A 144,179-nucleotide genomic window follows, 5' to 3' on the forward strand; every position below is an offset into this window, starting at 1 on the left:
TAAGAGAAGTATCCTTTTTTCTTATTAAAGTTATATCAAGTCTTATTAAGAATTTATTCGTATTTAAAAGTGCTACGGAGAGAAGAACATGACGAAAATATATATTTTGCTAAAGTCGCAAATTTTCATCCAGTTTTACTATAGATATATGAACTAATTATATCTAGTTATATAGGTTTTGTTGTTGTTGTTGTTGTTGTTGTTGTTGTTGTTGTTGGTTAATCCGATATTCTTATGTTAAAACTAAAAAGTTCTTTTTATTTCGTTTTTAAAATTTTGTAACAGTACTCGGATGTGTCGAATGAATTTTTTCAATTATAGAAGTTATGCTTGATAAATAAACAAAATCTATTTTCAAAATAATTAATTTGTATGTATGATATATAATTTTTTACGGCTTTTTAGCTTTTGTTTAGATAAAATTTTTTAAATTTTAATATCGTATACATTCTGCACTATCATATTTTATGAAAATAGTATATTTTTTATTCATAAAACAAATTATTTTCAATATGTTTAATAATTATTTTAAATTCACGTTACGAATTTAGATTTCAGTCGTGGCTTTTATGTCAATGAAAATATTTAAGCCTTCAATTTTTAATCTTTATAAATATTAATTTTTAAATTCAGCGCCTTTTAAAATCGATGCAGTAAGTAAATGGTTGATTGGTGCATTAAGAAATAAGATAGAAGACAAACGAAAATTGTATTGGATCATCAATTTTAGAGAAGTTTCGACATTGAAGCGTAGGTGTTGAAGACAGGAAGTAGGAAGATACATGGAAATATTTTTTTTTTTTACAATACAGTGTTCAAATTTGCATTTTCTAATGCCGTGTATTTTGACAAATGGAATTTCAAAATAACATAGTTCACATATTCGAAAATTAAGATTTTGAAACATCATTATATGCTACAGCTTGTAGATTAATGAATGTAAGTATTTATACATTTGTGAATTTAGATTTAATCAATTTATCTTGATTTTTATATATAAAGTAGAAGGCAACATATGTTTCTATTTTTTAATTCCAATAGGTTTGAGTTTTTAACTTTTCAATAATCCCATATACGAACTTTATTAAGCAATATTGTTAAAAACTCATTATTATTTATTGATTATTTTAATAAAAAAAATAATTCATTTATATATTTTTTAAATGTAGATGTCAGGAGTATATCCAAAATTACCTCGTGTTGCTGTTAGAGATAATTTTGAAGATGATGACTTAAGTGATATCGACGATGAAGTATTTATTCGAGATGGGGCAAATGGTATTTTAAATATTGATGATGATTGTGGAGCCAAAAGACCTCTCATGGCTCCACGTAGAAAATGTAAAACACACTTTTCTGAAACGCCATCTTTACCATATAAAACTCTTTTTGCACCATTTTGCTATACTTTATTAGGATTTTTTATTATTTTGGGTATAATTATATTGTGCATAATTACTATAATTCGATTTCCCATGCCTATTAATCTACTAAAAACTTGGTTATCTCATAATAAGGAAAAGACATTTGATAAACAACACACTATTCCTTGTACATCATTGAATTCCAAAATCCAGTGGACAAGAACATTACCTAAGCTGATATCAGAAGCCCCATTAAGAAGTAACGATGTTAACGGAGATAATATAGAAGATGTTATCGTAGGATTCAGTACCGGTAAATATTATTTCATTAAAATTATATAACAAAATATTGTCTGCTTTATATGTATTAAACTTTTTTTTACTTTTTGCAGAGTTTTTTTGGTTTATATTTTATTTCATTACTTATTTTGAAAGGTGAACTTATTTACAGTTTTATTTTCAATAATTATATTCTTCCTTTTAATCAAATATATAACTGAAACTTAATATTCATTTCACAATAATTTTAAGTTCAATACATTTGTTATAATTATTACTTGTGTATTTATAATTATTTTATTCATTGTTGATCGTACGAATTATAAAAAAAATATATATTTTACCTTTGGTTATTTTTGACGTAAGCTATCAATTAAAATTATTTTGTGTTATATAAATTATAAATTGAAATATAACTAATTTAAATGTTTTTTAAATATGAATTATTTCATTGCTTATTTATTTGTTTTTCATATTTAATTAATAAATACAAAGTCTTCAGTTATATAATTTTTTAATACTGTTTGAGATTTTGTAAGATTATTAAGAGATTTTTTTATATATAGGTCTGGACAAAGCTAATGCTCCTGAATATGTTTGTACATTCAACTTTGATCAAAGTACGCCTTGTTTAGGAGGAGTTTTAGCCTTAGATGGAAAGTCTGGTGAAACAATTTGGACTCACTGGACTGCTCATGCAGTATTTTCTGTAGATTGTGGCTTAGATTTGAATGATGATAAAGTGAAGGATTGCATTATATCTGGACTTGGTGGGATTTTGCATGCTATTAATGGTCAAGATGGAACTAGTATATGGGAATTGCCATATAAAGATTTATCTATGATTTCTCAACATAGATATTATGACATTTATGATGCAAGGTATATAGCTGATGTTGATGATGATGGAATTGGTGATGTTGTTGCTTCCCATACTTGGCTGTCTGATGGATCACAATCAGAAGTAATATTAGTATCAGGCAAAAATGGAAACAGAATCAACAGTATGGATTTTCCTGGAAAAGAACAATTGTTTGTAGCACCCCAGATTATTGTGCATCCAGATGGAGAAACTTATTTTGTATTAGTTGCTAGTAATCAAGATAAAGCTGGAGGTCTTTATATTATTCCACATTCAAAATTACTGAAGGGAGAATTTGTAAGTTACAATTTAATTTAGGGAAAAATTATAATTTATAATTTAAAATAAAATTACTAATTTTATAAAAAATATATAATATCTAAATTATATATAGAATATAAATTGCTTTTTAATTAGTTGCATTTTTTATCGTTTATACGTATATTATAAATTAATAAATAGAATTAATATTAAGCAAAGTTATCAAATTTAATTAAATTATAAATTAAATACCAAAGTATTAGTGTTTTTAAATATTATTAAATATGTCGATCTTTATTTTCTTTTAATTTTTAGGAATTGCAAGAAATTTACAACGGTCCAGGTAGAGGTATTGCACTGCCTCCTCTTTTGATTGATATAAATTCAGATGGAACAGAAGACATTATTGTTGCTATGTTTAATTGTACAATAATGGCTTTCAATGGCATAACTTTTAAAGAAATTTGGAATTTTACAATACCGAATTCTGAAGTTATTAGTATTCCTATCCCTGGATACTATAATGATGATAGAATACCAGATTTTATGGTGAAACATCAGATTGGTCCCGGTTTTCCTGTTTATTACTATTCAACTGCAACTGTATTAGATGGACAAACCGGAAAACCTTTATTAAAAACACCAATGGAAGATACTCTAAGTACACAGATGTTTGGATTGTCTGTAACAGTTGATGGCTTTGGTAATGATTGGTTTTTACATTGGTCCGCAAATTGTTTTAATAAAGAGGGAGCAAAAAATAATTATGAATTTATAAACGATCCAAGTTCTGGTGCAGACTTATGCAAACTACGATTCAACAGTACTCTTGTTACATCCTTATTTGCTTTTAGCCAACATGTTGAACCACCAGGAATACCTTTGTATCATTCTGAAGATTGGAAAAACATGAAATTTAATAATTCCATTAGTTCCCAAAAGGAACTTGAAAATAATGCTGATTCAGATTTTGATTTTAATGATGTCGAAGATGAAATAATTTCAAATAGATTTCCAAATCAATCACCAAATAATAGAAATAATCTGATTCAATATAAAAATATTAAGAATGAAGATTCCCAAAAATTAGAAAATTTGTATTCCAATATTAAATTTAATAATCCACAGGATAATCAACAAAGTGAAAGCCTTTTAGATAAACCATTAGATCAGCTGAATGAAAATGAATGGAAAGAAAATAAATGGGAGAACGATAAGTCGAAAGAAAATAACGCACAAACTGACGATAATTATGATGATATGTATGATGACGAGGAAGAAAAATTTATAACATCGCGTCAATTAAATGAAATTCGTCTTCAAAGAAGTGAAAAAAGTAATGTCAGATATATAAATAATGATACAAATGACATAGAAAATCAGTTAGATCCCAGTATGGATTACACTAATGGACAGAGTAAACAAAATAACTACTACTCTTCTTTAAATTTTAATAGATCGAGTAATCTCGATGATAGTTCTGATTACATGAATATTCCTGACATTGATTTCGTTGATAATATTAAAGATGCTGAGGTCCTTGATGACAAAAGAAAACGTGAAATAAAAAAGAAAAAGCGTAATCTTAAGCAAAATGAAAGTGAAATAAACTCATTTATAATAAATGATAGATCATCTCGGGTAAATACAATTAATGCAAATAACAAAGTGAAAAATGGATTTATAAAAACAATTCGTAAGAAAGGTATTATAGATTTTTTTAATAGACGATTAAAAAGGGAAACTAAAACGAAAGAGGCTTTAAGGCAAATAGAAAAAGTAGTTGGAATAAAACGTCAGTCACCTACTGGAGCTTTACTTTTTCCTCTAAAATCTAATAAAAATTCTGTAGATTTAATTTTTTCAACTTTCTGGCTTCCACCATTAATCACGCCTTTTTTTCTTCTACCTAAAGATTTGGAATGTATTCGAAAAGCTGAAGAAAAATTAGGTAAAAAAGTTTTATTTAAAGAAAGAGATTTAATTGCTAATAATTGCTTAACAAATAGAGGAATTGATTATAAGTTTTACAATAAAGCAACAGACAAAAAAAAGTCGAGAATTGGGCTCGGACAAATGACCTTGTATAGAATGGAATTGCAATGCGTTTGTCCTGAAGATATGCTACCAGGTCAAACATGTAGAGACATTTCTAAACAACAAAGTTGGCCTGAACATTTAGGAGCTTCTGGAAGTGGATATTTTGAAATGCTTAAAACTTAAAACTCATAAGGATTATTATATTTACTTAATACATATGATATGTATGTGATAATGAATGAGATGTATTTAATGAGTAGATCGTACATGTGTATGGAGCTCGGATATCAATGTCAGTTATATAAAAAAATTCATATATAATTGTATAAAGTTGTGTATACTTTATATTAAATTATGGATTAATATATAATTTTAAATTAAATAAATTTTTAATCAATTATGTTAGAATTTAAATAAATTTTATAAATTATTTTATAGATTTGTTTTAAGTTTTTTATAGTATTTACAAAACTTGTGAGCATATAAATTTAATGTATCTTAAATTGATAAAAAAAAATATGTATAATTATAAGTGATCTATATAAAATCATTATGTAATTAATATATAATTTATATTTCCATGTATGCAAATAAACATGGATTATGCTATTTTATTATTTTGAAAAATGACACATTTTTATAATTCCTAAAGTAACAAACTTTTATTATTCTAATAATTTTTAATAATTATTATATGTTACATAAAAATATATTATAATATATATATATATATATAAATCATAAAAGACTTCAAATTTTGTTTGTATTTAAGATATCTTTATTGTGATTATCATAGCCATTACAATTTTATTCATGTTATTTAATTTTAAAGTTTTTAAAAATCAAAAGAATAGAATATAATGTATGATGTACAAATAATAAATACAAAAATTATTATAAAGTATTGTTTTTTTTTTTTTGCGATTATGCATTGTAACAACAATATATGCAAATATGATAAAAAAAGTATACTAGATCAATACTTACTTTGGCTGTTAATGTGCTATAGTTACTAAGAAACATACATATACATGGTTGCTTGAATTTTATTTTTAAGGTATTTGCTTTCGTACTAAAAATAATTATTAATTATCAACTGTTTTTATCAACTGTTTTGATTATATACTTTTTACTGTATCGTTCATATTTATATTTTTAGCAGATTTTCTAACCAATGTGATTAGCTATATTATATTAATTTTTGATAAATCAGAGGAGATATTCTTGTTAATGTAATTTTATTTATAAAATAAAATTTGTGAAAAAATAAAAATAAGTAAATCAATATTTTATTTAACATCTTGTCAAATTTCCAATAAATAGTTCCTTTATATATGCACAAACTAAATTATTCAGAGGACTTATTTATTGTTAAATTAAATTCTTTAATTTACTTTATATATTTAAATAAGTAATAATATATTCATGTTTATTAATAGAACTTCAGTAGAAGAAGCTTTAACACAAATCAAATAAAAATATAAATAAGTTTTTATTAATTAAAGTGAAGAAAATTATTAGCTATAATAGTAGTTAAAATGTGTAACAATCGAATGTCAAGTCATTTAGAAGGAAGTATTTTTGGAAGTGGAGTCCAAAATATCCATAGACAGTATTATGGTCTTCAAAATTTAAGTAATCACTTTAAAAATAAGGGAGTACAAACAGATTATAGAGAAAGCGATTGTCAAACTTTACCATGGGAGCCACCGTATCAAATTGCACCAGGTAATCATAAGAAAAGTATTTATTGTTATTACGTATGTATTAATTACTTTTTTATTTTTAGGGCACAATCCAGAAGTATTAATGTTAAAACATTTTAGATGGGGTATGGAATTACCAGCTGGAATGCATGAATTGGAAATCATTAATAGAATGAGAAAGAGAAGAGCATGGGAAAGAATACTTCCACCAATGGATACCCTTGCTAATATTAAAATACGTTCTGCATTAATAGCTGATCTCGAAAATGACGAATGGGCTTTCCGAGAAGCTGTATAATTTTTATTTTTATTATTTTTAATGTAGCACAGCACAAATTGAATGAAATTTACACATTTAAATTCAAGCAATAAGTTTTTAATTGTTTACAATGTTTTTTATTTATATTTTATTTATAAGTAATTTTAATATTTAAAAATCAATTAAGAATGAAAATTTCTAAGCTAATTATTTAAAACTTTTTATATTTTAGAACGAAATTGTGCTATAAAAAAAAACAACATATTCTGTACATTTTTCTATCACTAATAATTGTTAAATATATTGTTTTAATAGAGTAATACATAGTAATTTTTTGTTTTTATTTTAAAAGGAAATACAATTTTTAATGAATTTACGAATGGCACTTGAAGATACATCGATGCAACATAAAGCCAATAAAAAAAATAAACAAACTGAAAATAGGCTTAAAAAACTTAATGAAAGCCTTAATAAACGTAAACAACAAGAAATGGATAGTATTAGAAATACTTTTACACGAGAGTTACGTAAACTCGCAACGAAACATAGAAGCATTAGGACTGGCCAAGAAAAATCAAGCATTATCAAGCTTCATGCTGAAAGGAATTTAAATTTCTACAATCCAAAACTACGTCGTGGTTATGCGGCCGAATATTATTACGATGAAAGTTTTTCCGATAGTAAGTTTATTGTAAAAATGCTAAAGTACAATATTTTAAACAAATATGTTATTGATATGTATTCTTATATGAAATGTTGTTCTTGGCAAGTATATGTTGTATAAAATTATTGCAGTAATCTAATATGTACTCAATAAATGTGCAAATATAAAGTGCACATGCCATAATAATTGCTTTAAATTTATTATTTATTTTCGTAGAAAGTTAGAATAAAATTATTTATAAAAAATTATTTATAAAAAATTATTTTATCTTTAAAAATTTCTTTATCAATTATTCGAATTAATTTAGGAAAATTAATTAATTTTCATTTTAATTGCATTAGTTAACGAAGTTGAAAAGGAAGAAACATCACTGGATTGGTTTTTCGTCACAAGAGAACCGAATTATACTACTTCAAAAACCTTTATACGAATTTGTCCACGAGTATCCAAAAGAAACAACAAGAAATTGTTAGAATTATCTCAGAATTTAGAATCTATCAAAACCAAATTCGAATTTTCAGATACTTATGCTTCATTGAAACGCAAACAGCAAATAATGTTGCTGCCAGCAACACCTTATCAATTACCGCCTAAAAGATTCGAAAATGAGATGGATTTACCATCAAGTTTCCTTCGAAAACTTTTAAACGGGCGAGCTGAGCAATGCATGGTAACTTACGAATGATGATCAAATTTGCTATTTTTAAGATTTTAGAAATAAAATTTGTAATTTTTTAATATATATTATTGAAAAGATTATTAACATAGTAAGTTGAAAAATATTTTAAAAAGATATTATTTATTAATGTCGTAATTATTCGATGATAATTTTTGTAAATTTAATGTCTAAAAGTGATTATTTAAATTATGTTAAAATTTTTAGATTTTTGAAGAAAAATATCACTTTAAAGACTTAATTAAAGATTTACAATCAGTTCAAATATTGGAAAATTCGAATAATTTATCGAATGAAACAATTCGTTTGAAACTAAAGCAGTTGGAAAAAAATTGTAATGAAATACTACAGGCAATTGACGGAAAAACAATTGTAAATGTACTCATTTTTTTGAACAACGTAAGCATTTTTATATGTCATTAATAATAGAATTATATAATTAATTATCTTATCGATCCCAATATTTTAATTTATAAATGTGCCAGTTTTTAATACTGTATTATTGAATCAAATTATTTAACACTGAATTGAATCACTCAAAGCTGTATAATTTTAATAATTTTTTATTTTATATGATATTTTATCATAATATATGCTCATATACCCTGGTATCCATATGTGAATTGAAATAAAATAAAAAAAATTTATAATAGGAATTAACAACACTTTATAAGGAGACGGCTTATGTATCGTTTTTGTATAAGGAGAAAGCTCAGACTCAAGAGCAATTTGAATTACAGAGATTTAGAGCAGCTCAAGCATCAGTAAAGAAATGTATGTCTATACCTGCAAATTATGTAGATAGAAAGTAAGTCTTATAATAAATACTTCATCGATGTTTTTTACAAAGGTTTATTATGTACTTTTAGTTTTGAAAATATAGATGAAGAAGTCTTTGATATAATATATAATTTCATCTTACCCGAAATTGAGAGTGAATTGTTTAATAAACAAACAAATTATTTATATACTCGTTCTATAAACAATGATAGAAAGTTGAAGGTACCTGTCGATCAATCCCTTCCCGATGAAGATTTCATGTCAGATCTTACCGATTACTTTATGGAAAATTCGACTTCTTGTGAATTTGTAAATGGAATAAGTAAATATATTTTTTTTTTTATGAATAATTTTAAATTAAATATTATTACTTATATAATAGGAAAATTACAAAATTTATAAGCCAAGTACTTATAATATTTCTAATGACGAAGATTCTTTTAAACAAATAATCGAGCTAATTTTAAAACGCGTAACAGTGCCAGAAGGTAATTATTTTTATTGTTAACATTTAATTTAAAAATAAAATTTAACTTAATTGTTGTTAAGGGAGTTACAAGTTGGAGGTTTGCAATATTTTAACTCGAATGTTATGGCTTGCCAAACAAAGAACCAATGATTTTCAGTAAGTTTATTATAATTCAGATAATATAAACATTTTATACTTCAAAAAATATTATTGTGATTAAATATCGACTCATTTTAATTTATTGTATGTATTCATTAATTAAGTTTTAATCAATTGCACTAATGAGAATTTAAGAAAAAATAATGTTATAAGTTTTGTATTTTTATTTTATTGATGATAAATTTGATAAGTTTTTAATTAATTTCATTTGGAAAAAATACATTTTTTATTTTACATATCGTTTGTAGCAATATCATATCAATTACTGAATGCATATATTTAAAAATTACTAATATAACTATTAAATTGAGTCGTATATTAAAAAAAAAAAAAAAAAAAAACAAATCGTTAAGATTTCTTTATATTCAATACATAAAAATAATCTCTTGATTACAGATTTATGTTTCCAGATTGACTGAGATTAAAAATAAATTAATCATATAACAATATAAATTTTTAAAACATTTAATATAATTTATTTTAAATAATCACAGCAATCGAATATATATTGTAAAATCTTGTTATTTAAATGTACTTTTCAATATTGATGAAATAAATATTCTAGTAATTATTAAAAAATAAACAAACAAAAAATTGTAACTAATTAGAATTAGTTAAATGATACAAATTTTTTTACTTTTTAGATCTATCGAAGTGAACGAGAAAATTATTTTATATAAATAAAAGCTTATTATAATTTTAAATATTGAAGAAATAAATATGGCAGCAATTATTAAATAACAAATACATAATATTAACTAATTAGTATTAGTTAAAAGATAAACAAATCTTTTTCACTTTTTAGGTCTCTTGGATTGAACAAAAAAATTATTTTATAAAAATAAAATAAGTTTATTGCACAAGACCATTTTTATACATAATTTTTAAAGATTGACTACTATTTATTTATCTAATTCACAGAGCATACATGTATTTTACAAAATTGTTCAAATTATTTACAGAAATATAAATTCACTTATATAAATTTTAAATTTTTATTAGAAAATTAAACACTGCCTAATGAGATTTATCTTAAACTATTACATTTTTCATTTGTTTTTAAAACTCTTCTATAAGCTTTGTTTTAATGAATAGTATTTTATAATTAATTTGTAACTTATTTAACATATTTATAATATTCAAAGAATATGTTTTTGTTTACTGATGTTGGCGATTCTTTTCATTTTGAAATATTTACACATAAATAAAGTCTACTTAACCAAGACAATTATTAAATTTTAAAACGAATATTCAAATTTATAATTGTAAAAGTTTGGCTTTACTAAGTAATAAAGTAGAAAGTTGACAAAAATTAAATAGTTTAATGAGAAGCTGAAGGGTATGATCCAATAGAACTATCTGCAAGAAGTTCTGACATGAATTTTTTAAATTTAATGTCTTGATTATCACTAGATGATTTTCTTTCTACAATTAATTTACGTTTTTTAACTTGAAGATCTTTTGTTTTGAGTAAACTAGATTCACAAGGAACTGAGATATCTGCAATTTTTCGTTTGCAATTTTCTAACGAATCTGATTTTTGTATTTCTTCTCTGACACGACTTAATTCAGCAGTTAAATCGCCTAATTTTTGTTCCCATTCTTCTAAATGTTTTCTCATTTCTGCTAACTGAGCATCTTGATCTTGAATTTTTTTTGTATGTTCTTGTAATTTTAAATTTTGTAGTCTCATTTGAAACGATTGCCTATTCATTCTTAATTTCATTTTACTTATTTGTCCTTTAACGCATAGTACTGTTTTTTTATTTTTTTTAGTACGGCTATAAATTTTTTTAAATGCTTGATTAAGTTTATCTACACCAAAATTATGCGGAAGTGGTGAACCCTTTGAATTAGAACTATGGTGGGAGATCATTAAGCTTTCATATGAACTTACATTAGCAACAACAGAGGTATAAATACTATGTTTCAAATTTGGTAAAATTTTTTCATCAAAATGTTCCATTGCCATGCAGCTAATATCTCGCAATTCTTGAAGTATTTCAGGGATTCTTGGGGGTGTTTTACTTATTCTAATAAGACGCAAGACTCTAAATATTTCATCGATGACCTATAACAATCAGAAAAAATAAAAAAATAATATACTTAACAATTTCCTATAAATGCCAATGAGATTATATCAAACAAATATATTATAATAATAATTTTTATTAATATTTTATTATTCAAGAATAATAATTTATATTCTCTAATAATTAAAAAATTATATTTATTTACATTATTTGTATGTGTATGTATAAATTTTAATTATATACCTTTCCAGGTATGAAGCAACAAAGATTTAAATCTACATATTTAGTAAATGTCATGGACAGCATAGATATTCTGGTTTCTATAGCTGTTAAGATATCACAATGACGTGCAAGAGGATGAGTTCTCCTTTCCGATTCTCTGCGTGGTAGTTGACTTTTTACAGCTCTTAAGCACCTCGCATGATATTTTTCCATTAGGTTGAATCCTCGATTGAGCAACTTTTTACATATATCATCAAATGTTTTACAAACCTGTTAAAATATTAGAAATTTCTATGTATTTATTTGATTAATTGTAATTACAATTATAATTCGTTCTTGCAGATATTTTTTGTATTTTAAGATTATATATTTACATATATAAATTTTTCTATTTAATTGAAAAATAATTATGTGTAAGATAATTAAGTTTTTGTTAAATCAATCGATAATTTAATTTATGTTTATTATTTATGAGAATTATATGTGTGTGCATGTATATGTGTATAAAATAAGTGATTTTGTTTTTAATTCCTATAATGAAACTATAAAAGATACTTGAATAAACATAAACATAAATAAATATATATATATATATGTATATCTATATAAGGAGGTATATGTCATCAGAATTCACATACACCGTGCTGAATTGTAATAAAAGTCTATTGTTAATAAAGGGGAAAGTGTAGAAGCGGAAAAAATGTCTTACTATTCTGTTTTTGGCAATTTCATCGTAGGTAAGATTAGAAAGTATTGTCTCCAGAACTATATCAGGCAGATTGATCAATTGCAACGTTGTTCCTTCTTCCTTCATTTTAATTGTTTTCTTTGACGAAAATAGGTTGAGAAATCAGATAGCTTAATAGATGAATATTAGTTATACCCTGGGTACTAAAATGATCTGGTAAAGAATCACAAATTTAAATATCAGCTGGGGCAATAGCCAATTGTCGTAATATTTGTTTTCATTGCTTGCGTGACTAGACGAATGAAAAAATTTGACGAGAATTATCGAGCTATTTATCGAGATTTACAAATTTAACGAAACGTCATGAAAGAAAGGTATATACGATGCGAGTCAATGTGCGCATATAGATAAAAATTGCACAAGTCAACAATTCGCGAAGGTAAAGCGTTGCGAGTAGCGCGATAGTTTATTAAGAAGAGTGAAAGCGTTGAGTATAAAACTGCAGTACGAATTATTTTGGCTGTAAGGCGCAGACGAATATGCGGAGTTGTACTGCAGAACCGAGACCCACAATTGATAATTGAGATGGTCTGCAGCGCTTTTGTAGATGATGTGCATCTACATTCTACAATTCACACACGAGAATGTACAACTTCGATTGTTTATTTAATCGATGGCAATATATTTGTGCTTCAGATTGTTCGAAGCAGCAAAAAGCAAAAATGAGCAAAGCCCAAGCGTTTTTTTTTAAGAAAAATACATTTATTGGTCGTTGAACTTTAGACTGGTCCAGAGTTCAGATGTAGTTAAACAAAACTACGGTGCGCATGCGCGTCTATACTTCCTTTAGAAGTACGCTTTATGATAATCGCAAATCAGTGTAATAGCAAAAATTTTTTAATTTTCCATTTGTTAGTTTGAAGTTAATTAAATTTTTCATTACGTTGGCTGCTATTAGAAATTTAATGTCATTAATAGTAACGAAGGAGGTTAGTGATATATGAAAAATATTTATTTTCAAATTCATGGTAGATTGACAATGTGGTTATGAAAAATATTTTGTTTTCATTGCGTTTCACTTTCAGAAACTAATAATTTGGAAATTGAAAGCTATTTAAACTCAATCATTGTTTTTAGATTGAAAGAAAGAAAATAATCAGAAAGTTATTTGTAGTTTGCATTAATTATGTTTTGTATTATATTTGTAATAGAAATTTTTTAAATTTTGGTGAAACTGATTGGTGTTATGGAGTAATTTTTAATAAATTTATAATGAAACGAGCAGAATTTACGTTTGTTTATTAATCGTTAGGACGCCCAGGCGTTTATAATTAGGAATATCGAAAAAATATAATTTATAAAGCAAGTTTTAAGGAAGTAGAGTCGCGTGACCATATTTATCTAAAATGTATAAAAGAGGGGATGATGCGTACGTGGCTATTGATTAGCGATCGGCCTAGAAGAGTTGGAAAGGGGATCATGGAACAAACAGCGGTAAGGAGAGGCCTAAAGGTGGAAGAGAAAGAAAACTTCTACAAGAAAGTGGGATAAAGCAAGTGTGGGGCAGCCGGCATATAAACTTGTACGTTATAAATCGTATGATAGGCGATATCGGCATAGGATTCGGAATAGAAATTCGAAATGGACTTGGAATGGGAAGGGTGGATAAAAGGTTGGCAGTGAGATGGATGAAGCGGGATTTTCGCCATATTGTTGATGCCGACGGGCGACTGCGCAAGTGGCGCTCGACGAATCGGCTCAAAAGTACGCGAGCTGTAGCGACACTGAACCAAGTGAGCGCGAGCGCTACTGCGCAGCTCGTCCTGGTCGTTTGCACATGGTTCGTCGTTCGCCGTTCGTGGTGTTTCGTTAATTCGCCAGTCCTCCAGTCGGTCCGGTCGGTGTTCATTTCGTCCCTTCTCTCTGTCCCGTAGTCTCATTCTAATCGTCACGGTTTCGCCAAGACGTCGAGTTGTCGGGCAGTTTAGCAGTTCGGCAGTTAGCTTCAGGCCGGCTGTGAGTTCGTTTACTCTCATCTCGTTGTGATTCGCCGACAGCCGAGGAGAGCACGAGCCATTGTCGCGTGCGTGTGCGACGCGAGGAGCAGCAGTCGCTCGACGCCAGCTTTACTTTTGGAACGGAGTTGTCTACCACAGAGGAGATGGCTTTCAACGGGGACGGGCCCCACTCCAAGAGGCAGAGGCTAGAGGAGTCCGGCCACAGGGTGAGCAAGAATAAGCTAGCAGTCGATTGGCTCGCGATCGCTGGCATTGCCTGGCAACGCGCATGAATAAATGAATGATGCTAGAAAACCGCGCGTTCCGTTCCTTTCGATAACCAACAGACGCCAGCCCTCGAAATCTTCCCTTTCTCCTCTTTTACCCTTCTCATCCGCCCTTCTACTGTACTTCTTGTATTGTATCGCTCGCGGTTTCCCTTATTGTCGTGTCGTCACCGATATTACCATTGTCGTCGTCGTCGTCGTCGTCGTCGTCGTCGTCGTCGTCGTCGTCGTCCCTGTCCCTATTTATTGACGCCGAGGGCAAAACTAAGAAGAAATTAATGCTTGCTAGTTTAGCATTTCCTTTTTTACCGAGTGCGTCACCGAGCAGCTTCCTCGTTTTCTTTTCCTCTTCATGACCCTTGTGGCACGTTGATAAGAGACGCTTACGTTTCTTTCCTTCGTTATTACCTCCCTCCTCCTCCCACATTTCTCTATCGTATGGCTACATACACACGAAATCCCCCACCCACCATCTCTCCCTCTCTCGTACGTTACGTTCTGCATAGCTGTTTGCTATCAGCAGCACATTGGACGCGTACGGGGGCCAACGTCGTCGAAATGGCTTCTGCTCGCGTTTTTCCTTGCCTACATGCGAACGCGCATGTACGTAACATACAACCGGTGCACAACGTAGGTCAGGCCAATACCGAAAGTTGAACTGGGAAGAATCTTAGCTCTCTGACTCACTGCCTGCGACAACCTGTTATCTATTCGGCGCGTGGATTATGATCGAGGAGAAAAGAGGAAAAGAGTGGGACAGATAGTGTTCGTAGAGTCGAATCGTTGAGGGGCTCGTCGCGAATTATATTGATTATTTCGTGAATGCCGAAGGACTGGGAAGCCGTTCTTGTCGCTAATCACGAGCACCTTGCTTTCGATGACTCTTGCCATGAACGAATCATCTCAATGTCGCCTTATTTTATTCGCCTGCAGTCATGCACGCAAACAACACTTTTTATTTTCTTTCGTTTTCTGACTGAACTTGCTGTTTTTTCCACCTTTCTCGCCATAGTCGGCCATTCCAATTTGGACTGTCCTCTCTTATCACCAAGCTAACAATGATTTTTGTTTTTAATTTACTCATTCGGATCAATTAAACGTTTGAAATTCAGCTGTATAGTACCCACGAAACAGGAAACAGTATCTAAGAAATTAGCATTTAGATATAGAATTTGATAAATCGTATCGATAGTACAAAAACGTTCTTCACCTTTATGCCACTAACGAATTTATTATTAAAATATCGGCTAGTTGGATAATTTGTTGGAAAAAGATTTAATAAAGACAAAAATAATATCTGAAGAGAAGAAGGAAAATCGACATGGAGGAAGAGGCGATAAAATTAAAAAAAATAATAAAGTATTTCTGAAGATGGAAAATGTTTAAAAATTTGTATTATTCGTTATAGTATATCAAAGGCCAAAGACCTCGGTATTCTAGCAGTCGACAGAAGATTATGCAGCATTCCGTTGTCACACACGCGACTCGTCACGGTATATCGATTACACAGCTTTTCACTTAATCATTCATCTGGTCGAAGATTTTTTCTTTATTTTCATTGAGAAAATATAAAGACCAAATACATCCAAGAGATTTATTTATCAATAATATCAATTAGTTTCAATTTTCATAATAGAGATGCATAATAAGCTTAGTCAAATAATCCATTTAACATGCTATAACCTGTTATATTTACCATATTTTCACATACATATGTGATTAGGTTTACAACTATACAATATATTGTACCATGTAAAATTATAACTATACAATGGAGAAGACCATAAATTCTTATAATATTGAGGTTTATGAATATTTGCGTTGTTTATTTAATTATTTAATTCATTAATTGATTCACTATGATTTTTTATTAGAGATAATGCTTCTCCTTTGGCTATATTTATCTCATAGTGTGTGTGTGGAGGGGGGGGGGTGCCTGTATGTAGTTATGAGATATAGTAATTACTTTGAAAAGGAACATATTTTTCTCAACGATTAATGTTGAACTCAAATACAAAATTTTTAGCTCCATGTATGAATTAATGTATACAAGTACACATAAATTAAAATATAAATTTCATATAAATAGAACAAGTTGAGAAAAAATTAAAAATCAATGTGAACTTTTATGAAATTGTTTATCAAATGAAAAGTGAAAAGATCTGGTTCAGTGTAGTGTCTTAGAGAATAAAAACAAAAGTAATATTAAGGAAAAAATTAAAATACTTTTTTTTGAAAAAGCGCGGTATACAAATACGTTACCAGAAATGAATATGCAAAATTAATTGTTTTTAAAAGTTCAAAAAATGAAATAAACATAATAAAAATAATTATATAACATTATTCCATTAATTCTATATTTCAACCAATTTTATTCAGTATTAATTAATAATAGGCGAAGCAGTATTAATGCTCGATTAATAATCATTTCAAATTCATAAATCATTCGTCAAAAATTATTTTAATAACACGTCACTAATTTATTCCTGTGTTTATATTGTCGCGTAGGATTTGAAATATATATATGAATTAACAACTTCGCTTATAATACATATTATATATTTATTTTGCAGTTGTTTATGATAAAAATTAATTATATATTCTCTAATTTTCAAAAAGAAACATAATATTTATATAATACAGAAAATATTTATTTTAGCGTGGTTAACAATAAAGAAATATTGGTCAAAGCATTAAAGAAAATGAACAATTTGAATACAACTCATAAATATAAATTCCTAATGTCAAATTGAAATTGTAAAACAAAAGAATTTAAATGATACATTTGTATTATATCAAAGTCTTATAGCTAAAAGTAATTAATATTTTAAGTATAGTACTCTTAAATTAATTTTAGAATAATAATTTTGTATAAAAGATTATGTAGTTAAATAAATATAAAATTCTGAATTGAAACATATTCAACATTAACTATTACATATTTAATCTCTTGCAATACTTGAAATTAAATTAATTTTTTTTTATCATCTGTTATACATAAATATTGTTATAATTTTATCCACTCTTCACTATCCAACTTTTAAAGTTATATAAATTCCGTATAATCGTAATTATAGTCGAAGTATTTATATTAATACAATGTATGTAGTATCATAAAATATATCATTAGATATAAAATTATTTCTTATGAATTTCAAATGTACTATCTGGATTTAATGCTATCGTGTAATTCAATTTAATAAACATAATATAAACTACAAATTAAAACAAATATCATTATTCAATAATTTATTAAATATTAAATAATAATTTATTTACGGCATTATATTAAAAAAATGCCTATTAGAAATGAAATACTTGTAACAAAATTGTACTTATACCATCATTTGTACTGTATTAAAATTGAATCATAAATAAGATGAATGATTATCCTCCTGCTTATATAAAATTTAGTAATATTATCTTTTGATACTCCGTACACGTGTACGAGTAAATAAGTATAACTATATCCAGTTAGAAAAAGTAAAGAACAATATAATAAATGTTTACCAATTAAAGGAATATTATAATTTAACTAGCATATGCTCGTGCACACGTGGAAGAGTAACCGTCAATTTACATCCGTATATTTTATTTATTTGTTAACGATTTTTTTTTTTTTTTTTTTTTTTATTTAATCTTAATATTATTAATGGTAAATATTATTTTGAATACTTCCAATAATTTTGATACTTTATTAAATATGTTACGCGTAATGAATCTCAAAGTAATTTATCAAACAATCATCGTGATGATTAATTTTATAATAATCCGAGTTAAAGACAGATAAATTAAAAATAAAGCTGAAAAACTTCTGGTCGGTTATTGGTTTGATTTCAAGCGTCATAATAAGTACAGATGTAAGATTTATAGGGCAGAAAAGTCACGAGTGGCAGTTTGCCCATGACATATTGGTGGTTTCAGGAAAAGAGAAAATAGTGGAGGAAGAGAAGTCAAGCAAGAGCAGAGAGCAAACTACAAAAAAAGAGTTACTTTGACTCGAGACCGATGCGCCATATTATTAGCTTTTGTATTTCTTTGAAACTTCCTTCAACTAATGACTGCATATTACGTGATGCGTGTTCATTCACACGTTGGACTTGGTCAGGGATTTCTGTAACTATACAGAAGGAAGAGAAGACATTTCTTTTTCTTTCCCTTTTTTCATACGTTCCTTTTTCTTTTGCATGTACGCAATTGTATTGATTTTTATTGGCTTATCTCTGTCTTATCTAATATGTATAGGCTATTTATATAGGACTCGTTATCTTTTTTGATTACTGTTATTTGTTTGAATTTATATCTTTCGATTAATATTAATGAAAGCATGTCTGCTATTAACAATTTTTCTTGTAAATCTCAACATATTTTACAAATATTTGTTTAAAAGAACAATTACATATATTGATCGAAATATTTTTTTATTTTTCTTAACAGATCATGAAAATATTATTAATCACTAAAGTGATATATTAATTATGAATAAGAACAGCTGTTACATAAAGTATCACATTATTTGAAATATTAACATTGTAATAAAAATAAATATAAATTGTTCTTTCATAAATCTAAAATTTTATACAAAAAAATAAATGTTTGTTATATGTTTTTTGTATAGTAAAGAATCCGTGAATTTAAAAACTTTATATTAGCAACTCAAATTAAATATTTTCATTGATGACATTTTGATTAAAAAGTCTATTTCTATAAGTTTACAAAAGACTAATTTTGTTATTTATTTAAAATTTTTAAAATAGCTTTACGATTTTTAAATTCAACTTTTTTATTTCAAGCATATGTTTAGTATTTAATTATGAATATGATCCTCTTGATAATTTAGAAAATATGTAATTTAATTTTAATTTTATTTTACTTTAAATGATGTATAATTTTTAAATAAGGCAGAAAAGAACAATAATTAGAAAGTACAAACAGAATGAAGTATGTAAATAAGATAAAATTGAATAATTTGTCAGTAAAGCAATCGATTCACATTTGAATACAGACATTCAATGTTGCTATCAGTTATAATACCAGTTAGATCATAGTGTTATGTTTATAATTTTTAATGTATCTATTTAAATCGACAGTAAAAATTAGACAAATTTAAATTAATGCGGGCCTCGGAGATTTTTACGGAAACGAAATAGTATTAACGAGTTTAATATGTTAAAATTTGAGTTTGATTTTTATTTCATCATTATAATTGTATATAATTATTTTAAATAATTTATAATTTATAAGATATTTGTTGTTAATTTTTTGTTGAGTTGTGTATGCGTAAAAATATATAAATTTAAAGTTGTTACTTATAATTGAGTTAATTTTAATCGAACACAAAATTTTAATTAAATTGAGGTATATGGTGTATAGTTTTTATTTTAGTAAAGTTTCATTATTACTACAAGTGAAGCAAAAATATTAAAGATTGAAAAAACAGATATTAAATTGAAGTGAGAAATCATAGCGATTATTATGGCGAATGATCACAAAATACAGAAGTATAAGAATTTATTTGTTTTAGAATTATCTATATTAATTTTTACGTATAAGTGCACGTGTATGTGCAATGAATACGTTGAGTTAAATGAAACTAATTCCTGATTTTAAATGAACACATGTATGTAATTAGTTTAGTTAGTTAACATAGAATTGTATTAATCACTGGTTAACAGTTAATTTTATTTTTATTTTTATTTTATTTTATTTTATTTTATTTTTATTTTATTATTTTATTAGTTCTTTCTTAATGAACTATTTATTTTTATTTTTAGCAGAATTTAATTGCAAAACTATATAATCTTTACTTTACAGACCTTTTAAATATTTTACATTACCATCTCTGTGTATTATATATTAAAAAGATAATTTGGTAATATAAATTTTTTAGGCTGCTTAGCATGTTTATTAATTTTATTTCATTATGATTTTATAATATCTATAATCATTACTGGGCTATTTTTAAATTAAAAATAAAGAAAGTTTGTCTCGTAAGGAGAGTAAACTGAAATTCGTTTTTAAATACCCGTATAAGTTTATTGGAACTTCGAGTTTAATTGCAAACTCAAAATGAAAGAATAAATAAAAATTAAACGAAAAAGATGATTTTGTATTAGGATTTTTTTCTGAAATGGGCAAATGAGTTTGAATTTTGAAAATTTGATGCGTTGTAAGTAGCTATAGGATATATATTTTATTTCAAAACTGATATATAAGTTATGCTATTATTTATGAGGAGATTAAAGCTTTGGTAAGTTTATTTCCGAAATAATGAATATATCGATTTTTTCGTATTTTTCTAATCGCGGAATACAATATTATGAAAATATAAATGGAAATAAAAATCTTTAAAAAAAAAAAAAAAAAAAAGAGGTGAAAACTGCTTTAATACTTCCTGGTGTAAAATATGGCAAAAGGAATTTAAAATTAACTGTCTGCTTGAATAGAATAAGTGCTATTCTTTGTCATGTTTCAATTGATATAGATAGAATGTAAGCATGAGATAGGGGCAATAGAAAGAGCAGCGGTGATGGTAATAGAAGTAGCTGCGACAGTAGCAGTCACCTGAAAATAGAGTCGACGTGCCATTACAAATTGGCTATGCACCTTGCGTGCGTCCCTCAAGCTGGATGATAATCGGAAAGCAAAAACAGAGGCTACGACAGAAGGTTTGAATGCAGCAACGCGACGTGCATCAATCTGACGAGAGGGATGGTTTGTTGAGTAGGTGCAATATGGCCTGTGCCAAGGCGAAAAGTCACAGGCCGTCACGGCAAGAAGATGGCTGTGTCCAATCGAATTGCACGCCGTGTCAGACCGACCGAAATATCTCGCTTGCCCTGGTCTTGCCGAGGCTGTACCTTCCGCAACCCGAGCATTTTCGCTTGTAGCGGTCGCGGACCATCACCATTAGCGGCACTGATGCGCCAGCCACCCGGGCTCGGACTCTGCATCGCTGGACGCCTCTTGTATACGATCATACGGCTGTGCAACTATATATATTGACTCAGGCTGCGGCTTTTTGATCTGCTCGCCTCCGTCCGTTCCACCGCTTGCTAACACCTGCCGACACAATTTGATCAACAGCTTTTTAACGCTCTTTTCTCAAACTTTCTTGCTCGAGGAACCGAGCCAAGCCATTCAGGGGTTTGGCGAGAGCGTTGATATACACCCGACTATTAATGATGTTATGCAAAGACGAATCAAACTGTGTACGAGTAATTTATTATATCTGAAAATTCTGTATATTGAGATTTGCCCATTGGAGATACATTTCTTAAGTATATTAGTCGATTAGTAGTGATATATGGTACATAGTTCGTTTTATCTTCGAGCCTTGTAGAAATGATCATCAGTGGCGTTTGTGGCAATGTTTTTTAACAGTACATCATTACTGAGAACCACAAAATGCGCTTTTCAACTCGTTATTAAGTCTTTTAATGTTAGACAGTGCACTGTCATAAAATTTTGTAAGAGTAACATCAAAATTTCACTTTCATTTTAATCGATTTCAGTTCATTTTAAATTAAATGCCCGCCAACTTCAGCTTTTGAGATTTAATTTTAATACCGTTTTACATTAAATATTATTTTTATATATTTTATACTAGTACTGGTTATATTTTTACTTAATAATTTACTGGCTTTACGATAGTTATTCTTAAATATTATTTGTATTATAATTTTTAAGTGCAAATTAAACTTTCGAAATTGTTATGAAAAACTATATTAAAAAATTCTTTTAGAAAATTTAGTATACATAAAATGTTTTCCTCTTGGAAAGATTACAGAAATTTTTGTAAGCCATTCTCCAACCGAATAATGCATTCCTTTAATAAAGATATTCACTCATTTTCTCGTAGTTCAAATTCGTAAACACTCTGGGCAGAGCTAAATTGGATATTATAAAAAATTTTCACTTACATGTATTTTTTGTGTTTCCGCTAAATTTATTACACAGAGCAATCGTTATTAATAGTACTCATGGCATTGATTGAAGTCTGTATTAGTATGTAGGCGAATGGAAGGAAAATGCGATGTCGGAGATTCTGAAGCTTAAGAGAAAGAGAGATAGGTAGTAAGTAGGTCAGGAGGAAAGCGTGATTGAGGAGGGAGGTAAAAGTTGAGCAATGCAATAGACCAACGGAAAACTTGAAGGTGGTGCTGCACGTTATATCCCGTTATATTGCTCTGATTATTTGAGGACAAGACAACAATGCATTCATATATATAATGCGATGTATATGTATGTGAATGATTCTAACAGACAATGCTAAGATTAATTTTTATTAATTAGCGAATGACAATCAGATGAGCGTACTATAACACTATAGTGACAAAGTTCTAATTAATTATATGTAACTTTTCGTTCTTTTACTTTAAGGTTTATTTTTAAGTGCTTGCTATTTGTGAAGCAACTTTTTATATTCGCACTGGGTTTTTTAAAAATATTTTGCCGAATTTTACATACTGCATAAACGGTTACAACAGTTTATTTCAATAATTATTAATTGGTATATTTGTTAATTAATGTTCAATATTTATAACTAACGTTTATGGAAATTATAAAATTTATTTTAGTAGTTCACTTATATTACAATTTATAACGACAAAAACACTTTTTTATCAGATAAAAACGATAAATTTCCTTTGATATTTTAAAATAGTTATAGATACTAACACGTATAATAAAAGTTTTCTTTATTTTACATTTCAATTTTGTTTTTTTTTTTAACATTTACTAGTTATCTACTTGTAGTATTGTTAATCAAATATAAATATTGTAAAAAAAAATCAGTATATCATGTTTTTGAGTTAAAAATTGTAATAATTAATGTGAAATAGTAATCGTATCAATTTAGTCTAATTTAATCATTTTGTACCATCAATCAAATATTTTAACACAGTCTTATCAAAGTCTGACTTCCCATATTATTTTTTCTTTCGTATGTTGAAAAAAGTTTCTTTTTACCATTTGTTCGAAGATAATGCATAAAAGTGCATATATTGTTAAAAAGATTTGCTATATATGATAAATTGTCTACTTCATTATCAATTTTTGAGTAAATAACTGTGATAATTAAAAATTAAAAATTACAATTACAAATTAAAAATTAAAATGCACAATTTTTTTTTGTAAAGTCGATTTTAAAAATATATCAGAATAACTCATTACATAACAAAACCATTAGCAGTGTTTTTTTTATTTGTATAAAAATGAAATTAACTTTATAGTTTAAAATGTATATTTTATATATGCATTTACATAGGGTAATTATTACGTAGGGTATTATATATCTATATATATATATATATATATATATATATATTCTTTACAGGTATATTTTTGAAGTAGTATTTATAAATATTAAAGTAAACTATTTCTTATACTACTTATATAATTTAACATTACATTATCTATTACAAGTAATAATAATTAAAAAATGACGAGTTTCCATCATTTTTATTTAATAAATTATTTAATATTTATCTACAAAGATTATGAATCTAGGAAACATTGATGTCATTCTTATTAGTTTTGCGTATAAGCTTGTGTATTTCGTGGTCTGCCAAGTTTTAAAACTAAATGTCACAAGTAGAATATAGTTAAATAAATAATAGCATATGATATTTCAAATTATAATTCACAAAAGTCCAACAGCTATTGTAGATTTAAGCCCAGACGCGTGTACAGCCTCCTGTTGTCTTTTATCTTTTATTCCGTGTATTAGCCTCCGATAGGATATATTGAACAAAAAATTACACTAATTTTTTTTTTTTATTTACATTAGCTTCTTTAAATTTAAATAATGTGAATAAAGTTGTAAACATATTTTATCCATTTATGTGTTATAATTCTTTTCGTTTAATTAAACAATTACTTATTTTTCGCTATAAATATAATTCAACGTTTACTTATGAAAATTAATTGTAGTTTTTATTAATGTTCGTATGTACAGAAATTGCAAGTTATATTTAATTATCGATATGTATTCCTTAAACACTATGTCTTTGCTTTATTCTGTTTTTATAAATAATAAACATAACGATATTAAGTACAATGCGACTTTTGCAGATTAATAAGGTTAGAAAATAAATTGTATTAGAAAATCATTTTGTATAAGTATATAATCATTGTTGAACATTACCATTGATTCAGTAAAGTATCATTAAGTGATTATAAATATACGTTAAGAAATATTATATTTCTCAATTAGGTTTTTATTTTGAATGGTGCACTTATATTGCGACGCCAGAGATAATGATGTGCTATTTTAGTGGCAAATAATTCTCAAAAAGTTTCTAGACATTATTAGTTCAATTTTATAAGTTATTGTTCAGGAAGTAAATTTCAAAACAGTACATGATTAGACAGTTTAGATACATCGTCTATACATTATATTAAATTATATTTTATATTGATTAACAGTTGTCTGTAACTATAAAACAGATCAATTAGAATTACTATCAAAATCGATATCGTTAAGCTATTCAATATATACTTAATTATTTGTGTTATCGATCATTTTTATTTTGAATTATTTGAATTTTAGTGGATAGATTAAGAATCAACTCATTACTTCGTTATTATTTATGGTTCATACATTTAATATTATATTAGAAATAATTCATTTATTAAGATGAAATGAAAAGACATGTAAAAGTATAGTAACCTTATAATCTCATTTCATAAACATTTTATGTTAATGCACCATTTTAAACTTTTTTTCTCGTTCTGTTTGAAATATAATTTACTGAATTTACTTTGTGTTATTTTTCATTTTATATTCTTCATTTTATCAAACAAATCAAAATAATTCTAATGAATATAATTTTTTAAATAGTTTAAAATATTTTATTCGTATGAAATCTATGAATTTTCTTTAATGTATTTAAATATTATTTTACCTTATCTATTAGTCTAGTGACACTAAACTAAACACGCCTTTACCTAAAGTAATAATATATACCTTTATATTCTTAAAAAAATGTGATAATGTAGACACTCAATATAGTATTATAATAGCTAGAATTATGATTCAATTAGTTATGTCTGTGACTGTAGAAGAAAAATAAGATAGATAGATAGATAGATAGATAGATAGATAGATAGAGAGAGAGAGAGAGAGAGAGAGAGAGAGAGAGAGAGAGAGAGAGAGAGAGAGAGAGAGAGAGAGAGAGAGAGAGAGAGAGAGAGAGAGAGAGAGAGAGAGAGAGAGAGAGAGAGAGAGAGAGAGAGAGCACTTTAAACGATGCCTCCCTCATATTTTAACTCTAAAATCGCAAGTCGATTTATTTGGTTCCAACGTATTGATTGTATAGTATTTGTTTCTGCATCTTTTTTAGGATTTCATAGTATAATATAATGTCACTCATTTCAACGAATGCATAGAATTTCGAAATAGCTGTTTATTATTAATTTGAATGATTTTGATATTGTAAATAGATTTTTTTAATATCAATAAGATTACAATAAATAGAATAATCATTGCAGTAATGCGTGTTAAATAACTGTAAGATTATTAAAACACACAGTCAATTATATAATAAAATTTTAGTATTGTATAAATTTCATACACAACATGTAAATAATAAAAAACGTTTCCTTGTTAGCTTAATAGTAAGTGAATATATCTATTTATTTTTAGATAATATATATCACTTCTTAGCAGAATTAATAAAAATTTTAATAATGAATAATTAATTTTTTTTTAATAAATTAAATAATGAAAATAATGGTCAATAATAGACTATTTTACAAATAAATTTATTTGTTTATTAAAATATTAAATAATCTACAATTACAAGGAATTTTATTATTATATGAACGTTTTTATGTTCTCTAATTATAAATCACTTCATTTTATAGGGCTATTCGGACATTCACATTTTTTTATTACAACTGTTTAAAATAGTAAATTCAATTTTAATCTATATTGCATTTGAAATTGTTTAATACCCGATATTCCAGGATTTTTTTTTATAAAAAATATAATGAGTACTTTCTTATATTGTCTTTTTTTTAATTTTGACTTTTATTTACGAATTTTATTTGTACTTAGGATTTCGACGTTTTCAAAAATTTGTCTTTTGACACATATTCACTTCGTTATTACAATGAAGATAATGTATTCTATAAATAAGATTAGAATTGCGTTGAAAAATGATTTGCTTACAATAATGTAAAATACAAATAATCACGAGCCATTTTAACATGTTGTTAATAAACAAAAACAAAATTTTAAAGTTCCTTTCTATTTTTTCATTTTTTTATATACAAATTTGGATATTTAAATTTAATAAAATCAAGACATTATAAAAATATATTATGAAATTATAAGTATTTAAGTTTTGAATAAATTAAATTTATAATCAATATTTTTTTCAGTAATTGTGGTATATACTTAAAAATTATTTAACTAATACTTGTTCAAATTGGAAAAATAATAGTTTTATTCAGTTTCTAAATTTATGATCTGCTGATTTTACATTTCTTCTTTGTTATTGTAGTTTTCTTTATTTACTTCTTACTAAAAATAAATATATTTTAATAAATTCTATTTAATAATGAGCTAAACTTTGTATTTAAATAAAATTTTTAATTTGCTTTATTTATGACCATAGAGGAATGTTTATTAAATAATAATTCTATAATAATACATTTAATAATACATTTAATAATAAGTAGTTGATAATTTTGAATATTGTTTGTTCACCACTGTAATTATTTTAATTCATTAAACTTTAAACTGTATTAATGGAAAAGGAGTTACAATATATTTTTTGGCTAACATGTTTAAATATTATTTAGGTGAACCTTAGAAAAATGAAAATAAATACAAGACACGGGAAAGATTAAAACGGTTCAGTTTTTCAAGCAGCGTAATTTGGTCGATGATTGTAATGTAAAACTAAATAAAATGAAACTGGAGAGAAATCAAGTTTATTATAGGTTGTGCGAAATATATAGTGTCTTAACTTTGTTCCGATATGGCTTCTTTACTTTTTATTTCTGCTAGCGAGGGTTGCAGTTTCTTGTCAACATAGTTACAGTTAAATACACGGTAAGAAGGAGAAAAAAAAAGCTAGCTGTTTTTGCATAATCCGTCGCGAAGTGGCTTCAGTATTGTCGTTGCTTACGTCGATTTATGCTTCGTCAGACTTCAACTAGGCATTGAGTATGTCGCCATCTCAATTCCATGATCCAATTGGAATCCGTACAACTAAGTGGATCGTATAAACAATAGAAGCTCTAATTTTGGCTTAGGGTACTTGATAAGTCTCATTACCTAGGAACTTTATGATTCCCGAATGTCAAAAAGGTAGTTCTGTCTTTCTCATTTTTTCTTTCTTAATTTCTTCTAGGTGTTCCATCACTGAGCTTAATAGTTGACTTACTTAAATTATTTTATTTACTTTGAATTATGAGCATAACTATAACACAAATTATTTTCTATTTGACAAACACAGTTACTTTTAGATAAGTAATTATGTAAAGGCAATATTAGGATAGATCATTTAAAATGTTCTGTTGAATTGAAAAAAGCATCTAAATATTATTAGCAAAATATTGACAAATTTAAATGTTCTTTTTATAGTATGAATCTTCTCATTCTGTATTACATTAATAGTATTATAAATTGAATAAAAAGTAATCAAAGTTTTCTTATAATTTATACGAGTGCCAATACAAAAATATTAAAAAATTATATTATATATTATAAACTACAAATGGCTAAGAAAAAATAAAAAAATTTTCCAAATAAAAATATAAATTTGTAAAAATATGTTACTTTAGACAATGTATTAAATTAATAAAGTTACTAAATATTGAAATTATACATTATATAAAGAAAATCATTAATTTATAATAATCTAAAACATAATTATAATCTAAAACATAACCAGTTAGATGAAGTTATTGTTTGTTATATGAAGAACAAATATTTTATATATAAAAAGTGTGAAATACAATTAAAAGTGTTAAAAGAACTTGATTAACATATTCATATAAACTTAATTATATTTGATAATGTAATCATAATTTCTATAAATAGTATGTATACTAACAATATTAATTTTTTAAAGATTTTCCATATACACCAACAATGATACAATTGAAGCATCATGAAAAAATTTATCGTATACATAATTTTTTTTTTTTAATTTATTAATAATTTATTATTATATAATTATTATATATATTATTATAACATAATAGTTATTATGTTAAATTATTATCATATTATTGTTTAAATTTGAGCACATATTACGAGTTTATTTAGTCAAATATAATTTTTAATGATTAAAGAAGCGAAATTTATCGTAAATTAGCCATAATAAAAGATTATACAATTCATTGACATACACATTTGAATATGTGTTATTTAAAAGAACGTTATTACCTATTGAGTGAAAAGAATTCACAAAAATATTTATATTTCTTAGATCAATTGTCTGAGACTAATTTAAACTATTACGGATATATTAAAGAAAATTGAGAAATCAAATATAAACATTATTTCCTTGTTCATTTCTTTATCAACACGTAGTTGGCTGGATGCCATTAGATCTTCTTTCTTTCTCTTTGGATATTTGTGTATGAAACTATTACCCATTTCTTTAAACAAGAAAATAAATCTTTAATTTATCTGCATCAGTAGTTCGGAGGGACTGCCTGATGAAGATGATAACAATGTTTTTTTTATTGTTTACTTTACACAATAATTAGAATATTTAACAATATTTGCTCACAGATTGGGAATTTAATTCGAAGTATTTTATTAAATAAAAAAGTGTAAAAAAATAATTTAAGCAAAATCTTCAAAGCTATTTCTGAATGATAATAAAAATTTTTGCTAAATAAATAGAATTTACGACTTAACTAAATGATTTAAGAATTTTGATAAATAAATATAAAATAATTCTAAATGCACAAAAATATAAATTATTTTATATAGTTTCATTAGTAACTTGATCCTGGAGGTACTTTAACTTTTAGTTAAAAATATCATTATTTACTATTAAAGCAATAACAATATATATTCTTATTTTTTAAATGTGGCAAATACATAAGTACCTTTCTTTTTTTTTATTAAAAAATCGTGTAAAAATATAATTTGTTATTTTATAATTGAAGTTATTAACTATGTATGTGCAATAGTAATAAGAGTCCCTGGATCACCAAATTTAGATATAATTATTATAAAGGAGGATAAAAATAGAACTGATGAATTTATATTAAATAAAAGTATCTTGATTACACAATATTTTATACCAATTTTGTATGAATAGGATAAGAGATACTTTGAATCAATTATGATTAACAATTTAGCCATTATTCTTGGTTATATAGTATTTATCAAATTTCAGAACTTACTATAATCCTTATTACTAGTTAAAAGATAGGATCATTTTAAAATATAAATTAATTTTTAAAATGGTTTTCAATAAAATAGCCAAAAAAATTATCACAAATATATCATTTATAACAAAAATTCCAAGTGTTAGAAAATTTTTTTTTACAATAAAATGTTAATTTTATTGTATTGTGAATTGATACTTTTATTTTAGTTATATTTCATTAGTTGTATAATGCAAAAACATTGTGAATACAATTATTATTATAAATATATTTGTTTATTTTGATTACTAAAAACAATACTGTTATGAGCTTTTATAATCAAATGTTTTTAACTGTCGTATATTATTACTTTTGTAGCTTATGAATAATAATGTAAAATTAAATTATTTTAAATCGATTAACAGCTTTTTTCTATACTTATGCTAAATTATATTTATTATATGAGAAGTATTTGTTATTCGTGTTCTTAATAGCAAACCGCTTTTTTTATTTTCAATTATCAAAATTTTAATATTTTTGGAATATTAGACGATTACAGAATAATATTGTAGTTTTTTTAGTTTAAAATATTTACTATATATTAAAACAATTATTTATTTTGTATAATATAATTAAACTTGAAAAATTTAAATTGGGTTCGGTTTAAAGTTATTTTATATAAATTGATTATGGAGGTAAGAAACGTTGAAAATTTATTTCATCAAATATACAGAGCAACATTTTATTATATCGATTATATGATAAATAATCATGAATTAAAAATATGAATATAAATATAAATCAATGTAATGTGCGTTTAAAAATATAATGCATAAAAAAATTAATTTTATGTTAACAAACTGGCTACTAAATATGTAGCTACTAAATATACACGTGATGTAATAAAAGTATGGTAGAAATAGTAAGGAATTTATAGATTTTTGAATTTTATACTTGATAACTCTCTAAGGCCTTTTATGACTGCACTATTCATAGTAGCTTGAAGTACGAACGTGCAGATGTTTTATTAATAGTTTTTGATGGGTCAACATTCTTCTCTTTCTCTTTCTCTCCCTCTAGTTTTTATTTATCGATCGTTTTAATACTTATTGCTTAATACGTAATACTTCATCCTTCTTTATCGTTCATTTTACCGGCTTAAGTAATCTTAAGTCGAACAACTACCTTCATTGCATAATCTAACTTCAGACTTAATAGGAGAATAGTATTAGATTCTGAATTTATTTTGATATTTTTCGATCATCATTTTATAGTTTATCTTGATTCTATCAATTCTATCAAAAATTCTAGATCACCGATTAAAGAATATATAAAATGCATATATATTTTTAAAAAGAAAATTACTATATACATTGAATTTGGTGCTTTAATAATATTCGTAAATATACATACTTTTAAATCTGTTTTCAGATAATTATATTTATCATATTTTATTTTATTTTATTTTTTTAAAGTAATCATTATTATTTTAGTATAATTAATATAAATTTTATACAGATGAAAAATACCGAAGTGCATTGTATTTTAAGTGATTATTGATTTTGAAAAATGATTACGTTTTAAATTTGTTTACATTCTGTTTTTAATTGTAAGAGTTCTTTGGTCGCATGTGTTTTAAATTTTGACTACATTATATATTTATATATTAATTTTTTATGATAAAATATAATTTTTATGTAAACGAAACTAAAAGATTTAAGAATTTATTCAAATAATTTTGTATGATTTATTTTAGAAACAATATTCGTTTGTATTTATGAACTAATTTACAAATGCAATTAAGTGATTGTTTCACTTGTCATCTGTTTTGCTTATTCCATAACTAACATCAATTAATTTATTTATCATGTATTATGAAAAGCTACAGGAATAATATACGTTAAATTGTCTTGATAATTATTAAAATTGATAGTTACTCAAGAATATATTATGATTGATGAGAGCAGTAGAGATAATAATTGGTTTTGATAAATTTAAGATAAAATATGTCTGTTCTGTGAACTAACATAAGCAATGAACTTATAAAATAACTATATATTTTAGAAAATCTGTCTTAGTTCCATTCTAGGTTACTCATATTTATCGTTCTCTTATAGTGTTTATTTTGTCAAGATTATTAATTTAGCGTATGAATATAACTCAAAATAAATACTCTTAAAAGACTCTGTATTAATACAAAGCCTTTGTTGTTTCAGAATCACGAGTATAGCGGATATGGAGATGAACCTCGACGTAAAAGGTAAGACCTTATAAAATAAAATCTCCAATCACATGAAGCAGATAATATGAAAGTTTTGGACGTGTAAGGTTCACATTTAAAGAGGGAATGATCTCTGGGGATGGGGAAGGCGAGTAGAACAATGACAAGGCAGAAAGATGAAGACAGATATATCTCATCGTCGTTCTCGTAGTTCTCTTCCTTGTCTTGCTCATCGCCGTCCTAAATTTCGTATGCACTCAACGCTTAGCTTAACTTTTATTATTAGACTTGGCCAAAGTACCTGCGTACTTTTGAACTTCAGCGTAACTGTGGTCTACAGACTGCGATTTAATTAATTTCTTTCTATTATTCTTTCGAGTTCTTCTTTATCCTCTTATCTTATTGAGTGCATTTGCCGGCTTTGCTTAAACTTACTACGTCTTTTAGTAATTTCACATTCTATTTTCCGACTAGTTGCATATCACAATCTTTTGCATTCCTTCATCTGGAATTTTTACTATTTATTGACGTTATTACTAATTTTGGTTGTTTTTTCTGTATGCTATGCTATTTATTGATGAGGAATATGTAAATTTATACTAAATTTGTTTTTTTTTATAAAAGTTTTTTAAAAATACTAGTTAAATACAGTTAATTTTATTATAAATTACTTTATTTAGTTTCAATTACGTTATCATAATTTAACAGAAATATTTTTGATAAAATACATTGCTCAGGCTTTGCATAATTAAACTTCAATAAGGAAATATATAATGATACATATAAAATGTTAGTGATAATTTCAATAAAACCATAATGAATCAAATTTATTGTCTTTACTTTTTACAATTTCTTATTGTGAAATTATTACAATAAATTGAACTTATATGACTGCAGTCAATAAAAACTCTAATTATTACAAAATTAAATATTTTCAAAATAAGCAGTTCATAATTTTAAATTGTATATTAAATAATTTAATTGATATATAATTCTGTAAATTGATTTTGGTTCATAAAGTATTCAAAATTTTTCATAAAAATGAAAATCATTTATTTTCGTTATATTTAAAAAATTCTCATATTATTTGTATTTTTAAATAAGATTTTTGTATTTATAACATAGAATATATATTGTAAATAACTTATAATTATTTGTGTAACATTTACTATAATAAAAAAAGAAAAATACATATTTATGAAACATGTTTGCAAAAAATAAAGTATATAGAATAAATAAATGTATATAGAATATATTTCATGCAATAATTAATGCTAAATTCATACTGTATCGGGAAATAATTTCGGTTCATACAATTATTAATTATTTTATATTTTATTATTGATATTCCTAAATATAATCGAATGTTACATTGATGAAGTATTAAATCTACGATGATAATCTATAAAATGACACAAAATTTCACGATACTTCGAGATTGATGGTTCTATAGGACAATTTTCTGTTTTTAATACGAATATTATTGTTTTTTTCAACAAAAATATAATATTTTTTAAACGTAATTTTAAATAAAATCTTAGTCTAAGATGATGTACGAGTAATATATACAGTATATATCTTTTTTTATACACTAGAGAATGTAATATGCGTTGCACACAAACCTATTTTTTCATAGTGAAACCATTTTTCGAGTAAAAAAAATTAATATTAAAATTCTATGTTATTTTTGTAAATTTTATGTTTATTTAAATTTAAAAAGTTAGTAATAAATAATACATAGGTAGTAATTGTTAATTAATAAGAATTTATTGGTACGAATAATATTTAATTTATAAAAAATATATTATTAGGTACACGATTTTTATATTAATATTCTATTTGCTTTGATAAAAAGAAAGTATTGCTATGTACTTGAACGAAGCCTAGAACTTTATTTTTACATTAATCTCAGGTGTATGAAACACATACAATATCCTTGATATTTTAATAATTTAGTTATTTGTAATATTTTATTGAAATTATTATAAGTAAAAAATTTACTTAAAGATAGGTTTTGATATAACAAGGAAAGGATTTGTATAAATTGGTCTAATCGGTTTTCATTTAATTATATTGATATTTTATAACATTTTATAAATTCTTTCGTTGCAAAAAACCCAGTTAACACATGAATTTATTTTTCTTCGAAAAATTTTGTAAGCATTATTTTTAATTCAATAATTTCAGATGTAGATATTTTGAAACGTAAATCTATATTTTTACGTTATTTTGATTGAATTCCAATTGAAAAATTATCAATTTTATTCATCGTATAATTTAAGCTATGGTTAAATTAAGGGATTAGATTGAAGAAAGAAGTTCTAATTATTTATTCATAGCAATTAAAACTTCAAAAGTTTATTTGATAAGTATTTTACTTTTAAAAACATGCATTCATATATTTAAAATGACATGATTCACAGATCATAGAATAATGAAAGGGAAGTTTCGAAAAATTCGCCAAGCTTTGCAATAGTATTAAAATATAATAATATTTAGTACTTTCAAAAAAACGTAGAATAAAAATAAATATCTCGAACTAAAGTTATCTTGAAATATTTATCAATAGAAGAAGCATGAGCTTTTATATATATTATATAAATCCAGATATTTTTTTTGTAATTAATTTGTATGTATTTTTATGAAAAGTAGAGTACATTATAAATTTTCGATTGTATTTAATATACATTGTGATTATTTTTCAGGGAAGACAATAATAAGCCCAATCACGTGCTACTTTTAACAGTCATTAATCCAGTGTATCCAATTACTGTGGTAAGTAGAACCTGCATATGACATTAAACTGCGAAAATAAGACGAAATAGAGATGTCAAAATAATATTTACATGCTCATATGAGCAGTGAAGTGTTCTAAAATATATGTTATTTTTAAGAAAAATATTGTTTTTTATAATGTTAAAATTGGATACAATAAGTAATTACTAGTTAATGAAATTGAAAAAACATTAATAAAAATAAAACGTTTATTGTTAATATTAAGATCAATAATATTTCAAGCATATTTAACAATCCATAAAATTAAAAAAAAAATGAATATCAATGATTTTATACGACCAATAAATAAATATATATTGACAGATATTGAATATTTTCATACTTGTAAGAATAATCATCTATAATGAAGTACATTATTATTTATCACTTATTAATTTAACCTTTCTCTTATTGGATATTTAGAAATTATATGAAATAGATTATGTTAATTGATTTACTGAAATTATGATAAAATTATATATTTGTTATGTTTCAATAATTAAAATATTTGTATTATTTCTTGTATAATACCACATTATACAATATATAGTATCATTAAATATGTAATATGTAAAATCGAACGTTTTAGTAAAAAAATAAAATGAAAATAAATTTTCATAATAAAAAATTCTATTATTAATAATTATTCAATTATGCAATTCAATATTTTTGTAAAATAAGAAAATGATAAGAATTTTAAATGTCTATGGATTCTGTGGATAAGATATTAATAAAACATACTTCGATGTACGGGTTTTAATTTAATATTTTTCTTTAGAATCAAATTATATATAAATATAAATTTATATAAATATACATATGAACATACGTTTATATGTAACAATAAGTAATTTATAGAATATACACTTTTTTTAATTATAAATCTTGACGGTATTGTTAGTATTTGAAAGTGTAATTTTAAATTGGTCCATACACATACAAGATTGTCGAATTATTAATGATTGTCTGATCTTATTTGTATTCACTGAATTGCTTAATCCACTATACCAGTCGAATTTTTAATCTTAAACCCTATGATGTGAACTTTAATTCCTACAAGCTGTTCCTATTAATTTATAAAATAAGTATCACTCTGGAATGTCACAATATTCATTGACTGCAAACAAGAAAAAAATTGTTTTTAGCGGAGTAATATAGTCTTCTAAAATAAATGCAAAAATATTGCTCACAAAAGATTCCATTGATACAAAAATTCAATTTTTAATTAAATTTCTTTTTAAATGATATAACTTCAGATTTTATGTTTTTTACATATTTGTCTTCTATACTTTTGCTTTGAATTAAAATTCTTTCGATTTAATTTCTCAAGTTACTTACTTTTTGATGCGCAATTCTCTCAAAGTATTACAAGATTGTTGTGTTTAAACAATAATATGATTAAATTCTTAACATTTATAACTTTTTCAGAATTGAATCGATGAAATGTACTGAATAATTTATTATTTTATTAAGTAATAACCAATTCAATTCATATTCAATTCAGCTCATATTCAAGCGAAGGGAAATAGACAATAAATTCAGTATATTTAGAAACCAATTTTCAAAAACAAAATTTTACGTCAAATAATCTAAAATATATCAGATTTTTTACATTTTTCTAAAGTAAATAATTGCAATAAAAATCAGTAAAAAAATATTTATATTTATATCGGTTTATTTTGTCATTTTTGTGTTTAAAATAAACTCGAACAAAATAATAATATATTCTTTTTAATGATTAATAGAATAGTAAAGACTTTCAATTTCATCTTAAATAATTTTAATATCATTATAATAGTATTTTAATAATTGGAACCGTATTTTCTGTAAATGTATACCTGCATTTAAAATGAAAACCAAATATTACAATAGCTGAAAATTTCAAACTTTAGAGAAATTAATTTTTAATTTATATTTGTCATACTGATCTTTCTGATTGATATACAATTTAAAAATACATTATTAAACATTCAATAAATACCTAAACCATTAATCGCATATACAAAATAAAGCTGAGAGCTTTTAGAATAATATACATATTAACATGATGTTAAATTTTCAATAATTTGTGAAACAAAATACTATGTTTATATCATTAATAATCCATAGGTACACTAATTTATAATAAAATTATATTATATTTTCGAAATTTCATCGTGTATTAATGAGCGATCATTTGCTTTATATACATATATCAAGCTTTATATATATATATATATATATCAAGCTTCTTGTCGGAATTTTTAAACAGAATTTCTTGACTATATTAATCCCGTACTATTATTCATAATAATAATAAATAATAATTATTAAAATGCCTTATTTGTTTATTAATTGTTTAATTTTAAGGTGTCACATTCATTTGAGCATAATATTAAAGTTTTCATTTTAAATCTGCGCAGTTTGCAATACCATCCTTCAAGAGTAAAATAAATATTTTATTTACAAAAAACTGATAAAAAAAAAACAAGAAAATATTAAATGAAAATTATATAGATGTATATAGTATTATGTAGATATATTAGCAAATGAATCTGAAAGTCTCTTATTCAAGCAATTTTTATTGGTTTCTTCCTGTCTAGTTATTGTCCTTCGTTATATGTGCTTTAAAAGTGTTGCAGAACAATCACTTCATTGAATAATTTGTGCTTATTTCACTCATGCGTTTACAAATCCACACAATATTGTCCAGACAATGTATATGTTTTTTCATCCTTTTCATAAATAATTCCATGTTTTTATTGTATATACTTTACAATTTAAAGTAGATGACAAATTCTGTTTAATTCAAATGCATAATTTATAATTTTGTTAAAAATTTGTGGTATTTCATTTTTAAATTTGTCCAATAATAATTATTTTAAGAACTATGAAATAAAATAATAATTAATAATGAACAATGAATTAATGATAAATAAAATTCATACACGTTTTAATGATTTTAAAAACTGCTTATAATATAATATCAGCTATATAATAAAAAGTTACACAAATGTAACATTAAAAGTTTCAAAGCTTTATTACTTAAATCAATGTGGGATGTACGTATAATTTGATACTTGAAATTCTAAAATCTTATCACTTTTAAAGTATATTTTTTAATTTTATAACCATTTATTTGTAGAATATTATAATTCATAAAAAAATAAAAAATAAATATATTTTAATTTTGAAGTAAATGATATCAATTTTTGGTAGAAAAGTACATAGACATTGTTTGAAATAATATATAAGAAAGACTTATTATATTAGCGAGCTTATTTTGTGTATGCATACCGCAGAAACAATAAACAAAATACCTTTGAAGGATCAATATGATAGAGGGAATGAACAAAATATCATTTTTTTATTCGGATTATAAAGTACACGGATAAAATAATTAAAATGATCAACATATGAAACGAGCACATAAATATGAGAGTATTCTGCGGTATGTTGATTGCTTTATTTAATTTCTATTTTATATTACATCCTTAACTTAGCTTGTAATATTGTACTTAGTCCACAAATTCATATATTACATTTATTAAGCTTTTATTCGTAATAATAGTGTGAAACAATTTATTTATTTATTTCAATTTTAAATAATTCTTATTATTTTATCATTAAATTTTACCATTGAATTTAATTCTTTATCATTAAAATTTTAATATTTTATATTCAAATAGACAATACCATCCTTGGTGATGTATATTGCGTGCATTATTGAGGTCGTAGAACTGTTAAATGAAAAAGTTAATTACGTTGTACCTAAATATCTCTAAGCCAGAGAATAGAAAGGAATAGATATAAAAAAATCCGTGCTATAGCAAGACGTATAAGAGATACAGATTTATATATAAGAATAATTTATTTCGATGTTGTATATGGAATGCTTGTTAAAGCAAAGAATAATGGAACTAATGAGTAATTATATCAATATTTCATCATTTTTGTAACTTTTTTTACAAAATTAGTTATTCTTGGTGGTACAAGCATTAAAACTGAACTCGATGATATATGAGATAACCTAGAAAAAAAGTTTACGATATTATCAACTGATGCGACCAGATTAACTAGGGTAATCAGGCCGATAAAGTTTGTTGGATATATCCTATTTTAGTGATCTTAAGTTGTTTCAGATATACACTCACCGATTAACTTCATTAAATCGATGCAATTTAGACCAGATTATTTTGTACAATTAAGTACATTATAAAGATGCATCAACCTATAAATCAGAAATTTACTTATTGATACGGACTGAATATTGACACTTATTCATTATAGAACATTGAATGTTAGAGCAATAGATTAATTAGATAGGTGTAATGGTTGTTTTAGACAAATCAAATTATTGATTTATCCGCGGGTAAGATTAATTGGATAATTTAACACCATAATATTATACTTCTATTAATAATGTCTTTTAAGGAATTCATATAATTGATTCATGCATTATGCATCAACAATTAAAAGTTTGTTGGTAATAATTAAAATCATACCCTGTAAAGGACATTTTTGGAAAATTATAAAGAAAAATCTTTTCATTCAAAATGAAAAATAGATTGGTAAAATGGATAAAATATTTCTTTTGCAAAATTTTTTAAAATTGATATTTCAAAACAAATAATTGATAAAGGCTCAAAACCTATTAACCAACTCCCAAGAATTAGTAGCCTCACCACCTTACAATTTGTGTTTTTGTTACACAGATTATTAAACTAAAAAAAAACCATTAATTTAGAAAAAAATGTAAAATATAAACGCGATATTATATAATAATATTCTAGGAGATTAATAATAATACAATAATATAATAATTTAGATTTATATACAATTGAATTATGAGGATATAAGTGTGATTGTATGTATAATATAACAATATCAACGTGATTCATTAAATTCTTAGATTTTTATATCACCATTGTTAAAAAAAATTTGTCAATATTAATGTCAACATATATTAAATTCACAATAACCTGTTATTGTCTTAATTAGTTTTTTAATATTAAATCTTATCTTCTACTATAAATAACCTATATAAATTCTAATTGACTGTTTAAGGTTGTTGTACAACAATTCAATAATATATTTTCTATCATTACTGAAGGTATAGCATATTAACGTAAGAAATTATGTAAGAAAAAAATACATACTTTGATTGATGAATTCAAATGTATCGAAAAAAATTAATTATAATAAAGTTATTTTATGATGCTTTTCATTAATGGAATTAAAATTTTTATCCTTTTTTTATTTTTTCATGTTTTTTTTACTTCAATAGTTTTTAACAAAATTTTTATAATTTTCTGATTTAATTTTTCGAAAAGCTAACTTTGATTAAAAAATTTTGAATGATTAAAATGGTTTATATTTTATTTTTATGAAATATAAACCAATAACTTTTATTTATTGTCAAAAAAATACAATTTAATCCAGTAATAATTATATTATGCAAATGCGATTCCAGAATATTAAGTTTAGTCAACTTTTTAATTATTATTATGCACAATGAAGAATTTGAAATCGTAATTCAATTCAATTCTTTCTATATTTCTAATATGTAAATATTTATGATAATGTAATAATATTTAAGTTTAATAATATTACATAATGAAAAGAACTTTTAAAACTATCACTGATTTAAAATTATTTCATATTATTTATAATTACTATTGTGTCTTTTCTTTACAATTAATATTATTTAATTTGAGATAAAATTTTTCAAATATAATTTAAGAATGTCTTCCATTTCTTATAATACTCAATTATATATTTTATTTAAATATATTATCAATTATATTTTATCTATGTAAAATAAAAATAAAAATTTCTAATATAGATATGTTTTTTTGTGTTGTTAATATTACTACAATGACAATAGACTAGTATGTAAATATTTATTATTACATTTTTAATTCTTTATGGGCATTATAGTATTAAAAATTGAAGCTTTTTGTTTTTTAACTTGAAGAAATCGTAGGTTTCTAATCAATATATTTCTTCTGGATATATTTCATTATTTTAATATATTTAAAAAATATATATAGTATTTATTATGATTTTTTATTGTTTTATTTTCGACCATCGATTATAAAAAAAGTATTATAATTTAGATTATATGGCTCATATATTATAATTTTAATAATAAAATAAGTTTTTATTCATTGAAGAGCTGACCATTGAGTAGGATACCTACACTAATATACTTCATTAAACAGTATTGTGTAGCTCAATTCGCACCTAATTAATTGATTGAATTCTCGAGATGAAGGTCGTTTACCTTCAAAGAATACATTTACATGTTATGTTAAAAATTATATTGAAATAAAATTTCTAGAGCCAATTATAATCACTTGAGACTATCTTAAGCTACGTTACAATTTTGATTTTTAAAATTACACAATGAAACTAATTGTTATCCTTAGAGTTATTCATATAATAATTAAATTACAATATATCTTTTTCATCAAAAACAAGCAATGAAGTACAAAAGAGTTGAATTATTAATAAGTAAAAAAAAGAGTAAAAAAAAAACTAAATTGTTTTCATGTAGATGCGTGTAAGAAGATAAGAGAAAGAATAATCATATATATATACATATATATATATATATCATATAAATCAACTATTAATACAATATATTATATTGTATTAATATTTACTTAATTAGTTTATATATTTTGTGATAAGTATAATTTATCTAGTATTGTATGTAAAAAATTATCAACTGTAAATTTTAACTGTTTTAACGATAACTCTGAATATAAATATTTGTTTTTTACTGTCAACCATATAACAAGACTAAAATATTTAATAATTATTATTCTAAATGAAGCGTACGATTAATTTTTGTATATAACATATATGGTATAAGAAAATTTTTTAAAATAAAAAAAAAACATTGTTTTAATAAAAGAAAAGATCATAATAGTTTGGATATAATACTCTATAATTTACAAGTAGTAAAAGTATAATTGTGTAGTTAATAATATTTAATTATTCCAAATAATAATTAAACCAAAATATGAAAATTATGAAACTAGTCAGTATTATTGGTTTCAATTTTTAAAAATTTTTATTCATATGAATGAAGTGAAACGTAGGCTTATAAATATTGGAATCGCGACCGTACCTTCGATATTTTCAAACGTTGTATTGAAGTGTTCGATAATTAATTAGTGAATACAAAATTTATTTCGATATAATAATAAAAATAAAAACATTATTATCGAATTTTCAAGTACGTGCGTTTTGCTCAAAGTTTAACCTCTAATTTGACCAAATCTCGATTTTCTTATATAGATTTTTTAAAATTTTGTTCATTTTATTAAAACAATATTTTAAAAATAAACTTTTAAAACTATAAAATATTATTTACCATATTTTATAGTGTTTTTTAATTGATAACTTTAGCTAAGCTATTCTGTAAAGTTATGTTTAGATAAATTTTTGTCTAAAAAATCACTTTTATCTTTATACGTTTATTATTTACAGGAATGAATATTTTAAATACATTTTTTAAAACGCGTCAGTGAATTTTATTTTGAGTTTTTTTTGTTTTAGTTAGTAATTAATAAATTGAAATGAAATTTTTAAAAATATTTCTAAAAACGTTTTACATTAACTCGTGTATCATTATTTTTTCCCAAATTTATCAAAAATTTATTTAAAAGAAAACTATATTATTTTTATTATACGTATTTAATGCCGTATATATTAATCGTAACAATAAAAGTTATTCGATATAATAAAACTGCATTATTAAATATATCTTTTATTTTTGCAAATTTTCACTAATGTAACCTTCACAGTTTGAATCGAATACATTGGATATAAGATGAACCATATAAATATTTATTGTTCTTGTAGTAATTATATTACAATAATAAATAATTAAATTTAACCATATTAATAGCATTATTATCTATTTAAAATTAATGATAGTTTGTTTAGAAATATTAAGTAATCTTCCAATGTTAATTTTTTCTGGACTAAATATTAATTTTATAAATAAATTTATGATTGTTATAATTATTGTGATTGTCGAATTTGCAATATGTGTAAATTAATGATGTTGCAAAATCAAAAAGCCAGCCAAAGCAGTTGATGAATTTGTTTGAACTGGACAAACAGTCAATCAGTCAATGAGCTAGAGAATAAAACATAGTCTAAAAGTGCTTTTGGCCTAATGCCACGAGTCGTGTCAATGCTTGTACTGGTAACTGAATTTCTAGAAATTCACCTTGGCATCGCACTAAGCAGCTACAGGGCAATATATATAATGTAGTCGATTGATAAAATATTATTCTTTTAGGAAGCTTCTATGTGAAAACTAACTTCAATATTATTTAAGAGGCTTGTTCCAAATATAATGTCTTTGTTAATAAAATTGAGAAAATGTATATATTACATGTATATTTTTTTCATTAATTAGTCTTATTAGTAAATTAAAATTTAAAAGTGATCGATAATGACACTTGGAAAACAAATGTCTAATAGTTATGTTCTAATTAATTAATCAAATAATCAAAATATGGATAGCAATTAATGCTGTATGGATGAAGAATGAATAACATATAATATATAGTATAATAAGAAAAATATCTGCTCGAAAAATTTAATATACTAAGTTTAATTTTAGCGGAAAGAATAATTTGAAAAAATTTGAAAAATACTGGATTTGTAATTTTTTAAGTAATCTTAATCCATTTATTTACAAAAACAAATTATGAAAATCTTAAGCGATAATACCCTTAAATATGATCATTTTTTGTTGCAGGAAGTTTTACATGCTATTAGCCATCAAAGTGGCGAGGTACAACGTATCGTTATCTTTAAGAAGAACGGAGTACAAGCTATGATAGAATATCCTTTTTCAAACAATTATATAATATATATTTATTCATTTGTATAAATTTATTATTATTCCTAGTATATTAGATTTTTAGATTTCATTAATTTTTATTACAAAAGAATACTTTAAAATCCATAAATAATTAAAATAATTTTTTTATGTATGTAACTTGTACGTATGTACGCATACAGAATGTTTTCAATATAACTACATTTATATAATATTTTTGATGATAATTATAGAACACAAATAGTAATAATAGAATATGTCATAAGGCGTAGTGAATTTTTTGACAATTTAATAATTTATTTCAGAATTTTCAATATTTACGTTAGTTTGTAATAATTTAAAACAAATAATCCTTAACTGTATTTTATGAAATTACATTTGACTCGGTGGAGTCTGCTACAAGAGCAAAAGAAGCACTTCACGGTGCAGATATATATTCAGGCTGCTGCACATTGAAAGTTGACTATGCCAAGGTAAGATTCTAAATGATTTTTAATTTAATATTTTATTATGTGTTATTGTATTATTAGTTTATTAAAAGCGCTTATGAAGTTTCTAATTTGATATTCAATTATTAACTATCTAATGTATTTTGTTATAAAAAATTTTTAGTTTTATGATTTTTATATTACATATTACTATTATATGTTTTCCTATCCAATTCTGTAGCTGCATAAACTATATAATAGGATATTTGTATTTTATATAATTTATATAATTTACATTTTATTTAATTTAATAACTAAACTTTAATTAAGAAAATATTTTAACTTAGTAATATAATAAAAATAGTGAAATGAATGATTCCACGTATATTATATATTATATCGTTTAACAAAAAATTGAATGATTTCTATTTCTTTCTTACAGGCTTAATCAATATAAACACAATTGGAAAATTTTAACTTATCCTATTTTATATAAATTATACCAACCGATTTTTACTAATTAGTTTCTAAGAAGGAAAATACTCTCAAGCACTTCTATGTAGTAATTCAGAATATAAGAAGTAATTTTAAGTCCTTATTATTAAATATTTGTTATCAAAGCATCTTTACCAAACCAATTAAATAAATTTTATAACAGATATTCATTTCATCTGAAAACTGATTCTTTTAAATAGTATGATTCATTATATCAAGTGCATTATCCTGATATTTTTTCATTTTCGACAGTTTAATTCATTTATCAGTTCTATTATCAAAATTTTTATATTACATAAATCTATATTTCACATTAATATAATTAACTTATATCTATAAATTAATGAAAATGAGAGGTTATTTTATCGTCAATTGATTAGTTTTATGAATCATATCATTTTTCAATTTTTATTAAGAGTCATAAAAATAAAATTATGCTGAAAATGATATTCCATATAGAATTAAATTTCATTTAAATTATATAAATATAAATTTATAATTTATAAATTTATATATAAATATAAATACATACATATAAACTGAAGTAATGTGTGCAGAATAGTTCTATAATACAATAAGAATATTATAAAGACAAAGTGAAAAATTATATTTAATAGTTGAACATAAATTATATTATAAAATTCTATATCATATTTGTTAGTATTTATACACTAATGTATCTTATGTTTATAATCTTTTTAATCTTATCCTTATAATGTAAAATATTCTAATTATTCTATTGTATACAATATTTAATTAAATTAAACTAATTTTTCAAGAAACTAAATTTACTATTTAAGATAAGATTGGAAGCGAACAAAATTATTTGTAAATATATCAATTTATTTTAATTTGATAGATTTTCTTATAAATTTATATTTAATAATAAGAAAAAATTATTTAAATACATGCTTTGAAGAATAAAAAATTTTACATAAATTTTTATTTTACAAATTTGAGTGATTTAATTAATTTATAAAATGATAGCTTATACTATATTAATATCACAATGTAAACAGATATTTAAGAATTCGATTTATACGTTTTAAAAGACGAAATCTTACTTATTATCTTTTAATTGAATTATGAAACATATTGATATTGTCTTTTTCTAATAATATAAAATGCATAAGAATATAATTATTTGATTACATTTTAATTGTATTAAAATTAAATTTGATTAAAAAGAAATTGTTTTATATACATTATTTAATCTATTATTAATTTAACTAAAAAAAAATGTTATAATATCAAATAAAAAATAATTACTTGATTAATAACATAAACATTTGCTTTTTCAATATTATTTGTGATTTGAAATGTTATGTGTTAAATGTAATAAATACTTACTTAAAAAGGAAAAATGTAAAAGACTTTAGATACTGTTAGTACAGGAAGAATAGCTGCGAGTAAAAGCTATATTAAGAAATAATATTTATCAATTGGAAAACAATGCGATTCATTACGAATATCAATTATTTTAAATGAAACAATCGTGATCATAAATTTTACAAGAGTAATATAGTTAATTTTATAATTTAAAACATACAAAATTATACATATAAGATACAAAATAGAAAAATAGAAAAAATTATCTAATATTTGTGATTTTACATACGAGGGGGGGGGGTATATATAAATATTCGGAAAAGGTCATATGATTAATATAGCTGCGAAATATCGCCATTGAATTTTATAAGATTAAACAATAACCGTCTAAATGTTGAAAGTTTAATAATAACCGAAGCGCTCTCAATATTAAGCTTCATTTTTTTAGCTCTATATATTTATAATACTTATTCTTACGTTTTATGACTTTTTAAATTTTATTTAATATAACAATTGATATGCAACAGTAATTTCGACAGTTCCGGATGTCCGCTATTCATAATAGAATTTAAAATGAGCTTGATGAATGTATGTATGTATGTATGTATGTATATATCATAAATGAATGAATGCATGTACTTGCTACAATAATATTATAGCATTCATACATTGACATGCATTCATACGCATGATTCATATGCATACGCACACACGCACGCCCTCGAATCATAAATATGCCCATAGTAAATCTGTATGACGACATATATGTCAGAACTAATGTAAAACAAAATCTAATTATTATATCAAAGAGATCTAAAACAATCTAATAATTTTAAAATGATCTTGAGTTGATTAGAGTTTGAAGTAAAAAATAAGTTATTAAAAGTACCTTATTAAGGAAAATATGCTCTTTTTATTTTTATTTTTAACTATAATTGTACTTTAAGTAATATCATTTAGGTCTGAGTGAACCTTAATTTCATTAGTAACTTAATGTTAAGCGGGAATCAGTTTTTTTCTTTAATGTTGTATTTGAAATATTATGCGATTTAATTATATGTGATTTAATAACCAGCATTAAATTCATGTTTATATAAATTTTAGTAAAACGGATTTGTGACACGCATACATTAAATATTGACTGATATACAATATAAATTGGACATCAATCTAATTACTCTTTACAACTTTTCTTATTCTTGTAATTATACATTTTATATTCTATTAGTTATATTTTGATTTTTTTTTTTCAAATTTTGAGTAACTTTATTAATTGTACTTAATTATAGAAAATAAAAATTAAAAAAAAAATGTATTTGTACCTTTTAAACTATTTAAGTATTTAAAATTTTTCTTATATTAATAACAACATAATTAATTTAAATTTATAATTTATTTAAAAGAATATTTATAGTTTAATTAAAAACAATATGATACACTTTTATTTCTATTAAATTTATAAATTTTGAATTTGTAATAAAAATTTAAATAGTCAATATAAATATTTATAAAAAAACAATTGTTTCGTTAATAGCTAAATATATTTTGAAATTGTGTAGTAGGACATAATTTCCTTAATTGCATGTTATGGATTTCACAAATATAATGATTACTTTAATTGAATATTATTTAACAAAATTTAAATCCTTATTTGTATAAAACTATTTCAAATTCAGAGTTAATTCAAGTTTATAGAATTTGGGATTTCAATTGAAAAGTATATTATATAAATTTACTCCGAATACTTACATTCTCAAAATAAATATTTAAAACATTTTTGGTGCAAAATTCTTCTAAAAGTATACGAATATTATAAATAATGAAAGAAGTAAAATTTTTAAATATATTTATATTTAAATTACCATTTTGTGTACATATTTAAATTAAAACTTGTTAGAATTGATGAAATATCTTATTTTCATTTGAATTAATTTTTAAGATTGAAAAGTTCATTTATCTCTACTGATAATAAAATAATATTATATCTTTTTTGTATATAATAATACAAAAAAACACTCAATGGCAACTGTGTCGTTTGTGTTTAAACGTAAGTTATGAGATTATTTTTGATATATAAAATTCAAATATACTTAATTATAAAGTAATTTATAGGTACTGATGATCATTTATGATTTTATTTGAATTTATTTATATATATATATATATATATATATATTATATTTAATTATATGAATTTATTAATTTTTTTTACAGATTTATGGTTATTTTTATATTTGACGATAAGATACATTTTTTATATATAAACTTTAAAATATAATTAATCTATATAATAAATATATTAATAAATATGTAAAAAAAATTTTTTAATAAATTAAAAAATTATTTTATTATGATTTTAAAAATCTAAAATATAAAATAATTATGAAAAGATGTATGAAATCGTAAGTTGAATAAATTCATATATATTATACTAGACAAAATTAGATTTATTAGATAGAAACAAAAAATTTAAGTTTATTTACTATATTAATGATATAATTTATAGTGATTTCACAAAGAATGTATTATAAGTTGAAATTAAAAAATATTATAGGATTATTTTACCAACAAGATAAAGTAAATACAATTTTATTTTTCATATGTACTCACATGTCTAATTCTATTTTTATAAAAAAAAAATTTATATTTTATACAAAAAATGTACTTCATACATTTATTTCGCACGTAAAAAATTAAAGATACCTAATATTTATATTATTTAAAGTTATTTTGTCTTATTCTATATTGTAACTTGAATAAGTTACATATTCAAATGAAAGATAATCAAATAATAAATTTCTTATCATACATTTAAATTAGCTTTGCGGTAGTAAAAAAGAACAACCTATATATTTACGTAGTAATTTTTTTTTTTTGTAATTGACTCGTTTATAATTTAAGTTAGTATTATGCATTATGCGTATATACAATTATTTTAAATATTGATTATATAGATAAAAATACATAAATTTAGTTTAATATAAGTAACTGAGCAAACTCAAAGTTCCTCAGCGTCATAATAGAACAAATACTTATTTTATTTCCAAAAATTTTTTTAGAGTTATAAGGGATATTCAGTATGTCATAAAGAAAATTTTACCGTCCAATTTGTATTTTACTACTTTCCTCTTTTCTCCCCGCTATAGTCACCATGCCATTATTGATAACTATTTACATTGCTAACTTATATAATATTATTTAATACTATTTCGCACATGAGTTCTGATAATTGTATTTAAAACTAATTAATTTTTTATAACTTTTTATAACTTGTTCTGACAGTGAATTTTGATAATAAATATTGTATGATAATTATATTTTAATCGTGCATTTTAGCATTCTGTAAATATTTATAATTATATTTAATAATTTTTTTTTGTAATTGACTCGTTTATAATTTAAGTTAGTATTTATTTTAAGGTTTAGTCAAAACGCCAACAATTGCTTTTAGATCTTTTAAAATTTTCATTCTAGTGATAAACAGATCTTCAAACTATATAATGTACTTACAATACATTTTGAAAAATTCATTCTATATCTCCACTTTTATTAATAAATGATACTATCTCTTTTTATAAGATTTAATTATTTGAAAGCATTTTGGCATTATTCTCCATAGATTACTGTACACTATAACGAATATATACGTAACTAGCATTTTTATAAAATAGATATCCAATATCCAATAAGTTTAAAGTAATGTATATATGGGAAGTTAGAACGTGTATATTATGTTTACTATTTATAACTCCGAATTTTATATACTTTGTATATAAAAGAAAATTGTTTTATTATTATCAAATGATCGTTGAATAAAATTAGTAATATAATAATATGATTGATGCGCTATTGCATTGACAATTAATTTTTATATGATATATAATTAATTCGTACATGCATTAAACATTAATTTCTTTATTAAATTAATGTAATTTTATTAGTCCAATGAAAGATCATTAGAAACTCAAAATATGCAAACAATTTAAAAAATATAGGAAATTAAAAATTCATTTTTTCCTTAATATAATTATATATTTATTATAAACTAATTGTAATAAATTAATTATCTTATGTTACAGGTAAGCAGAATTAACATTTTGATTACACCAAAAAGTGAGTAAGTAGTAATTTTTTAGACTTATAATGGTATAATAAAAAACAGTTAATTTGACAAAAATAAAAAACATTAATAGAAATAACAGTTGTTACTTGATTTGATTATCAAATATATTGGGTATATAAAAATAATAAAATTGCAATGAATTTCTTAACAAATAAATTGTGTAATACTGGTGTTTAAATTGTCATTCAGGAAATATTTGCAGAAAAGTATAGAAATTAAATTTCAAAACAATAATATGAAATTCTTTAAATATGATTTAGAGTTATATTTTTCAGTTATTACAGATTATTTAATAAAGTATTTCACACATTATTTATTAGTAGGACTTAATTTTAATAAAAACTACTTATCTATAGATTTCTATCTATAGAGATCTTATCTATAAAATTTAAGATACTATGAGCTTTCAAAATCGTATATTAATCAAGATTGTTTTAAAAAGATTTGTATTAAAAAGTATTATAAATATTCATTATAATAGTTTTGCTCATGTATTTTTAATTTATTAAAGAAATATTATATATAATAGAGATTGCTTTTATTGTGCATATGATTGTTATTTTTATTATTAATATGCTGTTATTTTATGAATGTGTTGATTTGAATGTTTAATTTACTTAAATAGATTTTTATATATATAATAAGATTTTGAGATAATTTATATTTATGATATGTAGAATTTCATTTTAATAAATAGAAATATGAATATATTTAAATAGGGACTTAAAAACTAATAAGAGATTAAATGCTATACGATTTTAAAGGTTTCTATTTCGGCATTTACAATCCTTTTAAGTATTAAAAAGACAATAAATTGTCCTTGATCTTTATTATTAGTGTTGTCAGACATCACTATTATAATTCTTTGTTGTTTAATCATTACTTTTTAATAACTTGTATATAGTTATATATCTATATATATATATATATATATATATATATATATATATATATATATATTATTACTTTTATTATGCCATAATTATTAATGTATTAAGTTTATTTAAGTTAATATAAGTACATAAATAAATAAATATATAATTAATTTTATTAAAAAATATATTAAATGATTTATATTCTAAAAATGTATAATAAATATATAAAAATATGTATACATATTTATAAGGATAAGTTATACATATTTGATACGTTTTAATAATTACAAATGCATACAATATTTTCAGAATAACTAGAAATATTGTTATAATTTCCCTATTTTACATTATTGTCAATAATGCAAAATTTTACCGAAAATCGTATAAATGTCAGTGCATTAGATGTAATTGCATAATCATTATATGTATAATTGTTTAATCATTACATTATATTTTTGCATATACGCATAAACATACATATTATTAAATTCAAATACAGGTTGTGGTTAAAATTTTAAAAATAACAATTTATATTTCAAGGATTTATTGAAATAATATCTCAACTGGGATTAAGAAAATCTTAAGATTATAATATTTTTTATTTTATTTTTTTAATGCATTTGGATACTATATAGTAATTCATTGTAAAATTCCATGCATTTTAATCATATAAAAGAGCATCAATTGTATATTTTAATCCAAATTTTAAATGACATTCCAACTAGACTAGAAGTTTCATAGTTGTAAGCGTTTTAATCTTCATAATTTTTTATTTAATATTATATTCTTCTATTTTTAATATTCTATTTTTAATAATGTTAATTGTTTTAATTTTTATGCAACACAACTATGCTTATATGTAACTTCTATAAAGTGAAATAAAGTTACATTAATGTATCAATGTTTATGATTTTCAATAGTACCTTCTAGTTGTCAAATAAGTAAATCATAATCTAAAACTTGTAATTATTAAATACTATATGTTAATCTAAATTAATATCTATAACTTTACATATAATAAACTACTAATTACAAATTTCTATTTTGTGGACTTAATATATTTGGAGAATATTATCTTTAGTTATAAAAAAACTTATAGATATTAACTTTCATTAAATATTTTTGTACTTAAAATTAAATATGGAGTTTTTAAACAATTTTTTGATGAAAAAAAATGTATACGTAATACACGTTTATATGTTTATATAATAGAGTAATAATATATAAAAATATAAATAAATCATTAATAAAGATGTTTTTTATGTAAAATGATACTATCGATAGTTTACTAAAATATCCGATATAAAAATATGGATTATCTCTGCAAAAAGATACTTTATATTCAATATTAATATGTGATGTTTTCAAGTAATGTATTAAGAAATATAATTTTGCTTTAATAAAGCCGTCGTGATTTGTCTATTTTAATAATTGAACAAAATTCATAGTAATTTTTATAATTATTATTTAAATAAGACATTTTAACCGTAATTTTTTCTTGAAAATTATACATTCTGGTTATATAAAATGGTTAACTACCGCATTAAAAAATATATTTATTTAAATGAAGAAATAAGCGTATTAAGAAAGAAAAATTATAATAAGTTAGATGGAAAAGTAGACTATATTTTTCTACCTGTTTATTTAATCATTAATCGTATATTTTACCACATAAGTAAATAACTTAATCTAATAGCTATAATCAATTCAGTTATACTTTACAGCAATCTCAAGTTCTTAACATTCCAATATTCAAATTCATTATCAAAACAATTACTGTTTTTTATTGTTAAATTATTAATTTATATTGTTTCATTCCTCTTATTTATTTGTTTTATCTAATTGATACTTACGAAATATAAAAATTTAATTTGCATTTTCCGTTTGCTACAATGCCTATTATATTGTTACATATATTTTCCAAAAATTTTATGTTATAAATAACCATAAATATTAATAGCATATGAAATGTTCGTAGTTACCATGTAAAGAAATATTTCAGGAAAAGATGTATGTGTATTTATTTAATTTTAAAAATTTAGTTTAAAAAATTGTTATTCCGGAAAAACTACATAATTGTTGACTAATATAAAGTTGTAAAATATTGTATTAAACAAAATAAAATAATTAAAATACAATACAATTATACAATATAAATACTATAAAGTACCAACTAACCATTTAAACTACAAAATTATTTTATTCGATTCATAATTTCTTGCTCATGTTTAGATAGACAATATTTAATTTATGTACTTATTTATCATTTATTGTCAAATAATTTTTTTTTTTTTGCTTTTTTTATTATTTATATAAATCTATTTCTGTCTTATTTTGGACCAAAATCCTTATATACATGGTTTATAACTTCTTAATAAAATGAAATATATAATATATAATGTATAGATACAATATATTTAAAAAATAATAATTTTTGAAATATTGGTTAATTAACTACACACATATATAATTATGTATACATAAGAATTGTTTTTATATACAATTTTGTACTTAAAAAACCCATTTAAACTAATTTTACTTGTGTAAAAAAATTTTTTTCCTATTTATATTTTAGTCATAGAATATATATTTTATATAATTAATTTGAGAAAAATTGTAAATGTTTACAAGTTTTGAAGTGTCTTATATATATATATTTTAACACGAGTAAACTATATTACTTTAATCTCACACGTAACTAAACATTTATTGAACATGATCTTAGATAATATTTTAAGATATTAAGAATTTAGAGGAATTTTGGAAATGCAATAGAATACATAGATTTTCAGCTTAAATACTGTTTTATTTATTTCTCTTAATAAATATGATTAATTTGTCTATTTTAACATATAGACATAATCATTTTTAATTATAATCTTTGAATTTGAGTATTATAAAATTGTGGTAGTGGATATCATTTTTATAAATCTTGTACTTGAATGTATTATATATTATAATGCATTGTGTTTATTCACTGGATGTAATTATGACTTTTGTTACACATTCAGTTCAAGTTCTGTAAATTTATCCTTTAGAGAGATATGATAGATAATAGGGATCTTTAATTAAATTCGTAAATATGACGTAACAGCTAAATTAATGTCAATCGCTTATATGTACTCTATAGCCATGTATTGCGGTATATACTTTTCTTCTCCACTTCGTCATTTTTACCTCTTTAAGCTCATACTTTAGACTTCTTTAGACACGAGTTTCGCATATAGCAGCAGAAAAAAGAATTGGGGAATAATGATCGAATCTAATGTATACCTTCAAATAATGTACTCTGCTGTCTTGAAAGTACAGAGACTGTACCATACATTCACTTGCTTAAGGCTTTGTCGTAAAAATATGGATATAGTCATGAGATGAAATAGTTAATGACCAGTCACCTCAAATGAGCATCATAGAGCACATGAATACTTAATATTAACAAAGCGTGGAGTGAAGTTCTAGTTTGCATTAACCTACTTTTGGTAAATAAATAATATATTTTGATATACAAAAGTCTCAATTTATCAAAATTGCAATAATGTTATGTAATGCAAATATTAAGCAAAATTCGTCTACAACATAAACAAAGATTTTTATTTAATGAGAATTTAATTAAATTCTTGACTAACATAAATTTTTACCTCTATCTATCTTTTACTACTAATAAATAATGTAAATTACAAAGGTTCAAATAATTTGTCATGTTAAATTTTTGAAAAGAAATTAATTTCATTTCACATAAAGCATCTTAAATTTTCTACTACATTAAATATTATCTTATCTGTAGTTACAAATTTCCTTTTTAAAATTGATTAAACCGATTAAATATAATAATTTATTTTAAATAATCAAAATAGGACTATTGTCTGGTCCACATTTGACCGCGCATAACATAGACTAAAAAGAAGAATGGACATATTAAATATTTTATGAAAATTTAGATTCAAATTAATTCAGAATGCAAACTGAAATTACAAAATAAAAGTTTTTTCAAATGGTTCGTTAATGGTAACCAAATACATTAAAATAATTAATTTAGGCAGATACTTTATTATTGTTTTCAAATATTTAAATTATTTATTCATGATTTAGCGGAAATCAATGTGTCCTCACATATAACACAAATTGTTATTTATATTGTAAAATATTGCAAATTCTTATAATGAATTATTTATAATAAAATTGCTATTTAAGTGTTTGAATTTCAAAAATGATCTACACATTTAAGTTAATGAATGTATTTTTTTTAAATACGTTGTTATATTACAAAATTATACTTTAAAACTTGAAATATTAATCAAAACAGTGCAATAGAGGTTTCAATTTTTATTTCCTATATACATTTTACATATTTAAATAGATAATCCATTGTTACAGTTTTATTATGTCTATTTAAGAAAATACTTATAAGCGTAAGTACATTTTTAATTTGTATACAAGTATTCAGAAGATTATAGAGCTGTCAATACAATACATTAAATTTTATGTATTTATCTTCCTAGTGTTATGTTTTATTATTACTATAAGACTATCTCGAAAATTATCTACACCATAAAATACTTGTTATCTTTATAAAAAAGAAACAACAATTAGATAAGGGTATCATCTGATTAATCTAATAAATAAACAGCATTAGTTTACAGAAAATACATAAATATTTTATAATCGTAAATATAAATAATTGTTTCTGTAGTTTATGTAATAAAAATATTTAAGTTTACAATGAACCCGGTACGATGCCGTATAAATATACTTTCAGCTCTCAAGTTATAATTTAATATTTGTTTACATTATGCCATTTTTGAATACTAAGATTTATTTAAATGAATTTAGTTGATAAAGAGGAAAATTTTAATTTCAATTTGATTTTTCAGGTAAACGACTATATATTTAAATTATGAATACATAATTATGTTCTAATATTAGATGATAATTTTTTAATTTTAACTGACAAGTTTAATAAAATAATGTTAGTACTATATGAGCATTAAAAAATCATTTATTTTTCTTAGATCTATCATTCTTGACAAATTAAACAATGTTCATGTAATTTTTAATTCATACATTTTATTGTAAAAAATGTTATACTATTTTCTGATACACTATACTATTTTACATGTATAAAAAACAATTTCAATCACTTTATTGGATTTAAAAAGTATTTTATTAAATTAAAATTGATGTAGTTTTAGAAATCGTTATTTTAATAATTATAAAACATTAATTTTTCATTTTAATTTGCAACTAATACATTATTTTATCAATAAAAAATATAAATAAGTGAAAATTCTAGGAATTTATAAATAATATAATTTCGACAACAACTGAATCAATTAATATTTTTTATTTGTAAGAAATTTGTAGTTTAAAAATATAATAAATATGAATTCAAAAATAATTTTACAGAAACTTTTGTGTGATGAGTTATGTGCATATATACAGTTGTTTTGGTAAATAAAATAATTAATTAATGCTAATTACATATGTATTATAACTTAAATCAACAATTTATTATGTGACATAATTATGAAATAAAATTTTTCCAAATATAAAAATAATATTTACTCAATAATAATAGTTATTGTAATAAGTGTTTATTGAAAATTTGATTTCATAATTATATTACAATATAAGCTACTAATTGTAACTAAAATTCTGAACAATTAATTTTCAACCGAAAAATGATTTGTTTCTAGTAAAAAATTGATAATTATATTCGAGAACAGCTGACTAATCTTGGTTTGCTGTGCGAAATGTGAAGAACGCAACACTAATTCCTTGTGTTTTCTCGTAATATCTCTCTCTCTCTCTCTCTCTCTCTCTATATATATATATATATATATATATTATATATAATATTTATGTATGTATATATTCTAATTCATTATATTTTCTCTCTTCGGCTGAACTCAGTTCAAGCAAGTTCAACTTCAGCAAGAAGAAAAAACAATGGAACGTACATAACAGTTTTCACACTCGAAAATTATTTTTTCTAATAACGTTAGCAGTTTTTCTTAAGGTCACATGATAAATTAGGAAGTAAGGCTAAACAATAAAGCACGTTTAGATATATCTTTCCTCTTTATTTAGTTTAATACTGATTTTCTATTTTTATCATTTTTACGGCTTGCAAAATGAATAAATATAAATAACATAAAAATGAATGGTAGTATGATAAATCTAAGTATAGTTACATGAAATTTAGTTATAATGCTCGAATAACACTGGTGTATGCGCGCGCAGGCTCACGTGTGACTTTGTTTAGGAAATTGATTTGGATGAACAAAAATATGTTATTAATTCGAGTAAGTAGAAGAAGATGAAGAACGTGGAGTAATAGAGAAGAGTGTATCTTCTATCCGGTTAACTAAAACAAGAATAATTTGATGGCTTAGTTCGTCAAATACATTCTCTGTCAATATTCCGCCAAATATCATAAATTAATTAAGCATTTGTAAAATTAACTGGTTACTTTGATGAAACTGAATTGCTCTTTCCGAATTAACTAAATGTTAAATATTTAAATACTTCTATATCTAAACTATGTAATATGAATATGTAATATGAAACTATATATTTTTGAAAAAAGTTATTGTAATTTTTATCGATTTTATTGATTTATTGATTAATATATTGATTATATAATTTACTGATGTTGAAAATATCTTAAAACTAATATATACTGTGTTATTCTCATAATAATTTTCTACTATTCATCTTAGCAATATTTGTAACCTTATTATTTACATTTTGAAATTGAAAATATTACATTAATAAAACAGATAAGTTCTCTTCATATTTTACTGTTTGTAATTAAAATAAATTATTTGGAGATTCGCTGACAGGCATAATATAAGATATTCACTTTGAAACATAGGATTTAAATTGCAGATCAAAATTTATTGGAAATTTATAGCAATATTTCAATATAAAGTAAAATTAAAATATTATAATTTGAGAAAAATAAAAAAATATTTATTAATATGTTTTTTGTCTTTAAAAGTAGAAATTGTTATTATACGATGTTCTTTAATTATGAAATAGTGAGGTTATAATTATATTGATTGACGACTGAAATAGAAGTACCATGAAATATTGCAGTACGATATGTAAAAATATCATGTATACGAGCCTGTATTTTCAGATGCTAAAACGGGAAATCGAAAATAAATGAAGAGAATTTATAGATATCATTTAATCAGGTTAATTGAAAATGTAAGAAGAAAGCGAGAGTCGTGTAATTTTAAGATGTATGCAAAGAAATAAATTAGTACGGAAACAGTTTGTTATTTCCATAAAATGTTCTACAAATAATGACGAAGTATTATATGTAGAGCGAATAGATTTATAAATTATTAGTTATTAGCGATACAAGTGCTTACAAAAATTATTCCATCTAATAAAGCATATTTAAATTTATCGTCTCTCTCTCTCTCTCTCTCTCTCTCTCTCTCTCTCTCTCTCTCTCTTTTTCTCTTATTTGTCTCTTTATCAATTATTTTATCTATCTAACTTTCAGACTTATATTTAGGTATGGTTATAGGTAAATAGAGAATATACACCTTTAGAATTTATTTTACCTGTCTTTATTTACAACACATTTGACGAAAAGATGCATCTAAGCAATTAATTTAGTATTTTTGTATATCATCATATACTTTATAATTAATTTTTTATATATTTTTTTTTTACAATATGACTTGATAAATATATCAATACACAATTAATAATTAAATAATTGATTATAACTTGTTCAAACTATATTAAAAAATTAATTATATCTTGCTTTATTAATATGAATAACTTTGTATCACTCAAATTTTTAAACAAATTTACCTATTAGTATTCACAAATCGTAGTATATATTAGATTTTATATTTTTATATAGTAATTGCATTTATTAACAAATTGTATCTCTCTACGTGAATTATAATTAAATGTTATTAAACAATTTTTAAATGTTATTTAATTCACTGTAACGTTAATATTAATTTTAAACAATGCATAAATTAATTTTTGTTAATATAACTGTTTAAGGCTAGATTTTATTAGTGTTATATTTTAAGATTATTATAAATCTGATTATACCATTAAGTCTACATAAAGATAGTTAATAAGCAATTGCAATGAAATAGTAATACTTATTAATTATGATATAATGTATATAAAATTACTTATAATTACTATAAATTTATGGTAATTATTCAATATAAAAAATTATTTAGTATATTTTTATGATTATGAATACTTTTATTTCAGTCACATAGTTGGATAAAGTTAATGATAAAGTTTTTGGATATTTATTGTAATTTTTCGTATTTCAAATGTTTAATTAATTATTTTTTATGCATTATGTAAAATCTTCTTGTTCAATATCAGACATTATTATATTATGAGGTTAATATGTAGAACTATATATGTATGAATAATAATCCACTAAAAAGACGACATATTGATGAAATCATAGATCAATAAAATTCTTTTTCATATTGTTAACATCTTAAAAGTTCTTATTATTGTGTTATTATTCATATTAAAATACTACAGTTATTCATATTAAAGTCCTACAATGACTTGAACGTTTTCAAATAATACTCATATAAAGTAATAATATATTATTCATACGAGTTCAGTTGACTATAATCTAATTTTGATTAAGGTTTAAGAGCCTCCTCCAACCATTTTGGAGACTTCAGTGCATGAACAGTAGTACTAAATAGGAAAGCAAAAATGTTTATCAGATTTATCAGACGTTCATCCGTTTGAAGACATTCAGCTTGAAGTTTTTCTCAAGCGTAATAAATGAAAAACAGCTTTAAAATATACAGATAAGAAACAGTTTAGTATCGAGCAGTATTTAAATTATTGATATCTTGAGTTTTTAAGACAATCTTAGAAGTTTAATAAATTTTATGTTACAAAATAACGATAATAAATGATTATCTAAAAACAGTGAATAAATAGATAAAAAATTAATGAAAGCATCAAGTATTTTTTAGTTTTGCAAAACATAAAGAATTTGAATACTAAAAATAATGATTATATTGTACGACTATAAAATGTTCAATATTTTAAAATTATTTATATTATTTAATACTTATATAAGTTTTTCAAATAATAGTAGGTTGCATTTCAACGGAAAACTTAAAATTGTGTAAGTGTATTGTTTAAAAATTTAAGAAAAAGTATTCATGTTAAATTTAAGTTGTGGATATAATTTAATAAATATTTGACATTTCTTCATTTTTACTAGAACATTTTATTTAATAGGGCCATTTTTTATCCTACTATTTTTAAAAATATAAAAAGATTTGTTATCGTTTATTGAATCGTTAAAAAATAGATCTATTTTAAGAAACTTTTTGTTTAATATAATTTTTATGAAATCAGAAAGTGATCAAAATTAAAATTAACGTTTTTATAAAAGTTTGATATTTGATTGTTAGCACTTTTTTTTTTAATTAGAATTTAAAATTAAATAATTTTCCTCATAAGTGTTATTTTTTTCACCTAAATTATAAAGCAAAAATTTGTTTTGTCATTTAAAAAAATATTTCTGACAATTATTTTCGTAAGTATCGTTAAAAATAATAAATTATGTTTGTTTTAAGATATAGTTTTTATTATACATTATAATTAGATAATTATTTTAAGTACTAATTAATTCATATAACAAGAATTTTATTTTACTAAACTTAAAAACTAAGATATTGTTCATTATTTAGACAGTATTATTTCTACTATTATTTTACATGTGAATTACATAAGAATAATTAAACGATTGCTTTTTACCCACTTATACAAATATTATGTAGAAATTTTTTTCTTCAATTTTTTGTTTTAGTTCTTTGTATTCCATTTTAACAGACAATTTTTAATTATACTATAATAAATTATTTCTAATATTTATACTCAATATTAGAATATTTATAATTACATTGAAAAAAAAATCATATATAAATACTACTTTGAAAAATTCGTTACTAGTCCTTTATCTCATAATTATCTACCTCTCAAACCATACATTTGGAATAGGAAGTAACATATTAATCATGTAGTATTACAAATTTAGAAAAACTTACGTTTATAGATTTTACAACTTCTTTTGAACTCTTATTAACTTTCTTCCTATTTAATTTACTTTTAAATATGTCCTCTGTGTCATTGAAGCACTTAATTCAAATACTTTTTGTATTATTTTATATTTCTAGAAATACATGCTTATCATATTTTATTCTATTATTTTTTCAGATAAAAGCTTAGCATAAAATTAAAATAGTAAATAAATCAACTAATAGATTTATTAAAAACATGAATTGTTAATTTTAATAACACTCTTATTTTAGCAATATTTACAATTTTATTATCAATTGTATACGTGTAATAATTTTGTGAATTACTATTAAACTTAGTAGTTACGTTTTTTAATGGACATGTTATTAAAATTTAAATTTCATCAAATTATGTAAAAATTTATTAAGAATATATTATGGATCATATATGGTTTGTAATTTACGAATTATATATATATATATATATATATATATATATAATTATTATAATTCTTATATAATTATAATAATTATAAAGTCGATATTTCGACTGTAGGTGAAATCAAATATGTAAATGATATTAAATATTTTAAACAGTTTTATTACAGCATTTACAGCAAAATAAAGAAAATAATCTCGTTGTCAAGTCAGACTAATGATAGTATAAAAAATATAATTATAAAAACTAATTATCCTAATTTTCCGCTCACTTGTTCTTTATTTAAAAACCTTCTGCAAAATATCTGATGATAAATATTTGTATAAAATGATAAGATAATAAAGAGAATTTGTTTACTGCTTAATGACTGTAACAAGAATTTTTTAATATAAAAATTTTCCTAAATGTTTTTTTAAGCAGTTAATTTAACTTAAAATTACCTAAATTGTCATTCTTAATAATTTTCAGTTAATTAAAAGGCTGTTAAGGCATGTACACATACACGAAATTAAATATATATTTTGCGTTAAAATATAATTTATATAATAACTTTTTACATATATTATCTGGCTTCTTATGAAATGTTAATATTGTTTTTTATGAAAATTGAAAAATTTATAAAGACTGATGGATATATTACGATAAAAATTATATATATGCTTTTAATAATATTATAAAATTATAAAATTATATATATATATATATATATATAATTTACTTTTAATGTATGGGTCAATCTGTTTATTAGTTTCTTAGTAAATTGTAACTGAAATAAAAAGTATTTATTTCATAGCATAAAAATAAAAATATATTTTTTTATAACTATGCTAAAGTTATGTTTTTATGTTCATTGTTATTAATGAAGAAAAATCATTTTTATGTAATAGAAAAAGATGTTATTGATTATGGGGAAGTTTTTAATTTTTGCTAATAATAATTCCATGAAATTTTAATTCTCCACTATATTTTTATTCACTTTATTCGTCTATCATTAAAAATATTTTAAAAATACAAATTTTAGTAATCTATATAACCCAATATAACTGTTGCAAAATATAGATAAGTCATTAAAACTGTTAACAAATTAATTGATATCTAAACATTAATATTATTTGTTATAAGTCATTCAACAATATTAATAATAATCTCATAATTTATAGAAATATAAAGTATGCACTATAATTTGGTTTTTATTATTAGAATCTTATTCGCTGATAAAAATTGTACATATTTTTTATAAAAAATAAGTCAACGGTTTAATGCACTAAGAATGCATACTAAAATGCTTTGAATAGATTATTTTTACAGTATATAATTATATTAACTCTTATAAATATTTATGAAGGCCATCTGATAAAGACTATGATGGCATGAAAAAATCTTAAGCTTGAATTGGATATGGTTTATATTTACAAGATTGTGGTTTAATTATTTTTAATGCTTATGTCCTTAAATTAGATGACTTGGCAATAGTCAACAATCTCGTACTTTTTAAAAGTACGCATCCTTCAATGAATATCAACTTTATTGCTTAGTTTATGTATAGGTAAATTGAATTTGATTTTACAAATACGTAGTTTTTTTAAAAATATGAATATTCAAATTGAAAAAATTAAAACTGGCAATATTTACTATTTTAATAGATATTTATGTTTAACATATAAAAAATCATTTTCAATATTATAATTAATCAGTAGCGTAGAAGTTATTGTTTTTGGAAGTAAAAAATATTCTAAGTATTACAATTTTTTTTATATCCAATAAATTTTGAAATAATTGAGTTACATATTTAAATTAAATATTTAGAAATAATAAAAAATTAAAATAATAAGGTTTTAAGCTTCAGTAAATAGATTATTTTATAAACTTATGCCTACTAGAAGCTAAACATATTAATATTCTAAAAAATAGTTGAATACCCAATCCATTCAATAGTATTAAAGCTATGAATACATTGATACATAAGAATATCTATTTCTATAAAATTATGCTAGATAGAACATTAAGAGTAATAATTGAATTAAAATTTTTTAATATTTTATACTATAATGAAATAATAATATTTGTATTTTATTCTATAAAATTATTCTGTGAACTTATTGCTAGATACAATATTTAATTTTAGTAATTAATAAGACGTATTTTTAATATAGTTTAATTGCCTATTTATATAATTTTCAAATTAATTTCATATTATCATATAAATAAGTAAGAATAATTAAATAAACCTACTAATTATATAAATTGCTATTAATATGCTGTTGAATATAAATATTAAAAATAATGAATTTTTAATAATAAATAAGAACTTATATACAAATCTATATTTAGATATGATTGATTAATGTCATTTTCTATTTATCTTTGTTATAGCCATCGAAACTAAATGTTTATAAGAATGACTCTGAAAGTTGGGATTACACTACGCCATCATTAGGTAAGTCTTTTAATTGATTAATTGTATATTGATTTTTTGATACACAATATTGAATTCAGAGTAATAATAACATAATAAGAATTTCATTAGTCAATCTTATTTTTACAATTTTCGTTCATATCATTATAATCCAATAATAATACATCTGTTTCAAATAATTTTTAATATAATCGTATTTTAGTAATTACACGTAAATATAAATATTTTTTTTTAGAAATTTGGTTAGTAATAGTTAATCGCAATGAATCATTTAAACAATTTTTTATTTTATAAACATTGAACAATACAATTTTTACTAATTATCAATAATACCAAATGAACTTACAAGTAAACACATTATCGTATATATTACAGATGAGTAAACGCTTCAAATTTTAAAATATATTTTTTTGCTTAAAACTTATATGAGTATCTACTAATATATTTAAAAAGTAAAATATCAAATAAGCAGAGGTTAATTTCCTCTAGCAAATTTGTAAATAAGTAGCGAATTTAAGCAAGAAATTCAGTTAATGTTCAAAGAGTTATTGCCATTTATATATGATGTCCTTAATTATTATTGCATGATTAAATGTGAACGATCGTGCACCCCATTTTATACTCTTTCCTCCATTATGAATTTACCTGTAATTTGTTTTATACATTCGATACATTAAAAATTGAAAGCATCGTAATTATCAAGATTATGTATTTCAAATTTTTACTGTCAATTTGCCTTGATGTTCGTTTCCCTATTTTCACCAATTACTTTATTACATTTTATATTTATCTATAAATTTAATTAAAATCTCCCAGTAGAATTTTGGAACTATTTTATTACATGGATATTTCTATTTTAATTCCTAATTTTTGCTAATTAGATTTAGCAATTTCTTGTATATTTTTTTTCATAAAATAATATCAAACTAAATCACAATCTAGCTAAGATTTTAACAGTTTGTATCACCATATGAATTTTCAATTGAATTGTAGAAATATATCACGTGTTATTTGTACAATTTATTTAATTTTACAAACGTTAAAACAGTATCAATTATAACGAAATTAAAATTAATATAAACTTAGAAACATACAAATCAGAAACTTATTGTCTTCAATTAGATATAGTAAATAATTTAATTAATTATTAATTTTGAAAATAGCTAAAGATCCCACTTTACTAAGAATAAAAATAACATCTAGTAAATTAAAATAAATTACTTATTATTTTACATTTCTGTTTTTATAACTTTAATGAAAATTTGCGAGATATATATATATATATATATATATATATATATATATATATACACATACATAGATGAATCTAAAACTCATAATAACTATATTTAATATAAGCATTGCTCTATAAGAAACAAATAGTATATTTCTATGCAGAACTAATATTTTGTAATAAAAATTATTAATTTATTTTAATTTTTATTTAAATATTTTTTTCAGTATCTTCTTAAATTTATATATACTTAGTTAAGATTTTGTATTTGAAAATTCAGAATAATGTGCAGAAATAAAACATTAAATTTATTAATTAAAATTAAAGCTATATATAAATAAGTACAATACATGAAATTTTTGATTTTTCTAAAATTAGAACAAAAACATAAAACCAAAACTTCTCTCTAGTAAATATTAAACTACTGATTAGAGAACGATGGATTTTATAATATTGCTTTTTTAACTATTAAGATCTGACAACAAATTATATATCATTATACTGTATTAAATATTAAAAAGCGATAAGCATATTTCGCTTATATAAAATTAAGTCTACATTAGATAGATGAACTTCACTATTTTAGCAAATAACTGAACCATTTGTGTAAATTATTTTGACAACATATGTTTTAATCTATATCTTATTATTATTAAGATCAAGTACTTAACGGAAATTATAATTATTTATGAATACTTGATGATTTTACCTGATAAAATAGTAAAATTTGTATGTTATACAATTAGCTAGTAATTATGAGTGTACAGTACCTATTATGTTTGTAGAATAATTTTATTGTTTTTGAATTACGAATTTATTAATACATGTTCATTTAAGTGTAAAATTTTAAAGGATTTGAATGACTATATTTAAATTTATTTTAAATTATTATAAAATCATACTATTTAATAGATTTCATTTTAAGTAAGAAATAGCACGAATAAAAATATAAAATTAAAATAAAAAGTTCACTTTAATTTTTTAACATATACCCGATGGATAAAGTACAACGTTTTGTATTTCTTCTATTATACATATTAATGTATCAGTGTGTTACATGAAATTATATATTTAAATTATAATTAAATACAAAATGCATTATATTTGAATAAGATTTGTAATTTATTCAACGAAAATTATTTATTCATTTTGTACTTACTGTGATGTAAAATATATTTTATTTAAAAGTATGTTTAGAAAATTGAAAGCTAAATTAAATTAAAAAAAAAATTGTAATAATGATAAAATTTGTAATAAATACAATATAATTGAATAATATTAGTTGAAAAAATATATTGACTTCGATTTTTCCACATTACTTGATTAATTTTTATTAATTTATAACAATAAAAATTTTATAGAAAATATGTTTAAGAATATCTATTATTTTATTTGAATAAAGTAATTAATTTTTTAGTGTTATCCAATGCTATTAAATAAAATTAAAAATTGTTCTTAAATCTTATATTTTCTAAAATTATATCATAATAATTGATTTTTATAGAATAAAAAATGTAATAAGAATTATTCTTTTTAGTTTTTAGATTATAATTTATATAAAACTTAACTCTTTATATATTTTACTTTATAGTATTATTGAAAATTTGCCAATGTCTATATTATGGAATACTAAAAATGAAATACTGAATGTTGAAATAAATTTTTCATTAATTAAAAATTTTTATTTAAGTAAACTATAAATGATAGAATTTCATGAATTAAAATGAATAGATAAATAATTTAAATTTATATTGAATTAAAGCCGGAATTAAATATAGTATTTTAGATATAATTAATGATTTATTCATTGATTTATTATTTTATTAGATAGTATAATAATAAGATTTATTATTATATTAATGCATTACATTTTTAAAATAATACCTTGAATGAAACCAATTTAATTAGGAATTATGATACATTCAGTTATATTGATATAATGTGTAAAAAAATTAAAAATTTGTAATCCACCTTCATTTATAAGTTATTACATAATATATCAAATGTTAAAATCTTATTCGTTCTTATTTGTTCGACTAATACAATTTGTTGTAGAATATTTTATCATCTTTATTTGCAATGTTGTAAAATTTTATATTCTTGTTATTCGCAATAAAGAGTAAAATATGCTATATCTAATAAATAGTACTATTTTATCAAGTTTAGTGATTTACTAAGAATCTTAAATCTAAATGAGAAAAAGCTTTTAATAAAATATATTATTAAATAAGATATCAGAATCCTACTATAAATTACAACTACCTCTATTATATACCTAATAATAATAATAATAATAATAATAATAATAATAATAATAATAATACGTAAACTATACACCACTGGAAAATCAATCATCAGTATGACACAACGAACACAATGCCAGAGGATTTAAACAACCACTTAATTGCGTTACATTACACATTGTTTGAATTACCAGAGTAACCTACGCTATATAGTAGCAATTATATTGTAATGTTTGAAAAAACTATGTCATTTATACCTGTTATAGTTTCGCTTCTTACCGTTCAAATAAGTCAAATAAATTTAAAAAGAAGAAAATACAAGAAATGGTTATTGAAGTATGTTAAACGAATGCATGTGACCTTTGAATTTAGTGACATATATGTAGAAATCCAACTTTATTTTATTAAATTTATTTATATGGATTAGCTTTATTATTTTCTTTTTATTTCACTTTTTTGACAGGGTTAATGAATTCATTTATTTTAAATTTGATACCTTATTAAAATTTACTGCTAAGATGAAAATTCTTCCAATAAAGTTTTACAAGCATTTATTTTATTTTGCACATTGGTATAAGTTTAAAATTCTAAATTAATTTTAAAGTAAACCTTTCTTTGTTTTTTGTGTATGTATGTGTGTGTTTGTACGTGTATTTATTTACTTAAATGTATTTGTCAAAGGCTTACTTAAACAGTTCTTTCAATAACAATTTTTATTTTACAATATCTAAACAAGTTTATTTTTATTTTTAGTAAATTCATTTTGACAAAGAATGAGTAAAGAAAACTTAGGCTTCTTTATTTTTATCAAAAATCTTTACATTCTTATTTGTTTCAAAGAAAAAATTATATGAAAATATATAGCACAGTAAGAAAGGAACAGTAATAAAATAGTTTGTATACTATTATTTGAAGTTCATTTAAATTACGCAAATTATGAAAATCTGTTAATTAATAAGAAAGTCATGAAATGTAATGAGCACGTAATATTTTATTATTTACTTTTTCCTATTTGTATCTTTTCTTACTCCGAATATTTCTGCATATTTATATCATTTCTTTCTCTTTTCTTTGTTTGTTAAAATATGAATCTTATTTCACAAAATACTCTAATGTGTTTTACACAAGTTAAATATTACTGACAAAAGATTTTGATATTCCGTATTTAATAATTTGTTTTATTACGTTTATGCTTGTTTTTAATTTTTTTATTAGTACGTAGCTTACAAATTCAGATAGAAAATGAAAAAAATATAATATGCAATGTAAGAATCAAATATTGTCAAAACAATTATTAATGTAATTGCTGTTTTATAAACGGAGTATATCCATTAATATTCCATAAATTATAAATTTTAATATCGTTTCTTAGTATATTGTTAATTTACAATAATGGATATAAGAACCATTGTTATATTTAGAATGTAATAGTAAAATAAGGCATAGTAAATGTAAACAAAACATAACGTGTATAAAGAAATTATTCAGATTTGTCATACACATTTTCAATCTTTTAGTCTTGAAATATTTATAAAATGGTCTCAATTTTTTTCAACTAATATGTATGAAACTGTTTCATTGCGAATTGAACAATGTATTTAGAAATGGGCGTATGTATTTTTATGATACCATATATTTTGTATGTGCGCGTTGAACCGAATGATACTCTTAAAATTTCAGAATAAAAAACTTATTTTTGTCTTTTCATCTTATATATTTAAAGACTATCTAAATCAACGTTATTTCCTTCTTTCTCAAAAGGCTACTAAAGCACTCTCACAGACAAACATCCAATCGATCATTAACTCCCAAATTAATTTTAAACATATCTTTCAAATTATTGTATTTATAAAGATTTATTTATATAAATAATTTTATACTAATTATGTTCGATATGCATATATATATATACATACGCATATATATTTTTGTGTATACATATATATAGATATGTATATCAAGATAAAAAATAAAAAATGGAAAAGAAACATAAAATAAGAATAATGGCTAGATAAATAAATGTACAATTACATATGAACTAGCTAAATAATCTTTCCTCTCGCTTATATTCATGACACCAACAACACAACAACAAATTTCATATGAACAACAATAACAACAATATCAACGTCAACAAAAGAAATTATGATCGAGAAAAATGAAATGCGAACGCAGAAGCATTAAGAGCGTGAAATGAAGTAAAGACAGGAAAAGAATAATAAAGTGGGAGGAAAGCGGTGTTATGTTGGAATGTTTGTCTGTGTGCAGATGCAGCCATCTCAATTGTTGACATGAGGTGATCAGACGGGATTCAGAAGCGATGGACAGAAAATGGAAAAGGATATGGATATGGATATGGATATGGATATGGATACGGATAAGAAAGGAGAGTAGGTGACGAGATAAAGGGTGAACGTTTATGAGAGGGAGAGAAAGAATGTGTGTGTGTGCGTGTGTGTGTGTGTGCGTGCGTGTGCGTGTGTGTACGTGTGTGCGTGTGCGTGAGAGAGAGAGAGAGAGAGAGAGAGAGGGAGAGCATAAAAGTGCATAAGTGTTTTAATGAATGAAGACGAGAGTACGTGCGTGTGTGCGTGTGCTGAAGAGAAAGAGGGATAAAGGATAAAGGCTTAAGTATATTCTCACTATGAATTCCTCGTCCATTGTCCGCGCTCTATCCGCGCCCACTGCTTCACACGTCTCCAAGGGCTTGAACGTGACTCTTGAACATTGTTGAGCTTGGCTGCGAGATTGCTATCAGCGGTAAGTCCAGTATGTGATGATAAAACATCCAATCTGTAACAGAGCAATTATTCATTCATCAATACCTCTTACTCTCTTCGAATGAAATTGCATCGAATTCCTAGGTCACAAAACCAAAAACATCAGTTACCTCTCGACCCAGCATAACATTTCAATGTACAAACGCAAGAATTACATCTGTGTTATCAAATTAGTTAATTAGATATATATATTTATTATACCAAATTATCACACAAATGAACAAAACTATTCAATAAGAAATTTCATCTCTTGACTAGAATTAAATAAACACAGACGTTATTCTAGGACAATAAGTGTATCATTAATACATTACACTCAACTTTAAGTAAAACTTTTTTCAAGTAAACTTTGATCGATCAGTTTTAACACGCCTTTAAATTGCATTTTATATTAATATCATTCTTCATAACCGAATTAACAATTATTTTATACTATTTCAATAAATCTAATCGATCAAATATTTATTTAATTTACACGTAAGTTTTTTCTTAAAATTATGTAAATATATTAAAATTCAAAAATATTATCTTGTTATATAAATAAATATTAGACAATGAAAAAATTAAAGATATCATTAACGAATACATAAATAAATGTATTTTCAAATAGAATATGACTACATGACTATATATATAGCATCATATATAAAAAATATTAATAATCTGTGTATTCATTTATTGTATTTAAAAAATTAGAAAAAAGCGACAAAAAATTATTCTTAATAAATTTATAAAAAAAAATACTATAATTTTAATAAATATATCAACATTTAATTAACGATATTAATAGTTATTAATATTAATAGTCCTCGAGTAAACTAAAGGTAAGATATAATTATTATAAATTCGAATAGAAACTATTCTTTTGTATAGGCAATCTATAAATTGTCACATGAATTGAACAAGCATATAGTAGACTTGAATTGGACCATAGATCTACCAAATTTATAAATAGCTTTAATGAAAAAATGTAAGAGTTTTTAAAGTTTTTTTTTTTATCAATATATAAAATAAAGATTATGAAAAGACTGATTTTGTGAACTTTACTTTAATGTCAATTTATGATTAAAGTAACTTCTTAATACCATCGATACAATATGTAACTTCGATTTATGACACATTAAAACATATATATTACAAGCTCCAAAATCGTCACTTGTTTTTATTAAATATCATTATATAACAAATTTCTAGAGAGAAAATGTTCCTTTAACATGAATAGTTCTCTGTTTAGAACATGCTAGCGCTTTCGGCAGAGGATAAACTATTATCAGTAGATAAAAGATGATTTCGGAATATGACACTTCCCGAATTAATCGTCAGATATATTTACACTTTGCCACCAATCTTACTGTTTCATTCAATGATTTGCCCTACTATGTACGGAATTGAGAGAGCACCCAATTTTAGAATATTCACTGAAAGCTACTCCAAATAAATTCTTATAGTGTAGACGACTTAACTGGAAGTGTCGATTTTTTTTGTCTATTACTATGATAGACTTGATAGCAAAATTATTTCTAACTTAAGTATTTTTAACCTTAGTAAGGCTACTAGATAATCAAAGGGTCAGACCAACTCCACAATTGTCATAATCCTAAGAATTAAAGTACTTACGTTGCTTCTTTACACAATAAGAAATATCCTGCTCTAAATGGCAATACTGAAGGCCACAGAAATGCAGCATTAAGTTTTCAATAGAACTTTTTCGTTCTGTTGGTAAGAGAATTACTAGAGTAACATTATCTAAATTCACTTATAACAAATGAGATAATTTAATTTATTTTATCAAAATTAGAGTTTAGGTTATTATCGAGTACAAACAAGTATTAAGTTGCAAGCCATCTGCCACAGCTATTATACAAACTGTATTCTATTATGGTTGAAATTGGTAAAGAATATATGTAACAAGCAAATCAAGAGATATAGATTAAAATTATAAGAGAGAAAAAACCGTAAAAAAACTCATAAAAATTACAACTAAGTAGTATTAAAAGAATTATCTTCTAAATAGCTGTTCGTCTCAAAATCCTAGGAGCACGATTCACAAAATCGTAAGAAATGTCGAGCTTCCTAGCTTATAGGATATCTGAATCAATATTTTATGAACACCATTAAAGTAATATATTTGAAAGAAAAATGCAAGAAGTGGAAAATTAATGATTCAATAAAATTGAGCCTTAAATCAATTCAAATTTACTAGGCTTTATATTATGTACTAATAGAATAATAAATATATAAGGTCATTTTTTAATTCCCAAGTTAATTATTGTGATGATTAATTGCAATTTTAAAATGAAATATTACAAATAAAATATTCCTTGGATATATATATATATATATATATATATATATATGGATATTTATAATGTTCCATATAGAGCACGCACGTAATTTAATACATAACTCAAAAACAATTATTTAAAATAAATACCTGTGTATTTGTCTTTTTTTTTAATTAATTCATATGTAAAATTTCGTATAGCTTTGCGAGTAAATTATTTTTTCTATATTTCGGCCACTTTGTAAATTTTAAAATTGTATCACCCAATGTTGGACATTAAAATTCACTCTCAAATTTGTTTAGAACTTTATAAATTAAGAATTTTAAATTGTGTAGAATGTCTTATTTTTACTATTAAGTGTTTTCAATTAGGACAAGTAACTAAAAGGAATATACTATGTACTTTGATTGGAATTATATATCTTCAAAATGAATCTGATGTATGTACTGTAGTTCTTATAATAATACAGTGGTAGTTATAAATTGTGTCATCATCTCATTTATTCACTTAGTAATGTTTTAAATATAAAAGCTTCTAAAAGCAAAAAAATTTTACTCTTATTCATATTATACTATAAGATATTAATTCATCACTACGAAGGATAAAATCTACTAATGAGATTGAGCCAAGAATTGAAGGCAAAAAACCAACTGTCTTTGGGTTTCCTTTTCATATGATTTACACAATGCGCTAAATTTGCAATTGTAAGGACTTACTCATAGTCATTTTTTGACAATAATCAAATACAATTGATAAAATAATAATAAAAGTAAAAGTTATTATAATAATACTATTATATAATAATAGTTAAGAGTATTATTGTAATAGGGTAATTTAAAAGTATTGGATGTAATAAGAAAATCGGAAACTGCCTAAGAAATTAAAAAATAAAACATTTTTTATAGATATTAAAGAATAAAATAAAAAATTACAAACACCATTATTTAGTTTAGTTAGTTATTTCTTACATGATTTGAAATATAAAATTGATTTATATTATATCATGTATGTTATATATAAAAAATTATAAATAATTACACTTGATACAATTATTACAAAATTTTTATTAATAATAATGGTAAGCTTGATGAAATCCTAACTGTAGACAGTTAGTATGTAATTATTGAAATATACCAAAAAAATATAATAAGAAAGAATTCGTAAATAATATCTTTATATGTATATATATATATATATAAAGATGTATATCAAACGAATGATAATACTTGACAAAAAATATAATAATTGTTACACGTTAAAAGTATGTATTTTCGCATGCTTGAGTTATTTGTATGTATATATCCATATTCATAAAAAAATAAGTAATTGAAAACTTTCATAAAATATACTTTTCTAAACGGCAGTTACTATAAGAATTATCAATTGTAGATTATTTCATTTGTCAATGGATCATATACTGCCGAATATGTTCGTATTAGAATTATGTCATATTTATTGAATTGTTTTCTTTTCTTCTTTTCTTTGACCACTCATCTTATCTAAATTATTCCATAGAACTTTAATTAGTTCTTCGATCCTTTATCCATTATCATAATATACGCTACTATATGAAATGCGGAGTATACGAATGGTTAATATAAAAATATCTACCAAATATTGTGTTCGATATATACAAGTAAACTTGTATAAATAGAAATTATTATCTCATGATAAATAATATTTTAATATATATCATAATAAATGGTAATAAAGTGAAAGCAAATTTGGTTGCTTAATTTGTGATTCTGATTCGCAAGTCAGAAACAAACTTATTCAGATTTTTTAGTTTATTTACTATAAACGAATAAAAGAACATAGTTAATATATGAAGCATTTAAACGTTATAAATGAAAAAGTAAAAGAAGCCAGTCTTGAGTATTAAAATAACAGGGGCAGCTACATATAAAAATGGATTAATTTTTCAATACAAATCTTGAGATCTTTCATTTTGAAAGAACATATCGATTAGTATGATTCATCAATTATCAAAGAATTATGAATTTATATCTATGTATGAGTATAAAGCAGTGCTTAAAGTTGATTCTAAAAGTTCAAGTTATAAGATGTAGTTGAGATAGTCAATGTGGAAAGAATGAAGGGTTAGAGGCGGGAGCGTTCGTGTATGGGGGTGCGCACTACCAGTCTGCGTGGCGGCGTTCTGCGAGGTCGATACAGCACGCTACCTGGCGTCGTCCATTGCTGCCAACTTACCCACCTAACTCTTTTTCAATAAATTGATACTCGTCTGCTGAAAAGAAACGCTTTCCTTATTCTTTTCGTCTATATTCACACAGCCATAATAAACCCGGAAAGTCCAAAATTGAAAATATCCATCTTATCTTGTTCCTCACAATCGTATTATTTAATTCCCTTTAATTTTAATAAAGAATTCATACCGTCACAAGTACGTCCTAACATTTATTTTCATTTAAACGTGCTGTTAAAAATAGCTCGATTAATTGAATTCTACTAGATTACCAAGGCAATAACTTTTTCTCTTTGCATTATTATGTCACTAAATTAATAGGATGACATATTTAACTAATCCTAAAAAATAAAATTATAAGTACACTATTATTTTATGTAAAATTACTTGTAAATATAATATATTTAAGTAAACAAATTTAATATTTAATCAGTAAAAACCGTTAACATTGGATAAAATAAAAATAAACAAAGCTGTCACTGCTAACAAGATTCGTAGAATATATGTTAGGATCATATTGATTTTAATTACTAGCTTTTTTTATAAATACTTATGTTACATGCGATTTATTGTACGTTTGGAATATGTATATAACTATGCTGTATTACAATGTCGAGGGATTGGCTAAATAAGTATCAAAACCATTACAAAATAATATACATATACATTACATATAAATGTGTTAATAATATAATTGAATAGAAATTTGTATTAATAGGTCGTATATTGTGCATTGATAATTCTTTTAAAATATTACAATTGAAAACTTTAATAATAATATATATTTTTATGCTCTTTTACTTATTGCTTAACTTAATTACAATATTTTGATACAAAAAGTTTGGATTGATTTACTAAGGATACGTTTTCATAATCTTTCTCAATTTTAAACCCCATTCAGATTATCAATATAATTTGACACTTTAAATACATATCGAAACAATATTAAGGCACATAATATTTAAAAAAATGGTTGCAATATTGTTATTACCCTATTATTTTAATGTAAATATGGTTACAAATAAAATATTTTATATATCGATGTATACACATCGACATTATTGTATGCATCGTAATATTTGTTTTAATTTTTTAATATTTTAAATTGATATATGAAAGGTAAAAGAAACGAAAATTATTATTAATTTATTTTATAACTTGACACTCGATAATATTACTGTATTTTCAGGCTATAAAATTTTTGTGCGATTTATAATTTATATTGTTATAAGATAATACTAAATTTATTGAGCTTTTAAAGTAAAAGCGTACGAAAAATTTACGATCAGTTATAATGGTGATATATTTAAGCATTACTAATTATTAATGTTAAAATAATTTAACATAAAATTAGCGATTATAAATATTATAAAATATATTGTTTTCATGTTTTTTTTTAAACATACACTACGAATAACTACTTACATAACTACTTTCATATATCCTCAACATTTATCCTTACCTAAAAATAAATATATAATAAGAGTTAAATGAAAAGTTAATAATTTTAATGAATAAATAAAAGATAATTATTAAATGTGTAAAGAAAACATTTGCGACTTTAATAAAATAGTAACAAATTATTTTGTTTATCCTTATTAGGAGCAGGAGCGCACAAAAATGACGCCACTGGAAACGGAAGACCGGCACCTCTACTTGCCGAACCTCGTTATGGAGCTGCTCCTCAGCCATATGGTAAAGAAAATATTTATAAAACTCTATCAACAATATTTATTTGTTATCCTATTTTAGTATAAATGTACTCAAACAACACAAGTGGATATGTTCTTTATATTTTATTATGTAAACCATTGTATTTAAAATTTTTTAGCTGCACTTAATACTATTTAAAATTCAGATAAATGTTTCATAAGCGTCACCTATTAGTTCTCTGATTTCCCATTAGAGAAGAAATAAATTTTATTCGAAGACAAATTTTTACCGTTAAATTCTTAAAAGTTTAAGATTCAAATAAATATTTTCACATTTTAAAAATAAATTTATTTTAAAGTTGTCTTTGAGTATGATTATTATTAACATGTTTATTGCTGATGAAAAATAATTAAATTATTATTAACACACTAAAACTTCTTAAATTCTTAATAAGTTTAACTAAAAAAATTGACTAAAAAAATTAAATCACTAAAAATTCTTAAATTGAACATTTTACAAAATGAATTAGTTTATAAATAATTAAGATATGTTCTATTAAATAGTTGTATTAATATAATTATTAATTAACATTAAATTACGAGCTTATAAAAATAAAAGTTAACAATTTTCAATTAATTTATTAGTAAAAATAATTAAAGCTACCGTCATAAATTAAAAAATTGAGATTAATTAAATGATTGTTCAAAAACAATTTTTTGTTACATATCTTTATTAAAAATAATAAAAAATAATAATAAGCTAATTGATGAGTAATTTTATGTTTAATCAATAACCTTTTTTTATTCAAGTAAACACAATATATATATATATATATATATATATATATATAGATCTTTTGAAATATGTAGACAATTTTTTCATTTAATATAACTGTATTATGAATTACTACTTCTTTTACATTGAATTAAAGATTGAATATTATATTCTATTATATAAATGTTAAAGTTCCTTCAAATTTTTAATTTTGTTCATAGGTAAAATTTTTAGTTTAATTTAAAAAATTAATTTATTTATTTTTACTTTGTATATATACACACATAAAAATCAGCTCATTATTATTATTATTATTATTTTTTTTTTTTTTTTTTTTGTTACAAAATTCAATTATATATTACTATTCATTACATCAACGGTAATAATATAAATTATAATGTAATATAAATTATAATAAATAATTAATTTCGCATCTACTTACATTATAAAAATTATTATTTTACATAATATTATTTATTTATTCGTCGTGTTGTATTGTGAAAAGGGAAAAGGAGAGAAAATTAGGGTATAATCAAAAATACTTTAAAATTTCGAATTATTTAAGAAAATTAACGTATACCCTTTTTAATTATCGTACTGAATTGTTCTGCTAGATGCTGATAATTATAAATAAATTAATAATAGATAAAAAAAATGAATGTTATGGAAAGTCATAGCATCTTTATCTGTCCATACGCAGAAATGGATATTAAGACTTTTAAATTAAATTTGTTTGAAAATCAAATTACATTTTTATTCGTTATAGGTTCGACGGTTACTACTGGTGGAGTGCAGTTTGGAGCTAGCACTGGAGCCCACGATAGATACGAAGATGGTTTCAATGGTCCAGCAGCATATGCCGAACCTTATGTCGAGCGCTACGGATTAAAGACGGCCGCAGAGTTCACGGGTCGTGAACCCCTGCATCCTACACCACCTCGACCGGGCTACGTTCCAGCATTAGGTCAAACTCCGGCCACTAGTAGCCAGGGCTCCGTCATGATGGTATACGGACTACAACCTGACAAAGTTAATGCAGATAAACTTTTCAATCTGTTCTGTTTATACGGAAACGTCACCAAGGTCAAGTTCCTCAAAACCAAAGAGGGATGCGCTATGATACAAATGGGCGACAGCATAGCCGTTGAACGATGTCTCCAGAACCTCAACAATGTCACTATCGGTCAAGATGCTAAACTCCAACTTGGCTTTTCTAAACAAGCTTTTCTATCTGACGTTACCAATCCATTCGTTCTACCTGACAAAACGCCCAGTTTTAAGGATTTTACTGGCAGCAAAAATAATAGGTACATTATATATTAATATATTATATATTAATTCATTATTAAACACGTTAGATGAATTAACTATTATTTTATTTTTTATCGCTAATTATATTTAAAAAATGTTAATATTTAATATACTTGATATATGCAATTCTTAGTATTAATCAAATTTATTTATTCATAATTTTATAAATTATTTCACAGTAATATATCGTTAAATCTATAACGTTAACATAATTAAAAAAAAAAAAAAAAAAAAAAAAAATGTAAAAAAAAATAAGCAAGTTGACTTAAGCCTTTACTCAATTATTTTATTTTAATTTTAATAATATTAATGAAATTCCTTAGTTATTGCCTTATGATATTATTTTTATTCATTATTACCTGTATAGTATAATTGTAAATTAATAATATTATAATTATTTTATATTTTTTTATTTATAAGCATTTAATAAAATTAATATTTATTTCATTTTAATTAAAAAAAAATATTTAGTGCATATAATTTTATACAAATAGTGAGATAGAAATGGCTATTCTTTATTTTATAATAAAAACTATATGTTTATCAAGAAGTTTTAAAGCTGCTTTAAAGACATTCGTAGCGAATAAAAATACATATGAAATATAGAGCATGAGTTTATTTAATTTTTTTTTTATAATCTTAAATATACTTTAATTATCAAATAATGTAAAACAGAATACAATTTATGTATCGTTGAAATTTCCAACTAATTATCCACGTATGACTAACTAATATTTAATTCTGTTATAGTAATGTCTACTATTGTATAAAAAGAATTCACTTAAGTATTTCATACTGTATTATTTATTTTCAGGTTTTTAAATCCAGCAATGGCCAACAAGAATCGAATACAACCACCTTCGAAAATAGTTCATTTTTTCAATACACCTCCTGATCTTACTGAGGAAACAGTGAATCGTGTATTTGTAGAACGCGGCATTGAACCACCTACGACGATCAAACTTTTTCCTCTCAAATCCGAACGATCTTCTTCAGGCCTCATCGAGTTTAGTGGTGTAGGTGTAGCAGTAGCAGCTATTATGGAATGCAACCACACCGCCCTCGAAAATAGCAGTGAGTAGTCTATATATTTTCTAAAGAAATATAGCGTTTCTGTTATGAGAGAGCACACTGCATGTTATAAATAACAGAATCACACTTGTATTATTAATCATATGAAAGATTTTTAATATCCATTGAATTTTTTAAAAAACATCAGTGTTATATTTATTAATTGTAAGTAAACCATTTATCAATTGTAGAGTAATTTGTATTATGAAATGTATGTTGCTTAAAGGTCTAACATTATATCCTTCATAAAACAACTAATTCTGATTAAGCTTAATAATTTATCATATTACTATCATTTCTACAAAGTTATTGTAATTTATTATTGAATAGTTTGGAAAATTAAATATGGTTAACTTATAATTCATTGCGCAACTTAATTCGAAATAATTTGCATATAATACAAAAATTCATAACAATATAAAATTCATGCAAATTACAGTAATTTAATCGAAATATAAAATTAGAGAAAAACGAAAATTTTTCAAGAAACAAATAGATCCGAATGATTTTGTCATTTAGTATTTTATACCATTGAATAAAAAACAAAAGGGAATTATTAAGATGAAAGATCAAAAAGTTATAATAGAAATTGAAATATAAAGAATATTGAATAGCTGAAATTGCAACATGAGTTACAGATGGCAAATTTCCGTACATAATGAAGTTATGTTTTTCGTCGTCCCGCACCATACCCAGCAATTTCCCACCTAGCAGCGGTGGCAGCTCATCCTCCACTTCGGCTAACAATGGTCACGTCAAAATGCAGCAAGACTCGGAATAGAACGGCGAGGCCCTGGGTCAGCAGCGTCAGCGTCAGCAGCAGCAGCAACACCACCAACAACAGCAGCAGCAGCAGCATCAGCAGCGCCAGCGGGCCGCGCTTGGGCTCGGTCTCGGGCTGCATCCACCGCTCTGCGGCCCCCAGCAGGCGGCAGCAGCAGCAGCAGCAGCCACCGCTCTCGCACTGTCCCCGGTCTTGCCTCCGCATCCTCCACCCTTACCCCCGCCGCCGACATGCCTCCTTATAGCTGCGCCCACCCTCGCGACGCACTACCAACCACCTCCACCCCCACCTCTGCCTGCATTCTGGCCCTACTAATCTCGGCTCCTCGACCACAAGTTGTAGTGTTCAGATTGCAACGTCAAGCGCGTACACGTGATGCTCTTTAAACAATTAGAGCTCACTATATGCAATAAGAAAGATGATATGACTCATCCGATACTACCCAAAGTTCTTTGGCTAAATTTCCATGGCCGAGGAATCTTTTTATAATTAAAAGATTTTCGATCTTCGAGGCGAACCAAATGACTACTACTAATCTTGTAATAAACTTGACTTGGCCATATGTAAATGTAAGACGATACTTCGAGGGTTGTGACAAAAGAATTAACAATAATGAAAAGAAAACTCAAGACAACTGACTTGACTATGCGAAAAAAGTAAAATATGCAGCATGTACGTATGTGCTTGTTTACAGCACGAATGCAGAATAAACGAGAGAGAGAGAGAGAGAGAGAGAGAGAGAGAGAGAGAGAGAGAGAGAGAGAGTGTGAAAACTAGTAAATCAAGTGTGAAAAAATTTATATTCGAGGCAATATTTGTTACAATACGACTAGAGCATAAGTGATGCACCGTGTGTAAAAGCTCACTAAAATAAAGAGGAAATAAAAAAAGCAAGGTTTAATATGAGAGCTACTTTGTCGCTAAACTTATATTATGCGCGTTAAGCACTAAAAATACATAGATTACGTAGAACAAAAAGAAAATATACATATAAATATATTTTCTTTTTTTCATATATATAAATGATAAAAATATATATACAAACATACGGTGATAAGCCGAACAGGTACTAAATTGTGAGCCCATATGCTGGAAGACGTTTTCTCGTTATCTATAGTTTCCATTCCCAATTGTGGTTATGTTCCTCCAACACCCTTCATAAAATCGTTATATCTTACTTTTTCCTTATTCCCTTCAGATTTTGCACATCACAAATTTTCATATTATCGTTATCATTATTATGATAATTATCGATTTATGTGTGATTATTGTGACTTATATATATATATATTTTTATCCTAATTTTAGGATTATGCTATATTAAAATTAATATTTACTTGGGTAAATAATTCAGTTATGAATTCGTTAACTTGACAATTTTTATCAATATCATCCAAGTGTGAGAGTACGTAAGATAGCTTTTAAAGTGTTAAACATAGCGTAAAAATTTTGCAGTAAGTAAATGCATAGATGTATATACGTGATTACGAGAGCTGCTTTTTAAAAATCAAGGGGTTATTGTCATTTTGAAAAATGACTAAATATATTTTGTAGCTTATGATTTAATTAATCATCAATAAATATTTATAGTTTTATTACATATATTATTTAGATTTTTTCAATTAATTAAATTATTAACTAAAGTTTTCAAAAAAAAATTTCAATGTAAATTTTATTTATTTAATTTCTTAAATATACTAAAAATAAATTAATGTTTTTTCAACTACTTGTGTAGAGTACAATTAATTGATCGTTTAATTTTTCAAGTAATCTTGAAACAGAAAACGAGTGAATAAACATTTTTTTTCAATTCGACAATGTACTCCTGATTACATTCAATATCGTATATTGATTACAGCTCTTGCAAAATAGTGTGTGTGGGTGTGGGTGCCCCCTCTTTGTGCGCGTACATGTGCGTGTGCGAGCACGAGTATATTTTAATTGTATTTTAATCAAGATAAAGCATTGAACGAGCACGAACATGTTTCTCTCGTTAACAGAAACTTTAACACTTAATCGTTTTAATGCGCGAAATATTGCACATGACAACGAACATTCTCGCGTATTAGGTTGTATTTGTGATTTTTGACATAATTAGTTTACTATTTAGCTCTTCGCTTTTAAAAAGTAAAAAATATTATTTTATTATAATATATCTTGTTCGCTTTAAAGAAAGAACTTCCACTGAAATAATGCTTCCTCTAGAAATGGGGCAGAAATGTTACAGTTTACTGTTAAAATGGCGTTCTAGTTATAAATCTGTAAATTCTGAATGTAGTTACATTTACTTTTGTTTTGATATAATTTAGATGTGTTACGTAAATTTGAAATTACATGAGGTGATGATTCTTTATGCAGCCATTTCAAGGGATAACTATCTTATAAAATTGTAGAAAAGTCGTGATTGTAAGCTGTATTGCAAGTAGACCAAAGTAGAATGAATTGTTTAATGGAATTGTGGATGTACAAATTCTCAATCTTTGCATTAATAATATTAAACTTAATTTAAAAAAAAATCATATTGTTACGATAGCCTACGCTGGTCTAACCCTATTGGTAACAAAATTAGATAATGGTACTAAAAATTTTACCAATTAATCTCATGAAGAGTAGGTGAAGCGTAATACATCACCCCTAACCAATCCAATGCTATAAGAGGATATGTTTTCATCAGGATTCAAGAGTACATCAAATTTGGAGAATTATGTAATTGGAATTGGGTTATCCCGCATGAATCGTCTGTGGGACTGCCTGGGAATTCTCATTAACTATTAGAAATAAATATTTTAAACAGAAGTTCTTATTTGTAAAAGCGAAGGGTTAAGTTGGGTTAAGTTTTTGGTTTATCAATTACACGTTTCTATGTCGTGTATCAAAAAAAAAAGCATAATATATAAATATCTTTACATAGCTTTATTAAGATTGCGCAATAATTTCAATTCCTCTAAGTGTTTAGCATTAATTAAACAAAAATAATAAATAGCTATAATTTTTTGAGGATTTGAAAATCTGCATATCTTGTTATTTCTTAATCTAAATGGCAATTTAAATGAAAAGATTTTAGTCCTTTTCTAATGCATCAGCTACATAGTGTACAAAAATTATGAAAAAATAATCGATAGAATCGTGTAAACGATACAGTATTCTGGATTAATGCGTAACATTAAGAAAAAATACAAGCATGAGAGATCAATCTGTAAACTGGCTGAAAGATGATATTCAAGCTCAATCCAATGTATTTGCATGTATATCACACTTGACTTTGTATTAAGTGAAATGTAATCTGTGTCGATAATTACCTATATTAGATTTGAAATATGTGAAAAACAACAAACAAGAAATCTTACTAAAACATATCTCACATTATATATGTATATATTTGCAAAAGCTTGAGAATACACTTTATTCATTGATAATGTAATTAAGAATTATTATTAATATTATTATGTATAGACATCGATTTTTAAAAAATCAATTGTCACATCTTAGTAGAAAAACGCGTATACATTTTTGAAGACTCATAATTACGTTTTGTGGCGTTAGATATTACAAACTTAATGCGTCTTTGTAATTAGATAATTAATTAACTGCGCAAGTAGAATTACATATCGTTATATTGATTAATTGATTGATTGATTAAAAATTTTATCGATAAATTAATTAATCAATTATTCTTAATTGTTAGAAATGCAAATTAAAATAATACTGCCAATGACCTTTTTTTCTTATTTTGTAACGTTTGAAATGCTATGACTTATGTTGTCATTTCATGTCACATTAGCGAACGATCAAATTTTCTTTACATGCGCTTCCATTAAATTTTGAAGGAAGAGTATATACAACAATACGATTTTTACAAAAATATTATATTTATATTTTTCTAATTTCGTTTTATGTCACATCATAAACGGTAGCGCATGTACTGATGAATTCTGAATCGTTCGTAAACCGAGGATAAGTAAAATCATTCCAATAGCGATTTTATTAGATTAATAAGTAAATTAAACTTAGTTAAATGATTAAAAAAATGAAATGTTTGTGAGAAAAAGAAATATGTGCATAAGAGCGTTACGAAATAAGCAAAGGTGCAGTAGTAGCATACTAGTTCCCAAGTATTATAGGTGACATATACCTGTCCCACATATCAGGAAGTAGGCATCCAAGGCACGACATCGTGTCATATCAATGTCTCTAGCGTTATATTTCTCCGTTTACAATAAAGCCCGTGTGATTACATATACATATTGTGTATATATACATACGTACGTACGTACGACCATCCATATATTCATACATACATAATGACACATGCGCACTAGCATGCACACATGTAAACCTTAAAAAAAAAAAAATAGAAAAATTGCGTAGGTATATCTTCTTCTTCGACATGTTACGCGACAATTTCATTTTCAATTACATGTGGTAAATTTATATTTTTAATTCAGCCACATTTAATTATTTTGTAGCATTAAATATTATACAGGAATTATAAGATTGATTAGTTTAAACATATTAAAATCTAAATATTGTATAAATTATTCTATTATTATAACTACCATTACAACTATTTTATACTATATAATTACTATTATGTAAATTATTTAGTGGTTTCTTTGACTCCTGTATGGTATTTTTTACACGAGCTCCATTGGTATTTTGCATATTCATTATGCTATTAAAGAATGTATTTTACCTAAAATATTAAGTATTGAACAGCAGTCTCTGTATGAAGATGTTGGTATTTTGTCAATCTCAGATATTCAAGTGTATATTCTCTAAATTGGAAGATTACGTACTACAGCCTTCATCGCAGGAGTATAATGCAGTAGAATTGGTACATCCCAAAGGATATGTACTTCTTAAATCCATGATCAAAAGTAATCTGTGCTTCATAAGAAACCCATATTATGCCTACCTATAAATTACTTCATTTTAATATTTTGAAAAAATAAATTAAATTTATTATAATTCAAATAAATATGAATTTCAAATCTGATCAAGGTGGTGCTCAAGCTTTGTTTTACAAATAAACTTTTACTTAAAATAAAAGGTTGTAGATACAAAAGTGTATTATGTATTTTGAATAGACATAAAGAACCATTTTAATTTTTTCAAAACTCTTAATATATTCTACAATATATTGACTATATTAAGAAAAATATTATGGAGATAAAAGATAAGTTAAATCTCCATCTATTCTATATTTGTTATACATTTGAGCCAGAAGGGTTTCTAAGCTCTGTCTTCCCAATGCTACGTCAAAATATAAATTAGATACAATAAGACTTGTTGACTGTATACATTATTATGCATTGAAAAGAAAGAAAAAAAAAGTAAAAAACGTAAAATCAGATATAAGTGTCACACATTAATTCTCGACGATTAAATGCACTTCATGTTCGACTCTTGCCTTTGCACTCGAATTTCGTAGTAAATTAAAAAAAATTGTTTTAGTACTTGCCAAATGTAAAATAAACATTGACGAAAACGTTATTTTAAAAATATAAATGTTTAGTAGTTTCATCAATATGTCGTTTTGTTTATTTTATGGATATATACGAACATTTTTATTCTATAAATTCTATGACTAAAATTACAACTCTGCAAAATAAATTATTTATCTATCATTACTCATAGATGGTAAAGAAATTTAATTTCGGCTCATAAATATAAATATAAAAGTGCAAAAGGTATATTTTACGAACATCTATAAATGGTGCTGCGCGAGTGATTATACATATATTAATGTATTAAATGTAATAGTTTTATCTCAAGAAAGATACTTTTTTAACAGAGTAAAATCTTTCATGAGTCTTTAATAAATCGGGGCGCTGTTTAATTAAATATGTGGGGAGAAAAAGAAAAAAGAAATAGGGAAATTGAAAGAGAGAGAGAGAGAGAGAGAATATGAAAAAATTTTTTTAAACAAAACTACAAGCAACAAGAGAAATAAAATTTTCCAAATGTTCAAGGCGATTTTAACTCACAGAAAAATAAAGGATTCAAAATTAGAAGAAAATATATAATAAAAAAAAAAAATTAAGAGTATACAAAAAAGCTGCAGAACTGTAATATGTGTATTATACTGTATGTCGTACGCTGTAATGTTTGAATTTGCGAGTCAATTATCTGTGCCTAGCAGCCCTGCGCACCTTACCAAATAATGTACCACCGTTCTGATGATAAAAATATTTAAATTGCAGAAAATTATTGAATACTTAGCAGTTTTCAATAAAATCACATTAAACAATTATGAAAGAAAAGAGGAGGAGATGAGTAGAGAAACGTAATTTAAAGAATTTAGCGAATGAAAAATGAACAGATATTAATTAATTATATATCAATTTTATTAACAGAAATATTAATATACTTTTATCTACTTCAACTATTTAATAAATAATAATGTTTGTACCAACAATGGGAGCAAAATTAAACTATACATATACTTATCACAAAATATTAATAATGTTATTGAAATACTATTATTCATATAAAAAAAAAAAATTATTTAATATTTCAGAAAAACAATTAAATGTAAAAATGTGATGAAAATATTTTTAATGTTATGTACTTTCTGTATTTTTAAGCTAATTAATAATTTTACTTTAATACAGCACGATCTCTTTATATTTTTTATAAGTGTCGATATTTACAAAAATAATTTTCAATAACTTAATGATAACATATTTAGAAAATATATTTAAATAGGTAATTTTTACTTATATACGCACATATTATTAGATTTTAGAGAAATATTAGTTTTTATTATAGTTCCAGTAATAACATAATTTATAAGTATAGAATAGTAAAAATTTGTTCCATACAAAATTTTTTATTCGTTCATTTTAAATGTACAAATATTTAATATCTGTAATTTTCGCACAAATTTATTCCTATTGCAATAAATATTAATAATCGGGATCAATTTACGCTTGTTTCTCTGCATTTTATCTCTATTCCTCTCTTCTTGGATTTGCTAAAAATTTTAAGGAAAATATAAAAAATTATAATGTATATCTATGCAAAGAACGCCATAGAAAAACTCAAGTACGAAATACAAGCATTAAATTGGTTTCCAAATTGATATCCTTCGATAATTTACCGATTAACATTATGTATTATTTCTTTTTATTAGGCTAGTACAAACATCTAAACACGGCTCATTCTGTCTCCTAAAATTTTTTTTTATTTATGCGTTTGCATAAACTACCATCGAAACGAAAAATGTTTACCTGAATTTTTTAATAGAAAATATGGTTCTTGATGCGTCGAAAATACTGTCTAAGACTGAAGTCATGAGTATAAGTCGTAAGAATAGTCTTATAAATTATTTTGGTTTTGAAGAATTTTTGATTAACCTTCTTGTATTTAATTTAAAATTAAGTAGATAGTAAATTTATTATAAAAACTATTTATCTTTGTAAATATCTAATTTTTTATTGTTTATAATATTTTTAATTGAAAGTCTTTCTTCCACTAAAATAAATAAAAAAATTTCAATCATATTTACTATCTAAAAGAATTTTAAATATTATGATTAAATTTCTGTATGTTTCTTCGCGAACTATATTTTCTTATAATAATACTAAATACATGAAACAAAAGTCAGACGTAAATAAAATAAAATACAAACATAAAGAAACTGCAGCATACACTTGACATACTTATCAAGTATAAATGAAAAACTCGCAGCTTATTTATATGTGTAACGTGTAAGATGTAAACAGATACGAGAAAAAATGAAAAAAGAAAAAAACAAAAAAGTAGAAAAACTTAAACTCGTTACACACTGTACACAACAGCACAATTTCCATATATATACTAGTATACAAAACAATTTATTTACATTATTGCATATCCATATTTAAATTATACTAAGTATTTAGCGTATTGTTTACTTATATTTTAAAATATCGATTATAATGATTTCCAAATCCTAATGCCCTTCATATTGTTCAAATCCTTTTTAATAATTTTAGACAGCCCAATATCGAGAATAAACATCTTTTTACAAGCAGAGTGAAACATTTTTTGCTGTAATATCTTATATAATTTTTTTTTATATACAAGCGTACAGACCGTTATTATTATTATTATTTTTTTTTTTTAACTAATTAATTTAATTGCTATATTATTTTTAGTGGTGAATAATATTTTCTTAATTCAGTTTTAATTTAAAAAATTCACATAGGTACGTGCTGCTATACGTATATGTACGCACACACCCACGCACACACACATGCACGCATACACACACATGAGTATTTGAACACTAACGACAGAACATATTAAAAAAGAAATAGTATTTTATACCAATGCTTGAACAACTAGCGCTGCATATTAAGAAAAAACAGTGAATAAATAAATAAAATAGAAAAATTACACAACGCTAGACTACATCGCTGTATAGTCATTTATATCGACATAGATTTGTAGTCTGTTTTTTAGATTTATTTTAAGTTTCTCGCAACTGTAATGGTCCTTCTTAAATCTATTATACAATATTCACATTACACACTGTAACACAATGATTATTATAACAAATATCTACTTGTGCATAATAACATATATTATAAAGTCACATCATTAAACATATACTACTCGAATGTATGCAATGTCAATGACTCAATTCATTAACACCCACATCATGTCATGCATAAAAAATATACCAATGGTACCCATCCAATGCAATAAGGGTGACAGCTTATTTTTCTTATTTTTCAAATGAAATTTATATATTATCATAATTGAGCAATAACTATTGTAACGCCAGTATTTTATATGAATTACTAAACGAAATATAAGCTTTACCCTTGTGTATTATCAACACGACAGCCAAATTATCCAATTCAGACTACCATTATTAAAAATTACTTTCATAATCTACTATTATTAATTCAATAAATGAAATTAAACAATTATTTTTGTTAAAACTAGACCTTATAAACTTATAAAAAATATTATTTTTATATATTTCATTATACAACTAAGTAATACATTGTTACTGTAATATTTAATATTTTATTTTTAAAAAATATTTTAAACTTCAACTTATTAAACGTTACATCAGTATTTTTTTCTTATGCATACGTGTAGAATGTATACATTTATAACTTCAATATGATAAAATGACACTAAAGGAAAGTACTTCATATTTTTTAAGTTAAAGTCAGACAGATAATATAGAATAATGTATAGAATTAAACGATATTTTCTCAGTTACAAATATTATTTTTTCATTGTCAAAAGAAACATGATTTAAATTTAATAATGTTTTAATGCATGCACTAATGCATATATGAAATGAATATTTACACGAAAAGCTTTTAGATTTATAAAAAAACTCATCAAGTATAGTGCTTTCATTAACGCTCGATTATCGAAAATTATCCAAGCTTCTTCAAAAGGATGAAATTACATTTCTAAATAATACAATTGCTGTTATATAAAATATATTCTACAATAAGATATATAAGGTCAATAATTTAATCAATCATCAGAGACGAGGATTAAATTATTCCTAGAAAACACCAAAACATATGTAAAAAGTACAAATCAAGGGATAAGAAATTTTGTGGTACATTAAATTGTTATGTAATAATTTTTCATTTTTCCGAGTATTTGGAGAGAAAATAAGGTAAGATTACGATTCAACTTATAAACTTAAAGAAATAATATTTATTTTAATATTCAAGTATAAAAAATTTTTTTAAGCAACAATTAAAAAACATATATATATATATATTAAATACATGTTCTAAACACATAAATTTTAATAACTTTTCTATAAAACATGAAATACTTTCATCCATAATTTTGAATCGGTCTTATCGGAAGACATCTAGAATATGATACATTCAGAACTTTTATACTATACATTATAATGTAAATGTTTGATTTATTTTTGATATTGTAAAGAAATCAGTGGAATAAAATTTCAATATCTCGGTATTTAGTTGAGAGAAACAAATTTCTCCTAGATTTAATTTTTGGATAAGAAATGCGCTTACCTTTTCTTTCCGAAATTTACTAATAATTTGGGTAAGGAATGTTTAAAATCTTTATCAACATTTTAGTTTAGAATAAAGAAATTTTTATATAACACCATAAAATTGAATTAAAAAATTACTTAATTATAAAGTATTTTAAATTAATGTTGCAATGCAATTTTACATATTGAATTTTTGACAATCTATGAAAATCTATCAAAACGAATGAAATTATTTAAGAAAAATATTGTTTTATAGTTAAAATTTTTATATATAAAATCATTGATGCTATTAAACAAAACAAATTCAAATTCATATTATGAAATTTTAATTCCAATAATTCTAATCCTAAATTTATTAGTCTAATCTATAATGATATATATATATATATATACATACATACATGCATATATACGACAGCATGTATTGCCGTGTAATGAACTTATTTTTCTCTGAAATGAAATCTTCAATAAATATAAGAATTTTTTTGTTTATAAATATCAAAATTGACGATTAGAAAACTTGCAAAACATTCTTTATATTATTATAGTTTATAGGCATTTTTCCATACATCCCAAGATACTTATTCTAATAAGTCAATCTTAAATTACTCGAGATATAATTTCAATAATTGAAAATGTATTGATGAAAGCTATCAAGCTTATAATGATCAATCAGAATCTTTTTAAATCGACCTACAATTCACTAGTGTTACCTAATCTTGAATTTTGAATATTACAATTTTATATTCTCTGATTGCAAAACTTGTATATATATTATTTTTTCTTTTATATACTGATAATTCTCATAATATTTATTTACTTATATACTGTATATTAATACTATATATTAATAATGGACACCGCAGAATATTTTAAACAAATCATTATAAATCATTATTTAAGTTTTTCATATAACCAAATATTATTATAATTATATATTTATATATCTAAATATAAGAAATGATAGTTCCAATACGTAACAAAATTAATTTTTTTTAATAATTCACATTAAATTACAAACGGAAAATTAGCTTACAGAATATAATACAAATAGAACCAGTCCAGCTATTCAAATATTTCATACCTACATTTCGGAAAATGAAGGTAATATTAATTCAATACCCAAAATAAAATCGAGTAAATGAAGTTAGCAAGGAATAATAATACTCTGCATTCATTATGAGCTCTATTATTATCTATAATTGTTATTCTTAAAATTTTTTTTTTTTTTTTTTTTTGTTAACATAGTATCTCTCTATCTCTCTTACTCTCTCTCTCTCTCTCTCTCTCTCTCTCTCTCTCTCTCTCTCTCTCTCTTAATATCTATTAATATATTAATAAACAATAGATTTTTAGTAATTATCTATAATTTTGATTGCTGGAATGGTAATTGAAACACCATAATCGTTATTTTTGTAACTTTAAATATAAAACTAATATAATTGTATAATAAAGCTAAATTTCAATTTTAAATAAAACTTAAGTTTCGCAAATTAATTATCAAATTAAAAATAAAATGATAATTTCTTATTATTCTATTTAGAATATATTATTGAAAATGAATGGAACTTCTAATACGCGTACAGTATTAATAAATTAATAGATTTATTTTTAAACAGATTAATAATCAATGTTCTGTCTTTTTTTTCATTCATTTTTTGATAATATCATTCTTAGAAATACCCTCTGAAAATATAAGTTCTTAAAATTATTGTACATGTAGAAAATATGAAAAGATAATTAAATTTTTTAATTATTATATATAAAATTTCTAATTTTAATTTTTGAAGATCAATTTATTAATTTTCATTTAATTTTTATTTCTCGATTATTGAATTATAAAAAGAACATATACATCAAAAATATATTTTTTTATCGTTAATACAATACCATCAAATATTTATAATGAACATTAAAATTAACACCACCTAATTGTATACATAGTATAAAAAATGGCAATAACTCATGAAATTTAAGGAATGAAATTAATGAAATTGTTCGGTAAATAAACAACAAGGACAAATACTTTAAAATGTGATATATAATCTAATATACCTCTAATTATATATACATAAACAATCATAATTGCATATATTCAGTAAGTATGTAAAAATACGAAACGCATATTTAAAAAATGCAAAGCTCTGGTTGATTATGATTTAAAAAACCACTACAACATGAATATTTTCTTCACTTTGGCACTCTGCCAAATATTTCACTTCGTTTCACTTTGGATCTAATAATGGTGCATTTTAAAAAATTAATATGCTTTCACTGAAAGCGAAACAAAGTTTCAATACAGCTTCATTATTCATTGTCATTTTTAGTCTCATTTTATATTTTTTTTTTCGTGATTTTAATATTCGTAATATATTTACTATATTTTTTTAAGTAAAAATGCCTTATTCGGCATATATAGCTCATTAAACATTAAATCACATTGGATTTTTACATTCAGATATTTGCAAACAATGTTATTTTATATCAATAGACAAAGAGTACTGTCATTATAGTATTGAAAAAATATAAACTTCTACTCTATATTGTAAATATACAGATATGTTAGTTAGTAGGAGGTGAGAATTTAAAATAAGATTTGTTTTATAAAATCCTGTTCTCTCAAAAAATATATAGGCGATCGATTAAGAAGAAATCTGCTGAAGAATATTTTAACGAATACGTTCAATTCCTCGAAGACCTCGTGTGGGGACACCTGGCGTTGGAAGAGTAGCAGTATCGGGACCGCCTTTGGCCTCGGGATCACTCACAACCGCTTCCGAGTCCTTGTAGCGCTTATATTTTTCTAGAAGATAGAAAATTATGTTTTTTTCTGTTCAACCATCTTCTCACTAAATGGTGTAAAATAAAATAATGATAGCCAATAATTAATTGTTGGGAACTTACTAGCTAGTCGTATCATAATAACACCCCACCAAATACTCCAGCCCCAGCCGACAAGACAAAAAAGTACAGTGAATAATTGGCTAATGCCTATAACAAAATTGACGATTAAAGCACCAAATCGGGCTTTGAGGCTTGCAATTGCTGAAAATCTCGGTTGCCCCAAGCAAATATTGAAAAATCCACTAAAAATAGTACCTGTAAAATAATCATTGAACATAATTAGTTTATATAAAGTTGGCTCTTATAGTCGGAGGTAAAAGTGATTACCGGAACCGGGTAACAAAACATTCCACATAAGGCAGAACCAAGCAACAGGTACCGGAAGACAAGGAATTGCGCCTCGCATAAGCGAATTATGTTCGACTAAAACGTCTGGTATTTTAGGCCTTGTTTCCTGTAAAAGTAATTAATCGAACGAATAATTAACTGTGTAATGGAAAAAAAAAATGGCAATTTATTGCACCTCCGATAGTGGCGGAGCAGCTACGCTGGTCAAACTATGTTTAGCGCGAATAGTTTTTGCGCGTTGGGACTTTTTTGAATTGCATTTACAGCAAGAAATAAATTTTCGACAGATATCAACTAAACATTCTTTCGCTGAACAACAGCTCCTTTCTAGATCTGCAGATCCAACTTGTCGATCCTGATGTTGTTGCCATCGGTGTCGTCGCCAACTGCACCATCGACCCTCGTGCACTTTTGCGCATCTGTCGAATAATAAAATTGAGTAATTATCTATTTAATTGGGTAGCATTATGCAATTGTTTCATTTAAAGTTTCAATAATAACTTTTAAAATGAAGTTTTAAATTTGTTATAAAATTATAAAATTATATTGTTATAACATTTGTTATAAAAATATAAAATTATAAAAAATAAATTAAAAATCAACTTTTAAAATACATTACTAATTCATTATTCTGTGATTTTTTTCAAATTTAGCTGCTTTTTATGCCTGGGTGTTAATACATGATTTTTTTTAATTTTAATCGTTAATAGATTATAAAACGAAAACTAATGAAATAGATTATGATAAAAACACGTCACAATTTGGATTATAAAATGATACAGCTATAAACAATTGTAAGATAAAAGTAATTGTAATAACAATTAATTAATTAAGATTTTCAATATTAAAGCATATATTCAATGACAGAACCTGCAAGCATTTTTAAGTCTTTCCCATTGACTAAGTGGCTTGTTTCGTTGTTCGGAAGAAAGTTTCATTGTAGAGACGCCCTTGGTTTGTTTCTTAGGCCATAGCTGAATCTTGGGGTCACGTTTGCAGGCGAAGCAACGCATCTTCGACCAGCAACCACAATACCTTCCAAACCGATCCTTTACTTCACCGTTTTGTTCCCTACAACCAAACCTACTCCAACATCGATTTTTCAATCTCTGCCATCTCGTAGTTACAGTAGAAGTTGGAATATGAACACCTTTGGTACCGTCGACTATACCAATCGATATTCTATAATAAAATAAAAAAATATTTCGTTTAATATAAAATATATTAAATATGTTATATTACATATATTATATTACTTTGCGCTTATATATACAACTTTAATATGAAATTATTTGAATATTTTCATTAGATGATTAATTTTTCTAATCGATATAATTACAGCAAGATATTAAATGTTTTTATAGGCCATGTATACATAAAAATAAGTATTATCTAACTAATTAGAATTTAATTTATATAATAAATATATTTATATAATTCGTCGCTATTATCTCTATATATAGAAGATGAGTGCCAAATGATTTATGCAATTATTCAATTATGATTAAGGTCCTAAGAGAACTCATTCAAGAAAAATTATTCGTAACCATTTGACAATTTCATTTAACGATAAAGCAACAGTAGTCATAAAGAATTATGCTTATATATTATAATCAATTGTATTTTTCAAAAAATAACAAGACATATATTTAAATATCGGTTTATATTTATTCTATAAGTTTCTATAAGTGAGAAAATCTGTAAAAATTCAAATCAATGCAGAGTGCTATGGAGAGTGCACGTCTAATATTCTTGTGAGAGCTTGTAACTGCGTAATTGCATTATAATGAATACTTCTTACTAACCAACTACGCCAGGAGTTCCCCCAGAGAAAAAAGAAAGATCTCTCAAGATCTTTAACGTCCTCGATGCCCAGATACTTCAAGAAGAAGATGAGCGAAGTAAAATAAAGGAATGAAAATGTATATTTTCGCTGAGTTTGTTTAGCAGTAGTCTGAGTGGGCAAGTGACCATTGGCCGACTCGGAGATTGCGGAGCATTCGTGCTAGTGGTTGGTCGAGAGAGAAGGGTCGAAACTCGTCACGCAAACACTCTGCCCAGCTTTAACTCGGCCCCTGCACCACTATTATATACATCAGTCCCCCATGAACTAGCCCAAGATCAATAATACTCCTTTTGACCTCCTGCTCGAGCGACACTTTACACATCACTTTGGCTTGTATTAATAAATATTAGCCCGTGGTCTTTCAGTGTGGTTCACATGCTCAAAACCCCTTTTTCCTTCATTTATTATTTATTTATGTGCAAAAAGAAACAAAAAAAAAAAAAAAAATAATTAAGGTTAATATAGTTGGCCACCGCAATCAGGCACGAAACATTAATATCAAAACAAAATATTTTAAGTATTCTACAAAAGTCTCGATGATTTATGATAAAGTATTCTTCAATCGGAAAATATTAGTAATTAAAATATTTGATGCCTTCGAGGAATAACAAGTTATTTATTTTATAAATTAGAAATCCTTGCCCCTTTTATTCGGATAATAACTTTGTTATTTAATAACCGTTTTTCTTCATTATTTTAATATTCATTTTAACCTTCCACTTTATGAGTACAGTAATAGCTACATTAATTACCAGAGCATAAGTGCAGTGCATCAATTAGAACTTTTGGATAAAATAAGAGCTACCGATATTTATAAAAGTTAAATAAGTAAATGGAGGAGATGTATGAATGCATATTGATCGATTGTATTATTATAAATCTTATCCTAAAATTAAATATACAGAGCATTATGATAAGATTATTAAATATAAAGTAAAATTCACTCACAAAGAATTAGCAAAGAAGAGCTATAATGTTTCGTATGTAATAATATTTTCCAATATGAGTTTATTCATAATGGAATCATTTAAATAGGATTATAATAGTTTTCTTCAGTTGAATTATAACAAAGTTATTTAACTTGGCTTTAAATTTTAATCTAATGCCAATTCTTTAAACTTGTATAGCTAGACAAATTTTTCTAAAATATTAAAATTATTTTAACTCATCTTCATATTCATCTTAAAATACAAGAGCTAATTAAAAAAAAAATGTTTATTTCTTATAGATCTTTTCGTTATTTAAATTAAAATGTTACATTAATATATTATATACAATAATGAAATTTATAATATCTAACAATATTAATACCTTGAATTCGTTTTTCAAAGGCATATTATCGACAAATATGTATATAGAATTTATTTTAAACTATTTTAGAATAAAGCCAAAGACGAGTATTAGAAAAACTATATTAAATTATTTATTTTAGAATTCTCTATCGTATACATATTTTCACGATAAATTGATGATTATAAATTAGTAAAACTATATAAGTTTGTATATATACTAATTCATGTATATATTTATATTGTGTAATATAAAGATCAGAATCATAGAAGATCAATAAATGATAAAATTATTCAATATTTAGATAAAAAATGACTGATTGTAGATATAAAATTGGTTGTAATGCGTAATCATAAATATGTTATTTATTTAATTATTAAATATGGTTAATAGAAATATCAATTAATAATTTGATTAAACTCATATTAGTCATACTTTAATATATTATACCTGTTTAAATGCATGTAAACATATTATAACTTATTACAATGTACTTGTATTATATATATTTAGTGAAATACAAATCAAAACTATTATATCCAATTAGTAATGTGCTAAATAGTGTGTTCGTTATTAATGAAAAAATAAAAAAATTGGATTACAAAGCTAATTAAAAAAATTTATTCTCATTATTTTAAATAACTTAAAAATAATATTCATTTACTTTAATATTTATTATCTACCTCGAATAATTAACATAATTATAGAAATTAGAAAATTAAATTAAAATTTTTATTTGTTATTTTTAAATAACAATAATATAAATATGTCAATCGTATTCCATAAATATTATTAAAAATTGTAGAAATCTATATGGAATTAAAAATCAAAACTGTATACTTAATTAAATCGGCTTTATATTATATAAATTATAAGTACAATTTTTATAGTTATTAAACAATTTTTTATCTTTTATACTACATTTTTAAATACAAGAAATGTAAAGTTGTAACTATAATTTGATAAAATTGATACTTATCAAAAGAAGTAAAATAAATTACCAATTGGTAATTATGAAAAGTTTAGTTCAATAATGAATAGTTTCTTAATTTCTCTTATATTTTTACAAAAACATTTTGTCCAGAGAAATTGTTTGTTATTATAACAATTTTAATATTTTATAAATTTCATCAAATGTAAAGTTTACTAAACTTTAAATCAATATATTACATACATATTACTATGAATTTCATCATATTGTAAATAAATATATTAATTATCTTATACGCCGTGCTGATTAACTTTATAAAGAGTATAGATTTTATATGTATTTAACGTATATAGCAATATATTATAAAAATGATGTACTAAGTTGAAAATGTTAAATTATTTAACATCTACGTATATTGTGTATACATATGTGACATACTCAATGTTTCCTTAAAATTAATATATAAATTTTTTATATTTAAACAATATGAAGTATTTGTTGATGAAATGAAGTCTATTTAATTGCGATATCAATATTGTATTCGTAAACTATCTAAAACATATACAAATAACTGTCAGATTTAATTTACCAAACTTCTGTCCGCAATAATTTCGTTCTAACCAATGCATTTATCGAATACAGTCAGGATGGCCGTAGTGCATACTGATTTATTAACCCCAAGAACTCATTGAAGTACAGGTTGAAGTCTCTGCCATCGTCTTTGCTGACGATGCAAATAGTAATCCCCCATCCCACCCCCTCGCCGGTAGATGGGGGGTGGGGGGAGGGGCGGATCGATAACACGCGGCGTAGTTTGCCAGTCCTGTGCCTTCATAAAGCTGAGCACATCGACGCCTCTAAGGTGAAGGAACTCTGGACCTTTGCTCCTACACGCCTACCAGTTTATTAATTCAGCTTTTATTACTCCTTGGGACTTGAACTTCGTTCTATGAACGCAATTAAGATCTAATCATCAGACGTTAATAAATCTATTTTATTTATCAACTCTCGTTCACTTTTGTTAACAGAAATATTTCGTACAATATAATTTACTCTTTAATTACTTATTTATGACTTTTAATCAGTATTTTCAACAAAAAATGGTAGTATTTTTAAAAAATCAGTAATATAATTTTGTTAAAAACAAGTTTTTATTAAAACACAAAGTTGCGATGCACAAGTGTCAGTAATACTTTTTAAAATATTGAACTATAATGCTTATATTATGCAAAGTGTATAATGCGCTATTATAAAATGTTTTAAATTTTTATTTTATTTTATATATCGATATATTCACTTATTATTGCAAATTTTAGAAACTACTGTTTCTTTTTAGTTTCATAACAAAAACATAATTGATCTATTATACCATTCGGTACTGTAGCCATTATTCCGTCACAGGATAATAAACCAAATAATAGTATAACTGTCTTATTTCATTAATAAGTATATAATTGGCTTCGTAGTTAATAATGCAACTTTTCAAAAAATTATTAATCGACATAATAATTGAATTATTGAAAATTGTAGTACATCTATTTTTTCTCAATAAGTATATGCAGATGACTGACAAACACGAGTAAAAGTTACTGATAATTTGATTACAACCATTTTTCAGCACTATACATATGTATATACATTCATTACAAAATGAGCAAAAGTATACAATAAATTAATATATTAATTAAACTCACACTTCCTCGCCATTCTTATCGATGTGAACAATATTGCCGCTGAGGGTTTCAATTTCGTCGGATCGTTTAACAAGATGTAAACCAGTTTTCTCCTTCGCTGAAGATATTCCTCGTACGGTATTGACACTGACCCCAGTGTCAGTAGAGTGAATACTACCCAGAGAGTCAGAAGATATTGCTTCTGTTTGAGATTTCAACGACGCCTCGTTATTCACTTTTACTTTATTTGAATTGTTTGTTTTTTCCTCTGAGTTGTTAATTTCATAACTTACGTTATTAACCATTGACGATGAAGAATCTTTTTTAGAATCACTCGTCGAGTTTGATGAATTGTTCATATTTTTTACGATACTAATTTTATTATCTATTTGCAACTGATTTGATACCAATGTTGGTGTTTGATGATATTTTTCATCAACTTCCTGTAATTCATCAATTTAATACTATAATGTATTAACTTGTATATTAATTAATACGTGAAATTAAATAAAATTAAAAAATATAATTTTTAGAAACATAAATTTTTTTATTTCAAGTCTATTATTTTATAACTAAGATTTTTAAATTTTAAAATACTTTATGATACATATAACAAATAATCTTTTATCATAAATCTCTCTTTCTTTGATAATTTAAATCTTGAAGGACTGAAAAGGTATGAGAAAATGTTATCATTGAAGATATTTTATACTCAAGCAAATTTATTGAAAATTACGTTTCAGTGAATAAAAATTTCTAATATTATGCCTTTATGCGATGTATAATTTTGTTGTATTTGAATAATTAATGATGTGTATTTCTTTGATTATAGATATTTACATCAAATATCTTTCACTATATCCATGAATCATGTTTATATATATATTTCTACAAATAGAAAAGAATTCTAAAGAAAAACTTTATCTATCTTCTTATTTTTAGATCTTTTACAAATTACCATTGAGCTTCAAACTTTTTCAAAAAAAAATTTAAACTTACATAGATTTGCTCTATCTAAATAGATTATATAATATTCCTGGATCTAATAGCATTATTTTAAATAAATTTACTTCTTTTTAATGTTTTGTTTTCAAGTTTAAAATAGTTAATTTGTAAAATTTATATAAATAGTATATGATGAATTTTTCTAACCATAGGTCGTTTATTTAATTTTTCTTTAGATTTTTCAATTTCCAACGCTGAATTCATCACATTTTCTGTCTCATTAATCTGATATAGTCCATTATTTTTATGTAAAGTATTACTAGAACTTTTCTGTTCATCATTAGAATTTGGTCCGAAGTGCTTGACCATTGTTTGAGAAATGTTGCTGCATTTTGAATTAGTTTCTTTATTATCTTCCTTAATTTCATCCTTTATCAAGTCGGTTGTCATAATTTGACTACGTATGTTATTTGTCATTGTCGACTGTTGATTTTGATCCAATTTTATTTCATGTTCTTCACGTTTTTTTAAATGTGAAAACTTTCGACTATCAGGGTTTTCATTTTCGATCTCAAGATTCTGTTGTATTTTCTCTAAATTCGTTAACTTTGTGACAAGTTCACTCTCAGCAAGAATTGACGAAGCGTCTATTTGAAGTGGTTGAACAGCTGTTGTGGTGGTTGTATTTACGACGCTAGAAGTACCTGTTGCACTTGACGACTGTTTTAAAAGGTCGATTAAACCTAAATCATTATCTTTGGTTGATTGAATAACCTCATTCATTATTGAATTTTGATTAATAGCTACAATCTAAAACATAAAATCAATGTAATTATTATTTATAACTTAAAATTTTAATAATTTTATGATAAACCATGTTTTTCATATTATGATTAATTAATATGATATTATTCTTATTATTTCATAATTTAATTCAAGTCTTTGAAAAACTATATAATAATAAATAATAAAGTAATTTTATTTAATAAATTAAATAGTTTGAAGATATTAAAAAATGTTTTCATAATGAGATTTTTAGTAAATGAAAAAAACTACCTTAGATGACTCTCCATTATACATTTCATCAACTTTATTGGATTGGACTTGAGTTACTTCTGGTTGGTTAACAGATTTGTTAATAGTATCCTTCATTATATTAGGTTTAGATTTGGTTAACGATGACTTATTGAGAAATCCGACAGAATTACCAGTAATAGAACCTTGCTTGAGAGGAATCTTCGATGTTGAATCCAATGTTTCTGTGCTAGAGGATTTATGGCGAGATGTCGGTGTTTTGGCAGTGATAAATCTTTTACCGTCTGGTACATTTTTCAATGGTAGCAATAATTTTCTATTAAGCCGTTCTTCTGATCTAGCACTTCTCTGAATACCGACATTTTTTTGTATGATTTTATCTGGCATATCCTGCTTTTATTCAAACATTTTAGCATTATTTCACAATATTCTATTACATAAATAAGTTTTATATCATTCGTTAAATAAAATTGGAAAAAAATCTTTTATAGAAATATATTATTTTGTAATTAAAGTTTTGTAACAAGTAAGTATAAATTTTATATAAGAATTAAATTTTTATATTTAATTATATTTCAATATAATAATCTATAGCATAAATACGCATTGAAAATAATATTTGCTTATTGGAGAATTCTATGTTAAATATAAAAAAAGTTATATATATATTTTTTTGTTCAGTTTATCTATATATATATATGTTTGATTAATTTTTTATAAAAATCAATATAAATTACTAGAAAAAATACATAACAGCATCAATTATTAAAAAGTTTTAAGAATAATTCCCAATTATTCATTAAAAGGAATTATATATATATATATATATATATATATATATATATATATATATATATATATATATATATATATATATATCTATATATATATATATATATATATATATATATATATATATATATATTTCAATAACAAAATTTATAAGTATTTTTGGTATAATTAAGATTTTATAGAAACACTTAATACTTGTATAAATATAATTTAAATATAGAAATTATTCTATTCAAAATTATCTATTTGAATATGATTTTTTAATAGTCTTACAGAAAAACTTTTGTATAATCTCCAATATAATAATATAATATAATAAATTTATATAATCTACTTTATTAAATATAGAGCAAATTTTCTGTCACAATTTTAATCGAATTCGCATATAAATAAATACATAAATGTCAATAATGATTGATTCTAAAATAAATAATGTCATATTATATTATTTTCGAGCATAATTTAGTTTTCGCATACTAATACAAACAATTAAACACCTTTAACAGTATATATTAATTAGGCTATAAATAATTTCGAATCTTACAATTCTTTAAAAAAATCAAGGTTATTGACATAATTATGTACTTATGTATTATGTACTTAACTTGAGATAGATGCTGATTTTATGGACTCTTATATTACACGACCAATTAGAAATTACGTTAAGTATAATTTAATATTCGAGCAAATTTACGATTTGCTTTATTAGCTATCTATGCTAGAGTACTCAGATGCTATGCAAAGCAAAAGCATATACATATATTTCTTTTTTTCAAAAAGGAATTCTTGTTATTTAATTTAATTTTAATTTTTTGTAAACATTGGAAAATAGTCGACAAAGTAGTTCAAATTACTAAATGTGTGAGTATAATATATTTTTATATTATTAATATAGTTAACTAAATGAGATTCGTCATAAATATTTATTTTTATATTTATATGTAGTCAGGTATTATTGTGACTCACATGTTATAAAATACTAGATTTCTACAATAAAGAAATTCTTAAAAAACTACTAGAGACCGTAAATACCTTGGTATTGACTACTTAATTGAGAATATCCGATTCGATTTTTCAGACGTAGTAATATGTACGTTATTAGATTTTGAATGGGAAATGAGCCTTCCGGTATGCAATTAAAAGAAGAAAAACTATGTAAGTTGATTATATGCTCAGTAATAAAGACCTTGTTAGATATTTTATTTTTAGCAGCTGAGGATATGAGCGAAAGATTTGTGCGTCTCTTGAAATCTCGCTGCGACGGCCGTCGGTGGTTGGCATCACTATTTCCAACACTGGAAGTGTATCTGTGAGTCGCACGTCGACCAAATCTCGGCGACGTTCCCTTGTTCACGGAGGCAGAGCAACTTAATTCAGCTCGTGGGATAAGACTGCGTTTCGGACTGTTGTTCTGAGAGAGTGAGCCTGCGAGCAAGCGTATTTTGAACATGGAAGGATAAAGTGAATAATTGAGAGAAATTGAGTGAGTGAGTGAGTGAATGAGTTAGAGAGAGAGAGAGAGAGAGAGAGAGAGAGAGAGAGAAAGCGGGCGAGGTTATAAGAAGTTACCTGGTCGTATGATTCTGGGACGCTGGTTCGAGTTTTCCGGAGGTGAACGCGACCCATTAGAGAAGCTTGAACGTGGCGGTGGGCCCTTGAAGCCTCGACCTCGGAACGGCGAAAGCCTGCCGGAAGAAGGTCTGGATAATGGTGCAAGCTGTGGCTCGGCTATTATGGCAAAGCTGGATTTACGCTGACTCCGGCTAGTACCCGCGACCTGGGATGTAAGCTTATAGGGCTCAGGTGCCCGGGTTGGTGGCGGCGAGCGCAAAACAGGTCGTGGCTCATAGAGGATGCGACCACCCGGTGAAAGTACGCGAAACGGTGCCTGCTGCTGGTTCTCTGCTAGCTCAAGGTGGAGCTCGAGCTCCTCCTGCTTCTGCTCCTGCACACGTACTCGCATCTTTCAAGACTGATGCCTGGAATGGCAAACACAAGCGGATCCACTCAGTCACTCAATCATTCTCGAGTAGCAACACATTCACGACTCATGTCACTTTCTTTGATCGTATGTTCGACAGTCAATTATTATAAGCCTACCCTGGGAATAGAATAGCTTTTCACACTTGAAAAGAAATTCGTATCCATAAAATTCAAAATATCAAACGGACAACATTAAGTCGTTTCAACTTCCATCATTTTTTATCGTACGAATCGACGATTGTCATTGTTATGTGATTATTTTCATTATCCATATATAAATTATTCTATACAAATTATTTTATATATTTAAAGTATTTAATGTATTATCCATTAGTACATTGCATAGATAATCAAATATTGAATAAGTGTGCAAGTTCTTTTTAATAATATTTAAAGACAGATTGTTCACACTTTATGTTCTCTTATATTTATTTTTAAAAATTACTTGCTTTTATTTAAATAATTATCGATATAATTTATTATTTAATTATAAGAAACGAAGCTATCAAGTATTTCATCTTACATATTTATATTTTGTTTGAACAAATATAATTTGTAATGTATACTTTTGCTTTTACATCTTTAAAATTTAAAAAGATTAATATTATTAATATAAACAAAGTAGTTTACTAAATATAAAATGAAAAATATAATATTTAAAATTTTTTAAAAATATAATATGAATATTTTAAATTCAATTCAAAACTTTATAAGATGTGTAAAAGATAGATAAATTGTTTAAATTTTTGATATTTTTATTGAATGTATTTATTATAGAATCAGTATAAGACAAATGATATATAATAGTTTATTAAGAAGAATAAAACAAAACCAAGTAAAATAAAAATAAATATTTACTAGAAAGAGTAGGCTAGATCAGCGCAGCTATCTTCATGATGTCTTCGTGCTCTCATACTTGAGTTGATTTGTTGTTAGGCTGTATGCGTCTCATCTGCACGTCACATAAGTTGACTAGATAACATGAAATCTTTTTTCCATACATTCATCTTGATCTACTTTTTAGTAAACTTCCTTAATAGTTATCTTGATATCTCATGCTTTTTGGCTTTACCCTAATTATGCCTAAAAAAATGACAATTCAGCTCAAGATACTGCATTATTTAAATTGCAAATGATCAATGTTTCATGCTTTGCCATACTTTCATTACCAAGAAGTTATATACTTTAATAACCACCGTCATTTTACCAATAACCAAATATAAAAACGAGTAACTATTAATCACAATACTATACAGGCTTAATAGTGAAGGTTGAAAAAGGAGATGAACGGTAAAAATAGCTGTCCAATTAATCTATTATAACTAACATGATTTGCTTTTAAAAAAATATAAATATTTTTAGAGCTCTAAAGCTATCGTATCAATATAATGACAAACAGCTAAGATAGATTCAGTAAATACGAGGCTATCAAATTGATAATTTTGAAATATATTGTGTTAGGATTGTTGCGTGCAGAATGATAGAGAAAATTTTCAGATGTGCACAATAATCGTAAAATACTGATAATAGAGTTTGACATTTTTTAATTTGCATAAATCAATAATTATACAAATATTCTGTCGACTTTTATTTTTAATATTTGTTATAATTTTTCTTTACATTATCAATAAAAAGTAATGTGCTCCATAATTAAATTTAACAAATTTTTTATTTATTGTTATGTATCATTTGCAAACATTGACTCAAATTACGCAACATAAAAAATTTGAAAAGCCGTTACTGCCGTAGAATTTTAATCGGTACATAAGTGCATGCCAGCATGAATACAAGTATGTTGATTTAAATCTGTAGGACGATTTGCGTCTAACCTCGACCAGTCTCTGATTTACTTTTGCTAAAACTAACTTACAACTACACGCGTACTATTATACACAATATTGTTTATTAATCGATATTTATACTTGAATTATTTATAAATATAAATCAATCTACCTCACCACACTTGATATCAAATAGAAATTAAATATATTCGAAAGAGTAAATGAAGAAATTGTATTTATGATTTACATGCTTCACACTCTCTTACTTTTCGTAATGTGAGAATACAATTTCCTCGTAATAAAAAATAATGAAAAACTATAATAATGAAATAATTAAACGTCTTTCACTATAATAAAAATTTAAGTTTAAAACCAATATTCCGTATACTTAATTCACGCATGCTATATCTGAAAATCTGAAAACGTGAAATTAAATTCGTTTGCTACTTAATTCATAACATTCCAGAAGGAAAGTAGTGATTATGAAAGATTAAAAAAAAATTTTTTATTTCAATACATAAATTAATCTATCTGTTTTTTTTTCATATTAAAAACTATTTGATACTTTTTAAATATAATATATTATAAGCAGGATAAAATAAATTAAAAAATTATGGTTGAAGAAGTATGATACATATTCTACTATATATAAATATATTTTAGTATTAATAACAAAAAATTAAATAAGAAAAGTGTTGAATATCTTGAGCTACTACAGATAAAATTGTAAAGAAAAGTGTAATATTAGGTTAATCTATGAATAAGAGCGCATAGCTCTAATAGTTAAGAAGAAATGGAAAAGAAAAAAAGAAAAATACACGCATAAAATAGAAAGATAGAAAAACAAAAATTTTTCATAAATATAGAGTAAAGTGGATACTTTGGATATTTAATAGCAATGTACACTAACCATTAAATCAATACTCAGAGCAATAAACGAGTGAGAAAGACGGAAATCGCCATCAGATTGTAAGAATTTGACGATATTATAATACGTCTGTATATGAAACTTTCTATGGAATTTACAATATTTGTTAAACTCAAAGCTCACATGGTGAGACTAATGAGAGTCGTAATGAAAGTCTTAAAAAGAGTCGAACTCGCACGAACGCTGAGCGCACCAGTCCGAGAAACCAAAGTAGAGTAAGCACAACGTATTATTAAACAATTTCACCTTTTCTCCAATATGAAAGAGCATTTTGTATAAATACGCACGATTCTAACCCCCCCCCCCCTTCTCTCTCTCTCTCTCTCTTATTGCTCTTATTATGTATTATAATAAATTTTTAAATTATTATCTTTGTTTCTCACAATTTAGATAAAAAAAAATTATATATTAATTTTTGCACAAGAAATATAAACATATATACATATGCATGTATGTAACATTTTAGTTTAATTCAATGTCATATTTTATTCACGTTTAGATAAAATAAGTTGAATTGAGATTCTTGTATTCGTTTTTTATCATAGCTATTTTTATATTTATTTTTTAATGATCAAGAGATTAAAACTTATATATTTCTTGTTGATTGGTAAATATTTCGTATAAAAATATTTGTAAAAGATAGATACAAACTTAACAGCTAGTTTATAAATTTTTAATCTTTTAATATAATGATGATTTCTTTACACAATAATACAGAAATATTTATTTAAACGTCGAAAAAGCTATAAGTCTTTTATGCAGAGATATTAATTTATTTATTATAATCTATATTATACTGAAAAGTTAATTGAATGATTCATTATAATATTATTTCATTATATCAAGATGTTTATATATTTACATATATGTCTGTGGGTAATTAGTTTATTTCCTGTTAAAAAAAATCAACTAGGAAAATTAAAATAACTTCGACAGTTTTTTCATAATATATTACAATTATATAATATTAATCAAATCCTTTTTTGATCTTAGTTCACTTTAATAATTTCAAAAATATGTAGAAAGTAATCAATAGTTTAAATAATATTTACTATTTATATATCGTAAATGAGATGATAATTTTATTAATACGATTATCAATACGAGTCTAGAGATAAATATTCCAAATGCCACTGACTGAAATGAAATCTATACTAGTTATAATGTGTATTAAAATATAAATGAATGTTATTTGTAAAAGAAGCAAAGAAAAAAATTCAGTTTCAAAAAATATCTAATTAAATGATATTCTAATAATTCAGTCATTCTCTCCTGATATATGTTCTTGTATTTATAAATGTTAAATAAATAGAAACATTAAAGAAGGTTTACTTATAAAAGTAATAAATACATAGCAACATTAAATTTTATGAAGGAAATGAAACTACTTTTTCTTATTTTGATGCTTGGAAAATAATGAAGTTTTTTCAATTTGTCATATTTTACATCATCAGTAATAGAAGAAGTATAATAGAATTTATTAATATTATCTCTATTGTATAATTTATAAATAGGCTTAAAAATCAAATATAAGAAATAAGTTCGAAATTTTAATGTCTGACAGCAATTACGATAACAATTTACTAAAGCTAATTTGACAATTGTTTAATCAAATATAACAATAAAATCTATTCTCTTAGTATAAAATTTTATAAATTTGTTATGATTATTTTTACAGGTCAGAAAATAAAAATTAAACTTTATCTTATATTACTAAAAATAGCTTCATTACTTACAATGTTTATAACTAAAACGTAATAATCTGTGTAATAATAATTTGCAGGTATTCACATGATTCAGAAATGTTTTACTTATGAATTTTTCTTATTTAATTATATTTAAAAATTCGAAATAATTTAAATATTTTTGTTTAAACTACTCAATTCATTATTCCTTCTCATATAAATACGATTATTGCATATACGATTTATTTAAAACTGTATATTCCAAAATCAAAATTAAAAATTTCGATAATTACAATAATTTGTAGTAATTATAATATAATTGTTATAAAAATAATATGACGTATATTTCAAAATTATTATTAATAATCAAAATGTAATTATTTTTTAAACAATATTAATTTACCTCAAACAATTGTATTTAAATGTTATCATTGTTATACATTTTCAATTTTATTGCAATTAGAAGTTAAACTAAATTTTGTAAATTATTTGCTTCCACTATTTTTCCCGTACATAAAATTATCAAACAATTTTATAAAATAGCCCTTCATAAAAATAAGTTGGATGACATTAATTATGAAATTATTATTTACTAGATGTATACAATACAATTAAAAGCAATGAAAAATTAAGTCGCCAAAATAATATGCAATTATAGGAACATGTAAACATACATAAATTATGCTTTATAGTATAAAAATATAGTTTGTTATATAAATGAAAATAAGACAATATATATTATACATAAGTAAATATAAAATATTTAGAAAGTGAAAAATTTTTCACAATTCATTCCAATTTCATATATTTTATGATGCACTAATTAAATATATTTTAAACATCATATGGTACAATTGGAAAAATTTTTAAATTAATTGTGTATATTTGCATGCATGTGAATAAATAAGATTTTAAATCAATAAATGTATAATAAATATAAATAATGAGATCAAAATTCAATTAATATTCAACACTTTATTACATAAATATACTATATTAACAAATGCAAATACATTATTAAAAAAAATAAAAATAATTTCCAGATTCCCTTTAATTCTTATCAATCGAAAACAAGATATGAAACAAATCATCAAAAATGTAATAAAAAATGTAATTAATAACAATAAAAGAAGAATATTAGATTTTCATTTGTAATATTATAAGAGGAGAAGGTGTTAAAAATATTAGAAAATAAAAGTGGTGTATTAAGTAAGTATAAATGAAAGGACTTTTGCATCAAGTATTTATGCGAATTGTGGAGAAATTTGCAATGTGAAGTAATAACATTAATCTTTGCCTCGGATTTTCAAGTTTTCTTTTGTAAAGATAAACTTGTAAGTAGTAAATATCCCACGATAAGTACTGAAAACTCGTAACACTATAGTTACTAAATCGATCTTTTTGGTATAATATTCGGGGAGGGAGAGTTAGTTCAAGCAAGCTGTTTAACACTCGGAAGGCCTTACAAACGTATAAGCAACTCTCTTATACGTAAGAAATCAACTTGAAACTGTATCAACCAATTATATAAATCCAGAACACATAAATGCCTTACTTGAAAATTATGGTTTATCTTCTTTCTATCTCTCTTTATTCTCTTCTTATATGAATCAGAAATAATGTGTGTGTGTGTGTGTGTGTGTGTGTGCGTGCGGGCGTGCGTGCTTATGCACATATGTGTGTGCGTATATGCGTTATATTATATATTTTTAATGGTGTGTGTGTGTGTGTGTGTGTGTGTGTGTATGTGTGTGTAAATAACATATAGCACCATATAGACCATATCGATCTTATTTACCACTACCCCTATTTCACTCAGCTGCACACACTATGATATATTTTCTTTCATTTATCTACGAGATCTCACGTCGGTTTATTATTACACTTTATTTATCAATTTATTCACAAAGTATTAAAATATTAACTCACATTATACTAATTACACACTTCAATTATATCTCTAATTTTATTATTTTTTTCAGGGCATTTAACGCTGCGCAATTGTTTTACAAAAGCGTTTGTGAAATATCTGGCATAACTTTAATGCCGTACTGACTTTATGATTTACCCAAAGATCCAATATGTATAGATTAAATTGAAATAAAAAATATTTAAATAAAATATTTAAAGTGATTTATTTAATTTAAAAATATTTATATATTAAAATATAAAAGATAATATTTTGCAATAATACATATCGAAATATGCTTGTACAGAATTTGTTGATTGTCTATAATGTTATTACAATGTGAATAATTTTCGCTCTTGTATTAGATTACTTCATAATATCTTGTTAAATAATTATATTGTAGAAATAAATCCATTTTTTGTGTTCCATTGTAAATTTTGTATTTTATTTAAAAATATTATATTATCAAATGATATAATTATAAAATCAATAACAAATATACAGCTAAATTAAACAAATATTTTTAATTAATTTTGATACATTTAGAAAGATTTAACATTTTGAAATTTACCAAAATTGTGTAATTGACTAAAAGTAGAATTAGCGTATCTTGATTAAAAATTAATTGCAATATCTAGATTAAAAGTAATAATAATAATTATTAATAACTCATAATGATCACGACGATAATAACTATGATGATTATCATAATGAAAAGTTAAATAAATATGGAAGAAAATATAAAAGTTAATAGCTGTTGACTATAATTGTCATTTAAAATTATAAAGATGTAATGACATTAATAGTAGGATATTTACCGGTCGACAAGACAAGCTAAGTTGAGAGATAAACAACTAAGCTCAAACGTGTTGACGTGAGCGCGAACGCGTTCTTACTGACTAGTTGGAAGCACAAAGCAGTTCTTTGAGGCAGTTCTGGTTAGCTTCACTCGGCTTTTTGCGTTCACAGCCGAGTCGGAACTAAGCTAGAATTCAGTAGTTATAAGGAGTAGAGAAAATCATGACAGGGAAGGCATTTAATGAAAGTCCGATCTTTAATAATAGACCAAACATACTGATTCTAAAACGACATATATCTTACATCCTATTACTCTTTCAACCACTATATCACTTTCAATGAGATTGCATTAATTTAATTCTTATTGCCATATTAATTTATCCATAAAGACAAGATAAGTATTATATATATATATATATATATATATATATATATATATATGCAAATTTTCTTACGCTTACATCTTCGACGATTTATCTGTATTTTAATTTTCATTTTAATCAAAATTTATTTTATAATTTAAAGAGTATTTTTTTATTTGATGAACTGTCGAGTTAATCCACCATTATTGTGGTTTTATAAATTCTGTTATTCTATTGTATTATTGAATTACAATGTTTTAATAAAAATTTAATTTCCATTCATTATGAATTCACGTATTTCTTATTTTGAAATCGTTTATCACGAATATTTTATACATACATAAAAGTAAAAATATTTTGGTCTTAAATACTTTATAAAAAAGTTAAAATAGTATAATAAGTGCATTCTAAATTTATGGTATTGTATTGTAGTTTATAATTTTATAATAAAATTAGTGTTTTTGTTTTAAATAAAAAACAACATTTAATTCAGAAAAGAAAAATTTTTAAATATTACATTTAAAATCATCGCTTTTTAATTAAAATCTAATTTTTTGAACTAAGTTTAATTTGTAATATATTCATTCTGTACGTACTAAAATTTATAGATAGTGTTTTTCGTTTACTATGAAATTCATTTATCAATGTAAGATTGGAATACGTATATAATTATGACTGATAGTGCATTTCATCGATAAATTAAAAAAAATATTGAATAAATATTTAGGAAAAAGCATCTTATATGTAATACGTGACTTTAATTGTCAGGATGCAAGTTTAAATTATATTAAATAATAGAAATACATTATACAAATATCTCAAAATCTTAGTGCATATATTACAGGCAACTTGTATTCAATATCGCGTAATTATAAGAAAATTAATATCTCAAGGTATTAGATAAAAAAAGTAAACTTCTAATTTAAATCTAACTATTATAATCGATCGATCAGTATTTATTCTTTTCTTTGGGGTAGCAGTGATGGCCATTTGCTATAAATTATGCGTGGGGTGGCTGCGCACACCCCAACCGAGACGACAATTTCTTACCTTCAATGTCTCGATTTGAAGTCGGCAGCTACGGACGTCAAAATGATTTTGACCCCTGATATTTAAACATTTTTCTGCGACCTACATCTCATTTCGAGGCCAAGGACACAAATCGTGACGATAGCTAATACAATTTTCAATATAATTAGATTATATATAAGCTGTGATTGATTATTATATAATCAGAAATTTTTTAAAATAATTAATACGTGATTAATGTCAATGGAATTTAGAAAATAATTACTTTATACTCCAAAGAATGCCTTATTTATATAATTTTAGTAATATCAATAAAACTTAATTAGAGATCATTATTAAGGCATTATTAATTTTTATTGTTTATATTATTTTAGCACACTCGATATTTATAAAAATTTTATATACTTAAAGGAAAATATGTTAGAAATCCTAATAACTTAAAACTAAAAGTTATAAGGATTGGTTTTAAGAGTATTATAAATTATAATGAATAGAAACTCTCAAACTTATGACTGTTAAAACGTATAAATTAAATACTGGTAATAACATACTACGTATGTTATGTAAATTCCGCTAATTAAATTTCTATATCAATGTTCTATGCTGTGCGTATAATTTATAATTATTTTTATCTTTTCTTTGATAATCATCTTAACAACGTCGTACTATATCGAGTGAATTATATATAAAAAGTTCTAGGATCTTAAAAAAATGTGTAGAGAGGATGGAAGAAAGAGAGTAAGCGATAGTATAAAAAAGAAAAGGAATAGATATGTGAAATAAAATGAAGTAAGAAAAATAGATATTTCCATACTAAATTATAAAAATATATACATACAGTCAATAATCAAAGTTAAAAAATTTTTATATAAGCTGTACATTGCCTTAGAAATTGTTTATATCTAGCTTTTTAAACAGAAAAACTTTCTAATTGAAATGTAATTTTTTCATAGCTCTAAAAATAACGAACAATAAATATATAATTAAATAAATAGAAAAATGTTAACATCGTATTCATAACTGAATAAAAGGGAAGATTTTACTACTACTAATTAAAAAAAGGAATGCGATCATTGTTATAAAGTGTCAATGATTTTGAAACATGTCGATTGCAAGAGGGTTGATGAAGCGGTATAAAAGCATTAAAGCAATAAATTGCAAAGATGGACTTATTTATTTTAAGAAAAAATAATTTCACGATGCATTTATAAAATATCAAGCATTGTACATATATTATATTTGCATGAAAATGCCCAATTTAAAAGTAATAGCCAAAGTTTCAGACTCACGGGTGTGAGCTTCCGACTTTTATAGGTAGTAGTCAGTATTAAAAGGCGAGGCTATTCATTCATTCATCAAATGCTGAAGGTTGCACGTTCCGCCACCAAATTATTGGAACATTAGCCTGATTGAATAGACTTACTGAGCATGGGCTCGGCCTTTCTACTTCCAACTAAATCCAATACATGTTGAGTCGTCGTTTTGGCATCCGGTTTGCAAGTTCAAAACAGATCCACGAGCAATCAAAAAGCTTACACGGTTAGTAATGCTCGAAATTTTAACTCTTACCTTCGACATTATACTTACATTATATTTAATTTTTTACAATTTATTACGATAAATTAAAAGAAAAATAAATAATATTATTTTATTGTAATTATTATAATTTAGAATTTGCAGTAGTTATATATAGGGTATATTATTATTCGTAATATATCAATTTTACCTTTAATAACTACCACTGCTATCTTGCAAGATTTTTTTTATATATTAATTTTTCTTACTTCAAAGCATTTAAGTTAATTTTATTTTACATGAATATTTATTACTTGTCACTCATCACTTTATTAACGTACGTACTACAATTACGAACATTGTGCTAATAAAATAATATTTTCTTAAATCCACTTCTTATCAATAAATTATAATAATATGCAGTAATACAATATTTTTTTCTCTATCAGTTTTATCTACTTATCGTCGACGACTAAAAATATCTGTTTTTAATTTATAATTTGCAACTTAAGTTCATAAGTTATTTTTTTACAATATAATGCAAACGATATCAACGAATCATCATATTATCTCATTTAAATAATATTACAACTATATATAATTATAATAAGGCGTGCACATTTGTAAAGAAGTAATAGTTCGTAAGTAGTAAGTAATGTTCGCATATTATTTTTAACTATACTTGAAATGCTTCATTTCGAAAAAACAGAAACAAGTTTTAAAATAATGGATATTGAATTATTTCGAACCTGAATAATTTACTGAATTATAATTCACATCAAATAAATGTCGTCGAATTCAATCATAAACAAAAAAATTAATTATAGGGCATTGGATCAAATGTATTGAAATAATACATATTATAAAAATATTTACTTACAAAATCTTACCAAATAACATCATCACTTGTTTTTATCTGAATATATTTAATTAAACAAATTCTATAGCATATAATTAATAGATTAATATATGACAATATATTGAATATACCGGTATTACAAGATATATATATATATATATATATATATATATATATTATAAATAAATTTAATGAAAAGTAGACAAAAACTATTACGGAGTTTTATATAAATTTTTTACTCGGGTTATTCATATATTTATAATGTATTTTAATTATAATCATTTTGATGAATTCTATCTATGTAATTATTTTATAATACTTATATTTGGTACGATATAATTGTTTTTCTAACTAGTATTATTTAGATATGATTACTAGACGAATTCAAAATATTTGAAAAATGGAAAAATGCATGTAAATTTATATATTTTTTTTTAAGAATGAGAGATGAGTTTCAAATATATTTTCAAAATAGTTAGATAAGAATAAAAATAATATGGAAAATATATTTATTTGTGTAAACTAATCTTTTTATTTACTTTAAGTTTTATATAATTAATAGGTATGAGTGATATGAGTTAGTAATAGAAATAAATATAAGATTTAACATTTTTGAATTTAGTCACTAAATGTAAGATAATTACAACTAAAATATTTTTTGTACGAGAGATTATTTACTCTGTTATTAAAATTGTTTAACTTATATATGTTTTATATTTAAATTCGATAATTTAAAATTTTTAAGAACCGTCGCCTACATGTCAATTTTCATCTAAGTTGCGCAATTGTATAGTATCAAATAAAATGTCCAAATTAAGTCTCAAATATTAAAAAAAAAAATTATTTAATAAACTTATATTAGAATAATTTAATATAATATCTAGCACTAGAATATAAAGTTTTTAAATATAATCTTACATTTATTCATTGGTAAATCAAATGGACGCATCATATATATTCAAAATAAATTGATACAATTTTTCTATATCTGATAACTCGCATTGTCGTTAGTGCATATGTTCAGTTACCGAACACTAAGCATAAGTTTTATTCACTAGATAGGAAGAAAAGTAACGTGTGTAGAAACGTTTAAATATTAAATAAAATGTTTATTAAAATTGTACACTTATTCTTGATTGATCGAAATAAAAATGTTACATACTTTAAAAATTATATTATCAAGAACTATTTTTATTATAAAAAAATTATTTAAAAGTATACTTATTTTTATATTTCATAATGTATAATTTTAGTTTTTTAAATATTTATTCTTATGTACTATTTTTATAGAGGTATTTTTGTAATAAATAGTTAAAAAATAAAACTTTTAATAAAATATAATTTATTGAACATCAAATGATATTTCTTTTGTCTTAATAGTAAGATTGCATTGTATTCTTTTGTTATAATAGTAAGTATTATAATAATTTAATTACATGAGCACCATTTTGTTCAGCATTTTCGAATTGTATATTTTTGGTAACTGTTTAAGTAGTCAACATTATTCGGTTCACGAAAGAGAACAACGGTTTATGTTTAAAATGTTCCTATTTCATAAAAATATAATGGTATAAGTAAATATTATATATCTCATTTGAACCAAAATATTTGTTTAATTCTAGTCAGAAATATCTATGTGAATATTATATAAAAAATTTTTATAATATATTACAAAAACAAGACATAATACAGCCTAAAATGCTTCCAAAGGATTGTCTACAAATAATATAAAAAACAATTCTCTTATTAAATTTGAAAATTTTGCTACCTGTGAGATACAAATTATGTACGATTTTTGTATAATATATAAAATAAATAAAATTCGATACGTATACGTAGACTTAAAATAACTTCAGCAATTCGTTGATTACCTCAATGAAACAAAAATAAAAAAATTACTTTAATATTATACGAAACAATTTTTCCTGAATATCTATAAAACCATTTGAAAACAATATTTTAAAATTAAATTATAAACTTAATTGTTTATTTCCAAATCAAATTAAAAATATCAAGTAAAAATAATAACATTAATTTTAAAGCCTGCAAATTATTATTATTGTATTTTTCAACTTACACCGTAGCCAAAAGATTTAATTGGCTTCAGGAATTAAAAATATAAATTGAAAAAATAAATTTAATAATTATTAAATAATTTTCAAGTATTATAAATAGATAAATATATAAGTTTGTTCATATCAATTGTAATTTAATATAAATACATTGGTTATTATTGTTGTTATTATCATCAGCATCATCGTCGTTGTTGTCGTTGTTATCATCAGCATCGTTACTATCATCGTTATTACAATTGCACATAATTAATTTGTAAATTAAAGTATTATCTTCAAACTATTGTAAATTAATATTGTGAATTGCACTTTCATATCGATATACGATTATAAGATCAAAATGGTATGAAAAACTCTTAATATAATAATAAATTTTTTAATTAAAATATTCAATCACTAATAAATATGATGTTTATTTAAAATTATATAAGATTAGCTTATGTCATTTATATTATGTAAAACTAAAGATATAAAATAATACATTTATTAAAATGAATATCCAAAAATATTTAAAAATTTTATTTTTAATAGTATATACATTATCATTTAATTTTTAGTACTTTAAACTAATAATTAAAAATATCTGTACAATTAAAAAATGAACTTACTCAAGAATAATTTGCTTAATTAATAAATTTAAAAAACATATATATATATATATATATATATATATATATATATCATAGGAAAATACATAAAATCATTTACAAAATATAATATGTACAAAGTATATATAAAATTGTAAGCCAATAACAATCTAATCTTTATTTTATGGATATATATTTTTTTTATCAATTTACATACATTACATTTCTTCTAATATATTGTATAGTTGATAACTAAAAAACACTGTATTTACTATTAAAAGATTAAAAAAACCAGTGCTACTTTGCCAAGTTTAAGGTTTTCTCAAACTACGCTTTTATTTTTCTAATCCAATTTATTTAAGATTTGTATAGTCTATTTTGTTTAAAAATAGATTCAAGAACACAATGGAATTTAAAATGATATTTAAAGTATTACTGTTAAACAATATACATTTTAAAATAAAAATATTAATTAAAGGAAATACTATAATTGAATATATGACAATTCGCACTAAATTTACGAACACTGTTTAAAGTACACGTGAGATACTTGATCTTCACAAGTTAATATCTATGTTGCCTGTTAAGTGTATTAAATATTCCGAAAAATATTATCAATTTATAAACTGTCTGGTTATGATTAACACAATTTTTCTTAAATTGAAAAACAATTTACTTTTTGTTTGATAATTGATATATCATTTCTTTTAATTTACTAATTTATATTTCTTATAAATTAAAATCAAAAGAACTTGACTATAATTACAAAATTCTTTGCAAAAATTTATTCATACTTACAATAAAATTATTTAAAACTTTATATATTTTTCATTTGAAAAAATATATATTCTTTTATCTGTATTTATAGTTTATTTGATATAAAATAATAAAGTATATGAAAATAGAAATTTTATAATTTTATAAGCAAATATCACTTTGTTCAAAAATAGAATTTCATAATAAAAACAATAATTATGATAAAAATCAACAGTAACAATAATAATAAAATGTACATTATAAAGTTTTTAAAGCGTATACATCAAATAAACGAAAATAATAATTATTTATAAATTATTGATAATAAAAATTTAAAATGAACTATTATTTCTACTATTTTCATAAAAATGAAAATATTTAGAATTGAAAATTTCATTACATAATAACACAAGTAATTAAACATACAAGTTTTAAATATGGAAAATACTTGAAAATATTAAATAAATATATTTCTCATTGTTGTTTTAATATCAACATTTAACCTGTAAACTAATTTTTTTAATGCTAAATTCAAATTTGGTGCTTTTGCAATTTCCTAATAATAAAATCTGTAATCGCAATTTTTTTATTAAAAAATTATTTAAAGATAAAATATTTTATAAAAGACTTCTTTCCGTCGTACAGAACTAAATTTTAATATAATAAGCAGAATTACGTTTTAGATTGAAAGTTGGCTTGCAAGCTTCTTTAACAGCCATTCTGCTCTTCTTGATATTTATTTACTCTTATCAAGATATTGGTAAATATCTTTATTCTTTAGGCTTAAATATATTTCTTCTAGCTTTTCAGATGCATTATTTGAGAAATCACTGAAACTTTCAAAAGTTATTAAATCTGGTTGATGCTCAATTTCAGAGGACAATGAATTATTCTCAAGTTGTGAACTATCAGTAGTGATTGTATTAATCCACTCAGCTACTCTCTGCATTTGCACATTTTCATGTAAGGTGCAAGACGCATTCTCGTCATTGCTTATGGATGTAGATCTGTCAGATCGTGACGATTTAGCAACATGTACTAATGCCGTGCTATGCCTATTGTATCCACTAGTATACAATACCGATCGGTGATGTTCAGAATCGCCAAAACTTGGACTAGAAGTTGATTCTGGTTGCATTTGCGCACTTTTATGTAATGTGCAAGACGCATTCTCGTCATTGCTTATCGATGTAGATCTGTCGGATCGTGAAGATTTAGCAACATGTACTAATGCCGTGCTAGGCCTATTGCATTTACTAGTATAGAATACCGGTTGGTAATGTTCAGAATCGCCAAAACTTGGACTAGAAGTTGATTCTGGTTGCATTTTCTCATTTTTAATTAAGTAATTTGAGTTTTTTACGTCGCTCACTGATAATGGAGGCGATTTCTCATTTATAACGTCTAACTTCGTTTCACTTTCATACCGTGCTAGGTCTATTGCGTCCACTAGTATACAATACCGATTGGTAATGTTCAGAATTGTCAAAACTTAGACTAGAAGTTGATTCTGGTTGCATTTTCTCATTTTTAATTAAGTAATTTGAGTTTTTTACGTCGCTCACTGATAATGGAGGCGATTTCTCATTTATAACGTCTAACTTCGTTTCACTTTCATTAGTATTTTGCAAACCTTTTGAATTTATCCAATTACTTTTCCATAATAGCTCATCAAAATTTTCCATCTCTTTTGCTAATTTTGCTTCACTTATTGACTTCTCATAATTATTCAGACTACTTTGTATTTCCATCCTAGCTACTTCATTTATTGACTTAGATTTATCCTGAATATTGACTTCATTTGTAATACTTCGATTTTTATGTGAATTTGTAAAATTTAAATAAGTATTGTCATTAGTGCTATTTCGACAAGATATTTTAAAATTTTCATTATCCATATGTAGTGTTGATTCTACTGTTCCACTTGAACAATGATAAGTATCATGTTTTACATTTAAGTTATTATAAAGAGAATACCCTTTGCTACAATTCAAATTCATATCTTTGATATCTGAACAAAAGAACTCATTATTATTTTTTGCATGATTAAACATCTTAAAATAATTCTTAGTACCAGGAAGCTTACTTTCATCTTGTGCTTGTGTTGTTTGGCTTTCATTATCAACTTTTAAAACATTTCTATGACATGTACAAGTATTACAATGTCGAGCAAATATTCTTTCTTTTTCTCTATCCTCTAAGACTTTAGCCATAATAGCTGCTGATACCATGTCTATGGGAGATTTTTCATTATCATCGTTATTAATATCTTGTTTATCCATTATTGGCTTTGCAACGTTATATACCATGGCTGTTGGAGGAAATGTAGATATTGGAACTGTTATGCTTTTAATATCTGTATTGGGAATTTCACTTATATGATTTTTCTGTGTAACATATGTTCTTACTTTTGCTTGAACTTCTGATGGTAGCTAAAAACAAATGAACATAAAATAAATTAATTTCCAAAGATACAGTATTTCATTATAAGTAATTTCAAGCATTTTTTTCCAAAAAATTTTTGTTTATTGTTATTTATAAAAAAAGATTATATTTTATACTATTACTTTGCTTAAAATATATTGAATTATATGTTTTTCAGTTCTTACTTACAGATTCGTATTTTTGACCAACAAAATTAGATGGCTTACATTGAAGTAGCTGAGTGGCTAAAATTATATCGCGTCGATATTTTTCCTAAATAAACACAAAAAATTTCTATAATGTATTTATATATATATATATATATATACACGTATAGATATAGATATTTTATAAGAAATTTTACAAGATTTTATAAGAAATTTAAATTTACTTTCATTTCATTATTTTATAAAATATAAATATAAAGAGAATACATATATCATTTTTGAATGTTTCAATTTGAATAGTTTTTAAAAATTAATTATTATTATGTAAATGATATACAAAATTGTGTGATATAATTGGTTTATATATTATTAATGAACGTTATAAATTTACATTATCTTGTGTTAATTGATGAATACTATAATTAGCATCAGCCAATTTAATGGAGAGAGTGGCTATATCCTTGGTAAAGGCACCTTTCTCAGTCTCACATTTGTCAACAATCTTTAACAGTTTATCTTCAAGATTCTGGTTAACTTTTTGAATACGTTTGTGAGATTCATATAATCTTGTATATTTATCTTGCCAAATAATCATTTCTTCTTTCAGTGATGCTAATTCACCATTGGGAAATTTTTCAGCTTCATTTAAAAACTGTGTTTCCATTGTTACAATATGATTATCTCTCTCGACTAATCGTTGACGCAAGTTTTCTATTTCCACGTGCAAATGCATATCATTATGCATTTGTTCATATTTATTACATTGTTTGCACGTGCAACCACATTCCTATAATAACAAATTTATATATTGTAATAACTTTCTTTATTTTGATAATACAATTACATAAAAATTTAATAATTTAAGAATTTAACTAAGTTGACATTAAATTCTTTATATAATTATTCGTAAGTATTTTTTTCTTTTTTAAAGATATTGTTCTTATTATTTAGCAAATACTCATTAAACATAATTGATTGAATTTCATATTAAATATTACCCACTATAAAATATTTAGTATTCAATAATGAAAAAAAATTAAATATATTAAATATTTTATTCATGTACAAAATTTATAAAATATACATAACTCTCCAGCTGTTAATCAATATAACTATAATACATCATTACAATTTTAATAAATTGATCTAAAATTAGTAAAATTAGATTTAACTCACCTTACATTTATTTGCCATAATAAATATGATAAGAAAAAACAAAATTAGAGAAAAAATATGATAGAATATTAAGTTGTTTGTGATTTGACCACATAACCTTATTAAGTTTCTTTTTAATTTAACGACGTATTTAGATAGTAATTAGAAATTGTCTAAAACTTCAAATATTTAAAAGTACACAATCGTCCACCGGTACCTTGTTATGTTTTTTCAGTTTTGTAATATATAAAAGGAATAACAAAATTTATTGGATCATTTAGAAACTTGTACTTGAATACAATTGTGTCTGAAATAATAAATAAAATAAAAAAAACAGCAGATGTACAATACGATTACATCTCTGAATATCAATTTAATCCATATTAACGTTACTCATACTTTAATAATTGCTTGCTGCATGTAATCGATAATCCGTTATAAATTATCAATGACTTTACACCGAAATTGTATTAAACATTCAACTATCACGTCGAATACTGGGATTTACTGTATTTCCCAAATGATTTATATTACATACATTACATACGCTTATATGTATGAGAAATTTTGTAAATTTCTTTTTAAAAATTGTTCCAATTGCTACTTGATAATAATTATTTCTAAACTATTTCATTAAAAAAAAAAATAAATAAAAAAAAAAATAAAATATATAAATAAAAATCAATATTACTTCCCGCGAATTATGAAAATCTATGGTTGCATACACACTTTGTGATTATGCTGAAGATGAAAGGATGACGTCACTCTAATGAACATAATTGTGTCATGATTCGTGGACAAAACGATATGACAAATGCACTACGGTGACTGCCGAAAGGGAAAGACTGATGAATGCATAAGAGATCGATATGGTATGATAAATATATAATCTGAATGCATGTATACACGAATCATAATATTATTATCGTACTCTTTTATTTGGACTGTGTTGTTAATACATGCATAGCTCTAAATTGAATCGATTCATGTATAAACTTGAGAAAAATGACAACAAATAAAAAAGATCCAAATATTTTAATTACAGGTATCTTTAATATTTTTTATTTAATATTTTTTTATATTGAAACTTTATTTATTTTGTTAGTATTTCAATCAATCAATATAATATTAGTGATAAAAATATTCATGTATTATTTTAGGTACTCCAGGTGTTGGTAAAAGTGAATTGTCAAGATTACTTTCAGAACGCACAAACCTGATTTGGTTAGATGTTAGTAAATTAGCTGTTGATAATAAATGCTTAGAATCATATGATCAAAATTATCAATGTCAAATTTTAAATGAAGATAAGGTAAATCGCTAAATAATCAAGACAAGTTATTTTAGGAAATTTTTCAAAGATTTTGATTAACTTCAAATTCATGTTTGAAATTTAATAATTGATAATATATTCAAACGATATTTCATAAATTTTCATTCAATAAAATTCTCACATTATAAAGAATTAAAAAAATTACAATAATCAATAATTATTCTTTTAAATGTTTAAGATAAAAACTGTTTGTATATTTTGTTTTTAATTATAGTTATTAGACTTAATGGAACCAATGATGTGTGAAGGAGGAAAAATTGTAGATTATCATGGAGTAGATTTTTTTCCAGAAAGATGGTTTGACATTGTATTTGTTTTAAGAACTAATAATACTATTTTATATGATCGTTTAGATTCTAGAGGATACACTGGCAAAAAATTAGAAGATAATATTGATTGTGAAATTTTCCAAACTATTTTAGAAGAAGCAAAAGAATCATACAAAGAAGAGATAGTTTACGAACTACAAAATGATACACTAGAGCAAATAAATGATAATATCAATAGAATATGTGAATGGATTGAACAATGGAAAATAGATAATCAATGATTTATTTATTTGTACATGTTCTTTATTGTTATTATATCATACCAGTTTTATAACATAATATACATATTTACATATTCTCTGTACATTATTTATTATTTATTCAATAACCCCCAAAATTTGTCTAAAATTTTTTAATTTATTATCTACATTAACGTAATATTTCATTTTTATTAAAAGTTTTGTAGCTTGATCAATATCTTTATTGTGAAATGCTTGTGATATTTGCCTGAAAGTTATAAAACTAAATTAGTAGTTTGTTACTATGTATTATAAATTCGGCTCTAGATTCAAATTTCAATTATTTTTTTAATTAATTGTTATATATTAAGATTAAGTTAAATATAAAATTAAATTTTAAATATGTAAAAGAAAATTATAGTATATAAAAAGATTGTATTATCTAAATAAGAGAATAATTGAAAATTGAAGCAATTGTAGTTACAATTAACTTAATATATAACATATAATACTTTGTTAATCTAACTAATGTTATTCGATTTTCTTTTGTAAATTCTAGTATTTTTTCTACATTTTCAGAATACTTTTCAATTTCTTCATTTTTTTCCATAATTTTCATTAAAAATTCATGGTCCAAGCTTGTTTTTTCTTCTGGTATGCAAATATTATACAATTTAAGCATATACAAGCCTCTATCTAATGGATGAAGTAAAGTAGTGTAAGCTTTATTAACTAAGGAGGAAACATTTCTTGAAATTTCTTTTTCTACCTATTTAAAATAATATAATTCTAAATTATTATTAAAACTTAAAAAATATATAAATATTAAATTACAAATATTTGCTTAAACTTCAAAATACACATAATTGAATAGAACAGAGTGCATTACCTCAGATTTTTGTCCAAATTTGTCAGGATGCAAAAGACTTTGAAGTTGTCTATATTTTTTTTGAATGTCTGTAACAGGAACATCAAAATCTTTTGAAACTCCAATAATATCAAAATAATTTAAATCTTTTGGAAGCTTCTGCAAAGCATTACATTTAGAACAAAAAAAATTAGATTTATGAGGATAATTACACTTCCAGCATTTTGAAAAACAATCGCTAAAATGTAAAATATTTCCTTTTTGAAAAATTAAAATATTTTTATGCTTTAAAAATAAGCGTGCATGCATTTTATTACAGTCATTGAGATTTATTCCTAAATAAATTAAATTTTTTTGGAATAAGTTTATTAAAACATTTTGAATATTCATGTTAAACTATTGTTATTATACCATGTTAAGGTCATAAACACAAATTATGTTAAAAAGGGTTAAGCAAAATTTTGCTAAAACGATATTAAATAAGAGGTTAAACTTTCCTTTTCAGAATCTAATTCGAAAGCTGATTCATTTTAATTATACCCAATCAACATGAGAGTGCGCTCTTTCATAGTACCCGCGAATCCATCGAATATCAATGCAACTTGAACGTATTTAATAAGTACAAATAATAGATAAACATTGCTTTTTGAATAGGTATTTATTTTCATTATTACGTAACACATTGCTGTGTGAAATAATATATTTATAATTTATAAGGGAACTAATATATAAGCAAGAAAAAACTTTAAATAATTTAATTGCTCAAGTTTTATTTTTATAAAACTAAAATTTCTAATATTTTTAAAATAAATTTTTTTTATTATTTCATGATTCAATTAAAAAGAAAATGTACGCTTAACTTTTTTGTCAAAAAGATATTACATAAATTTTGAAAATAAGAATCACGATATCGATAACAATATAAACAATAATAATAAACCGTATGTTTCGAGGTTGTTTTTTAGTATAACTATAATGCGTAATTAATTAATTTTTCTTAACAAACTGTTAATACAAACATTAAAACCATTAAGTAATGTATTTTCTTTTACTTTTAAATTATTAAAAACTAAAAAATATATTAAATAAATATAATACGAACAATAGCAAAAATACTATATTATACTTCAGCTGTAAAGGAAAGTACGAAAAATATTGATTCGAATATTTAAAAGCAAATGTCAAAAAATCCTATTTATTTCCAATTTTTACACAATATGCCTATATGTTGCTAATATGTTATATTATTAATATTGAAAATAATATCAAGCGCCGATATCCCCCCACTAATAGACAAAGACATTATATTTTATTATTATTATATATTAATATTATTAGATGAATATGTCAGTAAATTAATGGATTCTAGTAAATAATTACCATCTATAGTATATTTTTAATAAGTGCTTTTAAAGTCTCATATTCTTGTATTTTTATAATTTTCATGAAACAAATCGAAAACTTAATGAAATTTAAACGCAAAGTAAATATATGGTCTTACCAAATATATTAATTTAAAAAATTAAACAAAACATCTCAGTAACTCGATAGTCCATAAACCAATCGAGTAATATTTTATCCATACATTTTTAAAAACTTGACATATTTAAATTAATTTTTTAAAGACTATGTTAACTAATATGGTAATATCTGAAAATAAAATATAAGTTTTTATAAAAATTATTTAGCATTTTTTAACAAGTGATAATTTAACAACGAATGCCTTTTTATTAATTTTAAACCCTTTATTACCCTAAATATTTATTTTAAATATTTTTGCTTTATGAATTTTTAATATTGTCAATTTACAAACATTTAATTCATATATACAATTAAGCTTATATGTACTACTATCCACATGACAAATATATAGTTCGAGATATATTACAGTATATATACTTGCTAAAAATGAATTATTACTGCAATCTATGCGACTAGTAATATCTTATTTTGTATTTTTATGTTTTTCATTGATTAGCTTATTAGATATGCTTTTGTAATTTTTTATTTTGTATTTTTATATGTTTTTTAATTGATAAGCTGAGTGGATTTTTCAGTAAATATATATACTTGAGAATGCTTTAGAAAAGATTGAAAAATTAACGATTACATAATTATTTAAATTTTTAGAAAATAAATTGAATAATATAAAGTATAAATTTATAAATAAAATATGTACAAATGAATTTTTTTTTCATTATAAGAACTATTAATTAATGTAAAATTTAAATTAATTTTTTAAAAACGCAACAGTATTATTATATAAAATCCTTTAAGTATCTTCAGCAGTGGAAATGTTATTATTTAAATATAAATCAATAAAATCTACTATTACTTTACTTGTTAGCTAAAGAATTTTTTGCTTCTAATAGCTTTTCATAAAAATAATTTTTATACATTGTATTTCACTTAGTTTTCCAACAGAGTAATATGGGCTAATTGTGCATTGCTTTTAAAACTACAAAGATTTAATTTATTACACCTTTACCGTACTTTTTCGAATTAATTATTTACCAAATAATAATTATAAAGACTCTTGGTTACCTATGTGAACATTTGTGAAAAGAGCCTACAGAATTTTGTAAATATAACATTGCAAAACAAATATTTCAATGAATATACAATTCACGAATGTCATATTTATATTAAATATTAGTTAAGATATTTATTCCTTTTAAAATGACTATTATTTATTCATAAATAATTGCTTTAAATAAGCTCTAGTAAGGGCGTAATTAAAATCAATCGGAACAGATTTTAAAAAGAAAAATATTAATATCGTCAATATTTTACATACATACAATCTTTTAAATATTGTTGAGTAAAATACGTATGATTTATTATTTTAGAAAAACTAGGAATGAAATTAGACGTGTATTAACTTATATATTTTTTTAATTTGAAATTTCGGAAACTGAGGTTGATCTGATAATATCCTGGAGAAAATAGAAAATTCACCTATTTGAGACATGCGTATTTGATGTCTAACCTCGCTGGCTCTCAAAAGTGTACTAAATATAAAATCTGAATTATATATATTAATAAATTAAAACTCATTATTGTCAATGTATGACATAAATATTTTATAATTTTTTTCTTTAAACAATATACGTTTGGAAAATTTCGAAAACACCATATTACAATCGCAAACATTTAAAAGAATTAATAAAATTGAAACTTTCATTCTACATATCTGTAAAAGGGCTAATACTTACGTTTACTATCTCTGACTTTACATTGTTATTAGAAATTTTTTATGAAACTTTTTATAAGTGTCAGTTATAAATAAATTGTAATACGTACATGCTTATAATATTTTTAGAGCAATGAAATTTGATGAAATTCGACAATTATGTGACATGAAAAAGTACTTGAAAGCCATATTATAAGCGTGAACTAAAAATATGAACGTGAAATAATAATATAATCATTAAATAAGTGAAAAATGTTGAGGCATTGGCTTAAATATGTATCGAGACATTCTTCATATTTATTAACATCTACGTCTATCATAAAATCATCAAAAATATGTTTTTTTTTTCAAGATATACCATTTAGAATACCCTTAGCATTTATGCGTATTTATAGTAATAATAATAAAAAATATGAAAAAGAAAATGTAACAATCATTAATATGATTAAATACTGGCATCAAATATTTGAAAAGGAGAAAATTATTGAGCCAAAAAAATCTATCGAACATATTATTGCTCATGTATTAGGTATTTCAAGGGTAAACAATTTTATTTTTAATTTACAATTTACATTAATGAATTATAATTCACAATAATATATATATATATATTTATATTATTTTATCAATAGAAAAATATAAATGTAATATACAGTTCATCAATATTTTCTTTTATAATTACAATTACTGAAAAATTTATTTTGAATATTAGTAACCTAGTATTATTAAAGTAATTGAAACTATTTAAAGATTCTCAAAGGCTTTTTACATTAAAAATAATTTAATAAATATCTACAAAAAGAAGTGTAAACTGTTGAATAATTTTAATATTTTTTAACAATTTTTGTTAAACAAGTTTTCATTTGTTTTTTATTCGGTGAAAGAAATATGAAATAATAATTACAAAAAATCTACTAAGAGTAGATAATATGAAAATTATTGTTTATAAATTGAATAAAATAAAAAAGGATATGTTGCATCAAGACTAAACAAAATTATATAAGCTTGTTTTTTTTTATTTTTTTTTTTAATATATTTAAGCTTAATTATTTTATATTACCTAATATTTAATTTAATTTAAAAATTATTTAGAGAAATTTATATATTTAAAAATTTTTTTTATTTTTGTACATTTTAAGTATGTATCTTATAATTGCTTAATTGTTGACAAATTTATCGTTAATTTAAGCTTGTATATTATTATTTAGCTAACGGACTTGTCCAATATAAGCACAATGAAACTTAATAGAGAGCAGTTGCAAAAACTGGAGGGGCTATGTCAATGTAGATTATCAAGGTTTATCTCTATATATATTTTCAGATAAGTAATTTATTAAATATTTAACTACAAAATATTTCAGAATGCCAGTGCAGTATATTATTGGCGAATGGGATTTTAGACATATCACATTAAAACTAGAACCTCCTATTTTTATTCCACGTCCGGAAACTGAAATAATTGTTGATATTTCATTAAAGAGGATTGTTTCATTCAAAAATGATAAATGCAATATTTTAGAAATTGGTTGTGGATCCGGTGCTATTTGTCTTTCACTTTTACACTCCCATAAGAATGTGCATAAAATAATCTTAAAATAACAAAATTATATTTTGATTAATATATTAGTATGCTTTTTTAGATAAATATTACTGCAATTGACGCAAATTCACATGCCTGCGAGTTAACTATGCGTAATGCCCAAGATCTGCAACTTCAAGATCGACTTATTCTTTTCAATGCAATTTTAAAAAATGATGGTTTAATAGAAAAAAAAAAAAATTTTTTTAAAGATTCTATCAATTTTTATAATGATAAATTTGAAATTATTGTAAGTAATCCTCCTTATATACCAACTGAGACAGTATTTAAACTTCAACCAGAAATCAAGTTGTAAGTAACTAAATTCATATTAAAAAGATATTGTGTGACATATTCTATAATAAAATATTATATGTATACTTTTAGATATGAAGATGTAAAAGCTTTAGATGGTGGACATGATGGATTAAAATTGATTTTATCAATTCTTAAATATGCATCTGAAGCACTTAAAATAGGTGGATTCCTTATTTTAGAAGTTGACTTTAATCATCCTGAAAGAATTGAATTCTTTATTAAGCAAAATTATGTAAATAAATTGAAATTAGAATATGTTCATAAAGATTTTGCTAACAAAGATCGCTTTGTTGAAATTTTAAAAATTGGTTGATATAATTTATTATTGAGTTAAGAAATTTTTACTATTTGTAATTGTTATTATTTATTCAATAATATGTTAAAAGCCTGGATTAAATAATAATAAAATTTATAATGAGATGTATAATATATATTTCTTTATTTTATTCAATTGATCATTAAATAAATTAATGATATATATATATATATATATATATATATGTGTTTGGACACATGAGTTAATAAGCTTGATATTTAAACTGATATGTAAACTAATTTTAACATAGGATACACGTTCAATTTTTTAAATAATTTTTTTATCATTAAACTTGAAACTATTGAAATATTGAAGTATAGTTTTTTGTATTGCGAATGTACATGTAGCAAATATGCATTAAACATATAAATTAAATAGCAGACCAAATGAAGGATGACTATAATAATAAAGTGGTTTGGATAATCATCAGACATATCACAGAAAGTTTACATGGTGAATATTCACAAGAGAATTGGTTATAAATAAATTATTAAAATAATCTGTAAATTATTAATATATTTAATAATAATTCTATAAGAAGAGTTCACATATTTTTGCTGGAATGTTTTTTATTATATTATAGTTTGGCATTTTTAAATAAGTCATAACTTAATTTTTAAAATATATGTTATGTTTAAGCATGATTACAAAGAATGTTTTAAATAATAATAAAATCGTATATACAATACTAAGTCATCATTTTATGCTGTAATTATAAACAATAATTATATACATTATATTTCCATAATATGATTTGATTGGAAATAGTTTTTTATAACTTTAGTGACAAAGCATTTGTTTTCAATTATATATATTCAAAATATTTTAACTTAATAAAATTCTAAAATATCAATTTTAATATAAAAAAACGTAAATTTAATAAATGACATAAAATAGATCTTGACATTAAAACAAATTAAGTACAGAGTTTAAGATTTATTATTTAAATAATTTTATATTTTATACAATATAAAATTACAAATTGAACTTATAAATTTATCAAAATATCAATTATATTTTGAATATTACTTTTATATATAACAGATTTTTTAGATTTTATCAATTTTTAATAATATTAATATCCTTTATTAATTTAACAATTATAATTTACATGCATAAAAATTTTATCATTTAAAAAATATTTCTATTCGATTAAATTAAGCTATACTTAATATTTTCTTAATCAAAAATATTGGAAATACATATATATTCATTATACATAAAATATTTTAATTGATGAATATTTAAATAAATTTTTGTTTTTTTTTTTATTATTGTCTATAATAAATAAAAATATTTTTTGTAACAATAATTTATTTAAAATTCTTAATATATATTCATTACATCACAGTCTTAATTCTAGTAAGGCATTTATTTAAAACACTTAGAACTTATATATTTAATTACACTAAAAACTATTAAGATAACGTCATAATTGAATAAATTTGCTCTTTAACACTTTACTAGTTAATTATGAATATTATTAAATAAATTTTTTTAATATTGTACAATTGATTTGATCATTTAAGCTATTCAATTTGTTTTATAGTATTTAAGGATAGTATAATATTATGATGCTGTAGAATTTAAAGAATAACTTTTTTTGAATCTTAATGTTACACTTCACAAGGTTCTTCGAAAATAAATAATCGAAAATTTAATTCATATGAAAACCATGAATTACAATAATCGATATAATTATAAATCATATATTATACTTAAGAATAATATATTCCGTTATTGTCAATGATAAATAAAATATTTTCATTAATTTTATTCATACAAAAAAATCATAGACAATTATGTTTGATAAAAAAACTTATAACGAACAAAATTTAAATGTAGATAAAAATTTTTCAACCTTTAAATATTATAATCTTGATCATTTTCATTTACATACCTCTTTACATATAGTTTTATTTAAATATGCTTATATAAATTTTATCTTTATATAAATTTAAAATAATTTTATAATTATCTGTCTAAATATTTATAGCAATACACAAATATTACTACAATATAATACGAAAGATTACTTTAGTAATAAATGACATGTAATTAAGAAAACAAGGAAAATTAATTCAATTTCATGTCATTTAACTAAAAATTTTAATTTTGAAAATATATTAAATTATTATTCATTTATCTAATATTCCTTCAATATTCAATTCAAATTTAATTTATTCAATATTGATAAATATGTATAAACAATTAAAATGTATTTTATTAATTTGAATAAAATATTAAGAATAACTGTAATTTATAAAAAAAACTCAGATAAACAAAATAAATAGAAAATAATATTTAATTATTATTACATTAAATATTCTAATTTTGTTTAATTAATTTTATATAAATTGGTATAAAAAATTTTAATTTATAAAAATAATTTATAATAGTTAATATAATACAATAATAAATATTTAATTTATTTTTTAATGTATTAACTACTAAATTTCAAATTTAAACTCTAAATTATTATATAAATTTTCGAAGAACTATATTTTGAATAAGTAAATTTTATCAATTTTACAACATTTTTCTATAAAAATATAATACTTGTGCATTGTTATTTCATATAATCACAAAAGTTTTATAATTCGTTATTTTAATTATATTTGTAAATACTGTTTTTGTATATGTACAATAAATTATTAATATTCTGTACGTATTTTATTTAGAAATATAGCTATTAATAAATTGTGAGTGCTAAGCAATTTTGTATGGCAAATTGTTAAATTCAAACCCAAAAGTGTTTAAACTTCATAAAAGCTTATAATGATAGAATAATATAGAAATTTTTACTGTAATTGAAAGAAATAAGAGAATTAGCAGAAATAAGAATTGATTAATAATTAACCATTACGTAGCGAAGATAAATAATTAATTGGAATTAGGTTGCTGTTCTTTTTCCTCGCAGTCTGATGGATGTAAATAACGACGAGAAGTACTTGCTAATTCACTTAGAAGCATCTCCGTGTCATTCATGTCAAGTGAAGATGAATCTGTAGTTACCCGATTACTTATACTTCTGCTAAGTTTTTGTAAAGCCTTTTCTTTTCTTTTCTTCTCTCTTTCATATTTTAATTTCGTAAATTCGTCGTCTAAACTGCCATTTGAGGATGAACTACGCGTACTTTCATTAGTATCTCTAGTGAAGGCAGTAGAATCAACACTTCTACTATTGTGCTCTAAAGGAACCGACAACTGCGTTCTGTAATATTTCACAATTGTATTGCATAATAATTTGCATTTATTTCATGTATCATATTATCAAATATAAGTAAATATGGAAATAATGAATAAAAATGTTATAAAAAAGTAATTACGAAATTAAATATTTATCTCTTGGTTATAAATTAATTAATTAATTAGCATATAAATGAATGAATAATACAAAATTTAACAATTATTTTATCAATATAAAGAATTATAAAATAAATTTAGTTCAGTTTAATCATACGAAACATCATTTTTCTAATTTTTAATTCTAATATTTTATAAAGAAATTACATTTTATTATTAAAAGTTTCTTGAAAGCAAAAATGTTTATTTAAATATTTATTATTATCTAATTATTATTGTGATGTAAACTCCTAGTTTTATTAATATCATATTCTTATTGATAGGTATAAATTATTAGTATTTTAACGGTCACTATTATAAGTATTTAATTGTTTATCTTAGCAATTGTTTAAATATAAATGTATTTTTACTTAGCAATATTATATGTAAGCTGTATAAAAAAAATTATTCTTCTATATTATAATTCTTCTTTATAATATTCGTTATAATTCTTCTATATAATAAATTCTATATTATTAGATTTTAAAATAAATTAAAATTTGTAGCATGGAATTTATTGTGAGTCTATTCGTATGTGCATAGCATCAGCATTTACTAATCTTGTATTCGCATAATACTTGTTTTATACAAGTCATTATCTCATGAAATTAAGCTATCCAAACTTTTGTCATTGCTAGTTCTAATTTATATTTTATATTGATAAAATATCAATATATTGTATTATAACGTACCTTGTACCATATCGTACTGAAGCAGCATTTGGTGAGATACCAACATTATCTATTGAAACGCTTAAACCATGTATTGGAGCACTAGTAGAAAAAATATCACCATTGTGTGTCGTAGACACTGATCCAGGAACATCAACCGGAGCACTTGCGGGTGGTGGCCCCTGAGGAAATATATTTTGTATATGTGGACGGCTTTCTGGTCGCATCGATGTCATTGTCATTTGCTCGTCTACTTCTTCAATTACGTCTATTCTCGTAGAACCAACTCCTCCTTGAAGTGAAATAATCTTATGAGTTACTAATTGATAATATTCATATAATTGATTCGTATAATTGATAATATTCATTCAATTATTTTGATATTATAACATAAAAAGGAAATAATAAGATATTACTTTATTCTAAAAATATTTCATTGAAAATTTCCATTTATCATAAAAAATTGTTAAATTTAGCAAATTATAATTTAAAAGTATGTATTAATGATTTTTAAGTTTAAATAAACAGCACTTATTTGAAAACTAAATATATATTATATATATATATATGTATAAATTATATTATATAAATATATATATATATATATATATATATATATATATATATACTAGTATATATTAAAAACAAAAGTAAATGATTTGTATGAAAGATAATGAGGATTTAAAAAAAAGTAAGCGGAGAAAGATTTTATAAACTGTTAAATACTTTTTGAAGATAAAAACTTAAAATATTAAAGACAAACCTGGAGCTTTTAAAGATGTAGCCGAAGTCGAATTGGGAAGTCTTCCAGGTGTTTTTGAACCACTTCCATCTGGCCTGTCTTCTTTGCTGAATATTCTTTTAAGTACATTAGTCACACTATTTATTCTTGTAAGTGAACCTCCAATATTACTTGGAGTTGAACCACTACTCATATTCCTATCACGATTACTTACTCGACTTCCACTCCTATTTAAATAGTATGGAATTTAATAAATAAAATAGTACAAATAATTATTAAATAATTTATAAATGCTAGATATTTAAGATAAGCAGTAAATTTCCATTTTTCAATAAAACACTTAATTCAAGAATTAATAAATAGTATTTTTACTATTTACTAATAAACACTAACTTTTACGCCCGTAATATGATAATTAAAATAAAGTTCTGAGTATGACATTCTACATAAAGTTTTTATTTAATATATAACTAAATCTAATGATTAGTGTTAAGACTATTAAGCTTGATTTATAACAAATTTATTGAAGAAAATGGTCATATTTTATATTCTATTCGATTATAAATTAAAAAAAATGTATTATTAATCTTTTAATTATTTAAAGTTTTGTGTTTAAGATGTAATTCTAAACGGTATATATCATCAATGAGCAACTACTTCAAAATACAATCTAGTGTAAGTGAATTAGACCACAGAGAACTTTAAATGAAAATTAGATTGCAAACGTTTTATATTTAATTGCATAATTTTGTTATTACAAAATATATTTTTTAATTATACATTAATATGTAATGATTAAGTTATAATAATTCCAATGGTTTTTCGAAAATTTTTTGGAAATTTTCAATACTTTACATTTATCTAAAATATTTAACAGTAGTTCCTTAGTTATTTAATTTTTTATTATTTTTACCCATATAATATTACAACATTCTTTCTTAATAAATTACAAATAGATTTTAACATTTTTATAAATTTATTTACTTTTATTTTGAATAAATTAATACAATATTGTACAAAAATATTCAGTTTTAAAAAACATCCAATTCTTGAATATTAATTATAATTGATGACTTAAAAAACTATTCAAAATTTAAATGAAAAAAAAATGTAATTTGTAATATAAATTTTCTTTGAAAATTAATTAATTAAAAATTAAATAATTAAATTATTTAGAATAATATTGTAAATAATGTAAAATTTAAGTAAATATGCTCGTGCATACAAATGCATTTATAATACCGTTGCATACCTTGATATTTTACCGCCATTTGCAACAAAATGAATTCCCGAAATCGCATCATCATTCATGTCATTTTGATATTTTTGCTGATATTCTTTTTCTATTTCGTCAATTCTTATAGATGAAGGCTGTAATTCTTGTTGTGCAGCCGAAAGTTGAATACCAGCAGTGGATGGTTCCGGATGCTCTTCTCTGAAAGGTTGAGCCGCTGCTGTGTAAGGTAATTCTGTTGGAAATACTTCATCCCAATATTGATCTCTTATTAGTTCCGGATGTTCATGATGCATTTCGTCGACAATGAGATAACTCACCTATTAAATAAAAATAATGAAGAAATTAATACTATAAAACAATTTTCTTGTCTTACGATTAAATAAATATATTTTATTTAATTTATTATGTATATAAATTTTAAGTAACCTGAAGATTTCGATCAACGATCCAATTGACTTCAAAATCATCATCATCTTCGCCAAAAGGGTTAATAAGTGTCTCAGCAACTTTGAGCCAACCCATATAAAAAAACATTTCGAGTGTCGTAAACACTGGAAAATAAATATCAACGGTTTTGGATTCTTCCAATATCCACTGTTGTCCAATAACATTGGTGAGAAAGTAGGTATAAACAGCAATAGTAACTACTTGTGTATACACGAGAGGTATGCTAATTGTATCGTAATGTACAAGGCCACCGCATGATCCCCGAAACTTGTTGAGTTCATCTATTAACGTTTTAACGGCAAAATCGTCGCGTATCCGACCTTCTTTTCGTGCTCGCGTTACAATACTTGATGCCCAGACTATTGGTAACCAATGTTTACTTGGCTTTGGAAATTTACTGTTCAAACTATGAAAAATAGCTAATTCATTTTCCAGCAACAAACCTGCATCTACGTAATGCTCCAACGTTGGAAAACGTTTTTTTACGCGAGGCGATACATTAGCCAAAACCAAAGTGAGGCACACACAAACGTACCTAAATCAATTATAATCATATATTATATATTTTTACGTGATTTTACAAAACTATGATAATTATTTAATTTCTTAAAAATTTTATTTATGTAAATCATGTATTACATATTTATTTATAATTGAATTTTAAAAAATCAGTTACAAATATAAATTATGAGGGCATAACACCAAAACAAAAACAAAAAAATCTGTGAAATGAATTAATAATAAGATTATTTCAGTTAATAATTTCATATACTTAACTGGTAGTTGATAATTAATATTTTTCTGTATATACATTTTTTTTTAATATATTTTTAATCCAATTAATTTGCAATGTTATATTTCTTTTTTGTTAACTAATTTTATCGACTTATAGATTTAAATTAAAAATAAATTATTGCAATTAATATTCAAATATAGATATTGTTTTATTTTATTCACAATTATTGCAATTTCAAGAATATTTGTAACTAAAATTTTATACATAAGTTTACGTAAATATACTGTTTGTTTGTAAGTATTCACGTACGTATACACGGGTGTATGTACATGTAGGCACATTAGCATGCGACAGCGCATGTGAAATATGTATGTTGCTTTGAAGATCAGCCTTTTTCACCTTTCTCTCTCTCTCTCTCTCTCTCTCTCTCTCACTCTCTTTCATTTATATAATGTTTCATTATTTTGATTGAATTTATAAATAAAATACATATTTATATTTTATTCATTTTTCCTAATGTATTAATGTAATAAAATCTTAAACTTGAAACTTCTCTTTGAATTACTGCCTTTTTTAAAGAATTTATTATTGATAAAGAATGTGTGTTTTATTTTCAATAATTTTTCATAACAAATGACAACCTCAAAGACTACAGGACAATTGCGCAGTCCTTCAGTATTGGTATCTAATATTAGTCTCCGTATGGAAGGTCTCCAATTTCTCTTTGCTTCAACTATATCTAATGATACAATAATATATTCATATAGCTAGTCTGTACCATATAGTTCCGTTATATTATATATATATATTATATATATATATATATAATACACCGTGGTGCACCCAAAACCCCTTAGTTCCTCAAATAAGACTCAATCTGCAATACTTATGACCTTTATTATTTTCTAATAGTTGATTTTTTCATAAAGTATTCTATATTGTTTCATAATAAAATTAATTTTAACTGAAATTTTTTTAACTGCACACGCACCGGTTTTTTAACCGAACCCGCCTTCATTTTAAGCAAGGCATCAAGAAATATCCTTCAGCATCCGGCTATTACAATGTATAATAACTCATTGGTCTTCCAGCTACTTTTATAAAACGTAAGTTTAACTATCGTAATTTGTCGTTATATTATATTACTTTGAACTCTTTTCTTTTATAAATTAAAAAAATTGTTTATTACATGCTTGAAAAACATGCTTGAATGAATAACTAAAATTAATAATACTTAATTTTTACATTTTCTATCATTATCTCTTTTTATGATTCTTAATATTAAATATAAATAATCGATAATTTAATTTAATCATTGGTTTAAAAAATAAATGTAATATAAGTAAACAAAATTTTTAAGGTAAAATATACGTACCTAACAATGGTTCGTCGCATAAGTCTTCCTCGTTCATCGTTTCCGTGAATCGTGGCAGAAACAAAAACAGCTATAGAATCTGGCCATGGAATCATTATATATTGATTCCACCATCTATTCATTACTATTGTTACATAAAAACCTAATACAAAAGAAAGAGGACTTGAAGATGTGTGTCTTCGACAAAATTCTACAACTTTTTCAAAAATTCTTTTTTGTTCCTCATCGAGAACCAAACGATATATTCCTGATAGTGAGTAATAAATCGTAAGAAAGAGTAACATATCTATCCATATTAATTTATAAACACTTGCTTTCCATCTGAAATAAACATTAAATTTTCGTTTCTTATCAAACAAATTAAAGCATTCGTATTAAAAATGTTTTTACTTCCTTTTATTTTTAAAATATTACCTTTCTTTCATTTAAAAAACTTGAAAGGTGAGCTTTTTATACATACTAAGTTATATTATAATAATTTACGGAATCTAATTGTAATAATTATATAATGTAATGGATTTACAAAATCAGTATTCCAAAATTTTTAAACATTTTTCTTTACACTTATTCATATAAAAAAAAATAGTATAATCAATATGATTATAATAACTACAAATATATTAACAATGCATTATTAGATCTATTGAATCACATAAATTTATGTTAAAAATTTAAAAAATTTGTACAATATAATAGGTAAAAATATACTTCGTTTACAAGAAACAAATTCCAAATTAATTTCTTGTAATTACTGCCAATAAAGTACAAAAGGTAATAAATATAAAAACAAGTAATTTTATGAAAAATTATATGTTAAATCAAATCACATTATTTCATATTATTTTACAACTACATGTATACATGTAAATATATCTAATACACGTGTTTCTACTATTACTATCTTCTTATATATATAATTAAGTATATGTACACATACATGTATTATATTTTACTATGGCAAATAAGTTCTTCAAAAATTTAAAGTTAAGAAGTTTAAACCAATGCTTGTGTAAATACAATAATTGATATTTTTTGTATATAAATTAGAAATTATTGGCAATATCCTTATTCTTTAATTAATATAACATTTAGAATAGTTTCCGATAAATCGATATTTACATCAAATTTATGAAATAGTTAATTATTTGAAGTAAAAAATAATAAAACCATTTCAAAATCACTAATACTTGCAATCAATCATTTTTTTTAATCCATTGATTAAATATTTTATTTCTATAAAATAAAGTGAAATGTTTATACTTTGTTTAGTTTATTAACTATAGCATGAAATTTAGATTTTTAAATTACTTTCTAAAAAATATTATTTTAACGAAATTAATGGAACGGAACATTATCTTATTTGGACTGAATAGTTTGCAATTGGTTATTGAGCACCTTTTTTCTATAATGAAAGTAAACTTGTTGTTTTAAGTTGTCTTTGTTAAATCAATTATTAAATATTAATAATTTTATCTTTTTTATTTTGAGATTAATTTGTTTTCATTGTTCAAGCACATTCTTTTTACGACTTTTGATAAAAGACGATAAAGTACTATATTTATAGTCATTCTAAATATAGTATCTTAAATCATTTAAATTTGTTAAAAAAAAGTTCAACGCTAACAATAATTAATTTTAATATTTTAAAACAACAAACATAAAAGGCAACTATTGTAAGTAATATTTAAGTATGACCGTTTAGTTTATTTGACCTTTATCCTTTATGCATACCTGTATGTTTAATTTTTTTGTTTAAACAATTGAGATGTAAATTAATCTAGCTATGTAACGAAATTGAATTGTATCTTTGGTTGATTATATTAAAGATTTAGTATGAAAGTATTCAGTTAGTATTTATTTTTTACATTCAATTTAGTATTAAAGATTTCAGTCTTTTAAAATTATATTAAATTGCATAAATTAAGAATAAATTATCATAATCATTTTATTGGAAAAAGAATAAATCTCGAATAAAAAATTATGGTTTAAGGCATGTATTATTGTTAAAATCAAGTGTAGAGTTAAATGTAGGTAATGTATGGGTTCGCGATAGTTTGGTTGAGGAAATTTCATTAGCAAATTTTAATATTCGTCTTACGATATATTTATTTATCGTATTGTACTGTGATACTTTATTATTTGTTTTAAATATACATGAAATATTATGAAGAATATGTCTGATGATACACTTCTTTATAATAGTAAAAAATCAAAATTATTAAATAATCTCCACACTATTTGGTTCAATAAATATTTTTTGTATTCTTTCCATCGTATGATTTAATTAGAATAACAATAGAATAAATCAATACAAGAATATAATAAAACAATAAAATACATTATTACATTTAAAATGTTTATATTTAAATAGTGCAGTATAAATTCGTTATCTATCTACTTTATTCCAATTATAGTTTAAATATAATTAATTCAAATCTTACTGTATTATTTTCAGATGTCCATATCTAAGATTATGTCAAAATCAAAAGTCTTTAAAAATATGCGGAAAAAAATTTATCCATATTTTTCTAAATTTTCAAAATATTAAGATTATCTATATGATATAATTTATATTAATATTGCGTTTTTTCTTTAAAATTATAATCAATTATAAACTGTAAACATATATTTTGTTAAAATTTTCGTTATTTTTTGTAGATTCATATAAATCTGTTTTTTAAATTTGTTTAGTTTCCGTGAAAGTTGCTTCCGCATTCATTTAGTACTTTAATAAAAATTTTAATTTCCTATTTTTCTATATACTTTTATTGAAAATGAATGATTATTAGCTACTATTACACTTATGTAATTAATTGCGTGATTGAGTAATAACGTAATGAAACATTAATAATGTTAAATATTTTAGCGATACATTACGTTACAAAATTAATATTTATGCTTACTACGTATAAATTGGTTATAAATTAAAAGTTACATAGCATTTTAAATCTCTTTCATCTTATTAATTTCTAATAGTATTACCTTAGAATTAATAGTACAATAACGTAAATATAATAATGCTCTGTTATTATTTAAACAAATAAATATCCACTGATATATGTAATTATATAGTACATAATACATTGTTATTTCACAATGGTTGTAGGTGATTAACTATACGGGAAACGAATATCAGATATTTATACCAATCACTAATTTGAAAATATATTGTTGTAAAATGTATTATTTTTGATACAATATTTAAAATTAATTAAAACTGTAGCAATCATAATTTTTTATAAATATATGATGACTGCTTAAATTAATAAATAATTAATTGTTTTTAAAATTTAATTTTATATATATAAATGCAATTTATAATATATATATATATATATATATATATATATAAGTAAATATTTTATTTTATGTAATCGTATTAATAAAATCGTTCTGTAGATTACTTATATATATAAATATGTAATCACTATTAAATTATACTATTAATGAGATATTATAGATTTGCGATTAATTTTTTATATAAAATAATTATTATTATTATGAAATCTAAATATTAAATAAATATTAAGAAATATTTATATTCTATACTCAGTATTTATAAATTTAAATAAAGGTTGTGTATAATATAATCTACAGCTATTGAATAATAGTTATTTAAACTACACGAATTACTTTATTATTTTACAATATATACAATGTACAATGTATTTAAATATAATTACATATAAATGAAATTGTTACCCACTTTTAATATAAATATGGATTTATAATTTAATATTTTATAACGCTTATTTAACTACATTTGGGTTTATAAAATATCTAAACATTTTATTTTTAAAAATGTAATTATTGTGTATTTTTACGTCACATTTTATATCTTACAGAATATTTTTATAATTCTATTACTTCTTAATTATATAAATATTTAATTATAATATTCCAAAATTTTATGCTTTTATTATTTAAATAATTTATAATATTTACCTCAATAATAGTTTTAGAAAACAGCCAAAGCCTCTGCATGTAGCGACTTCTGCAGTGTATGACACAGTCATTTTTTTGTTTAATGAATTAATAAAGACACTGTTATACTCATTTAACGTTTTCTCATTTACTCATTTGATAATCTCATTTCTTAAGTATTTTTATAATAATTTTAATATATTCAATATTAATTTTTATTCTTTGGGTGACCTCTATCCAGTTCTTCACACGCATTATATCTGCAGATAAAAATTATTGTATCAATATGTATTAGAATCGTAAATATAATATTATATTTAATATATATTATATATCTAATATATAACTAATATAATTTTCTATAATATATAATATAATAATTATATTATTAATATTATTTCGTATGGGCTTTAAATAAATATAACTTATACGTAAAGAATTATAACAAATATATAGAAATTATTTTAATCCCAATATACGGCACAATTATTCTTTACGTCGAATTTTTAAATTTTATTAATTTCTTTTTTATCATTTAAAAATCAAATATAAGACTTTTAATTAAATTTATTATTTAGATTGTTTTAAGTTTAAAAGGTAATACAAAATTTAATTTCCAACCAATTGTTAATGTAACGATAAATCTGATTGTTAAATTATATTATATACTATTACTTAACTGATTAAATTGGTAGGAAATATATTTAAAATTTATATAGGATAAAAATCATTTAACTTTAATACTTGGTTATTGTTTCAATAAATTAAATTTAACATGAAGTAAAAAGTATCTTTGTTGAAAATTTAATAAATATTTTTGAGTATAAATGATTTGTTACATTCTAAACTTTTAAATGCGTCTAAACAATGTTTAGTTTAATGTTCTAGATTAATATATTTTTTTAAATCAATTACAAATCTCAAATTCAATTCTAACTATTATTTATCAGGATTAAAGGATTTTTCTGATTTATGTAATAAGTTTTCTTTTCATTATAATTTAAAAATAATAATTCATACAGATATTATATTCTTATTTAGTAAATTATATGAAATAAAACATATATTACTTTTATCATCCGTATTGTTAATAATTTTATAAATCATTATAGGGTTTTTAAAAAATATAAAAAACTTATGATAGTAACAAGTAAAAGACCAAATTATTTATGTTTTATTATAATATAATAAAATATGTAAGATATTATAGGAAATAATATTTTTAGGTATCTTCAATAGTTATTTGTATTATACTACTATTTTTTCAAACACTACAGAAGAAATAAAAGTCATAAAAGCAAGGTTGTATGGAGAAAATTGCTAACATTTTTCAAGTATTATTATTATTTCTACATGGCATTTAATCGATAAAAAATTTAATAGAAAAAATAGCTTTTTTATTAAATGTTATCACGATAATGTATAATCTTATAAAATATAACCTTACTTTAATTT

General features: G+C 23.6%; 10 protein-coding genes across 11 annotated transcripts in view; 5 read left to right on the forward strand and 5 right to left on the reverse strand.

Annotated features, from left to right (window-relative positions):
- Window positions 1–1,169: 1,169 nt before the first annotated feature.
- On the forward strand, window positions 1,170–5,131 carry LOC105359419 (uncharacterized). Its single transcript, XM_011496026.1, has 3 exons — window positions 1,170–1,677; window positions 2,210–2,802; window positions 3,082–5,131. The coding sequence occupies exons 1-3, from the start codon at window positions 1,170–1,172 to the stop codon at window positions 4,987–4,989; spliced, it is 3,009 nt and encodes a 1,002-aa protein (XP_011494328.1). The 3' UTR covers window positions 4,990–5,131.
- Window positions 5,132–6,260: 1,129 nt separating this feature from the next.
- On the forward strand, window positions 6,261–8,923 carry LOC105359563 (protein MAATS1). The gene is made up of 6 exons (XM_011496179.1): window positions 6,261–6,534; window positions 6,596–6,804; window positions 7,124–7,526; window positions 7,777–8,105; window positions 8,340–8,510; window positions 8,765–8,923. The coding sequence occupies exons 1-6, from the start codon at window positions 6,345–6,347 to the stop codon at window positions 8,921–8,923; spliced, it is 1,461 nt and encodes a 486-aa protein (XP_011494481.1). The 5' UTR covers window positions 6,261–6,344.
- Window positions 8,924–10,761: 1,838 nt separating this feature from the next.
- On the reverse strand, window positions 10,762–13,352 carry pall (F-box protein pallbearer). Its single transcript, XM_011496027.1, has 3 exons — window positions 12,484–13,352; window positions 11,796–12,044; window positions 10,762–11,590 (listed from the first exon to the last, which is right to left on the reverse strand). The coding sequence occupies exons 1-3, from the start codon at window positions 12,586–12,588 to the stop codon at window positions 10,841–10,843; spliced, it is 1,104 nt and encodes a 367-aa protein (XP_011494329.1). The 5' UTR covers window positions 12,589–13,352; the 3' UTR covers window positions 10,762–10,840.
- A 636-nt stretch (window positions 13,353–13,988) lies between these two features.
- Window positions 13,989–80,480, forward strand: sm (heterogeneous nuclear ribonucleoprotein L). Of its 2 annotated transcripts, none has more exons than XM_011496028.1 (10): window positions 13,989–14,686; window positions 32,305–32,348; window positions 35,015–35,084; window positions 43,849–43,934; window positions 44,309–44,405; window positions 64,044–64,107; window positions 76,437–76,529; window positions 78,028–78,568; window positions 79,387–79,646; window positions 80,276–80,480. In XM_011496028.1, the coding sequence occupies exons 1-10, from the start codon at window positions 14,624–14,626 to the stop codon at window positions 80,422–80,424; spliced, it is 1,467 nt and encodes a 488-aa protein (XP_011494330.1). In that variant the 5' UTR covers window positions 13,989–14,623; the 3' UTR covers window positions 80,425–80,480. The 2 variants fall into 2 exon arrangements, with proteins under 2 accessions (XP_011494330.1, XP_011494331.1); XM_011496029.1 differs by having other exon boundaries at window positions 80,282–80,480.
- Window positions 80,481–92,996: 12,516 nt separating this feature from the next.
- stum (mechanosensory transduction mediator stumble) lies at window positions 92,997–104,085 on the reverse strand. The gene is made up of 10 exons (XM_011496180.1): window positions 103,692–104,085; window positions 103,309–103,547; window positions 101,352–101,720; window positions 100,503–101,105; window positions 99,372–99,793; window positions 94,481–94,792; window positions 93,786–94,029; window positions 93,590–93,716; window positions 93,323–93,517; window positions 92,997–93,221 (listed from the first exon to the last, which is right to left on the reverse strand). The coding sequence occupies exons 1-10, from the start codon at window positions 104,083–104,085 to the stop codon at window positions 93,088–93,090; spliced, it is 3,039 nt and encodes a 1,012-aa protein (XP_011494482.1). The 3' UTR covers window positions 92,997–93,087.
- A 14,924-nt stretch (window positions 104,086–119,009) lies between these two features.
- On the reverse strand, window positions 119,010–122,424 carry LOC105359422 (uncharacterized). Its single transcript, XM_011496030.1, has 6 exons — window positions 122,154–122,424; window positions 121,369–121,764; window positions 121,000–121,083; window positions 120,473–120,818; window positions 119,975–120,397; window positions 119,010–119,781 (listed from the first exon to the last, which is right to left on the reverse strand). Exons 1-6 carry the CDS (start codon window positions 122,169–122,171, stop codon window positions 119,123–119,125), a joined length of 1,926 nt encoding a protein of 641 aa, XP_011494332.1. The 5' UTR covers window positions 122,172–122,424; the 3' UTR covers window positions 119,010–119,122.
- Window positions 122,425–122,846: 422 nt separating this feature from the next.
- Window positions 122,847–124,068, forward strand: Ak6 (adenylate kinase isoenzyme 6). Its single transcript, XM_011496031.1, has 4 exons — window positions 122,847–123,005; window positions 123,099–123,177; window positions 123,293–123,444; window positions 123,680–124,068. The coding sequence occupies exons 2-4, from the start codon at window positions 123,138–123,140 to the stop codon at window positions 124,013–124,015; spliced, it is 528 nt and encodes a 175-aa protein (XP_011494333.1). The 5' UTR covers window positions 122,847–123,005; window positions 123,099–123,137; the 3' UTR covers window positions 124,016–124,068.
- A 43-nt stretch (window positions 124,069–124,111) lies between these two features.
- Window positions 124,112–125,224, reverse strand: Hsc20 (iron-sulfur cluster co-chaperone protein HscB-like protein, mitochondrial). The gene is made up of 3 exons (XM_011496032.1): window positions 124,863–125,224; window positions 124,486–124,742; window positions 124,112–124,241 (listed from the first exon to the last, which is right to left on the reverse strand). The coding sequence occupies exons 1-3, from the start codon at window positions 125,148–125,150 to the stop codon at window positions 124,112–124,114; spliced, it is 675 nt and encodes a 224-aa protein (XP_011494334.1). The 5' UTR covers window positions 125,151–125,224.
- A 2,598-nt stretch (window positions 125,225–127,822) lies between these two features.
- HemK1 (HemK methyltransferase 1) lies at window positions 127,823–130,246 on the forward strand. The gene is made up of 5 exons (XM_011496033.1): window positions 127,823–128,574; window positions 129,243–129,331; window positions 129,396–129,609; window positions 129,675–129,925; window positions 130,001–130,246. The coding sequence occupies exons 1-5, from the start codon at window positions 128,287–128,289 to the stop codon at window positions 130,242–130,244; spliced, it is 1,086 nt and encodes a 361-aa protein (XP_011494335.1). The 5' UTR covers window positions 127,823–128,286; the 3' UTR covers window positions 130,245–130,246.
- A 2,832-nt stretch (window positions 130,247–133,078) lies between these two features.
- The window catches only part of LOC105359428 (bestrophin-4), a 14,764-nt gene continuing 3,663 nt past the window's right edge, over window positions 133,079–144,179 (reverse strand). The window contains exons 2-8 of the mRNA XM_011496039.1: window positions 142,746–142,984; window positions 138,801–139,121; window positions 136,669–137,224; window positions 136,258–136,559; window positions 135,027–135,232; window positions 134,285–134,555; window positions 133,079–133,461 (exon numbers count right to left, since the gene is read on the reverse strand). Coding sequence (XP_011494341.1) covers window positions 133,131–133,461; window positions 134,285–134,555; window positions 135,027–135,232; window positions 136,258–136,559; window positions 136,669–137,224; window positions 138,801–139,121; window positions 142,746–142,816 — 2,058 coding nt within the window. The 5' untranslated portion in view covers window positions 142,817–142,984 and the 3' untranslated portion in view covers window positions 133,079–133,130. The remainder of the gene's footprint in view (window positions 133,462–134,284; window positions 134,556–135,026; window positions 135,233–136,257; window positions 136,560–136,668; window positions 137,225–138,800; window positions 139,122–142,745; window positions 142,985–144,179) is intronic.

The sequence above is a fragment of the Ceratosolen solmsi genome, unplaced genomic scaffold (assembly GCF_000503995.2).
Source record: "Ceratosolen solmsi marchali unplaced genomic scaffold, CerSol_1.0 scaffold11, whole genome shotgun sequence".
In the NCBI taxonomy this organism is placed as follows: Eukaryota; Metazoa; Arthropoda; class Insecta; order Hymenoptera; family Agaonidae; genus Ceratosolen; species Ceratosolen solmsi.

Bases quoted from the DNA above. Each gene is read 5' to 3' on its own strand.
- LOC105359419 (XM_011496026.1), top strand. From the start codon at position 1,170: ATGTCAGGAGTATATCCAAAATTACCTCGTGTTGCTGTTAGAGATAAT. The intron at 1,678-2,209 runs GTAAATATTATT...TTTTATATATAG, and splicing joins TATCGTAGGATTCAGTACCG to GTCTGGACAAAGCTAATGCT. The intron at 2,803-3,081 runs GTAAGTTACAAT...TTTAATTTTTAG, and splicing joins AATTACTGAAGGGAGAATTT to GAATTGCAAGAAATTTACAA.
- LOC105359563 (XM_011496179.1), top strand. From the start codon at position 6,345: ATGTGTAACAATCGAATGTCAAGTCATTTAGAAGGAAGTATTTTTGGA. The intron at 6,535-6,595 runs GTAATCATAAGA...TTTTATTTTTAG, and splicing joins ACCGTATCAAATTGCACCAG to GGCACAATCCAGAAGTATTA. The intron at 6,805-7,123 runs GTATAATTTTTA...TTATTTTAAAAG, and splicing joins AATGGGCTTTCCGAGAAGCT to GAAATACAATTTTTAATGAA.
- pall (XM_011496027.1), bottom strand. From the start codon at position 12,588: ATGAAGGAAGAAGGAACAACGTTGCAATTGATCAATCTGCCTGATATA. The intron at 12,045-12,483 runs GTAAGACATTTT...ATATTTTAACAG, and splicing joins AAATTGCCAAAAACAGAATA to GTTTGTAAAACATTTGATGA. The intron at 11,591-11,795 runs GTATATAATTAA...TGATTGTTATAG, and splicing joins GTTGCTTCATACCTGGAAAG to GTCATCGATGAAATATTTAG.
- sm (XM_011496028.1), top strand. From the start codon at position 14,624: ATGGCTTTCAACGGGGACGGGCCCCACTCCAAGAGGCAGAGGCTAGAG. The intron at 43,935-44,308 runs ATATCCTTTTTC...TTATGAAATTAC, and splicing joins GGAGTACAAGCTATGATAGA to ATTTGACTCGGTGGAGTCTG. The intron at 44,406-64,043 runs GTAAGATTCTAA...TCTTTGTTATAG, and splicing joins TGAAAGTTGACTATGCCAAG to CCATCGAAACTAAATGTTTA.
- stum (XM_011496180.1), bottom strand. From the start codon at position 104,085: ATGCGAGTACGTGTGCAGGAGCAGAAGCAGGAGGAGCTCGAGCTCCAC. The intron at 99,794-100,502 runs GTTAGAAAAATT...GATGAATTACAG, and splicing joins AATTAAATAAACGACCTATG to GAAGTTGATGAAAAATATCA. The intron at 94,793-99,371 runs GTGAGTTTAATT...ATTTTATTATAG, and splicing joins GATAAGAATGGCGAGGAAGT to AATATCGATTGGTATAGTCG.
- LOC105359422 (XM_011496030.1), bottom strand. The intron at 121,084-121,368 runs GTAAATTTATAA...GTGTTTATTTAG, and splicing joins ATCAATTAACACAAGATAAT to GAAAAATATCGACGCGATAT. The intron at 120,398-120,472 runs GTAAGCTTCCTG...TCTTTTGTTCAG, and splicing joins AACACAAGCACAAGATGAAA to ATATCAAAGATATGAATTTG.
- Ak6 (XM_011496031.1), top strand. From the start codon at position 123,138: ATGACAACAAATAAAAAAGATCCAAATATTTTAATTACAG. The intron at 123,178-123,292 runs GTATCTTTAATA...GTATTATTTTAG, and splicing joins TCCAAATATTTTAATTACAG to GTACTCCAGGTGTTGGTAAA. The intron at 123,445-123,679 runs GTAAATCGCTAA...TTTTAATTATAG, and splicing joins AAATTTTAAATGAAGATAAG to TTATTAGACTTAATGGAACC.
- Hsc20 (XM_011496032.1), bottom strand. From the start codon at position 125,150: ATGCATGCACGCTTATTTTTAAAGCATAAAAATATTTTAATTTTTCAA. The intron at 124,743-124,862 runs GTAATGCACTCT...TATTTTAAATAG, and splicing joins AATTTGGACAAAAATCTGAG to GTAGAAAAAGAAATTTCAAG. The intron at 124,242-124,485 runs GTATTATATGTT...TATAACTTTCAG, and splicing joins ACATTAGTTAGATTAACAAA to GCAAATATCACAAGCATTTC.
- HemK1 (XM_011496033.1), top strand. From the start codon at position 128,287: ATGTTGAGGCATTGGCTTAAATATGTATCGAGACATTCTTCATATTTA. The intron at 129,332-129,395 runs GTTTATCTCTAT...AAAATATTTCAG, and splicing joins TGTCAATGTAGATTATCAAG to AATGCCAGTGCAGTATATTA. The intron at 129,926-130,000 runs GTAAGTAACTAA...GTATACTTTTAG, and splicing joins CTTCAACCAGAAATCAAGTT to ATATGAAGATGTAAAAGCTT.